The sequence below is a fragment of the Cnephaeus nilssonii genome, assembly GCF_951640355.1.
Source record: "Cnephaeus nilssonii genome assembly, chromosome: 13".
Classification (NCBI taxonomy): domain Eukaryota; kingdom Metazoa; phylum Chordata; class Mammalia; order Chiroptera; family Vespertilionidae; genus Cnephaeus; species Cnephaeus nilssonii.
The window spans coordinates 68,692,410-68,836,588 of record NC_137084.1 but is presented as its reverse complement, the minus strand read 5'-3'; the positions used below and the strand labels follow the sequence as shown (position 1 = coordinate 68,836,588).

General features: G+C 39.2%; 2 protein-coding genes across 4 annotated transcripts; both read right to left on the bottom strand.

Annotated features, from left to right (window-relative positions):
- Window positions 1–11,596: 11,596 nt before the first annotated feature.
- Window positions 11,597–24,893, bottom strand: LOC307110192 (rho GTPase-activating protein 20-like; the record flags this gene model as incomplete). The annotated part of the gene is made up of 7 exons (XM_079789193.1): window positions 11,597–13,519; window positions 14,517–14,631; window positions 15,728–15,917; window positions 18,079–18,188; window positions 21,790–21,951; window positions 23,282–23,460; window positions 24,866–24,893. 7 exons carry the CDS (start codon window positions 24,891–24,893, stop codon window positions 11,643–11,645), a joined length of 2,661 nt encoding a protein of 886 aa, XP_079645319.1. The 3' UTR covers window positions 11,597–11,642.
- A 4,003-nt stretch (window positions 24,894–28,896) lies between these two features.
- On the bottom strand, window positions 28,897–122,364 carry ARHGAP20 (Rho GTPase activating protein 20). Of its 3 annotated transcripts, XM_079787755.1 has the most exons (15): window positions 122,077–122,364; window positions 104,269–104,351; window positions 70,805–70,969; window positions 65,974–66,123; window positions 60,346–60,387; window positions 59,373–59,457; window positions 56,664–56,741; window positions 54,023–54,089; window positions 51,600–51,788; window positions 44,360–44,538; window positions 42,885–43,046; window positions 39,179–39,288; window positions 36,828–37,017; window positions 35,618–35,732; window positions 28,897–34,621 (listed from the first exon to the last, which is right to left on the bottom strand). In XM_079787755.1, the coding sequence occupies exons 1-15, from the start codon at window positions 122,179–122,181 to the stop codon at window positions 32,748–32,750; spliced, it is 3,594 nt and encodes a 1,197-aa protein (XP_079643881.1). In that variant the 5' UTR covers window positions 122,182–122,364; the 3' UTR covers window positions 28,897–32,747. The 3 variants fall into 3 exon arrangements, with proteins under 3 accessions (XP_079643881.1, XP_079643882.1, XP_079643883.1); XM_079787756.1 differs by lacking the exon at window positions 51,600–51,788; XM_079787757.1 differs by lacking the exons at window positions 59,373–59,457; window positions 70,805–70,969; window positions 104,269–104,351; window positions 122,077–122,364 and having other exon boundaries at window positions 65,974–66,110.
- Window positions 122,365–144,179: the final 21,815 nt, after the last annotated feature.

Here is a 144,179-nt window from a genome sequence, read left to right as displayed (position 1 = left end):
ATTCTCCTTCTGGCACTCCCATGATGCAAATGTTAGTATGCTTGTAGTTGACTTAGAGACTCCTTATACTACCTTCATTTTTAAAAATGGTTCTTACTTTGCTATCTTCTGATGGGATGTTTTCTTATCTATCAAATCACTGATTTTATCCTCTATATATCTACTCCACTGTTGATTCCCTGTAATATATTCTTCATTTAAGTTAGTGTATCCTTCATTGCTGATTGGTTCTTTTTAATGTTTCCTATGTCTTTGTTTGAGTTCTCACCAAATTCATATACTTTTCTGCTAAGTTCACTGAGAATTTTTATAACCAGTGTTTTGAACTCTGTATCTGGTATATTGCCTGTCTCCATTTTGTTTAACTCTTTTTCTGAAGTTTTATTCTGTTTTTTTTTTTCTTTGTCTCCTCATTTTGGCTGCCTCATTGTGTTTGTTTCTATGCATTAGGTAGAGCTACTATGTCTCCTGGTTTTGGTAGAATGGCTTTATGTAATAAGTGTCCTGTAGTGCCCAGAGGCACAGTGTCCTCAGTCACGTGAGCTGAGTGCTCTGGGTGTGCCCCTGTGTGGGCTCCGTGCCCCCTCCTGTTGTAGTTGATCAGCTGCAATAATTGACTACAACTGCAGCTGAGGATCTGCTGTGCAGAGGCCAACCTCACAGAGCAGGGCTTACTTTAACAGGGCTCTGGTGCCTGCTGAGTCTACTCTTGGTATGTTGCTCTTGGAGGTGGTTGGATGTGCTCTGGCAGGATCTGTAGCTGTCTTTGGGGCCTGCCTCATCGGCTGCTGCCTGTGCTTTGCTTGGGACCCCCTGGCATGAGCTACAGAGTGATCTGCAGATGGCTGTTACTTGTGGTGGGCTTGGAGGTGCCTGGCAGAGGCTAAGTTGCAAACTGATTCTAGCTGCCACTAATGCCTGGCTTGGGGTCATTTAGCAAGAAATACAAGGCATGCTAAGGCCAGATGCTGCTTGTTTGATAGATTTTTAGGAGAGTCTGAGGCATGAGCCAAGATAGGCCATTTGTATGGGAATGCCACAGTAAATAATATATATTACAAGTTGGGTGGGGTGGGGTATCAGTGAATCACCCGGGGAAGGGGGAGGAGGGGTGAGAACACTGTTGACCAGATTAATGGAGACTCAGAAATGGTGCCCACCTGCCAGCTCTGCTGAGAGAGGGCTCAGCAAAGGAACAATGGTCTCTGCCAGCATTTCTGTCTGGGAGAAAGCTGTCCCTTCAGCCCTTGCCATGATGTCAGACAATTCAGTTTTTCTCTGTATGTTCCTGGCGCCTTTCAAGCTGCAGCCTCAGTGCTGGAGCTCAGAGAGAATCCAAATAGTGCCTTTGCAGGCCTTTTAAGAGGAGCACCTGGAATTCCCTCAGCTCCCAGTCTCACTCAGCCACAATCTCCGCTGGTTTTCACAGCCGGAAGTTATGGGGACGTCTCTTCCTGGCACAATGGACTGAGGGCCCCGGTGTGAGGCTAGGACCCCTCACTCCTCATGGGGGACAGCTGCAGACAAGTTATCCCTCCCAATTTTTAACTGTCACTCGTGAGGATGAGACCAGCCTGTTCTGTGTCTCCGCCTCTCTTACCAGTCTCCATGTGGATTCTTCTTTAATTCCCTCGTTGTAGGACTACTCTTCAGCCAGATTTCAGGTGGTTCTGAGTGATGGTTGTTCTGTAGTTCAATTGTAATTTTGATGTGGTTGTGTTAGGATTTGAGTATGTATTTACCTATTTTGCCATTTTGACCCTATCCTCTTAATGGCTGTAGTATGTATAATGATGTCCTCTTTTATTTTTGATCTTGGTGCTTTGTGGGTGATTTATTTTTGCCATTAATCTTGATAGAGATTTATTAATTTTACTAATTTTTAAAATTAAATTTTATTGATTTTTCTCTATTATTTTTCTATGTTAAAATTTATACAGGGTGGAGCAAAAGTAGGTTACAGTTGTTCATATAAAAATAATACAATAATTAATTAATAACAATACAAGAATAAACTCTGTTTTGAGTACTCACAACTGTAAATTTATGTTTGCCCCACCCTATAGATTTCTGCTTTAATCTTTTTTTCTTTCTTCTGCTTGCTTTGACTTTATTTTCTTCTTTTTTTTAGTTTCTTGCGGTAGGAAGTGTACTGATTTGAGATCTTTTTACATCTAAGCATTTAATTTTCATCTCAACATTGCTTTTGCAGTATCCCACATATTTTGATATTTGTATTTTCATTTATTTCTGTGATTAAAAAATATCCTTTGAAACTTCCTCTTTAACCTATGTATTAATTAAAAGTGTGTTTTTTGTTTTGCAAGTGTTTAAAGAGTTTTCTGTTATTGATTTCTAATTTGATTGCATTGAGGTCAGAAAACCTCAATGGAGGTTTTTGATTTTTAAAAAATGTTGATGTTTGTTTTATGGCCCAGGATATGGTCTATCTTGATTTATGTTCCATGTACAAATGAAGAGAATATGTATTTTTCTATTATTAGATGAAGTGTTCCATAAACACCAACTATATTCTTTTTGTTCATGGTGTTGATAAGTTCTATACCATTGCTGTTTGTTTTTTTTTTTGTCTAGTTCTATCAATTAGTGAGGGAGGATTGTTAAAGTCTTCAATTATAATTGATTTTGCTTATTTCTCTTTTCAGTTATGTCATGTTTCACTTTACATATTTTGAAGCTTTATTGGTTGTGCATACACATTTAGAGTTTTCTTCTTTTTTTTTAAATTTCTTTATTGATTATGGTGTTACATAATGTGTCCTTCTTTGTGGACTGAGCCTTTTTATTATTATGCAATGCGCCTTCCTGTCTCTGGCAATTTTCTTTGCTCTTCAGTTCACCTTATTCAATTTTAATCTAGCTACTCCTGCTTTCTTTTGATTAATGTTTTCATGGTGTATCTCATTTATCCCTTTACTTTCAACCTACCTATATCATTTAATTTAAGTGAGCTTCTTGTAGGTGCGATATAATTAGGTAGGTTTTTGTTTTTTTTAATTCACTGTGTCAATCTTTGTGTTTTGATTGTTGTATGCATATCATTCATATTGAAGGTAATTTTTGATATGTTAGAGCTTAAGCATGCCTTTTATTTATTTATTTATTTATTTATTTATTTATTTATTTAAGAGAGAGAGAGAGAGAGAGAGAGAGATGAGAGAGAGAGAGAGAGAGAGAGAGAGAGAGAGAGAGAGAGAGAGAGAGAGAGAAACATTGACTTGCTGCTCCACTCACCTATGCACTCACTGGTTGATCCTTTTATGTGCCCTAACTGGGGATTGAACTTGTATCCTTGGCATATTGGGATGATGCTCTGGAGAGATGTACTCTCCAAATATATAGTGCCTGTAATTGCTCTGATTATTGCAATATATACGTGTGTGTGTGTGTGTGTGTGTGTGTGTGTGTGTGTGTGTGTGTATATATATATATATATATATATATATATATATATATATAATTTTTTCCCCCACAATCTACTGGTATCAACATTTTATCACTTCAAATGAAGTATGAAAATCATATTTCCACTTAGGACCTAAAAGTGTTTTCCTCATTGTCGAGTATCAAATAGTATTATAATTGTTGTTTTAAGCATCAAATATTACTTATAAAACTCATGAGAAATATGGCCTATTATTATGTACTCTTCTTTCTGGTTTTTGTTGTCCGTTCTTGATTCTATCCTCTGTCATCTCCACTCTACAAATGAATCCACACCATGAGTTTTTAAAATTTGTAACTGTATTTTTCAATTCTATAATTTTCATTTGGCTTTTTTGTATAACTCCTTCTTTGCTGAGGTTTTCTATTTTATCATTTGTTTCAAGAAAATTTGTATTTGGTTTTTAAAGATGCCTGTTTCAAAATCATCTTGATCTTAGTGCCAATTGTCTTTTCTCATTGTGATTTTTTTTTTTTTGGTCTTTGGTGTGACAGGTGATTTTCTATTGTCGTTTGGACATTTAATCTATTATGTTTTGAGAATCTGGGTCCTTTTTAAACCCTTTATTATAGTGAGCAGTCACCTTGTTTCATTTTAGCAGGTAGGTCCTGGCCTATACCTGGGGGTTATGGGCACAAAGACAGTTTAATTTTCAGGGGCTTTGTGGTGCAATTTTGATCTGTTCTCTGCCAGAGAAGCCTCTTTGTCCCATGGGCTGAGATTCCCCTGGATGGGTGCTTTTTGTGGTGGAATCCTTCCGCTCTATGCTGTCTGGGCATCTCATTGTCTTTGGGTTGGGAAGGGCAGTCTTAGGCCTGCTGGGGCAAAGATGCTTCCCAGGATGTACTGCTTATTGTTGACTAGAGGCCCGGTGCATAAAAATTCATGCACTGGAGGGGGTCCCTCAGCCCGGCCTTCCCCCTATCACAGTCTGGGAGCCCGCAGGGGCGGGAGGTGACCCAGCAATCAGGGGAAGGCGACTCCCCATCACACCTCTGATGCTGCCACTGCCGACAGCACAGTCCTCAGCCGGCCCTGGTTGGGTAGTCACCACCTGAGGCTTGCCTGTACCTCAGGCTGGCCCTGGGAAGCTGGGGGACTGAGGGGACTGGGGGACTCTGGAGGCAGCCCAGGCAGGGCTGAGGGGACTGGGCATCACCATCCTGTGGCTGTGGACACCGCCATCTTTGAGGGTGGGGCAGTCAGTTAGCATGTTCCCTCCTTGTTAGCTGTTGGTGCTGCCATCCTTGTGATGGTGTGAGGGTCAATTAGCATATTCTCTCTTTATTAGATAGGATGAGGAAAATAAGACATTTTTTTTGGTGGGGGCTAGCAATCTGAATCTGTGCCAGTAATCTGCCTTCTAATGGATGCTCTTGCTTGCCTATAATTAACCCCATTTGTGAAAGAATGTAGGAGGCCCACAGCCTGACTGTATCTAGTTAATCAGTATCCCTAATGCACATTCTTGTTAGCCTATAATCAAGTCACTGCCCCTTCCTTAATTATCTGGTCTTGCAAGATGTATTTACCTAAATACTCCCATTTTACAGAGGCCATAAACCATGAATCATACACAATCCCCGGAGGGGTTATCAGTGCTGGCACCAGGCCAGGCCTTTAGGTGTGGTCTCACAGCCCCCATCCCAACACATGGGGCTTTTTGCAAAGCCTGTGAAAGGTCCGAAAGTCTGATCCATATTTGGGGGACAAAGAAACCAAAGGATGTAAAGGGAAAGCTTCCTCCATATTGGGCAACTCAGGATTTGGGAAACTGACCCCCTGAGTCACAGTACTAGTATATTTGAAACATCTGAAAATAAATGATTTTTTCCAGAATCTCCGAGTACTCCTGTGTATTTTTCTGTCACCTGGTAAATTCCATAACATTGTGACTAAGTCTCTTTTTGTTGTTGCCTCCCAGTGGGGAGGGGAGCCTCAGGCTCAGCAGGACAGAATAATTCTTGGCCTCTGCCCCCACCACTTAATGCTTGTGGGGCACTAACATCCATCCCTCCTGTAGGTGGTGCCTGGCTTACCCAGTGGTGTCAAAGGGACTTCAGTTGATCAAGGGGAGGAATGAGCATATCTGGGCAGCCTTCTGCTGCTAGGTTGGAAAAGGTCAGGCCTGAGTTGCCTTCTATTGGCTGAGGGGAGGTAAGATGCTGTGCTATGGTGTTGTTTCTCCAGCCCTAGGATTCTGGACCAATTTACCTTTCTCTTACCACCTTTTAGGCTTCTCCTTTGGTCGTCTTTTGCATTATTTTGAGGATTTATGATTATACTTAACCAAATGGTTATATCTAGCAGGGAGACACAAGTCTATACCATTTTGTCTGGACCAAATTTTCAGTTATTTTTACATTTACTTAGCTTTCTGAATTATGTCTGATACTGAATGTTTTTTTTTTTTTTAATTGGAGCTATCTAGCCAAGATACTATAATTTGGTAAGTTTGGATTGACTTCCCATAAATTGTGTCTGTTTACTATGGAGAAAGTATTATTTTAATCCCTATTTTAAGGTTCAAGGGTTAAAAAAAAAAGAGCCTTGGGTCAGAATGAGGTTCTAGATGAATGTACTCACTATGGAGGGCTACTGTAATAATTAAATGAAAAAATACATGTATGCATTCATATATGCAGGCAACAATAAGTGCCCAATAAATGTTAATCTTCCCTTTCTTCTACACAGCCCATTGCCCCCTTAGTTGTTTGAAGCCCCCCGAGGACAGAAACAATCTTTTTTCACATTGCAGCTTTAGGGTTTAGAACAGTCCTTGGCATTAAATGGCCTGAATAGTATTTATCTCATTTGCAATTCCTCTACCTCCTCCCAGCCATGCTCTTTCCCTCTTTTTAGATTTCTTTGACCTCTTTGTGATTCAGTTTCTTCTTGAATTGGCTCATCTTTGGCTCCTTCCCCCACCCATTCATTTGCTTTGCCTTCAAGTAATGAGCTTTTCTATGTTCATATATTTTGATGATTCTCTATTTCTCAATCATCCCATTCTTGGGCAAAGATATGTTTCTTTTCCTCCTGAATTTTAGACAGTAACAATCACAGCCCCTGTAACCTGGCAGAAAAGAAGTATTCCTTTATAGCGTCCATTTTACATACTGAGAGTAATAGGCCTACCTCACAAATACAGGTGTGTTTTTTTGTTTGGTTTTGTTTTGGATTTTTAAAAATCTTTATTGTTGAAAGTATTACAGATGTCCCCACTTTTTCCCCATTGACTCTTTCTAGCTCCCCTACCCCATCACCCCAGGCCTTCACCACACTATTTTCTGTGTTCATGGGTTATGCATATATGCATACAAGTTCTTTGGTTAATTTCTTCCTACCCACCCACCCACCCACCCTTGCCTTTCCTCTGAAATTCATCAGTCTGTCCCATGCATCTATGTCTCTGGATCTATTTTGTTCATTAGTTTATTTTGTTCTTTAGATTCCCCATATGAGTGAGATCATGTGATACTTTTCTCTCTGACTGGCTTATTTCGCTTAGCACAAATACTGGTTTTTAGCCAATTTACTCACTCCTCATAGTAGATCAAGAAGCTGCAAGAAGTTCTAAATTTAATTACAAATTACTGTAATGTAAAATAAAATCTATATGAAAATAATTAGCATTTAAACCTTAGTGTCTTCCAAATCTGCACCATACATTGCCATGTAATATTGAACTCCAGAAAATTATTTACTTTGCCTTAACAAATTAAGTAGGTTAGAAACAACATTGAACTATCTAAAAATTGTACACGTGCTCTTGTGCTGCACAAAAACACACTGTACAAATTAAGTAACACTATACATCAAATATCATTCTCTGTGTATCTTTTTTTGGGACTTCAAAACAAAAATTTCCAAACTACACCTCAGAGCCTTCTTCTAATTCCACCACACAAATGCAGAACTGAAGCTCAAGGAGGTCACTGTGTAAAACAACAACAATACAAATGAAGAATTTATATTCATAGGTGGCTCTGAAACAGAAGACTCATACTTGGGGTAGATAGCACACAGAACTCAGCAGTATTCTTTTTCTTTTCTTTTTTTTAATCCTTCTCCAAGGATAGTTTTTCCATTGACCTCTTAGAGAGAATGGAAAGGAGGGTGAGGAGGGGGAGAGATACATCGATTGGTTGCCTCCTGCTCGTGCCCTGACTGGGGTGGGGAATTGAACCTGTGAGCCTTGGGTCTGAGGGTCAATGCACTAACCACTGAGAAAAACTGGCGAGGGCAGTTTTCAGCAGAAAACTTAGCTTTACAAGATATCCTCATAACCAGAATAGATGTGAAAGTGAACATTTTACTCAACTTTTATTATTCATTTTTGTCGTTTGTATTGAAATAAGCAGTTTGCAAAGACTTTCTCTTAAGTCATTAAAACATGACCAGGTAGGAAAAGATAAGTTAAACACTTACTACCACAATTTGGCTTAAGATACATAGTATACTTAGAGTTTCTTTTCAACAAACAAAATTTGTCATTGGTTCCAGGAAACATTAGATCTTTTCAATTCAATGGCATGCCATGAAAAGTAGAAAAACACAATGAGAAAATTTCTTGAATCCAATGTTTTTAGTACATCAAGACTCTCTTTTTACAGTAATCTTTGTATTTCTGTAAAATTTAGGGAGAAATTAACATCAGTATATGTGCACACTGCCTGCACCTAATCAGTGCTATTAGATCAAATCATTTTTCTGTACTAAGTACATTTTCTTGCATCTCTTTGAAATGGTGGTTAAATGTAGAGAGTGAACCCCAATGAACTCTGACAAGTAAAGACGCAACATTCCTGAGAAACCAGTAATACATTTATATGACCTCAGAAGTACTCATGTCTGGGAGCAACTTGGTCAATCTGATCAAAATGGTTTAAATTCAGGTAAGAAAATATCATACCATCAATTAAACCAAGTTGGTGGTTCTTTTGACATGAGAATAAAGACCAAACCTGATTCCAGGAGCACAATGAAAACATAATGCGTAAGCAAATGAAGACTGTGTTTAAACATGTCTTGTTTGGTAAATGGTAAGAATAGAAAAATAGAAAAGCTTTATTTTTTTTCCCCTCTAGAAAGACTGACCATGATCTATGACTAAAAGCTCAAAGTTCCAATTCTGCATTAATAGCATTTTATGAAAGTTCCAATGGTAAGCAGAAATTTGGCTCATTAATTAGAACAATTCTACAAAGGGAACATCGCTCTGGGGAGATTGTTAACTTTGGAGAATGGTATTTCATTTAATAGACAGCATGGACTTCATACATATCCATTATCAGTGCCTTGAAAACCAAACAACTTTAAAAGTTAGCAGCAGTTTCTGCAAGTACAAAAATACACATTTATTACATAACAGGATAGTAAAATCTGTCAAGATATATTATACAAACTCAAAACATTTTAGATAAAGCATGAGTCTAATATATTATAGATTAACAGAGTATAATAAAATGACGTTCTTCAAATCATACAATATAATACTTTACAGCAATATTAACAAACTATTTACATTATTACAGGAGGATCTAAGGGAACACAGAGAGTAGGAATAATTACTTAAGAAACTCAATATCTATTTCCTTCTGTGCTTCAAATTGAGTAGGTGATTTTCTATATATATATAGGCTAGAATTAATATTTTGTTAAGTAGAGAAGAAATTTCTTCCAAAAAGACACTCGAAGCTGGAAGAGCTTCATTCACATCTTGCAGTTCTGACAGTAGTTTTGCCCTAGGGGTAAGGGAGATCCCTGTTGCCTTTCTAGATAGCAAAAAATGCATATGGACTCTTAGAGGTCTAACTATAGGACAACGTGAAATCTACTTCACACCTGTGGCTGAGATGGCCAGTGTCATGAAGGAGTTCTTTGGACCCAGATTTATAAAAGCTAATTATAATGCTAAGGGCAAACAGGACTATGTACCCCATAGGTAGGTAGCACCAATAGCTAATACTTAAAAGACTTGTTATATCTTACAGAAAACATTTTATTTTATTTTTTTTAGTAATTTTAGAGAGAGAGGAAGGAAGGGAGAGAGAGAGAAGGAGAGAGAGAGAGAGACACAGAGAGAGAGAGAGAGAGAGAGACAGAGAGAGAGATAGATAGATAGATAGATAGATAGATAGATAGATAGATAGAAACATTGATTTGTTGTTCTACTTATTTATGCACTCATTGGTTAATTCTTACATGTGCCCTGACTGGGGATTGAACCCACAACCTTGGCATATCAGTACGACGCACTAACCTACTGAACTACCTGGCCAGAGCCACCAGAAAACATTCTTCCCCCTTTAACTGGAAAAAAAAAATAATGCAACATTTAGGACAACAAGGAAAGAACACTTAACATGAAAGCTTCCTAATGGCTCAGAAATATAGTTCGGAATAAGCTAGTTTGTGGGAGAAAGGTCCATTTGATGGTGGACTAGAGAGACCCAGTGGGTTCTAAGCTTCTTATAAGTAACAAGTTGAAATGAAGGAAGATTCACATCCTTTCCTGACTCTATCCCTCCATACTGGCTGGCAAGACCTAATAATCAATGGAGTTAATCCAGGAGATGTACCAGTGTCACTTTAAGACAGAGAGAGCGGTAATCCATGGATATAAACCAAAGAGGTGGGGTATACACTATCTGTAAACCATGAGTCATTTGGGACAAAAGTATGTAAAAACTCCTGGAGGTAGGGAAATCCCAAGCCAGTGACTGAGAAGGCCCGGTAGCCACTTTGGTGGGAATTCTGTTCTGCAACTCTTCATAAGCTGGTAAACTCAAAATTGCTCTCTCTATGGCCAAATGATAATCAGAAAAAGGGTGACTTATCAGTAATGTGTTCTGGCTGACTACTCTAAGAGGCGGGGCTGCAGAAAACATTTCAGCAAAGAGGAGGCCAGCTTTCATCATGCTGGCAACAGCATTCGTGTAACAGAGAAAGGACTGTTTTGCAGTTTCCCCCCACCCTCTGGTAACGGGTGCATTCAGGCCACCTTCTAATTGGAAACGCTGTCTTTCTGGAGAATGCTTCCAGCCCAAGTCCCTTTGTAAAGAACACGGAGATGGGCAACGTTTCGTCTTTCTCCGCCCAGCTGTTTACTGGAGCTTTTGCAAAGCGATGCAGTGCTAATGGACAAATGAATCAAGTAACACAACCAACAAAAAATGGCATCATGATACTCATGGCTCTTGAGCCACTCTCTTTTTTCCCAGTCTAGCTACATCCTGGGCTATTTTCTGAAGGATCCTGCAAGGACATATGACTCTAAGAAGTCACAGAAATAGCCAGTGACTTGGATTAAGGGAAATGTTTCACATGATTTCCTTCATTAGTGGGCATGCTTTTCTTCCCAATACTTTGATTAGTGGCGTTTTTCTTGCTTATTTATTGAACATATTCCATGGAATGTGGATTGTTTGTCTGCACCCTTCCCCTCTCCCACAGTCTCCATTCTTCACTAATGATACCCTGGCCTTCTCAGAGAACTAACCTGGTATAATGCATGCTTCCTTTTTATGCTAAATGATAAACCGGTCAGAGAAAAACAAGTACCACATGATTCCACTAAGGAACAAAATAGAAACAGACTCATAGAGACTGACAGCTGTCAGAGGGTGTTGGGTTGGGGAGCTGAGTGAAAAAGGTGAAGGAATTAAGTACCCCCCCCCCAAAAAAAAAAACCACCACACCAAACCCTCATAGACACAGACAACTGTATGGTGATTACCAGAAGGAAAGGAGGTGGGAGTGATGGAGGAGGGTCAAGGGAGATAAATGATGATGGAAGCAGACTTGACTTTGGGTGGTGAACACACAATACAATATATTGATGATGTGTTCTATAATTGTACACCTGAAACCTATATAATTTTATTAACCAATGTTACCTAAAAAATTCAATAAAGTTAAAAGTAAAGAAGAAAAACAAAAGAAGACACTTTCTCTCTCTGCTAATATCTCCAAAATCATGACAGGCCCAGTCCCACGCTCTAATGAATTATTGTAGTTAAACTTCTTGCCACATGGTCTTTGTAAAGAGAATTATTTTATTGTCCTAAGTATTAGCAATAATTATCTTTTTGCTACCTGTTCCAGGTACTTTATACAAAGGGGTCATAATGATTATTGTCTCGATGTCATTGTTAGACCACCTTCTGTTCTTCTAGACATCAGGTTCTTCTTGTGGTAAAATGTCTTTGGTTGAATGTTTGTCCGCAACATCACACACTACTGTAGGCCCTGAGTCTGGGCTGGACTCATCATCCATAACCGAAGAGTGGGGTGAGGATCTCTCACAGGGCGGGGTACCCGGAGAGCACTGCCCGCTACTCTCTCCTTCCTCCTGTGACTTCAGACAAAGCTCCAATGTGCCTTCCACTTGGCTGGATGGAGAGCTACCGCGTGGCTCGGAGACGTGGCTGGGATCGGAGCTGTGCTGCTGGGCTGTGGGCACAGCTGGAAGTTCTGCAGGTGCCCTCAGGGGCATGTCTTTCTGTGTCTCTTGCTGTGGGTTGGCTTCCGGAGCCCCAGAAGCATGTGGACGTGGCTCTGCAGGTCCTGGTAGAGAAGCTATTTTCCTTTCCTCTGGTCTGGCTGCCCTGGCTTTGTTTTTGAGGGACCAGTTTTTTAAACTGGCCATACCATTTCTTAGCCACGTGCTGGGATGAAGGGTTACAGAATGCATGTGTGAATGCCTCTCTAAGGTGTCCTTTTTTGTATAAGCCAGGCGGCTGCTGGCCTGCCCAGAGACGGGACCAGACCCTCCAGAAGTGAGTCTGGAGCTGCCGAAGTCGGAAGGTTCTCCCTGCTGGCCATGGGCCTGAAAAGTGCAATCTATTGGGCAGGAGGTTTCAGTGGGCGTAAACACGGAATGCTCTGAAATCTGAGAAAAAGCACTGTCTTGGGAGCTCACGGAGGAGCCAGATGGGGAGGTGCCTGGGGAGGACAAGCTGGAACAGCTAGTCCTGGGGCAGATGCTTAACCTCGAGGGTAAAAGGGTCTCAGTGCTCTGGCTGGTGGCACCGCTCTTGCCCACCTCGATCCCCATGACCAAGCTCTGGTTAATGAGCTTTTGCCCCTCCATTTGTAAAGACTTGTGCTGCTGGAGATACTCCTCCTCTCCAGGCAAGGGGCCTACTTCATAGCTGCCTTTATTGTGTTTCCTTGAAAAAATCCCCCTGAGATAGCTCAGCTTGGAGTGCTGGTCATTGGTGCTGGGCTCTAAGCAGCACCAGTACCTCCTGGAACGCTTGGGGGCATCTGCTGCGTTTGTTGTGGCGCGTCCAGGTGTGTCTGCATCAGAGGCCTGGCTCCTGGGACAATCATGTGAGCACATGTAATTGCAAGATGCCACAGAAATGGCCACTGGCTTTGAGGGAGAGGGGAGCTTCATGTGGCTTCCTTCATGAGCAAAGAAGCCCTTCTTCTTAGCATTTTTATTAGAGGCATTTTTCTTGTTATCAGTGCCTGTGACTACAGCCTGTTTAAAACACGTCTTACCCTCCTCCCGTGGGGGTTCATTTTGCTTCAGATGGTCCTCACCTTTCTGCGACAGAATTGCATCACAGCTGGACTTGCGTAGCTTTTTCTGGTAAAACTCGCGGAAAGAGGAAAGCTTTGCATCTCGATAGTCGATGCTGGGCTCCGAGCAGCGCCGGTGGCGCCGAGGGCTTTTCGGAGCATCTTCTGCAGCCATGGACAGATAGCTGGGTGTGGTTGTGCCGGATGGGGCCCCGGCATGGTCCTGCAGGGTGGCCTCTCCGTACAGCACTGTGACAGTCACTGGCTTGGAATCGAGAGGCCCTTCCAGTTGAATGTCTTCATGTTTTGGACGGTCTAAGTCAAAGTCGCTCAGGGTTAAAAGACCTTCCAGTTCAGGCTGGTCGGGGTCATAGTCACTGAGGGTGAGGACGGGGTCCATGCTTCTGCTCCCCTGGCCGAGGGTCGTCACCAGGTCACTGCACGGAGCGTCAGCATCCTCATTCAGCTCGTTTTCCAAGTTGTCATAGGACGAGTCAGTCATTTGTAAGCAAGAGAGATCTGCGGGAAATCAAACCATGATAACCTCGTTAAATACTCCAAGTGCATGCTGTCTAAAGTAACAAAAACTGTGATGCTTAGTTTAATTCTTTTTTCATGTAGATTTTTCAAATTTCTATACTTAAGGAAAAAAGATCATTCACAATCTCTCAATTTGTCAGTGCAGAATACAAAATAAAATTGGGTGTACTAGATTTATCTCAGTTCCTGAAGAAATGGGCTTTCCTTAAGTAAGATTTCCTCAAAGCAGAGAGACATGTCATAATACCGAGAAATGACACACAAAAAAATTAAAGGAATCAATGCCAAGTACATGTGGATTCTGAATGAGACTTCCTACTAGCATGGCTTGCTGGTGAATACACAAAATTAACTCTCTGGGCAACAATTTAAAACCCTGTCAACTTCTCTTTTATAGAGTTCTTTAATATCCATTATTTATTTAATCTTTAAAACCACCATAAAAGTTAGGCATTATGGGCATCCATATTTTATCGATACAGAATCAATGTTCAGTGGCAGAGAATAATTGACCAAAGGTGATCTAACTAGTCATTGGTGGTACAGGACTTCACAGTCTGGATGCTGTTGCTTAGAAACGGTTTTAGAGCCACCAGCATCCCGAGTGTCCCAGGGAAGCAGAGGAAGGGGAGAGCGGAAAAGCCCGGCTGCCTCTGCGGCCTCTGGGCCTTCTGCTCCAGCTTTAACTCCCGTCCTATGATGTGCATTAGCATTCCTTGTAAAGCTCCGTTTACAAAAAGATGAACACCAATAAGTGCTAACAGGTTCCTGAAGTTGGGGATCTCATCGTATCTACGTGAACCCCACCAGTGTTCACACCAGCCTGCCTTCTAATGAAGGAGCCCTAGGCCCACGGACCCAGGCCAGTGGCTCCCTTCACCGGAGCTACCGTGGGATCCAGGAGAACCACGGTCCCATCACCTTCACCGACGCGCGTCTATTTCTCACAGGAAAGCAATCCAATTAGTCACAATACCTGAGGTATTCTCTCTAATGTCACACATCACTGACACCTCTCCAAAGAGGGAAGTGATTTCTTCTCCAAATATTCTACAGCAATTTTCAATCAGAAATTGAATAAGCAGAGTAACCTGTACAAAAAGGGACAAAATTGAAGTGCCACTTTCCATACAGCATATCTATAAACCATACTTAATATATGAGTGCTGATTTCAACAAAAATGCAAAAGAATCCTGAGAAAAAAATCATGTCTATTTTAAAGGTATACAAAAGAGATTCCCCTAAAAAGCTATGACAAGAGTTAATTTGGGGATAGAAACCCATTTTAATCAGTGGACTAAAGTTATTATTTGTGGCTTTGGCTTAATACTAACATTTTCTTCCCAATGGTTCTGCCTTTAAAATTAGGGTAGTTTTACATATTCTCTACAGTGCTTAGGGTAACGAAATACACTTTGTTATTAAAGCCCGTGAAGCATCACTAGACAGACATATGAATGCATTTCTTATGTATGAGGTAGTTGTCATGGGTCTGGGAAGAGGGCATCCTCTATGGGTTGACTGTGAAGGAGAGAGACAGCTGGAGAGAAAACCTGCATTTTGCCCCATTGGTTTCTCCCTAGGCACTTCCTTCCGGCATTCTCCCTCCTGGGAGGCTCCTGCAGAAGTGGTGAGACTTCACCAGGGAGCTTTCTGCCTCCACTGAGCTGTACTGGAGTCTCACTGTAGTTTCCCTGCCTCAATAGCTGAGCAAAGGAGCAAACAGAATGGTGGGCACGCCAGGCACCACAGGGGTGTGGTTTCAAGTAACCACTGTATGAACGAGAGGTGGTATCACCACCTCCACTTTCCAGAGGAGAAACTGGATGAGTGTAACTAATTTTGCCCAGGAGTGTACAACTGGCAAGTGGTGGGGCTGAGACGTGAACCCTGGCTTGTCTAACTTCAAAGTTCTTGTTTCTTTTCTCAAACCAACTGCTTATCATTCTGTGGTTGAAGTCAGTCACAGTTTTTTGCCTCTTTCAAGGAAAAAGAGAACTAACCCAACTGCTAGCACTTTTCTGCTTCAGAAACCACTTTTCTATAGTTTACCAGATAGGATAAAACAATTAGTGAGCCCAAATTTATGTTCTTTCAGAAAATGTCTTTTAGAATGAATACTCTGAATTTTAGCTTCAAAATGGGGACTCAGTCTCCCACGGCATAAAAATGAAAAACTTCATTACCTTTTTTGCAAATACGGGTTCTAATTCTGGGCTGCAGGAAGTAGCAGACCAAAGAATGCTCGGAGCGATACACACCGCTAAATTATATGCGTTCATCAGATTGGATGAGGACTGTTGCACAATGTTGTGTAGTACCCCAAAAAGGTATCTTAGAAGAACAATATTGGCTCTTGGAAGCTGGTCTAACAGCCTGAAGATAGAAAAAAAAAATGCACTCTTTAAGCAAGACATTTCATAAACTATTTGTATAAACAGGCAACCCTTGCTTTCCATGAATTCCTCATGCAAAGCAAAACACAGTCCAGATGTGCAGGAGTTTCAGTTAACATGGTACCATGCAAAGTGAGCATTGCCTGTACAGAAAGAGGGAAAATAAGAAAGGGGATTTAGCTATTTATTTTGTACACTGTCTTCACAACTCAATGAAAATGTAAGAGACTGCACAAAAATGGCTCACAAAAAATGCTACCCAATTTACCTGAAACTAACAAAATGTATTTTAATTTAGTTAAATCCTGTAACATTTCAGAATATTCTCCACCAAAAAACCACAAAAATCTTTCTGATGAAAGTCAACAACCATTAAACTTAAAGTGCTCCTTTATTTCCAAGTGTATCTCTTGGTGAGAACCCAAACTTGAGCTATTAAGACTGCCTAGTCCATTCTGAGAGCTGAGGCTCTGCTCCACTAGCTCCCAAAGTCAATTTGTCCCAAGGCTCATCTTTCTGGTATCACTTTCACATATAAGTCAAGCTTATGATAGTCTATTTCCTACTGTTCTCCTTTTGTAAGTGATAAGAGGGTTTTAAATTATCATTCACTGAAAATAATATTTACTACCATCCAAAAAACTTATATGTTGATATCAAGGTTGTTACTTTTTTAAAACAAGAATCTGCAACCAAGAGGAGAAAATTGGTCTGATTCCTGTTGCAAAAACAACAGAGGCATTTCTTCAGTACAATGAACTCACAACGAGTGTAGTTTATAGGGACAAATTATGAAAGATATTGAAACAGACCGAAAGATTACTGAGTGTGCTCAATGGAAAGTGAGACCCTGTCTAGCACACTCTTGGGTCACCTGGTTTTATGGAGGCCCTAAGCCTCTGAGCTAACTCTACAAACTCTGTAAGTTATTGATGACTTACAGTGCACCTAACACTTGCTCATAGAATTGAAAAAATTCTGTCTGGTCAAGAGACAAATGATTTATTTGTGCCCTCCACTACCCCTCAATGCCTCAGTAGAGAAAGCCAGTTTTGCATGTATTTATAAATTCATTTCTGATTCAACTACATAAGTTGTGGTAGTTTGAAATGATCAGTTCTCTCATTAATTAATGATGTAAATGAAATCTTTTACACATGTTCATTTTGTATTTATGTGAGAGTCATAGTGTTACCTTTTTTTTTTTTTAAGGTAATCACCTTAACAGTAGGGTGTGAAGTTTTAGACAATGAGCCAAAAGCACAGAATCTAACCTTCACTATCTCTGAATGGTTTCCATCAAACCATAATGGAAGCAGAGGGTATTTTGTGACAAGGTTTTGCTTTCTTTCTCCAACAGTTGTATCCTGTTCTTCTACAGACAAGGGATGTCTATCAATAGCAGGATGTAGATAATTACTTATATTTTAAAATTGTTTGAGAAAAAAAACTGTATTGAAGAAGCATATGGAAAAAATGGTATTGGGATTTTTGGATTTTCAAAGAACTGGAAGTATTGCTTTTTTGATGGACACTTCTTTCTTGCTCTCTTATAATGCAGGAAATGGAGGGGTCGGGGGTGAGTTCTGCCAGCAGCTTCCTTTGCCTGAGTATAGAGGATGCACTCCTTGTGATCAGACTGCATCTGTGCAACTCCCTTTTCCTTGACGATTATCCAGAGCTACCTGCCTCTCTACAGTGCTCCCACAATGCCCTCCTCCACATATTTCTTTTACAGCACTGACTATACTGTATTGCCATTGTAATTCTGGCTTTACCTGTGCACTCTACCAGAGTGTGAGTTCCTTGAAGGAGGAAATATTCTCTGTGTGAATTCAGTTGGTGAATGAGATATAGAAGGGGTTGTCTGGTTAAATATTTACCAAAATTAAGATCATAAATTGGCTTTATAGTATTGGTTTTTATCAACTCCTCTCAGATTAGACATATAGAAGGTGTACAATGGTCAAGTGTGCCATGTTAATAAGATTAGGAAATAAACAATCATAATAATGACAGTGGCTAGCATAAATCTGTTTTTAAACTGATCCCCATGGGTATCATTACTTCATGAGATGAGCTTATAAAACATATGATTTTTAAAAAGTATTTTTGAGATGTGACCAAATTAGAATAATTACCTTTGAATTGTATTTATTTTCTCTTCATCATTTCCTTGATCCATTACACAGACCCAGTTATCATAGAGATCTGTTGAGAAAATACTTCTGGGAATATGTCGTAGAAAATCCTGAGAGAGAGGAAAAAATAAATATTTTAAATCATTATTCTCATGCTAAACATGTACTGGAGTGATTATAAAACATTTTGTTGAAAAGAGTTAAGTCTTCCCTTCTTTGGAATACACAGTTCTTGGTGCCAACTCTCCCCTAATGTGCACATGTAGAAACACATGCTTTGACTTTTTTCTAGCAAAAACCAGAGGAGCAACTGTAGTCTGGATTGTAATGGGAAAGATACAGGACAACCTCTTTGGGCTGAAAGTGCCTGTTTGTATACATTTTAGCAAACTAGTGTATGTGACAGGGCCTGGCAAATCATCCTAAATCCCCTCTTCCCCCTCAAGTCACTGGTTCAAAGAAATGCACAAAGATATTGGTGAGGTTCCTAATGTAATCAGCATCCAATCATTCTATACATACTTACTCATATGTACTAGGGACAGAGCAGTGAATAAAACAGAGTCCTTGCTATTTTCAAATGTTATATTCCAGCGGAACTGCTGAGCAATTTCCATCTAGAGATAGTTAGAGTTTCTCCCTTCTATTCCCCATGGAAGGGCTCTCACTGTTTGGGGAGAAAAAACATTCCAGACAGTGGCTAGGCTCTGGGAGCCTGAGGAGGCACCCTGTGCCTGATGTATACTGATTATCATGTTCCCAGCACATTGTCCTCTCTGGCATTCCAGACTCTGTTCTGCTGAACCACTGGTGGGGCTGGGTGTGGTGAGACCAGATCATAACGCATATACTTATGGCCAAGGATGTTTGTTGTTTGACCTTTGTTTATAAAAAACTTAAAAATAAACTAAATTTGGTTCTGGTCCTATGTTCATTTCTGTTTTAAGCCAACTCTCTCTGTTGTTTTTGGCATGGTATTTGCAAAGCTGAGCTTGCAAAGTCTGATCTCTACCTCAGTAAACTTTAGGCAGAGAAAACTCAATTTCATGTCTAAGCACTGTACCCATGGTTGGCTATCATTCTACAAGTTCATGGAAAGTGGTGAAAGATGCACATGAACTATTTAAACATTGCTGGAAAACCAAATCAGCAACTTTACAAAAGACAACACAACTTGTTACTTACATGTCATGCTTATGTTACTGATATGAAGGCTGCGACATCTCACTATTATAGTTAGCTGATTACATGTGTCTCTCCCCCAGTAGCTCATGACATGAGTAGGTCCAAGGCAAGGGCGGACCCTCACTCTCTACTCATACACTTCAATGCCAAGCACAGTCCCACACATAGTGGTGGTGATTACTGAGCTGTTGCTATTTGCATATGGACAAATATTAGTGAGGACAAGGGAAGGCCAACTAACTATAACTGAGATTCCAAGATAATTTAAAAAACCTCTTTGTAGTCATGTCTCCTATCACAATTTTTTTTAAGAGTGGAGAGCAAGCGGGAAGATGACTGATTCTTCCTATTCTATGTTTCTCTGTTCTATTACATCTTCCAGTAGAAATGCACCTGGATACTTGTGACTCAGATGTGTCTTTACAAAAGTTACCTCTTTTGGGATAAAGGCATTGAATTTTCATAATTCCAAACTAATTTTAGTTGCTGCACCTACTTTAAAAGTCAGATTCAAAGAGGCAAACTGTTATTTCAAAGTGGGACAGTGACAATAGCACTCTGTTTAAATCACAGTGGAACACATACTTATGATCTGTCTTGAAGGAAAAGTTCATTTAATCTTAAACCTACACTTGAAAGATAATAGGTCATAACATCCCAATGAACTCTCCACAGCTGGAATAACAAGTTATGAAATACAACCGCCATCGCAGCTGAGAAAGAATATGAGAGCTGGTCCTGAACTACAATCACTGACTCCCAGCACTCAGCTGTCTCCTGCCCTCCCAAACCAGAGCCCTGGTCACCAGCAGGACTACCAGGCTCATCTGAGATGAGATTCCTGCAGGGCAAAAAATGAACTTTCCCTCAAAGGTCTGTCGGATCAAAGTTACAGCGTCTCAAGCAATTTTCTTTCAATTATAGTTTGAAGAGTTGAGCTTATAGTTAAACAAAACCAACAGAAGTAAAACATTAAAGGAAACCTAAAGTAGCACTTCCAAATAGTCTTAAAAACAAGAAGCAAAACAAAAACTCAAAATCTTTAACTTTTGGCAAAAAGTATGTCCTTTCCTGCAGCCACTTAGAAGAAATGAGAGTAAAATGCAGTTACATGGTTATAGAATGTCAACTACTTGTAACCTATTTAACCAGACTTTTCAATCATTTGCATTAGTTTTGTCCTTTGCTTATTTTTGTACAAGTAATACTTCTCCAATTTGGAATGCAGACGAACTCTTCTAGGATTATACTTTTGTGTTAGCCTCAATAATTTAGCACACAATTTTAAGAAGTGTGGTACTGTGAAGAATAGCATGGTAAGGAAAATGTTCTAAAGCCAAGGCTTTAGCTTCTTAAATTAAGAGATGGGAGAAAGTCTAATTAGATGATTAAACAAGAAAAACTCGTTGTGTGTGTATACTTGTATGTATCTATCTCCCAGACATATATCTGGCCGCGCACACCATGCATATCTTTATTGTGTTCCGGGGCTGAAGAGTAATCACAGACTCTGTGCAATACAAACTGGATGAGCCAGCCTCCCGGTTCTTCTGAGTGCTCCTTACAGCACAGCCTGTAGCAGGGTTAAGAGCAGACATGGCCCATGTACCAAGAATCATCTGACTGTGCATTTAGTCATAAAGCAGGATTCTGTAAGCAGTTCCCCACCCCACAGGGCAGTAGTAGGGTGTGGGAGAGTCTCTGCCCTGGCAAGGTGCTTCCCACCCAGCTGGGAGATGGAAGCCTGAGGCAGCAGGTCTGCAGAAGCTACCCCTAAGGTCTAAAGCTCTGCTACAAGCTGGTTTTGACTCTACATTTTCAAAAAATGTGAGGCATTTTCAAGAATGCGGGAGGAAAACATTTTAGAAGTGCTCTAAGCCAAGTGTGGATGTGACTTAAGTAACCATGGGGTGTGGGTGAGAACCGTAAAAACGTCAGGGAAGGTTTTTATAAAAGGAGGCGAGTTCAGAGCCACTCCTGCCCCACTTTTACTTTAAAACGCATTAGGGACAAGGAAGGCACCATGACTGCATCAATGAATGGAAGTTTCAGGGGCCTCAGAGAGCAATTTTTGTTTCGGTTGTTAGGCAAATGCTTGTTTGGTATGGTAAACTTCTTTTTCAAAGTTTAATAAAACATATTTTTTAAAGAATTGCATATTTTAGGAAGGTAGTAGATTGTGAGGAAGTCATCATAGCTAGGGATGTTTGTTTTGGTAAATGGGCTGTATGTGTTTTGATTATTTTAAATTTAACTTAATTCATATTTTTTTGCATGGGGTAGCAGAAGTCATGATGAGAAGAGTGGAGTGAAATAGAAAAACTTAAAAAGTTCGTCTGACATGCCATGTCATGCCATTCATTGGCTGTGGCTTTTAAAGGACAATCTTGACTTTGTGAACTATTTTTTAATACTTTTTAGGTTCTAATCTATTATGGTTCTTTGCAGATGGGAATAACGTCAAAATGAAAGGAACCAGTTGTTTCTCCAGAGGTGCACTGTGGGTGGTGGAGGGAGAACTCCTACCTTCAGAACAGACGCTATCACGAAAATGGATTCACAGTCCAGGCGCACGTCTGCTCCAGCGTCCAGTTTCTCCTTCAGCTCTTTGCACAACTTCACGGTGGTGGACTGTCTGAAGATGCCTTTCGTGAGGGGTCCTTGTTGATTAAGGAAAAAAAGCATATCCTATGGGAAAGCAAAGTGGAAAAAGGCACTTAACAAATACCAGCAGTCTCTCTCTGCCAGAGGGAGGGTGGACGAGGGGACGGCTCTGGGGATCCAACTGGATGGACTGCTAGAGGAATTAGTCAACTGATTTTTTGGTATCTCTAAATCTCTGTTCTATTTATTCAACATCTAAAAACCATTTTACCTCAAACACTTGCTTTAAGGAGACTGTCTTGTTTCAATGACCCAAGGGACACTTTAAACTCAGATTTCTTTGCATTAGCGTCTCTGTCACCTGGTCTCTTCTATCTCACCACTCTCTCCCCATTACTCTCCAATACAAACTCTTCACCCAAATATGGAAATATTATTGTCAAACTCATTCTCCACTCGCTTATCTTTCTTTTAATGCATCTCCATACTTCATTCTACTTCCTGTCTTTACTTCCTTCTTTCCCTCCAGGAAGCTTTCTCCATCCCAGTGCATTCCGGCCATATTTCATATTTCGTTTTGCTTTCTTTCAAGCTGTACATCCTCTGCCTTCAGGGCAGGAAAAGAATGGGTGTTGGAGACAAGCAACCCCTGGGATTTGAAACCTAATTATAGCACATATTTACTGTGTGATATAGGATAAATTTAAGGCTTTAAAATAAATTTGTAAGGGAGGGATGATAACGATGATGATGATAACTACCCCTTAACTCTGTTGTGCAGAGGAATCGATAGAGTGGCTAGGCTAGTGTCTATCATTTACAGATGCGCAGTATACCATAAAATGCATACATCTAGTAGAGCACTTAGAAGACACTGGATACTCAATAAATGTTGCTTAACAATGGTCATTTGGAGATAAGACAAATACAGTGGTTTTCACCTGATCCACTCTATACAGGTGAAAGATAACTAAATGCCAGAGGATGTATCTTTATACGTAAATACTTGAAATATAAATAAAACACATGTAATATTTATAAAAAGCATATGATTGAATAGTCTGCTGCTAAAGGGATTAAAGGAGATTTTCAGAACAATGCAGAATTCAAGAAAGGAAGTGAGAGAAATGTGAGGGATTATGCCCTCTCTACCAAGCAAATTCTAATCTGTCTGAGCAGTTTATGTGGCTCTTTTCTAAGACAAGGCGATTAGGTGATCTCTTCCTATTATGTCTAATGTATGATTCTGTTAATAGCTAATCAGATTTTTATTTTTTGAAGTAATAATAATAAATATTCTCAGCCAAAGCCATGGGTGTCTATATTTCCATTTGGGTATAGATTTGCCTCTCAGAGCTCTCTCCTTCCCCAAATATCCCTTCCCATTGGTGTTCCAGGCTGGAATGAGACTTACCAAGACAGGTTTGGGCAGATTGTCATTGTCACAGATATTTGTCAGAGACACTCCAAAGAGCTGTCCTGTCATAGGAGAGGTTGGGGACATGGGCGAGTTATCCAGGTGAGTGCCAGAACCCCGCCAAAAGGCCCAATTGATGATAGATCTTCTCCTTTTAAATGTCTTCTGACCCGAATCTAAGGAAGAAGTGAGGTAGAAAAACCAGTTTAACTCACTTCACCTTATTTCTACAGTTTCTATTTTTATGTTACACTCATTACTATGACTCAAAGAGAAAAACTGCTTATAGGTATCCTTTGTTACTATTAATTCAATTTATGAAATTTCATTATAATATTTTATAAATTAAGAATCAAATATTTGGGTTTGTCCTACTCGTTTTTGGAACATCACCGGTTTGTTTCCATGAGATTTGGCACTGAATTCTCAAAGGTGAAAGAAAGGGTCCCTTATTTTACTGTAACAACTTAAAACAAAACAAAAAATATTTATGTTTCATTCCAACATATAAAGATGAGACTAGGCACACAAAAAAGTTGAGGATATTGTTAGACTACAATTAAATAGTGAGACAGAGAGGAAAAGGAGGAGGAGGAGGAGGAGGAGGAGGAGGAGGAGGAGGAGGAGGAGAAGGAAGAGGAGGAGGAGGAGGAGGTGGAGGAGAAGGAGGAGGAGGACGATGAGGAGGAAGAGGAGGAGGAGGAGGAAGAGGAGGGGAAAAATGGATGGATGTGCACAGGAGGTGATAGTTACAAGAACAGTTCTTTAAGGATTCTTTCAGACATTTCTGCTACTCTCTCTTGTCCTTTAGCCTCAACATCTACACACAATACCAATTATAAACTCTTAAAATAAAATTTTAAAACAAAATTATAAAACAAAACATTTTAAAAAGCCTACCTGAGGCACTAAAGAGGGACCAAAAGAAGGGAAATACTAGTACTTGAGATAGAAGTTGACACTTTGGAGGAAGGGAATGGCATGGCCCTGGGTAAGTTTTCTATTCTTACAGCTTTTAGCCTGAAGACAGGCCCCAGGATGGTGGGGTGACTGAAATTTGGAAAGAAACCTGCACTCCCACTGGCTTGGAGAACTAGAGAATGGAAGGGAGGTTTCCACAGGAGCTGTAAGTCCTAGAAGGAGAAAACTAAATAGTGGGAGCCCCAAATGCTGTGCATAAATTCTGCCCAAATCTCTGCAGACCCAAAGCACCCAGGTGTGGGCAGATTCAAAACAGCTTGTAGATAGGGCTGACCGAACTGAGATTGGAGGAGCCATAGTCCTCAGTGGCACCCACTCAGGTCTGACTCCATTTTCTCCAGAGAGAGGGTAAGGCAATTAGTCACTGAGCCCCTGCTGCATGGCCCTGACAGCCAACCACACTACCCAACTTGATGTCAACTACTCAACATTCCCGCTGGAAGAGATGAGCTTTTCAGGGATGAGTGGGTCAGCAGTGTCATGAAATGTTTTATTTCCACAGAATGGCCAAATTTAAAGCAAATACCAAACCAATGCAAGTTGTGGGAGGATAAACCAAAAAGTGACATTTTACTGAATAGGCTCCAGACCACCACCCACCTTGCTTCCTCAGGACAGGTACACGCATCATCAAAGTGCACACAGCAGGTGTAAAGGCCTTTGGTTCTAGAGTTAGGAGCTCAGTTAGACTCCGGGCTCTGACACTAACCTGGGGGAAAGTTACTTAACCTCTCTTCTCTTTTAAAAGTATTTATTGTTAAAAGTATTACATATGTCTCTCCCTTTCCCCCATTGACCTCTTCTAGCCTGCCCCCGCCCTCCGCCTCACAGGCTTATTGAGAGGCTTAAGTAGGATAATGCATGAAAAGAACTTTGGCATGAGTCATGGTGATCTTGATTAAAGCTGCTAAGACACCAATCTCCTCCCTACAAAGAGGACTTTCCCCCACATCCACTCTCCATTTGGCTCTGGTTACCCAGAGTGCTTTCTTCCTGCCTTGACATTCCCAACCTGTACCATCGTGAAAAAACAGACAAGGAAACTAAACCCATGCTTAAATCCTGGAGGGGTTTCCAATTTGCCCAGCAATTTCAATTTGTGCAAATGTTTGTTTAATACATATGTTTGTATGTGTTGAGTAGTTGTACTCAGTGTAGTTTCCTCACATTTAACCTGGTTTCATTATTTCTAAAGTATCAGATTTATTTGATTTTTAGCTTTCACACACTTCTGAGGAAGGATGCTTTAAATCATAAAGTTATATACCCAGCTATCCTATGAGTGCGGAGAGAGGATAAAGCAGAGATTGAGTCTTGTGCTGTATTAAAAATGGTTTCAGCTGCAGCTATGCCTTTTGTTATGTACAACTTTCATAGAGGTCATGTTACCTCTGGGGTGGAGAGGAAACAAATTTTATTAGAATTTACTTTCTTGAGGAGCTTTTAACACATAGCTCTTACTTTCTAAATGTCAAAGGCTGATGAAAATCATGCTATTGTTAAAAATATAAAGGTGTTGTGAATGTAGAGCAAACTAACTTCATGTAAGTCTAACTTTCCTAAACAATCCTGGAAAGCTTAGCTAGTGTTTCTTCATGCTTAAGTTAGGGAACTGAATACTAAACATTACAATTCTTAAAAATTTGTGCTTATAGAAAACAATAATCACAATAACAAAACCTTAATTAGAAATTATATTCTAGCCAAGTAACTCTCCAAATTAAAAATGTCCCCCTTCTCCCCCTTTCAGAGTATGAAATAATTACGGGAGAATACTAGAATCATAGAGCAAACAGGTAGAAGAAAAACGTTGCATTCCATATTTTACCATCTACCATAAAAATTCAGGTCCATTATTCCTGGGTCTGAAGCACATGTGGCAGGTGAGCCTGCAGTGGGTGCAGGACTGGGAGTCCAGTTCAGCCTAGAACCTCAGGAGCTACGTCAGACCACTCCCCAATGATGCCACCTTAAACCCAGAGTTCAGCTTCACCCAAGTTTTCCCATAATAGGTGAGACCAAGCCACTCAATCTTCCGTATAACTTCTCTCTTCTATATACCGGACTAAGCCCTGCTATGAGTCCCAGGACTAAAGCAAGCTCACAATGTAATGAGACATGTAAAGAAATCATTATAATGCAATTTTTATGTGTTACATTAGAGATGTAAGAACTGTTCTAGAGACACAGAGAAGGGGGCAACTACGTGTCTGAAGGAACGAAGATCTCCTGGAACTGATTTGAGTTGGGTCTTGAAATCAGATCCCTAATATTTATATCCTGAACCCCTAATTGACACTAGAACTGTTTCACTGGGGACTAGCCACCCCAAAACTGAGTTACAGTGATCTAAGTCATAAGGGGTAGCCTTCTGAGAGGTCTACTGCTACTCTGTTTTCAGAATGATACTACACTATTTATATTTCCCCACACTGAGGCAAAATTTGAACAACAGATTGGGGATAACTATGCTCACCTCTGGTTATTTTGGATAACAGATATTTTCCTTAAGCTAACTAGAGAAAGCCTACCTCAGAAATGGTGATACAAAGTTATGTCTTTCTTCTTGCTGTGCCTTTTAGGATTCTCGACCTTGCTTATAGGTCAAATTAATTAAAATAAAATTGACAAGAGACCCAGAGAAATAATTAGGAAAACATGGGTATAAAGGTATAAGAGTAAAATATTATTCTCCTCAGCTTAGTTATAAAGGCAATGTTCCCTCTGTATCTTTAATCAGTAACAATACTTATTAATAAGTTAATTCATTCAAAAATATTCTAGTTCTTATTTACGTATGTTAGGCACTATTCCAGGTGCTGGAAACACAGCAGTGAACAAAGCAGACCAAAAGCTCTCCCTTCATGGAGCGCACATTTTAGTGGATGGGAAACCAAATCTCTATTTCCCCTTCAAAATGGCCCACAGATGTGAGTATAAAACCTTTAATTTCAGAACTCATTTACCACTATGGGAGAACAGATGAATGGTTCAAATATAAGGTAAGTTTTTACAGCTGATATTGGCAAGATGCCTGATAAATTCAATAAAAAGTTGGGCAGTGATGCTGAGCATTTTTTCATGTGTCTACCAGCCATCTGTATGTTCTCTTTGGAAAAGTGTCTATTCAGGTCGTTTGCCCAATGGATTATCTTTCTTTTGTTGAGTTGTATATGTTCTTCATATATTTTGGAAATTATCACCTGTATCATTGGCAAATATGTTCTCCCATACACTTGATTCCCTTTTCATTTTGTTGATTATTTATTTATTTTGCTGTGCCAAAGCTTTTTAGTTTGATGTAGTCCCATTTGTTTATTTTTCCCTTTGTTTCTGTTGCCCTAGGAGATGTACTGTGAAAATTCTGCTATGTAAGATGTCTAAGATTTTGTTGCCTATGTCGTCTTCTAAGATTTTTATGGTTTCATGACTTACATTGAAGTCTTTTATCCATTTTGAGTTTATTCTTGTGTATGGTGTTAAGTATTTTCACTTTTTTAAAAAAAAATCTTCATTGTTGAAAGTATTACAGATGTCCCCACTTTTTCCCCATTGACTTCTAGCCCCCTACCCCATCACCCCAGGCCTTCACCACACTATTGTCTGTGTTCATGGGTTATGCATATATGCATACAAGTTCTTTGGTTAATTTCTTCCCACCCACCCACCCACCCTTGCCTTTCCTCTGAAATTCATCAGTCTGTCCCATGCATCTATTTCTCTGGATCTATTTTGTTCTTACGTTTATTATGTTCTTTAGATTCCCCATATGAGTGAGATCATGTGATACTTTTCTCTCTGACTGGCTTATTTTACTTAGCACAAATACTGGTTTTTAGCCAATTTACTCACTCCTCATAGTAGATGAGCTGCAAGAAGTTCTAAATTTAATTACAAATTACTGTAATGTAAAATAAAACCTATATGAAAATAATTAGCATTTAAACCTTAGTGTCTTCCAAATCTGCACCATACATTGCCATGTAATATTGAACTCCAGAAAATTATTTACTTTGCCTTAACAAATTAAGTAGGTTAGAAACAACATTGAACTATCTAAAAATTGTACACGTGCTCTTGTGCTGCACAAAAACACACTGTACAAATTAAGTAACACTATACATCAAATATCATTCTCTGTGTATCTTTTTTTGGGACTTCAAAACAAAAATTTCCAAACTACACCTCAGAGCCTTCTTTTAATTCCACCACACAAATGCAGAACTGAAGCTCAAGGAGGTCATTGTGTGTAAAACAACAACAATACAAATGAAGAATTTATATTCATAGGTGGCTCTGAAACAGAAGACTCATACTTGGGGTAGATAGCACACAGAACTAAGCAGTATTCTTTTTTCTTTTCTTTTTTTTAATCCTTCCACAAGGATAGTTTTTTCTTTGACCTCTTAGAGAGAATGAAAGGGAGGGTGAGGAGGGGGAGAGATACATCGATTGGTTGCCTCCTGCTCGTGCCCTGACTGGGGTGGGGAATTGAATCTGTGAGCCTTGGGTCTGAGGGTCAATGCACTAACCACTGAGAAAAACTGGCCAGGGCAGTTTTCAGCAGAAAATTTAGCTTACAAGATATCCTCATAACCAGAATAGATGTGAAAGTGAACATTTTACTCAACTTTTATTATTCATTTTTGTCCTTTGTATTGAAATAAGCAGTTTGCAAAGACTTTCTCTTAAGTCATTAAAACATGACCAGGTAGGAAAAGATAAGTTAAACACTTACTACCACAATTTGGCTTAAGATACATACTATACTTAGAGTTTCTTTTCAACAAACAAAATATGTCATTGGTTCCAGGAAACATTAGATCTTTTCAATTCAATGGCATGCCATGAAAAGTAGAAAAACACAATGAGAAAATTTCTTGAATCCAATGTTTTTAGTACATCAAGACTCTCTTTTTACAGTAATCTTTGTATTTCTGTAAAATTTAGGGAGAAATTAACATCAGTATATGTGCACACTGCCTGCGCCTAATCAGTGCTAGTAGAACAAATCATTTCTCTGTACTAAGTACATTTTCTTGCATCTCTTTGAAATGGTGGTTAAATGTAGAGAGTGAACCCCAATGAACTCTGACAAGTAAAGACGCAACAGTCCTGAGAAACCAGTAATACATTTATATGACCTCAGAAGTACTCATGTCTGGGAGCAACTTGGTCAATCTGATCAAAATGGTTTAAATTCAGGTAAGAAAATATCATACCATCAATTAAACCAAGTTGGTGGTTCTTTTGATATGAGAATAAAGACCAAATCTGATTCCAGGAGCACAATGAAAACATAATGCGTAAGCAAATGAAGACTGTGTTTAAAGCATGTCTTGTTTGGTAAATGGTAAGAATAGAAAAATAGAAAAGCTTTATTTTTTTCCCATCTAGAAAGACTGACCATGATCTATGACTAAAAGCTCAAAGTTCCAATTCTGCATTAATAGCATTTTATGAAAGTTCCAATGGTGAGCAGAAATTTGGCTCATTAATTAGAACAATTCTACAAAGGGAACATTGCTCTGGGGAGATTGTTAACTTTGGAGAATGGTATTTCATTTAATAGACAGCATGGACTTCATACATATCCATTATCAGTGCCTTGAAAACCAAACAACTTTAAAAGTTAGCAGCAGTTTCTGCAAGTACAAAAATACACATTTATTACATAACAGGATAGTAAAATCTGTCAACATATATTATACAAACTCAAAACATTTTAGATAAAGCATGAGTCTAATATATTATAGATTAACAGAGTATAATAAAATGACGTTCTTCAAATCATACAATATAATACTTTACAGCAATATTAACAAACTATTTACATTATTACAGGAGGATCTAAGGGAACACAGAGAGTAGGAATAATTACTTAAGAAACTCAATATCTATTTCCTTCTATGATTCAAATTGGGTGGTGTGGTTTTCTACATATATATATATATATATATATATATATATATATATATTATAAAAAGGCTAGAAGTAATATTTTGTTAAGTAGAGAAGAAATTTCTTCCAAAAAGACACTCGAAGCTGGAAGAGCTTCATTCACATCTTGCAGTTCTGACAGTAGTTTTGCCCTAGGGGTAAGGGAGATCCCTGTTGCCTTTCTATATAGCAAAAAATGCATACGGACTCTTAGAGGTCTAACATTAGGACAACGTGAAATCTACTTCACACCTGTGGCTGAGATGGCCAGTGTCATGAAGGTGTTCTTTGGACCCAGATTTATAAAAGCTAATTATAATGCTAAGGGCAAACAGGGCTATGTACCCCAGAGGTAGGTAGCACCAATAGCTAATACTGAAAGACTTGTTATATCTTACAGAAAACATTTTATTTTTATTTATTTTAGTGATTTTAGAGAGAGGAAGGAAGGGAGAGAGAGAGAAAAGGAGAGACAGAGAGATATAGATAGATAGATAGATAGATAGATAGATAGATAGATAGAGAAACATTGATTTGTTGTTCTACTTTATTATGCACTCATTGGTTAATTCTTGCATGTGCCCTGACTGGGGATTGAACCCACAACCTTGGCATATCAAGACGACACACTAACCAACTGAACTACCAGGCCAGAGCCACCAGAAGACATTTTCCCCCCTTTAACTGAAAAAAAAAAAATGCAACATTTAGGACAACAGGGAAAGAACACTTAACATGAAAGCTTCCTAATGGCTCAGAAATATAGTTTGGAATAAGCTAGTTTGTGGGAGAAAGGTCCATTTGATGGTGGACTAGAGAGATGCAGTAGGTTCTAAGCTTCTTATAAGTAACAAGTTGAAATGAAGGAAGATTCACATCCTTTCCTGACTCTATCCCTCCATACTGGCTGGCAAGACCTAATAATCAATGGAGTTAATCCAGGAGATGTACCAGTGTCACTTTAAGACAGAGAGAGCGGTAATCAATGGATATAAACCAAAGAGGTGGGGTATACACTATCTGTAAACCATGAGTCATTTGGGACAAAAGTATGTAAAAACTCCTGGAGGTAGGGAAATCCCAAGCCAGTGACTGAGAAGGCCCGGTAGCCACTTTGGTGGGAATTCTGTTCTGCAACTCTTCATAAGCTGGTAAACTCAAAATTGCTCTCTCTATGGCCAAATGATCATCAGAAAAAGGGTGACTTATCAGTAATGTGTTCTGGCTGACTACTCTAAGAGGCGGGGCTGCAGAAAACATTTCGGCAAAGAGGAGCCCGGCTTTCATCATGCTGGCAACAGCATTCGTGTAACAGAGAAAGGACTGTTTTGCAGTTTCCCCCCACCCTCAGGTAACGGGTGCATTCAGGCCACCTTCTAATTGGAAATGCTGTGTTTCTGGAGAATGCTCCCAGCCCAAGTCCCTTTGTAAAGAACACGGAGATGGGCAACGTTTCCTCTTTCTCCGCCCAGCTGTTTACTGGAGCCTTTGCAAAGCGATGCAGTGCTAATGGACAAATGAATCAAGTAACACAACCAACAAAAAATGGCATCATGATACTCATGGCTCTTGAGCCACTCTCCTTTTTCCCAGTCTAGCTACATCCTGGGCTATTTTCTGAACGATCCTGCGAGGACATATGACTCTAAGAAGTCACAGAAATAGCCAGTGACTTGGATTAAGGGAAATGTTTCACATGATTTCCTTCATTACTGGGCATGCTTTTCTTCCCAATACTTTGATTAGTGGCATTTTTCTTGCTTATTTATTGAACATATTCCATGGAATGTGGATTGTTTGTCTGCACCCTTCCCCTCTCCCCACAGTCTCCATTCTTCACTAATGATACCCTGGCCTTCTCAGGGGACTAACCTGGTATAATGCATGCTTCCTTTTTATGCTAAATGATAAACCAGTCAGAGAAAAACAAGTACCACATGATTCCACTAACGAACAAAACAGAAACAGACTCATAGAGACGGACAGCTGTCAGAGGGTGTGGGATTGGGGAGTTCAGTGAAAAAGGTGAAGGAATTAAGTACCCCCCCCCAAAAAAAAACAACAACAATAAAAACACACAAACCCTCATAGACACAGACAACTGTATGGTGATTACCAGAAGGAAAGGAGGTGGGAGTGATAGAGGAGGGTCAGGGAGATAAATGATGATGGAAGCAGACTTGACTTTGGGTGGTGAACACACAATATATTGATGATGTGTTATATAATTGTACACCTGAAACCTATATAATTTTATTAACCAATGTTACCTAATAAATTCAATAAATTTAAAAGTAAAGAAGAAAAAAATCAAGACACTTTCTCTCTCTGCTAGTATCTCTAAAATCATGACAGGCCCAGTTCCACGCTCTAATTAATTATTGTACTTAAACTTCTTGCCACATGGTCTTTGTAAAGAGAATTATTTTATTGTCCTAAGTATTAGCAATAATTTCTTTATGCTACCTGTTCCAGGTACTTTATACAAAGGGGTCATAATGATTATTGTCTCGATGTCATTATTAGACCACTTTCTGTTCTTCTAGACATCAGGTTCTTCTTGTGGTAAAATGTCTTTGGTTGAATGTTTGTCCGCAACATCACACACTACTGTAGGCCCTGAGTCTGGGCTGGACTCATCATCCATAACCGAAGAGTGGGGTGAAGATCTCTCACAGGGCGGGGTACCCGGAGAGCACTGCCCGCTTCTCTCTCCTTCCTCCTGTGACTTCAGACAAAGCTCCAATGTGCCTTCCACTTGGCTGGATGGAGAGCTACCGTGTGGCTCGGAGACGTGGCTGGGACCGGAGCTGTGCTGCTGGGCTGTGGGCAGAGCTGGAAGTTCTGCAGGTGCCCTCAGGGGCATGTCTTTCTGTGTCTCTTGCTGTGGGTTGGCTTCCGGAGCCCCAGAAGCATGTGGACGTGGCTCTGCAGGTCCTGGTAGAGAAGCTATTTTCCTTTCCTCTGGTCTGGCTGCCCTGGCTTTGTTTTTGAGGGACCAGTTTTTTAAACTGGCCATACCATTTCTTAGCCACGTGCTGGGATGAAGGGTTACAGAATGCATGTGTGAATGCCTCTCTAAGGTGTCCTTTTTTGTATAAGCCAGGAGGCTGCTGGCCTGCCCAGAGGCGGGACCAGACCCTCCAGAAGTGAGTCTGGAGCTGCCGAAGTCGGAAGGTTGTCCCTGCTGGCCATGGGCCTGAAGAGTGCAATCTATTGGGGAGGAGGTTTCAGTGGGCGTAAACACGGAATGCTCTGAAATCTGAGAAAAAGCACTGTCTTGGGAGCTCACGGAGGAGCCAGATGGGGAGGTGCCTGGGGAGGACAAGCTGGAACAGCTAGTCCTGGGGCGGATGCTTAACCTCGAGGGTAAAAGGGTCTCAGTGCTCTGGCTTGTGGCACCGCTCTTGCCCACCTCGATCCCCATGACCAAGCTCTGGTTAATGAGCTTTTGCCCCTCCATTTGTAAAGACTTGTGCTGCTGGAGATACTCCTCCTCTCCACGCAAGGCGCCTACTTCATAGCTGGCTTTATTGTGTTTCCTTGAAAAAATCCCCCTGAGATAGCTCAGCTTGGAGTGCTGGTCATTGATGCTGGGCTCTGAGCAGCACCGGTGCCTCCTGGAACTCTTGGGGGCATCTGCTGTGTGTGGCGCGGCATGTCCAGGTGCGTCTGCATCAGAGGCCTGGCTCCTGGGACAATCATGTGAGCACATGTAATTGCAAGATGCCACAGAAATGGCCACTGGCTTTGAGGGAGAGGGGAGCTTCATGTGGCTTCCTTCATGAGTAAAGAAGCCCTTCTTAACATTTTTATTAGAGGCATTTTTCTTGTTATCAGTGCCTGTGACTACAGCCTGTTTAAAATACGTCTTACCCTCCTCCCGTGGGGGTTCATTTTGCTTCAGATGGTCCTCACCTTTCTGCGACAGAATTGCATCACAGCTGGACTTGCGTAGCTTTTTCTGGTAAAACTCGCGGAAAGAGGAAAGCTTTGCATCTCGATAGTCGATGCTGGGCTCCGAGCAGCGCCGGTGGCGCCGAGGGCTTTTCGGAGCATCTTCTGCAGCCATGGACAGATAGCTGGGTGTGGTAGTGCCGGATGGGGCCCCGGCATGGTCCTGCAGGGTGGCCTCTCCGTACAGCACTGTGACAGTCACTGGCTTGGAATCGAGAGGCCCTTCCAGTTGAATGTCTTCATGTTTTGGACGGTCTAAGTCAAAGTCGCTCAGGGTTAAAAGACCTTCCAGTTCAGGCTGGTCGGGGTCATAGTCACTGAGGGTGAGGACGGAGTCCATGCTTCTGCTCCCCTGGCCAAGGGTCGTCACCAGGTCACTGCACGGAGCGTCAGCATCCTCATTCAGCTCGTTTTCCAAGCTGTCATACGAGGAGTCAGTCATTTGTAAGCAAGAGAGATCTGTGGGAAATCAAACCATGATAACCTCGTTAAATACTCAAGTGCATGCTGCCTAAAGTAACAAAAACTGTGATGCTTAGTTTAATTATCTTTTCATGTAGATTTTTCAAATTTCTATACTTAACGAAAAAAGATCATTCACAATATCTCAATTTATCAGTGCAGAATACAAAATTAAATTGGGTGTACTAGATTTATCTCAGTTCCTGAAGAAATGGGCTTTCCTTATGTAAGATTGCCTCAAAGCAAAGAGACATGTTATAATACCGAGAAATGACACACAAAAAAATTAAAGGAATCAATGCCAAGTACATCTGGATTCCGAATGAGACTTCCTTCTAGCATGGCTTGCTGGTGAATACACAAAATTAACTCTCAGGGCAACAATTTAAAACCCTGTCAACTTCTCTTTGATAGAGTTCTTTAATATCCATTATTTATTTAATCTTTAAAACCACCATAAAAGTTAGGCATTATGGGCATCCATATTTTATCGATACAGAATCAATGTTCAGTGGCAGAGAATAATTGACCTAAGGTGATCTAACTAGTCATTGGTGGTACAGGACTTCACAGTCTGGATGCTGCTGCTTAGAAACGGTTTTAGAGCCACCAGCATCCCGAGTGTCCCAGGGATGCAGAGGAAGGGGAGAGCAGAAAAGCCCGGCTGCCTCTGCGGCCTCTGGGCCTTCTGCTCCAGCTTTAACTCCCGTCCTATGATGTGCATTAGCATTCCTTGTAAAGTTCCGTTTACAAAAAGATGAACACCAACAAGTGCTAACAGGTTCCTGAAGTTGGGGATCTCATCGTATCTACGTGAACCCCACCAGTGTTCACAGCAGCAGGCCTTCTAATGAAGGAGCCCTAGGCCCACTGACCCAGGCCAGTGGCTCCCTTCCCCGGAGCTGCCGTGGGATCCACGACAACCACGGTCCCATCACCTTCACAGACGCGCGCCTATTTCTCACAGGAAAGCAATCCAATTAGTCACAATACCTGAGGTATTCTCTCTAATGTCACACCTCACTGACACCTCTCCAAAGAGGGAAGTGATTTCTTCTCCAAATATTCTACAGCAATTTTCAATCAGAAATTGAATAAGCAGAGTAACCTGTACAAAAAGGGACAAAATTGAAGTGCCACTTTCCATACAGCATATCTATAAACCATACTTAATATATGAGTGCTGATTTCAACAAAAATGCAAAAGAATCCTGAGAAAAAATCATGTCTGTTTTAAAGGTATACAAAAGAGTTTCCCCTAAAAAGCTATGACAAGAGTTAATTTGGGGATAGAAACCCATTTTAATCAGTGGACTAAAGTTATTATTTGTGGCTTTGGCTTAATACTAACATTTTCTTCCCAATGGTTCTGCCTTTAAAATTAGGGTAGTTTTACATATTCTCTACAGTGCTTAGGGTAACGAAATACACTTTGTTATTAAAGCCCGTGAAGCTTCACTAGACAGACATATGAATGCATTTCTTATGTATGAGGTAGTTGTCATGGGTCTGGGAAGAGGGCATCCTCTATGGGTTGACTGTGAAGGAGAGAGACAGCTGGAGAGAAAACCTGTGTTTTGCCCCATTCATCTCTCCCTAGGCACTTCCTTCCCACAATCTTCCTAACGGGAGGCTCCTGCAGAAAAGGTGAGACTTCACCAGGGAGCTTTCTGCCTCCACTGAGCTGTACTGGAGTCTCGCTGTAGTTTCCCTGCCCCAACAGCTGAGCAAAGGAGCAAACAGAATGGTGGGCACGCCAGGCACCACAGGGGTGTGGTTTCAAGTAACCACTGTATGAACGAGAGGTGGTATCACCACCTCCACTTTCCAGAGGAGAAACTGGATGAGTGTAACTAATTTTGCCCAGGAGTGTACATCTGGCAAGTGGTGGGGCTGAGACGTGAACCCTGGCTTGTCTAACTTCAAAGTTCTTGTTTCTTTTCTCAGACCAACTGCTTATCATTCCGTGGTTGAAGTCAGTCACAGTTTTTTGCCTCTTTCAAGGAAAAAGAGAACTAACCCAACTGCTAGCACTTTTATGCTTCAGAAACCACTTTTCTATAGTTTACCAGATAGGATAAAACAATTAGTGAGCCCAAATTTATGTTCTTTCAGAAAATGTCTTTTAGAATGAATACTCTGAATTTTAGCTTCAAAATGGGGACTCAGTCTCCCACGGCATAAAAATGAAAAACTTCATTACCTTTTTTGCAAATACGGGTTCTAATTCTGGGCTGCAGGAAGTAGCAGACCAAAGAATGCTCGGAGCGATACACACCGCTAAATTATATGCGTTCATCTGATTGGATGAGGACTGTTGCGCAATGTTGTGTAGTACCCCAAAAAGGTATCTTAGAAGAACAATATTGGCTCTCGGAAGCTGGTCCAACAGCCTGAAGATAGAAAGAAAAATGCACTCTTTAAACAAGACATTTCATAAACTATTTGTATAAACAGGCAACCCTTGCTTTCCATGAATTCCTCATGCAAAGCAAAACACAGTCCAGATGTGCAGGAGTTTCAGTTAACATGGTACCATGCAAAGTGAGCATTGCCTGTACAGAAGGAGGGAAAATAAGACCGGGGATTTAGCTATTTATTTTGTACACTGTCTTCACAACTCAATGAAAATGTAAGAGACTGCACAAAAATGGCTCACAAAAAATGCTACCCAATTTACCTGAAACTAACAAAATGTATTTTAATTTAGTTAAATCCTGTAACATTTCAGAATATTCTCCACCAAAACCCCACAAAAATCTTTCTGATGAAAGTCAACAACCATTAAACTTAAAGTGCTCCTTTATTTCCAAGTGTATCTCTTGGTGAGAACCCAAACTTGAGCTATTAAGACTGCCTAGTCCATTCTGAGAGCTTAGGCTCTGCTCCACTAGCTCCCAAAGTCAATTTGTCCCAAGGCTCATCTTTCTGGTATCACTTTCACATATAAGTCAAGCTTATGATAGTCTATTTCCTACTGTTCCCCTTTTGTAAGTGATAAGAGGTTTTTACATTATCATTCTCTGAAAATAATATTTAGTACCATCCAGAAAACTTATATGTTGATATCAAGGTTGTTGCTTTTTTTAAAACAAGAATCTGCAACCAAGAGGAGAAAATTAGTCTGATTGCTGTTGCAAAAACAACAGAGGCATTTCTTCAGTACAATGAACTCACAACGAGTGTAGTTTATAGGGACAAATTATGAAAGATATTGAAACAGACCGAAAGATTACTGAGTGTGTTCAATGGAAAGTGAGACCCTGTCTAGCACACTCTTGGGTCACCTGGTTTTATGGAGGCCCTAAGCCTCTGAGCTAACTCTACAAACTCTGTAAGTTATTGATGACTTACAGTGCACCTAACACTTGCTCATAGAATTGAAAAAATTCTGTCTGGTCAAGAGACAAATGATTTATTTGTGCCCTCCACTACCCCTCAATGCCTCAGTAGAGAAAGCCAGTTTTGCATGTATTTATAAATTCATTTCTGATTCAACTACATAAGTTGTGGTAGTTTGAAATGATCAGTTCTCTCATTAATTAATGATGTAAATGAAATCTTTTATACATGTTCATTTTGTATTTGTATGAGAGTCATAGTGTTACCTTTTCTTTTTTTTAAGGTAATCACCTTAACAGTAGGGTGTAAAGTTTTAGACAATAAGCCAAAAGCACAGAATCTAACCTTCACTATCTCCGAATGGTTTCCACCAAACCATAATGGAAGCAGAGGGTATTTTGTGACAAGGTTTTGCTTTCTTTCTCCAACAGTTGTATCCTGTTCTTCTACAGACAAGGGATGTCTATCAATAGCAGGATGTAGATAATAACTTATATTTTAAAATTGTTTGAGAAAAAAACTGTATTGAAGAAGCATATGGAAAAAATGGCATTGGGATTTTTGGATTTTCAAAGAACTGGAAGTATTGCTTTTTTGATGGACACTTCTTTCTTGCTCTCTTATAATGCAGGAAATATGGAGGGGTCGGGGGTGAGTTCTGCCAGCAGCTTCCTTTGCCTGAGTATAGACGATGCACTCCTTGTGATCAGACTGCATCTGTGCAACTCCCTTTTCCTTGAAGTTTATGCAGAGCTACCTGCCTCTCTGCAGTGCTCCCACAATGCCCCCTCCACGTATTTCTTTTACAGCACTGACTATACTGAATTGCCATTGTAATTCTGGCTTTACCTGTGCACTCTACCAGACTGTGAGTTCCTTGAAGGAGAAAATATTCTCTGTGTGAATTCAGTTGGTGAATAAGATATAGAAGTGGTTGTCTGGTTAAATATTTACCAAAATTAAGATCATAAATTGGGTTTATAGTATTGGTTTTTGTCAACTCCTCTCAGATTAGACATATAGAAGGTGTACAATGGTCAAGTGTGCCATGTTAATAAGATTAGGCAATAAACAATCATAATAATGACAGTGGCTAGCATAAATCTGTTTTAAAACTGATCCCCATGGGTATCATTACTTCACAAGATGAGCTTATAAAACATATGATTTTTAAAAAGTATTTTTGAGATGTGACCAAATTAGAATATTTACCTTTGAATTGTATTTATTTTCTCTTCATCATTTCCTTGATCCATTACACAGACCCAGTTATCATAGAGATCTGTTGAGAAAATACTTCTGGGAATATGTCGTAGAAAGTCCTGAGAGAGAGGAAAAATAAATATTTTAAATCATTATTCTCATGCTAAACATGTACTGGAGTGATTATAAAACATTTTGTTGAAAAGAGTTAAGTCTTCCCTTCTTTGGAATACACAGTTCTTGGTGCCAACTCTCCCCTAATGTGCACATGTAGAAACACATGCTTTGACTTTTTTCTAGCAAAAACCAGAGGAGCAACTGTAGTCTGGATTGTAATGGGAAAGATACAGGACAACCTCTTTGGGCTGAAAGTGCCTGTTTGTATACATTTTAGCAAACTAGTGTATGTGACAGGGCCTGGCAAATCATCCTAAATCCCCTCTTCCCCCTCAAGTCACTGGTTCAAAGAAATGCACAAAGATATTGGTGAGGTTCCTAATGTAATCAGCATCCAATCATTCTATACATACTTACTCATATGTACTAGGGACAGAGCAGTGAATAAAACAGAGTCCTTGCTATTTTCAAATGTTATATTCCAGCGGAACTGCTGAGCAATTTCCATCTAGAGATAGTTAGAGTTTCTCCCTTCTATTCCCCATGGAAGGGCTCTCACTATTTGGGGAGAAAAAGCATTCCAGGCAGTGGCTGGGCTCTGGGAGCCTGGGGAGACACCCTGTGCCTGATGTATACTGATTAACATGTGCCCAGCACATTGTCCTCTCTGGCATTCCAGACTCTGTTCTGCTGAACAATTGGTGGGGCTGGGTGTGGTGAGACCAGATCATAACGCATATACTTATGGCCAAGGATGTTTGATGTTTGACCTTTGTTTATAAAAAGCTTAAAAATAAACTAAATTTGGTTCTGGTCCTATGTTCATTTCTATTTTAAGCCAACTCTCTCTGTTGCTTTTGACATGGTATTAGCAAAGCTAAGCTTGCAAAGTCTGATCTCTACCTCAGTAAACTTTAGGCAGAGAAAACTCAATTTCATTTCTAAGCACTGTACCCATGGTTGGCTATCATTCTACAAGTTCATGGAAAGTGGTGAAAGATGCAATTGAGCAATTTAAATATTGCTGGAAAACCAAATCAGCAACTTTACAAAAGACAACACAACTTGTTACTTACATGTCATGCTTATGTTACTGATATGAAGGCTGCGACATCTCACTATTATAGTTATCTGATTACATGTGTCTCTCCCCCAGTAGCTCATGAGGCCTCCAAGGCAAGGGCGGACCCTCACTCTCTACTCATACACTTCAATGCCAAGCACAGTCCCACACATAGTGGTGGTGATTACTGAGCTGTTGCTATTTGCATATGGACAAATATTAGTGAGGACAAGGGAAGGCCAACTAACTATAACTGAGATTCCAAGATAATTTAAAAAACCTCTTTGTAGTCATGTCTCCTATCACAATTTTTTTTAAGAGTGGAAAACAAGCGGGAAGATGACTGATTCTTCCTATTCTATGTTTCTCTGTTCTATTACATCTTCCAGTAGAAATGCACCTGGATACTTGTGACTCAGATGTGTCTTTACAAAAGTTACATCTTTTGGGGTAAAGGCATTGAATTTTCATAATTCCAAACTAATTTTAGTTGCTGCACCTACTTTAAAAGTCAGATTCAAAGAGGCAAACTGTTATTTCAAAGTGGGACAGTGACAATAGCACTCTTTTTAAATCACAGTGGAACACATACTTATGATCTGTCTTGAAGGAAAACTTCATTTAATCTTAAACCTACACTTGAAAAATAATAGGTCATAACATCCCAATGAACTCTCCACAGCTGGAATAACAAGTTATGAAATACAACTGCCATCGCAGCTGAGAAAGGATATGAGAGCTGGTCCTGAATTACAATCACTGACTCCCAGCACTCAGCTGTCTCCTGCCCTCCCAAACCAGAGCCCTGGTCACCAGCAGGACTACCAGGCTCATCTGAGATGAGATTCCTGCAGGGCAAAAAATGAACTTTCCCTCAAAGGTCTGTCGGATCAAAGTTACAGCGTCTCAAGCAATTTTCTTTCAATTATAGTTTGAAGAGTTGAGCTTATAGTTAAACAAAACCATCAGAAGTAAAACATTAAAGGAAACCTAAAGTAGCACTTCCAAATAGTCTTAAAAACAAGAAGCAAAACAAAAACTCAAAATCTTTAACTTTTGGCAAAAAGTATGTCCTTTCTTGCAGCCACTTAGAAGAAGTGAGAGTAAAATGCAGTTACATGGTTATAGAATGTCAACTACTTGTAACCTATTTAACCAGACTTTTCAAGCATTTGCATTAGTTTTGTCCTTTGCTTATTTTTGTACAAGTAATACTTCTCCAATTTGGAATGCAGACGAACTCTTCTAGGATTATACTTTTGTAATAGCCTCAATAATTTAGCACAAAATTTTAAGAAGTGTGGTACTGTGAAGAATAGCATGGTAAGGAAAATGTTCTAAAGCCAAGGCTTTAGCTTCTTAAATTAAGAGATGGGAGAAAGTCTAATTAGATGATTAAACAAGAAAAACTCATTGTGTGTATACACTTGTATGTATCTATCTCCCAGACATATATCTGGCCGCGCACACCATGCATATCTTTATTGTGTTCCAGGGCTGAAGAGTAATCACAGACTCTGTGCAACACAAACTGGATGAGCCAGCCTCCCGGTTCGTCTGAGTGCTCCTTACAGCACAGCCTTTGGCAGGGTTAAGAGCAGACATGGCCCATGTACCAAGAATCATCTGACTGTGCATTAAGTCATAAAGCAGGATTCTGTAAGCAGTTCCCCACCCCACAGGGTAGGAGTAGGGTGTGGGAGAGTCTCTGCCCTGGCAAGGTGCTTCCCACCCAGCTGGGAGATGGAAGCCTGAGGCAGCAGGTCTGCAGAAGCTACCCCTAAGGTCAAAAGCTCTGCTACAAGCTGGTTTTGACTCTACATTTTCAAAAAATGTGAAGCATTTTCAAGAATGTGGGAGGAAAACATTTTAGAAGTGCTCTAAGCCAAGTGTGGATGTGACTTAAGAAACCATGGGGTGTGGGTGAGAACCGTAAAAACGTCAGGGAAGGTTTTTCTAAAAGGAGGCGAGTTCAGAGCCACTCCTGCCCCACTTTTACTTTAAAACGCATTAGGGACAAGGAAGGCACCACGACTGCATCAATGAATGGAAGTTTCAGGGGCCTCAGAGAGCAATTTTTGTTTCGGTTGTTAGGCAAATGCTTGTTTGGTATGGTAAACTTCTTTTTCAAAGTTTAATAAAGCATATTTTTGAAAGAATTGCATATTTTAGGAAGGTAGTGAGATTGTGAGGAAGTCATCATAGCTAGGGATGTTTGTTTTGGTAAATGGGCTGTATGTGTTTTGATTATTTTAAATTTAACTTAATTCATATTTTTTTGCATGGGGTATCAGAAGTCATGATGAGAAGAGTGGAGTGAAATAGAAAAACTTAAAAAAAGTTCGTCTGACTTGCCATGCTATGCCATTCATTGGCCGTGGCTTTTAAAGGACAACCTTGACTTTGTGAAGTATTTTAATTACTTTTTAGGTTCTAATCTATTATGGTTCTTTGCAGATGGGAATAACGTCAAAATGAAAGGAACCAGTTGTTTCTCCAGAGGTGCACTGTGGGTGGTGGAGGGAGAACTCCTACCTTCAGAACAGACGCTATCACGAAAATGGATTCACAGTCCAGGCGCACGTCTGCTCCCGAGTCCAGTTTCTCCTTCAGCTCTTTGCACAACTTCACATTGGCGGACTGTCTGAAGATGCCTTTCGTGAGGGGTCCTTGTTGATTAAGGAAAAAAAGCATATCCTATGGGAAAGCAAAGGGGAAAAAGGCACTTAACAAATACCAGCAGTCTCTCTCTGCCAGAGGTGAGGGTGGACGAGGGGACGGCTCTGGGGATCCTACTGGATGGACTGCTAGAGGAATTAGTCAACTGATTTTTTGGTATCTCTAAATCTCTGTTGTTCTATTTATTCAACATCTAAAAACCATTTTACCTCAAACACTTGCTTTAAGGAGACTGTCTTGTTTCAATGACCCAAGGGACACTTTAAACTCAGATTTCTTTGCATTAGCGTCTCTGTCACCTGGTCTCTTCTATCTCACCACTCTCTCCCCATTACTCTCCAATACAAACTCTTTACCCAAATATGGAAATATTATTGTCAAACTCATTTTCCACTCGCTTATCTTTCTTTTAATGCATCTCCATACTTCATTCTACTTCCTGTCTTTACTTCCTTCTTTCCTTCCAGGAGGCTTTCTCCATCCCAGTCCATTCCGGCCATATTTCATATTTCGTTTTGCTTTCTTTCAAGCTGTACATCCTCTGCCTTCAGGGCAGGAAAAGAATGGGTGTTGGAGACAAACAACCCCTGGGATTTGAAACCTAATTATAGCACATATTTACTGTGTGATCCAGGATAAATTTAAGGCTTTAAAATAAATTTGTAAGGGAGGGATGATGACGATGATGATGATGATGATGATAACTACCCCCTAACTCTGTTGTGCAGAGGAATCGATAGAGTGGCTAGGCTAGTGTCTATCATTTACAGATGCGCAGTATACCATAAAATGCATACATCTAGTAGAGCACTTAGAAGACACTGGATACTCAATAAATGTTGCTTAACAATGGTCATTTGGAGATAAGACAAATGCAGTGGTTTTCATCTGATCCACTCCATACAGGTGAAAGATAACTAAATGCGAGAGGATGTACCTTTATACATAAATACTTGAAATACAAATAAAACACATGTAATATTTATAAAAAGCATATGATTGAATAGTCTGCTGCTAAAGGGATTAAAGGAGATTTTCAGAACAATGCAGAATTCAAGAAAGGAAGTGAGAGAAATGCACTCTATACCAAGCAAATTCTAATCTATTTGAGCAGTTTATGTGGCTCTTTTCTAAGACAAGGCGATTATGTCTAACGTACGATTCTGTTAATAGCTAATCAGATTTTTATTTTTTGAAGTAATAATAATAAATATTCTCAGCCAAAGCCATGGGTGTCTGTATTTCCATTTGGGTATAGATTTGCCTCTCAGAGCTCTCTCCTTCCCCAAATATCCCTTCCCATTGGTGTTCCAGGCTGGAATGAGACTTACCAAGACAGGTTTGGGCAGATTGTCATTCTCACAGATATTTGTCAGAGACACTCCAAAGAGCTGTCCTGTCATAGGAGAGGTTGGGGACATGGGCGAGTTATCCAGGTGAGTGCCAGAACCCCGCCAAAAGGCCCAATTGATGATAGATCTTCTCCTTTTAAATGTCTTCTGACCCGAATCTAAGGAAGAAGTGAGGTAGAAAAACCAGTTTAACTCACTTCACCTTATTTCTACAGTTTCTATTTTTATGTTACATTCATTACTATGACTCAAAGAGAAAAACTGCTTATAGGTATCCTTTGTTACTATTAATTCAATTTATGAAATTTCATTATACTATTTTATAAATTAAGAATCAAATGTTTGGGTTATTGTCCTACTTGTTTTTGGAACATCACTGGTTTGTTTCCATGAGATTTGGCACTGAATTCTCAAAGGTGAAAGAAAGGGTCCCTTATTTTACTGTAACAACTTAAAACAAAACAAAAAGTATTTATGTTTCATTCCAACATATAAAGATGAGAATAGGCACACAAAAAAGTTGGAGATATTAAATTAGACTACAATTAAATAGTGAGAGAGAGGAGGAGGAGGAGGAGGAGGAGGAGGAGGAGGACGATGAGGAGGAAGAGGAGAAGGAGGAGGAGGGGAAAAATGGATGGATGTGCACAGGAGGTGATAGTTACAAGAACAGTTCTTTAAGGATTCATTCAGACATTTCTGCTACTCTCTCTTGTCCTTTAGCCTCAACATCTACACACAATACCAATTATAAACTCTTAAAATAAAATTTTAAAACAAAACATTTTAAAAAGCCTACCTGAGGCACTAAAGAGGGACCAAAAGAAGGGACATACTAGAACTTGAGATAGAAGTTGACACTTTGGAGGAAGGGAATGGCATGGCCCTGGGTAAGTTTTCTATTCTTACAGCTTTTAGCCTGAAGACAGGCCCCAGGATGGTGGGGTGACTGAAATTTGGAGAGAAACCTGCACTCCCACTGGCTTGGAGAACTAGAGAATGGAAGGGAGGTTTCCACAGGAGCTGTAAGTCCTAGAAGGAGAAAACTAAATAGTGGGAGCCCCAAATGCTGTGCATAAATTCTGCCCAAATCTCTGCAGACCCAAAGCACCCAGGTGAGGGCAGATTCAAAACAGCTTGTAGTTAGGGCTGACCGAACTGAGATTGGAGGAGCCATAGTCCTCAGTGGCACCCACTCAGGTCTGACTCCATTTTCTCCAGAGGGAGGGTAAGGCAATTAGTCACTGAGCCCCTGCTGCATGGCCCTGACAGCCAACCACACTACCCAACCTGATGTCAACTACTCAACATTCCCGCTGGAGGAGATGAGCTTTTCAGGGAGGAGAGGGTCAGCAGTGTCATGAAATGTTTTATTTCCACAGAATGGCCAAATTTAAAGCAAATACCAAACCAATGCAAGTTGTGGGAGGATAAACCAAAAAGTGACATTTTACTGAATAGGCTCCAGACCACCACCCACCTTGCTTCCTCAGGACAGGTACACGCATCATCAAAGTGCACACAGCAGGTGTAAAGGCCTTTGGTTCTAGAGTTAGGAGCTCAGTTAGACTCCGGGCTCTGACACTAACCTGGGGGAAAGTTACTTAACCTCTCTTCTCTTAAAAATATTTATTGTTAAAAGTATTACATATGTCTCTCCCTTTCCCCCATTGACCTCTTCTAGCCTGCCCCCGCCCTCCGCCTCACAGGCTTATTGAGAGGCTTAAGTAGGATAATGCATGAAAAGAACTTTGGCATGAGTCACGGTGATCTTGATTAAAGCTGCTAAGACACCAATCTCCTCCCTACAAAGAGGACTTTCCCCCACATCCACTATCCATTTGGCTCTGATTACCCAGAGTGCTTTCTTCCTGCCTTGACATTCCCAACCGGTACCATCGTGAAAAAACAGACAAGGAAACCAAACCCATGCTTAAATCCTGGAGGGGGTTCCTATTTGCCCAGCAATTTCAATTTGTGCAAATGTTTGTTTAATACATATGTTTGCATATGTTGAGTAGTTGTACTCAGTGTAGTTTCCTCACATTTAACCTGGTTTCATTATTTCTAAAGTATCAGATTTATTTGCTTTTTAGCTTTCACACACTTCTGAGGAAGGATGCTTTAAATCATAAAGTTATATACCCAGCTATCCTATGAGTGCAGAGAGAGGATAAAGCAGAGATTGAGTCTTGTTCTGTATTAAAAATCTTTCAGCTGCAGCTATGCCTTTTGTTATGTATAACATTCATAGAGGTCATGTTACCTCTGGGGTGGAGAGGAAACAAATTTTATTAGAATTTACTTTCTTGAGGAGCTTTTAACACATAGCTCTTACTTTCTAAATGTCAAAGGCTGATGAAAATCATGCTATTGTTAAAAATATAAAGGTGTTGTGAATGTAGAGCAAACTAACTTCATGTAAGTCTAACTTTCCTAAACAATCCTGGAAAGCTTAGCTAGTGTTTCTTCATGCTTAAGTTAGGGAACTGAATACTAAACATTACAATTCTTAAAAATTTGTGCTTATAGAAAACAATAATCACAATAACAAAACCTTAATTAGAAATTATATTCTAGCCAAGTAACTCTCCAAATTAAAAATGTCCCCCTTCTCCCCCTTTCAGAGTATGAAATAATTACGGGACAATACTAGAATCATAGAGCAAACAGGTAGAAGAAAAACGTTGCATTCCATATTTTACCATCTACCATAAAAATTCAGGTCCATTATTCCTGGGTCTGAAGCACATGTGGCAGGTGAGCTTGCAGTGGGTGCAGGACTGGGAGTCCAGTTCAGCCTAGAACCTCAGGAGCTACGCCAGACCACTCCCCAATGATGCCACCTCCAACCCAGTTTTCAGCTTCACCCAAGTTTTCCCATAATAGGTGAGACCAAGCCACTCAATCTTCTGTATAACTTCTCTCTTCTATATACCGGACTAAGCCCTGCTATGAGTCCCAGGACTAAAGCAAGCTCACAGTGTAATGAGACATGTAAAGAAATCATTATAATGTAATTTTTATGTGTTACATTAGAGATGTAAGAACTGTTCTAGAGACACAGAGAAGGGGGCAACTACGTGTCCGAAGGAACGAAGATCTCCTGGAAGTGATTTGAGTTGGGTCTTAAAATCAGATCCCTAATGTTTATATCCTGAACCCCTAAGTGACACTAGAACTGTTTCACTGGGGACTAGCCACCCCAAAACTGAGTTACAGTGATCTAAGTCATAAGGGGTAGCCTTCTGAGAGGTCTACTGCTACTCTGTTTTCAGAATGATACTACACTATTTAGATTTCCCCACACTGAGGCAAAATTTGAACAACAGATTGGGGATAACTATGCTCACCTCTGGTTATTTTGGATAACAGATATTTTCCTTAAGCTAACTAGAGAAAGCCTACCTCAGAAATGGTGATACAAAGTTAAGTCTTTCTTCTAGCTGTGGCTTTTAGGATTCTTGACCTTGCTTATAGGTCAAATTAATTAAAATAAAATTGACAAGAGACCCAGAGAAGTAATTTGCAAAACATGGGTATAAAGGTATAAGAGTAAAATATTATTCTCCTCAGCTTAGTTATAAAGGCAATGTTCCCTCTGTATCTTTAATCAGTAACAATAGACTTATTAATAAGTTAATTCATTCAAAAATATTCTAGTTCTTATTTACGTATGTTAGGCACTATTCCAGGTGCTGGAAACATAGCAGTGAACAAAGCAGACCAAAAGCTCTCCCTTCATGGAGCGCACATTTTAGTGGATGGGAAACTACATCTCTATATTTCCCCTTCAAAATGGCCCACAGATGTGAGTATAAAACCTTAAATTTCAGAACTCATTTACCACTATGGGAGAACAGATGAATGGTTCAAATATAAAGTAAGTTTTTACAGCTGATATTGGCAAGATGCCTGATAAATTCAATAAAAAGTTGGGCAGTGATGTTGAGCATTTTTTCATGTGTCTACCAGCCATCTGTATGTTCTCTTTGGAAAAGTGTCTATTCAGGTCGTTTGCCCAATGGATTATCTTCCTTTTGTTGAGTTGTGTATGTTCTTCATATATTTTGGAAATTATCACCTGTATCATTGGCAAATATGTTCTCCCATACACTTGATTCCCTTTTCATTTTGTTGATTATTTATTTATTTATTTTGCTGTGCCAAAGCTGTTTAGTTTGATGTAGTCCCATTTGTTTATTTTTCCCTTTGTTTCTGTTGCCCTAGGAGATGTACTGTGAAAATTCTGCTATGTAAGATGTCTAAGATTTTGTTGTCTATGTCTTCTTCTAAGATTTTTATTGTTTCATGACTTACATTTAAGTCTTTTTTTCCATTTTGAGTTTATTCTTGTGTATGGTGTTAAGTAGTTTCACTTTTTTTGCATGTACCCTTTCAATTTTCACAACACATTTATTGAAGAGACTGTCTTTATTCCATTGTATGCTTTTGCCTCTTTTGTGAAATATTAATTGACAACAAAGGTGTGGGTTGATTTATGGAATCTCTGTTCTGTTCCATTGACCTATATGCCTATTCTTATGCCAGTCACAGTCTGTTTTGATTACAATGGCCTTGTAGTATGGTTTGATATCTGATTTTGTGATCCCTTCAACTTTGTTCATCCTAAGATTGCTGTAGTTATTTGGGGTCTTTTTTGGTTCCATATAAATTTCCAAAATGTTTGTTCTGGATCTGTGAAATATGCCATTGGTATTTTAATAAGAATTGCATTGAAACTATAGACTGCTTTTGGTAGTAAGGGCATGTTACTTCTTCTAATCCATGAACACAGTTTATGCTTCTACTTATTTGTATTTTCCTCAATTTCTTTCTTCAATGTCCTATAGTTTCCCAAGTACAGGTCTTTTATCTCCTTCGTTAAATTTATTCTTGGGTAGGGTACCTTATTTCTTGGTTGCAATAGTAAATAAGATTGTTTTCTTAGTTTCTCTTTCTAATAGTTCATTATTGGTATATAAAAATGCCATCTATTTCTGGATATTGATTTTGTATCCTGCTACTTTGTCAAATTAATTTACTAGATCTAGTATTTTTTTGTTGGAGTCTTTAGGGATTTCTCTGTACAATATCACGTCATCAGAGAATAATGACAGTTCTACTTCCTCCTTTCTAATTTGGATGCCTTTTATTTCTTGTTTTTGTCTGATTACTGCAGCTAGGACTGCCAGTACTATATTGAATAAGAGTGGTGAAAGTGGACTTCTCTGTCTTGTTCCTTATCTTAAGGGGATCACTTGTAGTTTTTGCCCATTGAGTCTCATGTTGGCTGTGTGTTTGTTATATATTGCCTTTATTACATTGAGATATGCTCCCACTATTCCCACTTTATTGTTTTTAGCATAAACGTGTGCTGAATTTTATCAATTGCTTTTTCTGTATCTATTAATATAATCACGTGATTTTATATTTCATTTTGTTTATGTGATGTTTCACATTTATTAACTTGCAAACATTGTATCAGCCTTGCATTCCTGAAATAAATCCTACTTGGTCATGGTGTATGATCTTTTTAATATACTGTTGTATCTGATTTGCTAATATTCTGTTGACGATTTTAGCATCTATGTTCATCAGAGATATTGGCCTATAATTCTCTTTCTTTGTAGTGTCTTTATCTGCTTTTGGAATTAGGATAATGCTGGAAAAATGCTCAATTATCAGAGAAATGCAAATTAAAACTACAATGAGATATACTTCACAGCTCCCAGGATTGCTACTATCAATAAATCAACAAACAACTAGTGCTGGTGAGGATGTGGAGAAAAGGGAACCCTTGTGCACTCTTGGTGGGAATGCAGACTGGAGCAGCCACTGTGGAAAACAGTATGGAGTTTCCTCAAAAAATAAAAAATGGAACAGCCTTTTGAACTAGAGATTGCACTTCTGGAAATATATCCTAAGAATCCCCAAACACCAATCAGAAAGAATATATGCACTCCTATGTTTATAGCAGTGTTATTTACAATAGCTAAAATCTGGAAACAGCCCAAGTGCCCATCAGTAGATGAGTGGATAAAAAAGCTGTGGCCCATTTTACACAATGGAATGCTACACGGCTATAAAAAAGAAGCAACTCTTTTGAGACAGCATGGATAGACTTTATGCTAAGTGAAATAAGCCAGGGAGAGAAAGACAAATATCATATGATCTCACTTATATGTGGAATCTAATAAACTAACGAATAAAATATAACCAGCGGCATGGATACATGGGACAGACTGGTAGCTGTCAGAGGGATTTGGGCGGGGGGGTGGGTACTGGATGAAAGAAGGTGAAGAGATTAGCCAAAGAACATATATGCATAGCCAATGGACACAGACAACAATGTGGTGCTGGCCAGAGAGATGGGGAATGGAGGCTGGATAGAGGTGGGTAAAGGAATGGGAAAATGGGGGACATCTGTAATAGTGTCAACAATAAAAATAGTTAAAAAGAGATAAAGTTGGATGTTCATGTGTGGGGAGCTGTATATAAAATAGCTGCCACTGTTCATTGGTCCCCCAGTTGGTAGGGAAGGCAGTTACAGAAACTCAGCATTGATTTTCTGCTGTCTCATTCACACTTTTTTCATATCCTTTTTCTTCTACTTCTTATATAATCTTACCTTCAGATTGATTTGAGGGCTTCAAGCTCAAACTTGGGTTAAGGTTAAGTGACAGTCCTATGCTGAACATCACTATCATTCTTTATGATGGGGATTATAAGAGATGGCTATGTGACTGGGAATTCAGATTAGATGAAGGGGAGATTTCTGTGGAAATCACTTAGTCTCGAATACTCATCAGTACCAAATCCACGTAGGGCATCAGAGTCTCCTGGCCGTCATCATGGACAGCCTCCTTTTTTATAATAAGACTATTTAGGGGAACGCACAATGCAATGTGTTACAGTACAAAGGAGGCACTGAGGCACCTGCAGCACTGCCTCCTGCCTCTGGCTCTATAGTGGGCATGAGGTTAAAGGGGAAAGAATAGTGACGACAGAAGGAACTACTGGTTCTAAGTTAGTCATACACCTACTGCTGATTTTTAAAATATCTTCAAAACATTCCCTTCAAAAACACTTAGCAAATTCAAATGAAAAAATGCCTCATCTGGCTGAAGTCTGGGTCTTTGCCTTTGTGCAAACTTTGTTTTCAGGAATAAAAACTTTCACTGATAAAAGGCTCAATGAAGGAAGAGCAGCGACTCACCGCTCAGCTGCTGGGCCGCAGCCAGGCGGCTGGGCTTCAGGGTGAACTGGCACTGCATCTCCCGGGGCAGCTGCTCCATGAGGAAGGGCTCCTGGAGGCTGGAAGGGTTGGTGGAGTCCTTTGCCTCCTGTGTCAGGAGGGCAGTGTCTCGAAGATGGCTCATTTTGATTCCGTAGGGATACTCATGCCCTGCACAAAGGAAGATCTAAATGTGGACCTTATGCTGACTGGTGCTCCGAGCACGTGTGCTACATACTGGAATGGACTGCACTTTGCCCCTGGGACTTCTGGTATAAAGAGTCCTTTTGTTGACTGAATGATCACCATGCACATTCTTACAGCTGGAGACCACTGCATAATGCAGGTGGCCCTACCAAAGTAGTGCTAAGGGGTTGGGGGAGGGGGGAAAAAGCTAATCTTTAAAGAGTATTTTACTTGGAATGCACCGATTGGTGTGTGAGTTGCACAATGTTGATGCTTCCTATGTTTCCATCTAAGAACATTTAAAGGTATTCCAGTTTTTCATTGATGCTAACTATATCTATAAATCTTCAGCAAATCCTTGATCTCTCTCACCCTCAAATCCATAGCTTAATATACTTGTCTTACCCACACACAGTATTATAAGGATCAAATAAGTAAACTTCAGTGGTTAATATAACATAAATAATAAGGGAAAAATACTATGTGTTTCAAGCATCACTCATTACTATTATTCAACGTGAGATGTCTCTCTGAAAAAGACATTTCATTACTTTTTATTAGTTATACAATCAGTTACTCAAGAGCAACAGCACAGGTTTGTTTGGTTCATGCTTCCCTCCCACTGCTGCTGTCTGGGCTTGGTGTTCATAGGCAACAATCAGAAGGGAGACTGCAGGGCATTAGAAACAGAAACAAGATGCAAAAAAAGAACCTGTAAACTAGAAAAACTAAACCCTGGACATCTGGCTGAAGTATGAGTTTTTGCTCTTTAGTACTCTCAGTAATTGCATTTTGTTAACATAATCCTCAAATACCACTGTGCTGTAGATTCAGTCTCTTTGAAGTACGGAGAGTAAGTTCTCTTCTATTCCTGATTTATCACTGAATGTGACTCAGTGAACACTTCCTTTCCCTTTGTATCTGGCATGGGCATACAGTGTCAATATTCCATTAATATCATGGGCTCCAGGGATTAAAACAAACTCAGATTAGCTGAATCTACACTAGAGGTTTGCAAGGCACATTAAAATAGATGAAGAACTGCTGTTAAATAAGAATCACATCCTACGTTCCATGGTTTTTTAGCAAGAGTTAGGGATAAAGCTTGAAGCTGTTTTAAGCTTGAAAGCTACCATTTACGTGGTATTTAATAAAATATATTAATTTAATTAAAACTAATTTTAAGTAATTATTTTATTTTTAAGCACAACTTTGTAATTGTTACTCAATGACTTTTTAAAAAATGATAACATTAAAAAAGAATCAGGAAATGATTACTTTATTTTCTCTCTGAAAATAATCTAAAACATTTGTAGAAGAGTTTGATTTAGTAGAAAAGTTGGATTTTAGATTATACAGGTCACTTGAAACATTTGAATTACACAATAGTTACCTCACAGGTAAATGAAAGAATTATATGAGATAATGCAAATGATGTTTTGAAAAATGGCTGACAGAAAGTAAGCATTTAAAAATTAAAAGAAATCATCATCATCATCATCATCATCATCACTGTAATAGTCTCAAGATCTGTTACATATACTGTCCCTTATTTTAATTGCTCAATTTGTTAACCACATTGAATGAACTTAACTGATAAAATTTTTTTTAGTTAAATGATTTAAATAAGGTGAGGTGAACTATTTACCAATAATTCCTCAAAACAAACACAGAAATTTGGTTAGAGAAATAGCAACTGTAAGTATTAGGTAGCTGGTAAGCCAGTGAAGATTCTTTGGAATCTAAATAGGCTAATCTCATTTTCTTTATGACATCTAGTCAAGTTCTGTGAGATTAAGAGGCATGATTGGGTTCTGGATGGTCTTCTACAGAGCAACTTAATAGGTAGGAAAGTGAGTAGGAAATTTAAGAATCAAATGTAAAAACAAAAATATAGGAGAAAAGTAATACTAATACATATTGCTTTCTTGTAGAAAATAAAAAGTTTTGGCAAGATAGCGCTGTAAAGTAAAAGAATAGAGAAAAATTTACACCTCTCTTCCTTACTATACTATTAGCTGCTTGAGTGAAGAGATATTATTTGTCTAGCACATAGAAAATGCTGGATAGATATTTATTAAAAGAATAAATGAATTTTATATGATATTTAATAGTATTCAAATTTTAGATCATATGACCAGATCCCTGAGACATTTAGGATTATAATTAAAACACAATCAATTCTATCTATCCTATCTTAGATCTTCACAGGAACTTACCAATAAGTGGATACGGTGCCTCTTCTTTGCCAGAATTGACCCATAACTGGTAATCTCTGTCAGAGCCCTTAGAAATAAAAGAATTAACAATTCTTCTTTTAAGTCTGGTGATTAAATGAAGACACATTTTTTTGGCATTTTTATGTTTTGCAACAAAAAATGGAAACGATATAAATACCTTCAGATTCATGGGAATGATTATAGTTTTTGAAGAAGACAGTGCTAATTCCTACAATCCTTCTCCCCTCTCTCCAATCTCCAACAAAGTATTCAGGAATCCTGCCCTCTTTTCCTAGCAATGGCTCAGAATCCAAGAGCTGCAACGGAATCAGAACCTCACTCTTATGGGCAGCCCACAGAAGGTGCAGTCCCAAAGGAAGAGAAACTTCCTGGTTTTCTAAAAGACTAAGGTCTTCTTTAGAGTCCTGGCTTCAGCTATGACGCCTCAGAGAATATTTGATTTAATCTCCAAAATGCCCCTAAAAAGACAACCTTGTCATCCAGGAAGCCACAGACACTGTTGTGTCATGATGAAAAACTAAAATTCTCAAAGGCTGACCACGAGCTCAGTGCTTCTGAGCAGAAGACTGACCAAGAGGCTTTGAGGCGATAGGGAGCTGGCACAATCTACACTGGCTTTGTTTTGGGCAAGCAAATTCAGTTCTGGGGACAGAGAGGACAAGAATTCTGCCTAGAGGATGGACCCAGTGATGGGAAACAATGCAATTGTTCACTAGCAGAATTATAACCGAACTTCAAAGGAATAACACTAAATGATACAAACTGTGCTGTATCCTTTAGAAGAAGAAAAAAGCAAAAATGTTTAAAATGAAGCCAGAAAAGATTAGCAATACTAATATTCCTGCCTTTATCTTCTGATTAAAAATCATGGCCCTGCTCTGGCCTGATGGCTCAGTTGGTTGGAGCAACATCCTGTACATTAAAAGGCTGCAGGTTAAAAAAAAAAAAAGGTAGTGGGTTTGACTCTTGGTCAGGGCACATACTTAGGTTGTGGGTCCAACTGATGTTTCTTTCTCTCTAAAATTAATAAAAACCATGTCCTCTGGTGATAAAAAAATTATGACCCTGACCTTATAATGAAGGTTAGTGGCTATGGAGAATATACACCCTTTCCCTTCCCCCAGCCTATTTTTCATTTTTTTCCTCACCCCATAGTCAAGAAATTTTATCGTGAATAGAAAGAGAAATTTAATAAAAATCCTTTCTTCTTTGGGTAATGTCTGAAAAACACTGTAATCTTTTAGAAGTGTAAAAATTATTATACCAAATGGAAACACTTTTGGTCTGAGGAGATGGATCACTTTATCCAAAGGAAAAGCATAAATAAGAAAATGAGTCATGTCTTAATTAATCCTTTCATTCCCCTTAAATTCATTCTCTTCCAAATCATAATTCTATAAGCTTAGCAGTCAATGCAGAAGTGCATTCTTTACTCAATGCATATAAACTTAATGGGGTGAGGTGATATGGAGGAGGGAATAGGGGGAATAAATGGCGATGGGCAGAGACTTGACTTGGGGTGATGAACACAAGATATAGTGTACAAATGAAAAAAATATAATTAGATTTACCACATATTATTACATTTAATGAAAATAAATCAGATTTCTTATCATAAGTTTTGGTAGTCCTGAGTTTTTAAAGGCTTACTATGGCATTATGTAAAAGCAAATCTATAATATAATTAATAAGACTATGGCACACAGTGACCATATTACATATGTCACCTCACAGTAACACTGTGTTTTCACAGAGGACCTCACTCAAGAAATGGTGCTGGTCAAGCGCATCCTTTAGTTTCCGTTCTTCTGAAAGTCACTCCCTTTAATAAGAGTATCCACTGAATGGTGTTTATATACTGGTAGGGAGGAGATGAGGAGAATTTTCCAATTCTTTTCCCCCTACCTCATCCTCAAATATTCCAATCTGCACCATTAGTCAAAATGTGTCTTTGCCCAATAAATCAGAAAGAAGCTAAAAGCAAAATAGGGGGAAATGTGGCATGCAGACAAAAGCTCGTTAAATTCATGATCTAATTCAAAGCTTGTTTTTAAATTTACCAGTTCATTAGAGGTACCAGCCATCTCGTCCTTTGGACCTGCAGGTTTCTAGCTATGTGTTCTTTATGTAAAAATTCTACTACACAGCAAATCCTTCAGAATTCTTCACCCTAAGACTTACTGATTCTTGGGATAATAAGATTACTAGGTAAGGGAAAAGAACCAGGAGAAGATATGGGGAAAGAATAGTCAGATAGTGACAAGTGGGAAAGGAGAAAGAGGTTGAAATTTTCTTATTAAGAATCTTATACCCCAAAACTCTCCAACTGTCTATGTATATAGCATATGCAATATAATACATATTATTTTATTAGCACTCTAAAATTAGTGTAAAATCTTATGCTTTTCAGTGTGCACAGGTTTTAAAATAGGAGTAGAAGAATAGCACCCAATATTAAGCTAATATTAAAGCTTTACTGTCCTTATTTTCCACATTTTTGGGGACAAAGTATGACTTTTGTATCTCTAGCAATCAGCTGTCTTATGATGAGAGAGATGATATCTACATGAACACTAGGCTTCAAAGTTTGTTGATTAGGTTATCCAGTAGAGTGACTTACAGTTATCCCTAGCATTGGGAGAGACATGTTGATAACTTCATTCGCTGTGTCTGAATTCGTTATTGTTATAGTTTTAGACTGTAGAAAAAGATAAAGAATACAGCTATAAATAAAGGACTTAAAAACATGAGAACAAATAATTATTGTCAAATGATTATTTCAAGGCAAATCTTGATTTCCAGCGTTGACAGAGTAAAGCACATGACTTAATCAGAAAACAACTCTTGCTTATAATTTACTTGCATTCCATTATATATTATGCCTTTAATAAAACATCTATTTATCTTAAGATAAAGAATATGTGGCTCACAAATCTAAGAGTGTAAGCAAGAAAGAAACAGAGTAAATGTATTTCAGAGAAAGTATATGGACCATCCTCCCAACCAAAAAGAATCAGTGAAGTTGGGCCCCTGTATTTCCATAATGCAAAGTGTTATAAAAGAGGGAGAGAGCTGGATCACTTTCTATTTCTTCCTGAGTACTGTTTTCATAGTGTGGATTTTATTTATTTGCATGGTAAATAGTCAGTTTAGGTAAAATCAGAAAAATAACTGTTTATTAAAGACATTTACAGTTTAGAATTTTTAAAAACCATTATTATTGAGCACTTGCTATATATATGTCAGGCATTGTGGCTATTGAGATTTTCATTGTTGCAATCTGTAGAGGCCTTAAAACCAATGAGACTAGCAGAGAGGACTGAAATTTTAGAAAGCTTAATTTTGTTACCAACTCTGCCTTTGAACAGGTTTATCTATAATAGCTCTGTGCTAAACTAATTGAGAAACTACTACTTAAAAACAGAAAGACAGTTTGCAACAAACAAGAAGAGTAACAAGATTCTGAGATAGCTATAGTGTTAACTGAATTCCATGACATTAAGACAATTTAATACTATATAAAAAGAAATATTTACTATTTTAATGGTCAGATAAATCAGGAATTAAGGCAGTGTTCCTCTATGAATCACGACATGACAAATTGCCTCTTAAGTTTGTTTTTTTGTTGATTTCAAATTGTGCTCCACGTAGGTCCTAGGATTATGCAAATGTGCTTCAGAATCTAACAGGGAGGGCTCAGAGATCCCAACCCAGTGTTTGTCTTTGACCAGAGTGGCAAAGATGTTTTATATATTGGGCTTTAACTTGAGATATAATTTCATGAAAGGCTTCTTTTTTTAAAAAAAAAGTTTGTAAATCCTTCCATTTAATTTAAAGAAACTCTTATGAAGTGAGGAATCTATCCTGAAATACTAATAATTACTCCCAAGGTGGCTGGTTTCTAAGAGAATTCTTCTCAATATTAGGCACATATGTTCAAGACAGTAATTATAGGATGCGTATTTTTCTGTGCATGCCTTTCTGGTAGACAAAACAAATGAATCGCACCAGATAGTGCTCTCTGGCTAGTAAACAAAAACAACAGACAAAACTGAAAACCTGGCTATGTTTTTCCACATCAGCAGAATTCACTGACTGGTTATATAACTAAAGGCGAAGGATAAAGAATGCTTCCCATACACGCACTCCTCGTTGGGGGAATCTCTCTAGGAGCAGGGCTCCCTGAAAGGAGACCCCTGCCAGGAAGCAACCTCAGACAGCAAAGGAGTGTGTGTCATATCCCTGATTTAACCGGGGCATTAGTGATGAAGCCTCAGCACCCAGACACCTTGCGTGTCTTCTCTTCCAAATGACAGTGACCACCAGTCCTTTCTCAAGCACACTTTTCCATACACTGAAAGGGTTAAAAAAAAAAGTTCAAGGGATTTTCCAAGAAAATCCTGAATGTAAGCAATTGCCACAACTGAATCAAAACCAGAAGAAAAAGAGTGATGGTTTTATATATTTATTTATTTTTTGCTATTTTGCTATAGGAGATCTCTGTAGTCTTTATACATAAAAATCTGAGTATTTCCCTCAAGCAGTAACACCTAGCACTCAGGTCAGAACATTTACATAACTTTTGCTCTTGTCCCAAACACAACTGTTTGTATTACATATTTTTCCACACACAAAATGATTCTGTGTGATCTAGAGCTGCTGTGAAGTATGGCAAGTTACCATTTTGTTCATCATTGATAACGTCTTAACATGTGTACTATGCTGCAGTCTTCAAATTACACATAATAACTAGAATTAACTAGACTTAGTTTTTATTTGACCAATATGATAAAAACTGTGTGATAGAAATGTGCTGATCCCTAAAAAATGTCACCTTTCCCAGCTCACCCACTTACTGACCTGAGGGAGTCAATCTCCCTAAAAACCTAAAATATGAAGAACTTTTCAAAACCACTTTCTACTTAAGTAATGATAAGCTGCAAAAAATTCCTTAATACTAATAGGAAATGGCTCCTTGTGGAAATGGCTTTAGTACAAGCCTCTGCAGATGCCATTGAAAGGATACAGAGAAACATGAATGCAGAGGGAAGACAGACATCTGACAAGCAATATTCCCTCCAAGTGTAAGTGTTAAATACCAAAGTTACTATGAATTTCTCTTGCTTCATTTTCTATAAGGTTTACTTTTCATGTATATAAAGGCACATACATACCCAGGAAAATGTGTTTGCCACAGTGGTATTTCTAAATGCCTACCTTGCTTAGCACATATACAGTCTGCCTGCCTGCCTGCCTGTTTCTTTTTTTGGCATGGTGTTCTGCCTTATGCAGGGACTTGGAATTTAATTTCTGGCTTATAAACACTTACATAGGCACAATTCCCAATGTCCTTGGCGAAGATTTTGAGGGGAATGCTCTTCGGATAGTCCTTCTCTTTCTCTAGAGTGATGTATCTAATCAAATGCAACAACAACCCAAAACAACACTGAGTCAGATGGATTTTGCTAAATAGCTTATTTTAAAATCAATCTATTTTGCTAATATTTTCAATATACTTATATGGTATTTTTTAAAAGACAGATGGAAAGACTCAGCAAACTCAGATTACATTATGGGTTGGAAGAGAAAAAATTCTCAGGACATTAGGCATGGGCACAAAAAAGAACAGGAGATCCATTTCCAGTGTGAGGTTTGAGAAGCACAGTCAGGTTTAGGTGTCTCTGGGTGATATTTTATCCTCAAAGATTCCCTACCTTCTCTGGACAGGCCCAGCACCTTACTTATGTATAGAAAAACACAGAATCGTTTACTAGACCAAAGCAATGGTCTTTCACTTCTCATTTAGCTCTCCAGGAGAGGGTAAATCTTGGTTATCCCATTGCTTGGGAAGGGAGAGAGGAAAGAATGGAGGGAAGAACTATAGGAATATGAGATGAACCTAACTTGATCACTTTAGTCTGTACGGTCAAAGGTAGGAATAATGATTGATTTTAAGGTGCTCAGCAGAAAACCCTCCATATATGAAAACTTAATGCATGCTCTAAGGGAACTGTTAGCTCCAAATGGTAGGCTGGGGACAGGAAAAGAGATGGAAAACATTACTAATTTTTGTCTAAAATAAGTAACCAGACTCAATGTTCTTCCTAGAAAGAAATACATGTCATGAGAAAACATTATTTATAGTATGTAGTAGCTAGTGCACAGTCTAAATAACAACTTATTTTGAGGACAAATGAACAATTTCTACTAAGGGAAAGGGGAAGAGTTTGGGGTCTTTGCAGAGATGAATTTAATTCATTTAATTATGTTAAAGATTAAAAATATGTATACTGAAAAAATACCTTTGAAGGAGAGAGAGCCATTTGTCCTTCAGTTCTGGGGAACTGCAAATAAAATGGGATAAAAAATTAAACCTCATAAAATACTTAAGCTAACATATTTAAGTCAATGAACTATCCACAGCCTGCTGTTACTGACATAGCTGCAAACGACTGCAACATTGCCTCTGAAGTGAAACTCCCTGTTAGGAAAAACTGTACAGTTAAGTGCAGTTTTATGAAAACCTCCTGGACCCAAGAAAGACCAATTTCCTTACTTTATGACTCTTCTACAAGTGGTGCTCTTATAGTGGAAAGAGCACTTGATTTAAAATCCAAGCATCTGATTTCAAGGATATACGTAAACTATATGGTGATGGGCAAATCACATAACATCTCTAAGCTTCAGTTTCCACATCTGTGAAACAGGGCTAATTATCTCAGAGTGCCTGGTAATGATAAGTGCCATACAAACAGAATGTATGCTTAACTTGAGATTAAAGAGATTAAACAGAAATTTGGCATACCAATAGCCAAGAAAACAGTTTGTTGCCAGGAAAAGCAGCATTTATTTCTTCATACATATAGTAGAATTGTAATTTAGTAAATAAATACATCTAAAACTTTTCTTCTATTTATTTTTCTTTAAATAATTTTTTATTTTTCAATTACAGTTGATGTATAATATTATATTAGTTTCAGGTGTACATCCCAGTGATTAGACATTTATATAACTTATGATCACCTAGATAAATCTAGTACCCATCTGATACCATGCATAGTTATTACAATATTTTGAATATATTCCCTATGCTATGCTTACATGATTATTCTGTAACTACCAATTTGTACTTCTTAATCCCTCCACTTTTTTCAATCATCCCCCAATTCCCCTCCTGTTTGGTAACTGTGAAAATATTCTCTGTATTGGTGAGTCTGCTGTTCTGTTTGTTCATTTATTTTGTTTTATAGATTCACATGTAAGTGAAATCATACTGCATTTTTCTTTCTCTGACTTATTTCACTCAGACAATATTCCTAGGTCTATCCATGTTGCTGCAGATTTCATTTTTTTTAATGGCTAAGTCATATTCCATTGTATCATATATGCATTACTTATTTTTATATATTTATCTATTAATAAATACTTAGGTTGCTTCCATATCGTGGCTTTTGTAAATACTGCTGCAACCTACATATAAATGTATGTATATGTCTTTTTAATTCATGTTTTGTGAAATTGCTGGTCTTTCTTTGTCTCTTGCTATATCCTTTATTTTGGTAGATATATTGTCTGGTGTATTGCTATCCTGGCTTTTTTTTCATTTTCATCTCATGAAATATTTTTCTCTATTCTTTTTAGTTTGTGTGTCTTTTAATCAGAAGTGTCAGCATATGTAATAAAGGTCTTGTTTTGCTATTTATTCAGCCGCCGTATATATTTTGATTGGAACATTCGATCCATTTGCATTTAAAATAATTGTTGATAGATATATATTTATTGCCATTTTATTATTCATATTTTTGAGCTCCTCCTCCTCTTCTTCTTGATCCTTGAACATTTGTTGTAATACTGGTTTGGTGGTGATGAATTCCTTTAGCTTTTTCTTGTTTGGGAAACTCTTTATCTGTCTTTAGATTCTAAATGATAGCTTGTCTGGGTAGAATAATCTTGGTTGTAGGTCCTTGCTTTTCATCCCTTTGATTATTTCATGCCACTCCCTTCTGGCCTGTAAAGTTTCTGTTGAGAAATCACCTGACAGTCTTATAGCTGCTCCCTTGTAGGTAACTAATTGCTTTTCTCTTGCTGCTTTTAAGATTTTCTTTGCCGTTAATCTTTGGCATTTTAATTATGATGTGTCTTAGTGTGGGCCTCTTTGGGTTCATCTTCTTTGGGAGTCTCTGTGCTTCCTGGACTTGTATGATTATTTTCTTCACCAGCTTAAGGAAATTTCCCATCATTATTTTTCCAAATAGGTAATAAATTCCTTGTTCTCTTTCTTCTGGCAACGCCATGATGTGAAGCTTGGTATTCTTGAAGTTAACTCAGATGCTTCTGAAACTACCCTCATTTTTATGTATTCTTTTTTCTTTGTGTTGTTCTGATTGGGTGTTTTCTTCTTCCTTATTTTCCAAATCGCTGATTTGGTCCTCTCCTTCATCTACTCTACTGGTGATTCCCTGTAACTTATTCTTCATTTCATAGTGTATCCTTCATTTTTGACTGATTCTTTTTTATGGTTTCATATCTCTCATTGCTTCAATTCATTGTTAGATCATCCATCTTACTAATAAGCACAATTAAGTGTTTTATACTTGCTGGGTATTTTTTTTGGGGCAACATTGCATGTTCTCTTGTCTGTCTTCCTTTTTCAAATCCAGTTTCAAACTCTCCTTTCCTGGCAGAGATGATCAATACAACCAAATCAGCTTGAGAAGCACCACAACCCATATCTGGGACAAAACACTTGTGGCCAGGGGCATCTAGAATTGTGAAATGCTTCTTTTTAGTTTCAAAATAGGCATGACCCACTTCTACTGCTTTACCCTTGTCTCCTTCCTCCTGAGTTGTGTCTAAGGTCCAAGACAAGTACCATCTTTCTCTGTTTTTTTTTTCTCTTTAGTTTCTCTTTCATAGTTCTCAAGTGTCCTTTTGTCAACCATTCTAGTTAAATACATTATCTGTCCTCTAACGGTTGACTTGCCAGCATCTATGTCTCCAATGAATACTACATATACATGTTCTTTTTAGGAGCACCTGTGATTGCAACCACAGACTTAGGTTTTTGTATTTCCTCTTCCTTCTCCATCATTTCTTGGGTATTTCCTTGGGGCCTCCCATCTCCCAAGGAACCACCCCCCCTGACTCTGCTTCACAGATTTCTTCTTTGTGCTCCCACGATTCTTCTGGGGACATTTCTGTCTCTCCATTTTCTATAACAAGTTCTAGAAGTTCCATGCTAACAGCTGAATTTGAACCTTCACACAATTGCTGTTCTTCTTGCGAAGGTTCCACAGGTGCTGAGGGGCCTCCTTCAGCTGCTGGCTCTGTGGTTGTTGTTGGAGGCCACCAGCTGTGGGTGGCAGAAGCTGAGCCCGGCTGCAGGACGGCAGGAATCAGCTGGGTGGATGTTGGCATGAAGGGTTTGGCGTTGACATGGAGTTGCTGGCTGAAGGCCCTGCTGAGGTGTTTACACTGGGCCCTGACTGCCAAGGGGCCATGGGCCCCGCATGGGCCTGGCCTGGGGGCTTCCAAGTCCACCTGGTCCCAGCAGTTGGTGTCCAGTCGCTGTGATTGCTGCTGCTCAGAATGCTGCAGTGCTACCACTGCCTCGATTTACAATGGGGTGTGTGGTGTGGTGAGGAGAGGGCGGGGAATGGAGGGGGGTGACCAGCAAGGAGCAGGCCTTCGTGGTAGAAGGGCAGGGCTAGCGACACCATCACCGTGTGTCATGGTGGCAGCGCCAGTCCCGACTCTGCCCTCACAGTGAAGGCGCTGCTCAACCCGCCTTGGGTGTGCATAGAAAACTTAACTACCATAATCTTTTGAGTAACATCAGTTCATTTACAACTAAAGTAGTATTGATTAATAATTTATTTGAAGTCCTAAAGTTAAAAACAAGTTAAAGTTTATTTCTGTATGGTCTTGATATTCACTAGCTTTTAAAATCTTATTTTTAAACTTTTTAAAGAACTTGGAAGCCCTAGTTATTTTCTTGTTACAGAAAAATATATTTAACAAATATTTGTAATTTGTTTCTAACTTTGTTGCTTAGAAATTTTCTCATGGCCATCTCCCAGGAATGGTCATCAGGAAGTATATTACATCTTTTACCAGTGACCATGCAGTTTTCATCTTCCACAATTCCTTAAGACCTTTTGATGTATTCTCCTTTCCTAAACAGCAGATTTTTTTCACAACACTTAAAAAGAAAATTGCCCCTTTAAAAATCAGTATTTTTTTTTTAACTTTTAACTTTTTATTGACACATAAAATACATAGAGAAAACTGAACAATGCTCAAATGCACAACTTGAGAAGAATTTTTACACAGGGAACACACCCATGTGGCCAGCACCCAGACTGAGAGACAGACAACCACCTGGGAAGGTCTGATGTGCTCCTTTTCAGGCACTAGCCCCCACTGTCCTGGCAGAACACGATAGTTTTGTTGTTTGGTACTTTGCATAAATGTAACCATGCAGTATGCACTATTTTGTGTCTGGCTTCTTTCATTCAACATCAAGTTTGTGAGACGTACACATATTATTGCCTGTGGTTTTAGATACCACAGGCTAGTTCAGATACCATATATATATATATATATATATATATATATATATATATATATATATATATATATACACCATATAAGGTTCCATCGTTTGAATGTATGAAATATGTAAGGTTAATTTATTAAGATTGAGTTGTGTATTTTCCATTCTTCTTAAAATAAGTTTTAGGGAAACTCCTCGATTAAAGATGTCATGTAGTCCCACCCCCTCACTCGAAATTGCTTCCTTTCACCTATAACTCTAAGGAGATTAAGCAATTGAAAATGATAATATCTAGAGAAATCATCATGGAAAAGAAGATATGGAGAAAATGATAAAAACACACGTTTCTTCCAAATAAGTTCTTAAAATCTTATGGTGGCCAACAGTGCACAACCCAATTTAATGACATGCCTTTCCTTTATTTGAAGATTAGTAGTTTGGGTTTTAGTTATCTGGCTTTTAAGATGATGCCTGAGGAGTTTGGTGGTAGTGGGGTGAGAAGAAGCAAGAAGAAAAACAGTACGTGCATGTGATGAACACCACATCCTTAAGTGTAAAACAAATACTGGACATGCGGGTGCAGGTGTTAAAAATCTCAACTACACATTTTGGCTTGCTCATCCTGCACTGAAAAGTGCCAAGTTAGCATGTTAAGGATAAGAGCACAAAGGTTCTCTATTCACAATTTCTCCAAATCTATCCTAGCCAGGGAGTGAGTCTTAGAAATGTAACTAACTTCTTGAATCATAAATTTGCTTTTAATCAGTCACATCTCTATAGATACTAAGTCAGAACCTAATATAAAATTCAGGTACCCATTTATATCATGACATTAATTTCATTTCAATAGTTAAAAACAATTTCTTTAGAAAATTTGGGAATATCAAGCACTTATTCAAACATAATTAGATTATTTTATAAAATTTCTTTCGGTAAAGATTATTTCAGTGGTTTGAAAAGTCCAACTCAAAAGCACAATATGTACAACAATACTTAAACATTAGGAGAGGGTATGTTGGAGAGGGGGTCCTTGAGCTCTGATACTCTATTCCTCTCCCATACCCCTGAAAGTGTTTCCGTAGAGCCCCTTTGGAAATCACTACTCAAACAAGATAAATGACTCCCAGAGTTCTCAATATTTACCATTACTTCTCATATATTTTAATAAAAAGACCTTTTGGAGAAACATATGGCCTACAAGTGTCTTTATTTGGGGGGTATATCAAAAGATGAGTCATTGACTTCAGAATAACTTAATCAGAATATGTTCCTTTAAACATTTAGAAAAAAATTAACTTTTTTCTCTCCATCCTAGAAATTACATAGTAAGACTGTATTTCATAGTAGCTAACCCGTGTACAAGCTATGTTCTTACCTGAAAGTGGCCACAAAGTTCACGGTGGGCCAGCCCACTACAAATGATTTCATGGCATCGGTATTGCCTTCTCCCACTTCATCCACACAGTTTGCTGTCCACATGTCACTTAATTTAATTTTATTTTTTATCTTAAAGTTGTTGTTATACCTAAAAAGATAACAACCAGACAGGACTTACTATTTTGTGTCTTAAATTTTATGAGAGTTTCTGAATTTGTGATGAGAATAGCTTAAACTAATCAAGGAGACAAAGAATGTCTTATTCATTGTTTTTATCTTCAGTGTTCACTTACCACAGTGAATTGTAAAATGGTTGGCTACCCTTGCCCCAAAATGCCTTTGAAACATTATGTGTATTAGTCCTCATGTCTGCATTTAGCCATAAACTGGCTACATTATTTTTCTATTTGTTGAGCACTGCATTTGGGTGGAAATCCCAATTTTAAATTTACTGCTGTTATAAAAAATTAATTCATTTATTATTTACAATTTGCTTACTTGCAAAAATATTTGAGTACTTGAAAAAAAATTAAGATATATGTTATTTATTAAAATATTTAGAGAATTTTCACCTTAACAGAGATATACTAAAATCTATAACCTGAAATTAACTAGAGGAATGCATTTCAATCTGAGTGGTTACAAGATTTTCTACTCTTTAGAAGCAAAGGTTATTTTAGATTTCCTTAAGGATTTGTTCATACCATTTCCTCTTACATTCTGGCTAAAATTTAAAAACTAGCCTAAAAACAGACCCTAAATTAAACTGGAAAAAAGAGTCCAGAAAGTATTATATTTAAGTAGAGCTAACAGAATTAACATTTATCTCTGGGGACCCAGAAGGTGATCTACTTTAAGTCGATAATGAAATTGCTTTTTGACAATTTCTACCTAATCTCCTTGAGAACCTGATATTGACACCACCATATCACTTGACCTAATTCACATATTTAATGCTCATAATGGACCTAAGAATGAAATAGTTAGCAGGCACTGGGAATGATAAAGAGAATGCCAAGGGAAAGTTGGCTACTTCTTATCATTCAGAACCAGTTTTGGAAACACTAAAAGCTAAATGAAATAAAATATATTTCATATGAAAGTATTCCTAAAACTCCTCTAGACTATTTTTTAAAAATAAGATTTTACAGATTTTTAGAAAGAGAGAGGAAAAGAAAGGGAGAGAGAGAGAAACATCAATGTGAGAGAGAAACATTGATTAGTTGCCTTGTGTATGGACCCCAACTGGGGACTGAACCCACAACCTGGGCATGGTGCCCTGACCGAGAATTGAACCAATAACCTTTTGGTGCATGGGATGATGTTCAACCAACTGAGCCACACTGGCCAGGGCTCCTCATGGAATAGTTAGAGCTAAAACTCTTCAGTAGTATTTATAAAATGGAAAAGGATTTTGCTGGAACTATACATGAAGATAATCTAGATTCAAAGCCTCATATGCTTTCTGTAGGGTACACTTAAGTGTAATAGAAAAGTGCCTGCTAGCACAATGCCTTCCTTCTATATATCACTTCAATATTTTTACCCTATTGTTATGTATCATTTGATTTTTAAATTAAATATTCAATTGAAAATAATTATTTCTTTTAAAAAAGAAATATTTTTATTGATTTCAGAGAGGGAGAGAGAGCTAGAAACAACAGTGATGACAGAGAATCATCAAGTGGCTGCCTCCTGCAAGCTCCATACCCGGGATCGCCAGCAACGCGGCATATGCTCTGACTGTGAATCAAACCATGACCTCCTGGTTTAACATCAACGCTCAACCACTGAGCCACACCAGACAAGTTAAAATCTTATTTCTTGATGGCAACTATTTAGGTAATATAAAACTGAAACTACACATATTTTAGAGGGGAATGTTTCCATGCATTTTGTGTTTTCTAATGCAGGTCTCTTTTTATATTAGAATAGAGGCTCAGTGCACAAATTCGTGTAGCAGTGGGGTCCCTGGGCCTGGCCAGCAGGATTGGGCCAAAACCGGCTCTCTGACATCCCCCGAGGGGTCCCAGATTGCGAGAGGGTGCAGGCTAGACTGAGGGATGCCACTGGTGCACGATCAAGGCTGGGGAGAGATGTGGGAGGTTGGCCAGCCAGGGAGGGATCGCGGGAGGGCTCCAGTGCTTGTCTGGCCCGTCTCGCTCAGTCCTGATCGGCCGGACCCCAGAAGTAAGCTAACCTACCAATCAGAGTGTCTGCTTCCTTGTGGTCAGTGCACATCATAGCAACTGGTTGACTGGTCAACTGTCTGCCCCTTGGTGGTCAGTGCATGTCATAGCGAGTGGTTGAGTGGCCTTAGCATATTATTAGCATATTATAGTTGAACGGCCAACCGGTCGATTGGACACTTAGCATATTAGGCTTTTATTATATAGGCTAGTTCAGATACCATGTGGGAACTGCCACAACTATTGACCTAAAAAAAAGTTATTCCAACAATTCTTTCCCTAGATCAATAAGATGCCAAGATTATCCATTTCCTGATATAAAACAAGGAGGTGTCTAAAGGTAGAAAGAATAATTTCCATTCTAATGGCTAATATTATTAAAAACTTATTATGTGCTAGACATTATTATAAACACTTTACATATATTATTTAGTTTAATCCTCAAACATTTTACAGATAAAAAATGGAGTCATGGCCCTAGACAGTTAGGCTCAGTGGATAGAGTGTCAGCCTGCTGACTGAAGAGTCCTGGGTTCAATTCCAGTCAAGGGCACATACTTTGGTTGCAGGCTCCTCCCCGGCCTGGGCCCTGGTCGAGCATGTGCAGGAGGTAACCAATCGATGTGTTTCTCTCACATCAATATTTCTCTCTGTCTTTCCCTCTCTCTTCCACTCTCTCTAAAAATCAATGGAAAAATATCCTCAAGTGAGGAATAAGAAAAAGAAAGAAAGAAAAAAGAAACAGAGTCGTGGACAGATTAAAACACTTGACAAAATTCAAACAGCTTAATTAGCAGAGCTGGAGTCTGAGCAATGTGGACTCTTGGCCTTATTTACGCTCTTAAATGCTATGCATCTATCAAAAGCCCTGGATGGGAGTCAGCTTCTCTATCTTCAGTCTTTTTTTTTTTAATATATATATATTTTATTTATTTCTTTTTAGAGAGAGAGGAAGGGTGAGAGATAGGAAAAGTGATGAGAGAGAAATATCACTGAGGAAATACAGTGCTTTACAAAATTAGTATTTGGCCATGCCCATGTCTTATTTATAACACATGGCATAACTTAGATGTGAGAGTGCAGATAGTAGAAAAAAGTGTTTACCATTCTCTGATGACTAAAAATTTCTTTAATCACTTAGAATTGTTAAAATGCTGTTAACTTTTATGATACTTCATAATCAATGAGAAAAGGGGATGGAACAATTAGCAGCCACCATGTTCTAGGCTGGATGTTAATCGCATTGGCATTTAGCATTGAGTGAAAAATTAATTATTTTGGTAACCTCTAAAGTATATTCCAAATATGTCTGTATCCCCCATTGAAGTGCCATTTCCACAGATAAAGATCTCATTGCCTCTCCTCAACACGACTACAATAACCTCCTGTCCAGCCTCTGCTTCTCCCTGTACCTGTTCTCTAATCCACCGTGAACCAGCATAGCCAGAACAATATTTTAGAACTAGGAACCACATCATACTACTACCCTAAACCTTCTAGAATAAAATACAAACTCTGTACCATAGCTTTTGTGGTACCCAGCCTCCAAGATGGCCCCCAGTGAGCTGTGTTTCCTGATATTAACACCTTGGAGTAGTTCCCTTCCACACTGTGCCAATGGTGTCTGTGGGCCCTTGGAACACATCAGGTATGCCACTTCCAAAGTTAGCACATTTGCCTACTCTCTTCCTCACTCTCTTGGATATTTCTCTCCATGGAAGCAATACCATGTTATGAGCAGCCCTATGGAGACCCAGGTGGAGAGCAACTACAGTGTCAGGCCAATAGCAGTGAGGAACTGAGGCCTGACAGCATTCACATGAGTGAGCTGGGAAGTGCACTCTCTAGCTCCAGTCGAACTTTGAGATGACTGTAACCCTGGCTGACAGATTGAGTGCAACCTCATAAGACCCCCTGAGCCAGAACCACAGCTAAACCACTCCCAGATTCCTGACTCAGAGAAACTGTATGAGACGTTTGTAGTTACCTACTGTTATATCTTGGGGTAATTTGTTAATGGCAATAGATAATTAACACAGCCTGCAGTGGTCCTGATAACCTGATCCTTGTCTATTTCTCCAATCTCAATTCAGATTACTCTCCTCCTGCCCACTGTGCTCCAATTACATACAGAGGCCTTCTTTTAACTCCTTCAAGGGCCAAGCTTCCCCTGACCTCTGCACCTGGCATTCCTTCTTCCTAGTCTGCTCATCCTCCTAATATCTGAATGGCTATTTCTTCTCATCCTTCAATGATTCCCCCCACCCTGACTACACCTACCTAACATGTATCCCATTCTTACTTCATGTAGCACCCTATTTTATTCATAGCACTAACCCCAATCTGTAATTACTGCCCTCCCAAAACCATTAGAATGAATGTGCCAAAAAAGCAGGGGCCATACCCATAATATTTTTCATTGTGTCTTCCATGTTTATGCAGAGAGGGGGACTTAAATGAACACTTGTTGAATGAATAAACATTGAATGCAAAAACAAAGCAAACATAAAACTCCCTTCAGATATTAGCTACGGTAATGGAACCCAGACATTCTTACAGTGAGCTCTGACCCAAAAGGTTTCTTTTTCGGTGGAAGTGCAATTTTATAATGATAACTCGGAGAGTGTAGGGTATACTTACTTGCTTTTGGCCACAACAAACAGATCATTGAACAGGAAAAGATGCCGCTCCTGCCTTTGCAGGCCTCGTTTGAGTTCTACTCGGCCATCAATTAGCAGAGTCCTATTGGAGCACATAGATGATGACAGAAAGGCACCCGTGTCCATGCTAGCAGAAGGACTGTCCCTGCAACAGCCAACACCACAGACCCTTAGTCAAATGATCACACATAGGACTGTCTATCAAATTATAGCTTAGAGTTGGTCAAGAAATACAAATTCTATAAATTTTTTAATGCGATGGTATAGTTTCCCAAATGGTCTCCCAGTCTATCTCCACACAGTAGTCTTTAACATTTCATTGTGCAATTTTTCAAACATAAAGCAAAGCTGAAGTTTTATAATAAACACAGGTACACCCAAACCTACATTCTATACTTGCTTTAACATACCTATCCAACTATATGTCCTTCTGTCTACTCATTGATCCATTTTATTTTTGGCATTTCAATGTAGACTGACTGCATACAGTAGTACATTTCCCTTTAAATACTTCAGCATAGATATCATTAACTAGAGTTGAATATTTGTAATGAAAAAACTATATTATATTATTAACCAATGTTAACTCAATAAATTTAATAAAAATAAAATGTACATGAAACCTTGAACAAAATGTATACACAATGAGTGCACAAATCTCAGGTGTATATTCACTGAGTTTGGATAAATGTATTCAGCTGTATAATCTAAACCCTCATCAAGGTGGAGAACATTATTACCTCTCCAAACAATTTCCTCTTCTCCCTTCTCAGTTATTATATAAATTAGCTGACGATGGCATCTATGTACTGGTTCCTGGGTTGTTTATTTCTTCACTGCAGACTGAGACCCATTAGCTATAAAGTCTGCTGGAACCAAACTCAAATTTTCATACACCCAATTATTTTTAAAACTAGCCCAAACAAACAGATTTTTTAGACATTTATAGCTTGCCTGCTTTGCATACTCCATAAAACTATGCCCAACATTTACTATCCATTGATGAAATAAAGCCTTGTGGTTGTAAGATGCCACATCACTACCACCCTTTGGAGCTCTGTGACCCAGAGACTCCAGAATTTGCTACTGAGCAACTTCATCTAGACGTGTGATCTCCAGAGACCCCTCTTTGATCTCCATCACCTCAGGGACTCCCTGCCCTCCTCCCCTTTCAGATGGTGGCCTTTTGGCCACAAACCTCTAGACAGTCTCATGCTGTGAGGGACTTTCTTTCTCATGCAACCTGTCCAATGGTCATATCCTTTTCCTTGATCAGCCCCCAAATCCCTCAAATTCCTTACAAAAGTCAATCCCCATGCTATCACCCTCAAGGCGACCACTATTTTTGTGATTCCCCCTTCCCCCACTGAAGGTTAGTTTTGCCTCTTTTGGAATTTCATATAAATGGAATCATAGAATTTGTCAGGCTCTCTATCAAAGTATAGGGTGTAAGAGGCAATGTCCTGCCATCCCAAGTACCTGGTTCACAATCAGCCACAGTAAATGGGGCTTAGTAAGTCTGGCTTTGATCTGTTTCTGGGTTTGAATAGTATGGGCCACAGTGTCTATCTCCCTGGGTATGTTAAAAGGCTGAGGACCATACACTGTCCTGATAACTCTCTGAAGTAATGCCTGGTCATCCATCCCTTCCTGTGATATAGGTGTTCCTGAAGTGTGGTCTCCCCCAAGTAGCATCAGCATCAACATTTTACTAATAAAAATGCAAATTATCTGGCCCACCTCAGACTTCCCGAATCAGAAACTCTGGAGGGCTGGCTCATCATTCTGTATTTTAAGAAGCCATTTAGATGATTCTAATTCTCATTGAAGTTAGAGAACTACTTTTGACTTCATAACACATTCTGGTTCTAACATTCTAAAATTTTACAACTGTGAATTAAAGTATAAGTAGCATATATTTCTACTTCAGAAAAGTCGAACTTCTCAGAGTTGTTCCATCATTCCCTGTGTTTTTTGAGCTATAAGCTACCTCTCCTAATATGTAAATTTCATTATGCTCATTAATGACTAGGTAAGTACATGCTGTGTATAATTTAATGAGATGTATAAGTGAATAACAAGGCAAGTAAATCAATCAATTAAAAAAAAGGTGGAAAAGGAATTTCTATATTTGATAGTATGGATGGGAACTAAGCATAGAGAAAAGGTCCATATTCACCATCATAGATAAAAAAAATCCTTTTTATTTCAAATTCTTTTGGTGTGGGGGAGCAGGAGGAGGTATAATGGTATCTTTTATCATGTAGTGATTTCAAATTTATAGAAAATAAGAATGAAATTTCACTTGTTCTTGTGCAAACTGAGTAAGAACAGGGCTAACAAATAATAAATAGATGAAGGAATGGACAACATAGCATTTTACATAGCTTTAGTTTTTAATTGCCTGACAGGGGAAAAATCATCTTTTGCATTTTGATTTTAGTTATTCAATAAGTAACTGCTTTTTTTTTTTTGCTTTTTTTATTATAATGATAAAGCATTAGCTAGCAGTATAGTTGAAACCATGGATCCTCAAATTATTACTCAAAGGGTCCGATAATAAGTATTTTAGGCTTCATGGGTCATATGGTCTCTGTTGTCAACTTGAACTGCTACTGTAACAGAAAATCAGCCATTGACAATACCTAAATGTATAGGTGTGGCTGTGACCCAGTAAAACTTTAATTAAAAAAACAGGCAGCCTGCATGGGCCATGGGTTTATGCAATACTTCCAAAACATTTAAATGTTTGTAAATAATGGTGAATCTGAAGCAATTAGTGAATTATTTTTTTTTTGCTTGGGGTTAGCATAGACCAAAGGTTAATTAGGCTATTTTTAAATGGTTTACATTTTAAAGCAATCCCCAAAATTTTTTATATATACTAACTCATTTTCCATCTCATAATAATACTTTCAAATAAGTAGAGTTGATGGTGATGGTGGTGGGGGGGGGGAGGGGAAGAATCCCATATGAGTTTTAAATATTTTTCTCTTTCAGTATGGATTTATTAACATACATTTTAAAGATCTACATACAATGATGATAAGAGATACCTCACAACTTAAGCAACCTAAGCATTGGTTTAAAATGCCTCACCACTCATGCAGTAGAATTTACTTGAGTAAAACTAAACATGTCAGTACTCACATAATTTAAAAAGAAAAAATTCTTTTGTAGGAGAAAACAAAAACACAAATAACCTTTGTGCTTTTTAAAACTACAATCTTAATCCGTGTTTGCTACTTACAAATGTATTTCTCAATTATGTGACTCTGATGTGTTTGTTTTTATTCTGAGTGCAAAGTAGATGTGTTTATTTTAGTGTCTTAGAGTATGGAAATGGGGAGGAGGGTAAAAGTATAACCTTCTATTTAGCCTCTCAGTATAGCCTGATTAGGATTTACAAGTTATAATGAACAGAGTATTAAAATGAGCTAACGAATACAAGCAGTCTAAGAATTAACCTGTGGGCTTTTTATGTGTTAACATTACACTTTAAAATAGTTTTGTGAAGCTATTTCTGAAAGGAAAAAGGACCTTAATCATTTAAAATTAAAACTAGATAATAGTTCTCATAAAACTCACCCACAGTAATATCTCTTCATAGTTTTTACTCAGGCTTATCCTAAAAGCAAGTCCACATTTAGGTACAGTTTTATAGGCGGTGTTGCTTCATCTTAAATCACAAAAGAAACTAAAATATAGAATAAAATACTTCGTGGAAATGTTTATGTTTACACATGGAAATAAATGAATGATTATGATGACGAATAGTAGATAAGACCTGCTCACTCCAAATGCCATCTCTTCCATGAAAATTTTCTCTCAGTTGAATCCTTTTCTTTTTTTTAAACTTCACCTGAAGATATGTTTTTATTGATTTTAGAGAGAGAGGAAGGGAGAGAAAAACATTGATGTGAGAGAGAAACACTGATCAGTTGCTTCCTGCAAGCACCTTGATTGGGGGTCAAAGAACCCACAACCTAGGTATGTGCCCTGACCAGGAATCAAACTCGCAATCTTTAGTTGGATGGGATGATGCTCCAAGCCAACTGAGTCACCCAGCCTGGGCTCAGTTGAATATTTAATTATTATGTCCTACCTTGAAGCTCTTAAATATTATCACTCAACATATATTGAATGTATGATCACCATGTAATTATTTATAATAGTGATCAGGGATGCCTTTGCTGGGTGTCTGCCATGTAGTCCGTAGTTTCAAGGAATTAGTTAGCAATGTTATACGGGAATCAGACAAGTAAGCACAGTGATAAACTAGTGAAGCAAGTGATAAAAGAAATGCAGAGTAGTACTAGGGCACAGAGAAGAGCAAAACAAGGAGCCCCAATCTGAGACTAGACTGGCTAGAAAAGATTCTTGAAGGAACCCAAGTTTTAAAGGATGGACAGATCAAGGAAGGCTGAGAGCAGTCTAAGTGGAAAGCAGCACACCAAGTATGTGTGGTGTGCTTCAGTTCCTGTGGGAGGCTGAAGGCTGAGTGGCAGGGCCTGGGGAAGGGCAGCAGCAGATGCATGTTTTTCCTATCACATTCAGGTTTTATGGGAAAGCACTACAATATTTTAAGCAAGACACTGTGTTTTGTAATACTCTGAAGAAAAGAGGAAGGCAAGCTTAGAGGAAGGAAGACCTTTAGGAATTTATTGCAGTAATCTTAGGCAAGAAATATCATGGAACTGAGTTGGCAGTGAGAAAAGGAAAGAAGACACAGAAAAAACATATTTGAGAGATATTAAAAAATAGATAAAATTTGCAAATTGATCAGTTGTGGAGGTTGAGATGAAGATAGAATTGACTAAGAAAAAGAGTACAGAATTATTACCTAACCTTTTCAAATTCACTTACTTATTTTTGTTCCAACAAATGCTTGCTGAGTACCTGTATGTTTATGTGTTGGCTAGACTTCGTGCTCAATGGTGATGATATGGGGTAAATAACTTAGGTTTACCCTCTCCTCTTGTGGAATTTTGATTCTAGTTTCAATATTAGCTATCTGTTTGATATCACCTGTCATTGCTGCTTAGTTCAATTTGTAGCAGAGACTGAAAACTACAGCCCACAGTCATATTTTATGTAGCTCACACTGAGGTTTTGATTTTGAATGTCTGATTCACCACATTCCCTTTCTTGCCAATTCTTTCCTTTGTTTACTGCACCTCTCAGGGACTTGAAAGCATTTAAGTCTGTGATTCTTGCCCTAATATTACTTAAAAAAACAGTGCAGAGGTCTTTTATTTTTTTAAACACATATCACACCATAAATTCATAGGGAACGGGTTCCAGCAGCTCAGGCTCCTTTCCACTGGTTCTCACAAAGTGCGCTTCTCTGGGTGGAGCAGGTGGGTGCTTCAATTAAGCCCAGGTTTCTCTTTGGCTTCCTTCTGTTGCTGATCATTTTCCTTCACCCTTTCAGGTAGCTATCTTGGTTCTTAGAGTGCTTAATATGCTCAATATGTACTTTAATTCTCTTGGCAAGAATCTTGCCCTTAACTTGTTTGTTTACAACAATGCCCACCGCAGGCTGGGTGATGTGGGCTCCTCCAGTTTGGCCATGGTACATTTGTGGGCATTCCTTTTGAGCAGTGCCTGTTTGTTCCCTTGATGTCTACATTATCACTTTTCTTGTAAATGCACATGTATGTGGCCAAAGGAACAACAGCACGTTTTCGAAAAGGCCTAGAGAATATACAGGGGGAGCCTCTACTCTTTCCCTTTGTGTTGGTAATTTTGACAAATTACTGGGAGATGGCAGTGCCAACTGAAAGGGTTACTTTTTAAACTTTATTGTTGAAAGTATTAGAGATGTCTCCTTTCTTTCCCCATTGCCTTCCTCCACCCTGGCCCCATCCTTCCCAGGCCTTCACCACACTATTGTCTGTGTCCATGGGTTATGCATAAATGCATATAGAGTTACATTTTTTTAAACCTAGTTTAATTTTGAGTTTTAAAAAATTATGGTAAAATACACATAAAATAAAACTTACCATTTAAAAATGTATAATGCAGTAGCATTTAGCATATTCATAATGTTGTATAATCATCACCACTATCTAGTTCCCAATATTTTCACTATCCCCAAAGGAAAATCTGTATCTATTATGCAGTCACCCACATTGCCTACTCTATCCAATATCTGGCAACTACAAATTTCATTATGTCTCTATGGATTTGCCCACTCTGGATATTTCATATGGCCTTTTGTGCCTGGTTTCTTTCACTAATGTTTTCAGGTTCACCCACACCACAGAATGTATCAGCACTTCATTCCTTTTTGTTGATAAATAATACTCCATTGCATAAATATAGCACATTTGTTCATACATTTATAAGCTGATGGGCATTTGGATTGTTTCCATCTTATGGCCATTGTAAATAGTGCTGCTATAAAAATTCATGTACATATTTTGTTTGAACATCTGTTGTTGTTTCTTTTTAGTATGTACCCAGGAGTGGAAATGCTGGATCATATGGTAATTCTTTGTTTAAACTATTGAGGGACCACCGAATTGTTTTCTACAGTGGCTGGACCATGTTACATTCCCACCAGCTTGGCTCTTTTTCTTTCATTCTCCACATAAAATCACATCTGATGTTTACAGGGTATTTAACTACAAAATAAAATCTCCTGAGTCTAGATCCTCATAACCTCTACTATAGTTTGCAATGAACTCCTAACTGGACTCTCTACTTCCTTGCTCTCTCTTCTTCAATCTATGCTACTCACTTCTCACTTCTTTCAAATTAATCTTTCTGATGCATATTATCAATTATCATGGCATGTGCACTGTCTGAAGAGTAAGCTCAACTCATTAATCTAGCATTCAAGATCTAGTTTGTGCTTTACCCTACCTGGTTATGATGATATGTCAGGTTAGAACTCTATATTACCTGTATAAAGGTAACCCTAGTGAGTCTTAGAGAATAAATTAGTTCAGAAGTAATTTAGAACAAAAAGAGATGACTACTGAAACGAAGCTAAAAAACATACACTATCAACATCAAAATTCTATCTTATTCAGCAATAAAAATTTGTCCATTAGATATTTATATCTGAAACATCTCAACATTCAAGCACATTTCAGGGAACTCTAGTCTAAAGCAATTATCTGTCTTACTGATGGGATGAAAATGTACTATTACATTTCTATAGCCATCATCTAAATAAAATCACATTCAAATGATTAAAGAAAACTCTGTATAGAGATTATAACATGGTGTGGTTGTATCAATATGTACTATTATTTCCACTTCCAAATTAGCATCAATGATTAAATGATGCATCATGTAGCTCATATTACACAGTCCAAATTCTGACTTGCTATTATAGAATAGAGCCTAGTTGATCATGTTAATAGCAGGATCAAAAAGAACTAAGCTAGGCTAAGGGCTTATCGGTTATATGAATGAATAACTGGACAAATAAAATAAGCAGGACCTTAAAGCAAGAAAAATACAAAAGATAACCTTTAAGACCTTTAACTTATAACCAAAATGCTGACTGGAACAGACAGTATATGTGACATAATGAGAACAATCTTATATCAATGATGCTAATATTTAAAGAGCAAGGAAAACAAACCATTAAATAAGCAAAGACAGAATAGCAATATGGAAGGAGTGTGTGAAGGCTAGAGGACACTAATAGACATATACACTAACAGAGCAAGATCCATAAACAGAGATATTGTTTCCAAGAAAGGGAGTAAACTATATAACTTTTTAACAGCCTTGACACAGAAGTTTCTCAACAATAGCTATTAGGAATTCACTTAATAAAAAGCACTTGACAGGACATTACAAGAAAGGAAAGAACATGATCTTGTGACTACTGACTTTGAGAACTTCAATTTAGTCACTTGTGTGGACTTCACAATACTGTACATCTTAATTATCAATTAAGTAAATTGGTTTGAGTCATCTTGAATCAAATAAGATTGCCAAACGTACTTATGCTACTCAAGGAAATTTATATGTGTAGTGATTACAATGTGATATGGTAATACATTTGTCTGAATATGTTTATTTATTCAATAAAGAACCAATTCAACAATAGGCTGACTGGGCACTTCAGTAATTTGAGTAGTTTGGTTCAGGTAATAATTATATAATGGTACACTGAAGGAAACAAAAGGGTCATACCTCATTAAAGGTAGTTCTAGCTACAATTTCTGGGTCATACCTGATTGAAGGTAGTTCTAGCTACAACTTCTGGATCATACCTGATTAAAGGTAGTTCTAACTATAATTTCTGGATCTGCTAAGCGAAATAAGCTAGTCAGAGAATGACAAGTATGACATGATCTGACTCATATGTGGAATCTAATGAACAAAATAAACTGATGAACAAAATAGATCCAGAGACATAGAAGCATGGAACAGACTGGAACCTCAGAGGGAAGGTGAGGGAGTGTGGGTGGGTGGGAAGAGATCAACCAAAGAGTTTGTATGCATATATATTTCTTCCTTTAAGACATTTTAAAGAAATCTGAGCAATTAGCTGGTTAAAGTCTCTGAAAGAAAATACTTGCTCAGCCAGTGTTGCTCAGTGGTTGAGCATCAACCCATGAACCAGGAGGTCATAGTTTGATTCCCAGTCAGAGCACATTCCTGTGTTGCAAGTTCAATCCCCAGTAGAGGCATGCAGGAGGCAGCTGACCAATGATTCTCTCTCATCATTGATGTTTCTATCCCTCTCCCCCTCTCCCTTCTTCTGTCTGAAATCAATTAAAACAAATTAAAGAGAGAAAATATGCATTAGAGGCTTTGAAATAATTTTTTGAGCACATTTTGGTATGACAAATTTATTTCAAAGTAAATCATTTGGGAAATAAAGGAGAATTTTTCGTGAATGCTAAATAGAAATTTGAATAGTAAAGGAACCTTTAAATTCAATGTGTTGTTATTCTATATTGAGATGGTAAACTATTTCATGATGTTTAATTTTTTAAATCCCAAAGCATATTCAGTATTTACTAATAATTTGCTCAGTGACTTACATATTAATGATCACCTAAAGTGCATTAAGGCTCTGGGGATACAGCAGCCAACAAAGTAGCCAGGGACATGAGAAGAATTTCACCTTTTATTCTGAGTGAGATATGAAGAGGAGATGGTGTGGCAGAAAAGTGACAGGATCTATTAGGTAAGTAACACAGAGGGCAGCAAAGAGGAAGGATGCAATAAACACTTGCTTAAAGAAGTTCTAAAATAAAAACACAGTTGGCTAAATTCCTTCAGTAAAAGCCATTAGATGCTTCTTGAAAAGTAGTAAGTTAGGAGAGAAATAACGGTGGGTTGGTAGTGATGGAGGTGGTAAGAAATAGTTCTACACTATTTATATTTCAAAGGTAGAATCTAATAGGATTTGATGGCAGACTTATTTTTGGCATAACTAATTGGGGTAGGGGTGGGGGTAAGGAATTTGGTTTTGGACATAATAAGTTTAAATTACTTATCAGATATCAAAATAGAGACTTTAAAGCTATGAAAGAGATCAGATCATTTAGGGAGTTAGTATAGATGGAGAACAAGTTCAAATGTTGAGTCCCAGGACACACCAACATTTAGAAATTGGGAAAGAAGGAGAAACTAACAAAGTAGAATGAGCTGGGTGTCAATAACCAGAACAAGAAGCCCATGGAAGAAGGGAGGGATTAGGGTGTCCTAGAAAGGTCAAGGAAGATGATTTGACCATTGGACCTAGAATTAAGGCTGGCACCAGTGACCTTGTAAAGAACAATTCTGGTGGAAATTTATGAAGAGACTAGAGGCCTGATGCACAAAATTCGTGTAAGAGTAGGCCCTCAAAGCCCCGGCTGCCTTGGCCAGCCCTCACAGCCCCAGAACGTCCGGAAGGTCATCGGGAAGGTTGTCTGGAAGGTCGTCCAGATGGTCGTTCCACTGTTTGGCTGTTCAGTCCATTTGCATACTACACTTTTATTATTATAGATTATTCCAATTTGGTTTACATCAAATTTTAGGTAATGGATGATTCTGCAGAGTCATCATTTAACTTGTCTAAAACCATATTCAGTTTTGAAAAAAATTGTTAAAAAAATACGCCCCTCCAAAACACACACACACACACACACACACACACACACACACACACACACACAGACACACACACACAAAACACACCAAAACTGGAAACACACAAAAGAAGTTTCTAAATCCAAGAAAGTGCTCATAAAACGAATTTGGCCGTGATCTGGTACAACTATTACAAAGCTCTAAGACTGTTCTCTCACTATAACAGATGAGACACTACTCTGAACAGAGCATAAAAGTTATTTCATAATTAGAGCAGATATTTTCATATATTCCAGGACACTGTCCCCCACAGGGCTAAGAAAGTGCTTTCTGTCTGAGAATGCAAAGCATGCTTTCTTGTCCTCAGCAGCAGCAACTTTTATCAAACACTAGCAGCTTTTTACAAAATTGGTGTTGAAGTCAAGAATCAGTGAGTATGTTATAGAGAAAAGATTGAGAACACTTTCTTTGACAGCTAGTCTATTTCAGTTTTCAAGAAGATGCTTTAAAATTACCTTGTACATGGAAGTCTTAAATAACTACCACAAAGCCGAGGATGCTTGTTTCAACCTCTGGGACTGAACAACCTTCCTATCTATCAAAGTCTGACACACACACACACATGCAGATGACTGAGGCCTTGAATAGGCCTTTGCAGTTGTTAGGGACGCCAGTCATTATGATTCCAGCAAAAGGAATAGGCTCATAAGTCCCACACCATAACATGAAATGCTTTTATAATAAGCAAAGTTAAGCTATTAGCTTGCAATAAAACACTCTCATTTGTCTATTTTTGATAAAAGTATCCCAAAATTCAAGTAACTGAGCTTTCCAGATAATCTGGTTGTTTGTACTAAAATCACTCACTGTAGATAGGATAAAAACAATGTATTAAAAAGATCATGTAGTTTGTTTTAGAGAGGGCTGACCTAGTATATCTCAAGTGTTTTATGCAATTCTATGCTGGGAAATCTAATTAACCCTTTAAAGCATTAAAAGATAACATACTTTCCAATTTCAAACAAAAGTAAACCCAAGCCTTAAAATAAAAGCTTTACATTGAACATATACAATATACTAGTATACCAACAACAAATGTTATGCTAAACATTTTTAAACATTAAGAGAAATATTTCTATATTTACTACTATAAAAGAAATGATCTGTTTTCCAATATTAATCCTTTTCACCCAGGGCTGTCACCCCTGGTAGGAATATATCAATGATATGCTCCTATTTACACTGTGTAGTAAGGTAGGATCCAAGTCTTATTTCTGAACCACCATTTCTAGAACTACCACTTACACAGAGGACTCAAATGTTTGCAGCATAAATAGGTAAGCAAACAAAAGTGTCCTTGCTTTCTTCTCCACCTACAAAAGTAAAGTGGAGAAATCAGTTTATCACTCAGAAACCAAAACCAAACCCCAGAGCCACTCTGCTATGGCCTTTGTTGGTACTAATACTGTTTAGCCAGATGGGGGAGGGATGGGAAAGAGTAGCCCTTCCCTCTTTGGACGGACCGTTACTTTCTTTGCCAGTGAGCACAGGTAAAGAAAGTAACTCTGTTCAGGGGAGGCAGACCCATTTGATTAGTTGCTTCTGTTCTCTACCTAACATCATGACTGCAGACACCTTTCCACCCATGCCACTCTATTTCTGGAACTTTTTTCCATCATTGCTCCCTAAATAAAAATGAAAGAGGAATGGAGGAGAATTCCAGAAAGATGAACATTTGACTTCACACAATTTAGTTCAAAGTGGCAGGGCTTTTTTCAATGATCAAAGCATTCCAAAAAGTGAGAAAAAAATAAAAGCTATTAGAACTAACCTAAGCCAATAGTCTCATTTTCCAAAATTAACAGACTTTCAGACTTACCCTCCCAAAGACTTGGTTCTGTGCACATGTACCAAACAAAGCATGTGTGAAGATGCCCTACATGACTTTGGAAGTCTAACCCCTGATGCAAGGGCAGACCTTTCAGCTTTGTTCCTTACAAAATACTGAACAAATGTTTGCTGAACTGAAATCCAACTGAACTAAAGAAAAACAAGAAGCATTAAAATGCTCACCAGCTGAATACCAGTCATGGGGAACTGTCATATTAAAAATCCTTTTGTCATTCTCAATTTTTTTCTCAAGTTCAAATTATAAGAGATTGATTACAATGATCATAAATCAATGCTAAGGAACAAATATCCTACTTTTTGTTATATTCAAAGTTTTAGAAAATGTCAGAAATAAATGGAATACTTATAAATAACTGCTGGTGCATGTTAAAGCGTGAAACCCACAAATTAAAAGCTAGACAAAATAAAAATTGACAGCTCAACTAAAACCAAACCACATTTGAAGTCATTTTTCACATAGCTAAAATGACATCATTACCTTAACAAAGCAGAAAGCACGCCTTGCATCTGTGTTGGTGGAGCTGAGCAAACACACATGTGGCCTAGTTTATTTCCAGGCTGTGAAAATTCTAGTGTGGCTATAACACGCTTTCTGTGACCATTTGTACAAGTGATAGAGCAAAATTCCCTGTCATAGAGGCCTTGCCTGAAAGAGAGGTGAGTGGGAAAGTGCTCTACCGTTTCTATCATTCCAAATAAAATGATATTGAAAATACATTCTAGAGGTTTCTGAATCTAGGGGTTTGAAGAAGATTTAAGGATAAATCTTGAAACAGACTACAACTGAATTTCAATAAAAGTTTCATTCTTCTTATTCTTCAGAAAAGGCTTTTTCACTGACTCAACCACAAAAAGAGACTAAGTAACTACATTTGAGCTGCCTAGATTCTATGCTCCTTTCAATAACTAGAAAACTAAGTGGAGAGCCTTTGGAAAGAGAGGAAACAAAAGGAGGGTGGTGGTGGCGATGGCAAGGGGTGGGGATGCCAGCCTTCCTGTCTTCTAGAACCATAGCTTAATGTGTCCAAAATATTACCAGAACAAAGTCAGGGTGCCTGCCCTTCATGAGAATAAGGGCTTTTTTAAAAAATATATATTTTATTGATTTTTTTTTACAGAGAGGAAGGGAGAGGGATAGAGAGTTAGAAACATCGATGAAAGAGAAACATCCATTAGCTGCCTCCTGCACACCTCCTACTGGGAATGTGCCTGCAACCAAGGCACATGCCCTTGACCGGAATCGGACCTGGGACCTTTTAGTCTGCAGACCGATGCTCTATCCACTGAGCCAAACTGGTTAGGGTGAGAATAAGGGCTTTAGTCTTCCTTGTTCACTGCTATATTTCTAGTGGTGCCAAATATTTGCTGAATTAATGATGATGATGAATGTCTATTTTGTTATGGTCTTGTAAAGCCCCTTATAGACCAAGTCTTGGGTCTTCTCTGAAGGAGGCAAATGTGGTAAGGGTTAGTGACATGGGAAGAGGCACGTGTCTAAAGCGGGTGGGAGTACCGACTCTTTGATCTGGTACCTTGTCAAAGAGCGGAGTTCCTTGGGGCTGGCATTGAGATGGTCATGAGAAAGGGAGAAAAGAACAAGGCCCGATTTATAAGTGACATTTTCTAATGGTATGTCATTGTCTCTATTTCCCTTAAAGCCAAGCATTTGTCTGAGTCTCTTCTATGAGATGTTAATAGATGTCCAGCTATCCCATGTAGTCACACCCTCTCTTGCCTCATTTTAGTTTTTTAATACCAGATACTACTTACTAATACTCTAATTTGTGTTTTGCTATCCACATCCTCCCACTAGAATGTACACCGCATGAAAGTTGTCACAGATATTTGTTGAATAAATTAACAATTGTCAGGCACAGTTCTGAGATGAACAAGAAAAACAAAATCCTATCCCTTCTATGGTTTACATTCTGTGAAGACATAATACATAATACCAGGAAAAAGGACCCTGAAGGAAACACCAGATCGAAGAGGTTTCTTTACCTATTTCCAGAGCTTTTACTATGTACGGTGAAAACTGACAAAGAAAGTTTCTTCCCCCCACCTGAACATCTGACAGAAGAGAAGTTTTCCATTTACATTGAACACACATTAAGAAATGCAGTTCTGTGTTTTGCTTAGTTTTTCCTGGCTGTGATGCTGGCACTAAGGGAAGATTCCTATATCAACACTTGGGTCAGAGTCATAAATTGCCAGTGTCTGACACCAGTAATAACTAGGGAGAGAGCCTCAGTGGTGTATGAAAGTCAAGGGATAGCATGGAATTGAGAGTTCCAGGTGCCCCTCCCGGCCTGGAAGTTCTCCCTCCACCATCACTGTAAGAGGATCTAGGTTTTATTTATTCAGCTTGAGAGTTTCTGAGCTTCTTCATTAATTTTGTAAAATTCTTGGCCATTATATTTTCAAATATTTTTTTCTGCTTCATTTATGTTTGATATTGTTCTACAGCTCCTGGATGCTTCACATCATTTTCCTTTGTGTTTCACTCTGAAAAATTTCTGTTAGTCCATCTTTAGGTTTACTGATTATTTCGTCAGCTGGCCAAGTCTGAGGATAAGTCTGTTGAAAAAATTCTTCATCTTTGATAGCGCATTTGATTTTTTAAATAAATTTTGATAAAATTTCCCATCTGTTCATGAATGTGGTCTATCTTTTCCACTACAGTCTTTATATATTAATCATAGTTGTATTAATGCCCCTGGTATCTGTTTCATTTCTCAATCTGGTTGGCTGTTTTATCTCTCAGCAGTGGGTTTTTTCTTGCTATTTAACATGTTATGAAGCTTTTGATTACTGGACAGTGTTATGGAAGAACAGCAGAAACTGAGGTAGATAGTATTTACTCATGGAAGTGGGCCTGCATCTTCTTCTGTTATGCCATTAGCGACTGAGGCAAATTAGTCAGTCATTGAGTTGTGTTTGGCTTTTGTTGTTGCTATCTTTAACCTCAGTGTACAGACTTTAGATTCTTCTAGTGATGAACAACTGTTCCCTAGTGCTTAGGATGAGGCCTGAAATACTGTCCATGCTCCTATTTCAGCTATTAGCAGTTCCCGAATGTCTCTATAGGGAGAGACAGGTGTCTTTCACCAGCGCCTCCTCTTGCCCTAGAAGTAGACTCTTACTGCTTGTTATTCAGCATTAGGCTGTTCATGGGGACACATGAGATTTTCAGTCTTCCTGGCCTGTCTTAATTTTTGGCAGAGTATGTGCACCTGAGGTAGGGTCTTCTCATATTCTTGTCCCTTCTCAAGCCTATGGCAGCCAAATTCTGCCTTGAATTTGTGACAGATTTTGGACAGAAGAGTTCCTGGCTTCCCCCTAAGTGGTAGTAGACCTCTTATTTTTATTGGTGAAGAATCCTGGGACTAAGAGGATTTTCTGCCCTTCCCATATGGGTAGATCATCCAGAGCAGGGAATATTTGCCTAAGTCCTGTAGGTGAGAAGACGTTCCCCTACAACAGGCAGATGGGCTTTGCTTCTAGCTCCCCTCGGAAGCAATGGAACTTCCCCTGAACCTGAGGGTGAAAGGGTTTGCTATCCCTTCCTTGGGGCTTTTGTTACTAAGAAAAAAGTTCTGAGGAAGAAGGCAGTGTTTCATGCCCATCTCACAGATGAAACCAATCAATTTTTGCAAGTTTGTACCATTCTGCACGCATCTTTTCCATCTCCTGATTTACCTCTAATCTTTCTTGTAAGAAAACCAGTAAAGACCCATGAAAAAGAAAGTAAATGGGGCTCCCAGTTACTTTAAACTGACACTTTAAGAATTGCATTAAACATTTAGTAGATTTCTTCTTATTCATTTTGATGATGATTACAGCTTCATCCTATGCTCTCCCAAAGGTGAAATAATTTATGTATCCTATCTCTTTTCAGAGGGGCTTGCCACTCTTTGAAATTTGGTTCACTTGGTTGTCTTACAAACTCAGTTCACTAATGAATTCAAAAGAAGTTATAATTTTGAAGATTACATGGCTTTTATTCATTGTTATGATAGGAATGATGATCTTTTGAGGACTTACTTTTATTAAGGAAAGCAACAGTTATAAGCCATTTAATATTTTTTTCAATCCTTGGTCCTTGAAGATATAAGTTAAATCTCCTTCTTCTCCCCGCTCTTCTTATTTTTGATTAAGTCCATCCCAGTTCTAAATTTCTAAGATTCTGAGAATATCATAGGATGGAAATATAAATGTAGGCTTAGAGCTACAGGGAAAGAGAATAAGAAACTAAACTTGGCTATGAGGTAGTTTTTGACCATTGGGAAAGACAGACCTAAAAGAAGTGATTATGTTACAATGCGTGGTGAGAGAGAAGTAATATAGCTTAAGTAAAAAATCATGATGGGAATTTTAGCATGAGGAGTCAGGGGAGCTTAAAGAGAGAAGACAGAAATATCCGGGAGAAAATGTGTCACGAGGCACAAATTGAACTGATCCTTGAAGTTGTTCTCTATGTGGAGAAGCAGAAGGGAGTATCTTCACAGAAAAGAGAGGTAAATAAACCACAGAAGTTTAGGACTGAAGGTATGGTGAGAGAGAACCAAGAGATGAGGATTAAGAGCGTAAGTTTTGGAGTCAGATAGACCTGAGTTTCAAACCTGGTCTGCTACTTCAAGACTGTATGACTTGGGACACTTGGTTAAGCCCTTTAAAATGCATTTTGCCAGTCTGTCAAATGGAAGCATTAATGCTGACCTCTCAGGGCTGTTTTTGAGGATTAGATGAGATCATCGCCTAAGGTACTAGTTAAGCACATCTGGAACAGCATGTAACGGCTGTTACTACTGCCAGTAGTGGTTCCCCTCACAGGGTAGAGGCACCCCATGGGCTGGCAGCAGTTGCTATTTGGGACTTTTCTAAAAACTTAAGAAGTCAAGAGGGGTCGTTGGCTTTAGAAAAACAATTGCCTCCAAGCAGCCTGAGTATAATCCCCTTATTCCTTAAGATATTACAGTTCCTATCTCTTCCTTGGCATGAAAACTAGAATATATATTTAAAAGTAGCCCAGAAGACAGTTCCTCTTACTGGAAACAGCAAGTAACAATTTATACTAGGCAAGTAGGAAGAACTACTAATTTCATCTGTTTCACTGTGTCTATGCAGGAGGGAAAGAAGGTAAAAAGCAGAGTATGTGCTGGAAAATTATTCTTATTTACAGGGCAGAGTTAAACCCAGGTTCAAATAATGCAAATAGAATTAAACATGAATATACTTTTCAGCAATACCTCCAATTTTTACTGAGGACAAACATCCCCAACAAGACTCATTGTGATGCTGGTACATCTTCATTCTATGCTCTTCCAAAGCTGAAACGATGTATGTGTCCTATCCCTTCTGAAAGGGGCATGCCACTCTCTGGAATTTAGTTCACTTGGTTGTCTTACACACAGTTCACTAATGAAGTCAAGAAAAGGTTGCTGTTTGCTTGCTTTTGTTTTGGGCTACTCGAGCCTCCAATAGCTCGCTCCTGACATTTAGTAATCCTGACGGGGCCTGGAAATTGCCCTCCAGGTGTTGCTAAGGATTAACTGTATTACCTGAATCTGATTCCTTGGGCCATGCTACCAGTCCATTCTGAGAATAAGACTTTACCTGGAGAATGCCCTAGAACAGTGGTTCTCAAATTTAGCCTGTATCGGGATCACAAGTAGAGTTTGTTAAAATATGGAATGTTGGGCCTAGGCCTAGAATTTTTGATTCATTATGGGGTGGGGCTCTATACTCATAAATGTTCTCTTTATGACTGTTATTCTAACATAGTCCCAGGTAATGCTGATGCTCTTGGTTCCAGGACCACACCCTGAGGACCTCTGCCCTCAGTTTTTGTTTTCAGAGTGGTGCTCCTTCTAGTTACCTGAGGTGAGTGTTAGACCTGTGAGAGAACTATAAGAATAAGAGACAATACATACCTACCAACAAGTGAATCTAAAAATCAAGTGAATAAAAAATCTGAAGAACAGAATGGACTGGTGAATATAATAGAATCAGGGACATAGAAAGGGAGGGGACGGACAATTATCAGGGGGAAGGGGGTCTGAGGGGTGCAGGAAGAGATTGGACAAAAATCTTACACCTATGGATGAAGACAGTGGCGGGGGGTAAGGGCATGGGGTGGGGTGGGGAATCAGGTGGAGGGGACCAATGGGGGGGGGGGGGGAAAGAGGAACACCTGTGATAATCTGAACAATAAAGATTTATTTAAAAAAAAAAGAATAAGAGACAAGTGAGTAAACAATACCAGGGTAAGGCAAGGGCTGAAAGGAAAAACAGACACGTTGTTCTTCCATCAGTTTTTCAAAGGGGCTAATCCTGAGGCTTAAGTTGGGGTTAGCTGGAAGAGTGCTGGCAGGTCAGCCTTTTCCCGTTATTTGCATTAGCTCCTGGGAGCACAGAGCCCACTCTATCCAAGCCCCTCAATGGTAGCTCTGCCCTACCTTTGTGCCAAGGTGGAGTGGAGAGGACAATCATCCTGACCTTTTCCCGAAGGCCGCTCCTCTCAGAACTCAGAGGTTACCCACGTTTCTGGGGGCCTATTTTCAATGCCTTAGAGAACAAGCAGGTACCTTTGCCTTTCTCTTTATGACTGTTCTGTGCGTGATTATGCTGCCCTCTTTTTCACCTACTCTCTTATTTTTAAGGCCAGGTATGAGAGAAAAATTAAGGCCAGAGGGACAGTGAAGGCCTGGCCCTAGCCTGAGCCCTAGCTCGAACACCCCTTCCTGTGTAATCTAAGCTGCTCCATCTCGGTTTTAGGCTCCATATGGTGGAATAAGGAAGTCTGATGGAAAGGTCTATATAATTGTTCTAAAAAAGACTCTCCAATTCTAAAACTCCATGATTCTAAGACTCCACATCTTATTACTAGCACAGAAAGAGAAATGTATGCATCTGAGATGAAGAGAAACAATTAAGAAACTTGAAATTCCACTTGAATTTGTAAGTACCCTTTAAAGTTGCATAATTCAATATAGTAGCTCTAGCCACAGATAGATCATTTTCATTCTCTCAAAAATTACAATCTGTCAGCATTGCTTTCAAGGTCTAACCGTAAAGGAGTAAGCGGTTCTCTTTTCCACTGAGGCTCATTTCTTTCTTTCTTTCTCCCTCTATTCCTTCACACCCACCAATAACACTGCCTGGAACCATTGAAATACTTTCCTTAATCTTAACTTTGTTATAATTGTAACAACAGCTATGCATTAGATATATGTAAATTTACAACAAAATATATATTTCTAGCGGAATTTTTTTTTTTTTTGCTAAGGAATGAGTTCCTGAGTATTACATTAGCCTCCAGAAAATTTTAAAATAGTACAGTTATCATCTGCCTGGAATAGTTTAGCCATGATTCTGATTGTAAGCCAGGGAATTCTGCCCACAATGTCATGCACATAGTGAAACTGCAGATCTCAACCTCAGTAGCTTCCCCCTTTACCACCTGGGTTCCTCCCTGTATTTTCAAGGGACCTCTTTCTACACCTTGTGAAGTTCTATGTGCAAGTTCTCCCATTCATTCTCTAAGCAGCACTGCCAACAGCATGGGTTCTGGGGTCAGACATACCTGAAATTAAGTACGGGGATTGCCATTTACCAGTTGTGCACCTTAGGGTTTAAACTTTAGGAGCGTAAAATTTTCTTACCTATAAATGAGGATAATTAAAAGTATCTAGCTCATGGCTCTGTGGAAGAAATATATTTAAAAGCGCTTAGCAGATAACAAAAGCAAAAAAGGTTAGCTACCATTATGAAAAATCACATGAAATTCAAATTCTTGCCCAAAGAACATAATATTTAGTAAGGGCCAAAAATATCAACTCACAGATTACTTTCTAATGGCAAAGGGAAAAAACACCTTTACAAGGTATCAGGTCATCCTCGCCAAGTAAGATAACCTGACACATGCCTTCTGAAGTGATGCGATATGAAATACACTGTTTCACTTATAAGAAGCATTCTTGCACACAATGATTGCCTGAATATAACCAAGCAGTTAGACACAACTTTCAGTGTATTGGAACTATTGGGGAAATAAAGGAACACATTTCATGACAAGGCAAAGGAATCGGAGAAATCCAGAATGTGGGCTGTAATGGCCAGCCTCTAGGTTGGCATGCCATGATATCTGCCCATAGGATTCATACCCTTATGTGCGCTCCCATATTGTATTAGTGCTGGTCTCTATAACCAAGAGAATTTGACAGAAGTAACACTATGTCATTTCCAAGATTAAATTATGAAAAATACTCTAGCTTTCAGCTTGATCAGTCTCTGTGTGTGTGTGTGTGTACACGTGTGTGCATGTACATGTCTTTCTCTTCGATTGCTTACTGTGGGGCAAGTCAGTTGCCATGTTGTTAGCAACCTTATGGAGACAGCACACAGCAGAAAACAGGCCTCCTTCAGCGCCAAGGCCATGCAAGAGGAGAATAGTCTGAAGTACACTGAGGACTCGAGTCCATCCAGAGGCTGAGCAAGCAGCACCAGTACCACAGCCTCATATCCCAAGTGCAAGGGACAATGCCAGGCGCCTGACTAGATTTAAGAAACCTCCAACATCAATGACTTTTCTGCCAGAGGGGCCAACCCGAGCGCTAGCAGCTGCGTTCCGGGCTGTCGGCCAGGAGAAGGGTTACTTTGAAGCTCCGAGCCCCTCTGCCAACTGTGACTCCTTTGCGGTGACAGAAGCTCTCATCCCCACGTGTCTTCTCAATGAAATTGGCGATGAGACCTTCCAGTACAAAAACTAAGTGGACTAGACTTGCAGCATCAACCCCTTCCCCTCTCAATTGTCATAACAGCTGTAAATGAATGGAATATCAAGGTCTTTTTTTTTATGCCTCATACCCAGTTAACACCTCTTGCTTTCTTTGGCCAGGATAAGAGGGGTCAAGTTCTTAATCTCATCATATACACTTTCCTCCCTATCATTGAAGCTTTGTAGTGCTTTAGTGGGGAGGGGACAGGGAAATATGACCTTCACTTCATCAAGTGTTTGTCCAATAGGCGTATCTACGGTGAGCACAGTATTTGTGAAGGGAGGGGAGGACTTTTTGCTTTAAGGGAGCTAAAGGGGGTAGGGGGAGGCTGGGCTTACTCTGTGTTAGATTAGATATTCCCTCTTGGTGGGAAGTTCCATTTCTTAAAAGGTTATAACCAGTTTTCTAGTTAAAGTGAGAATTAGGAAAGTGTAGGGCTTAGGCAGGAAGGTGCCTGCTTATCTGCTGTGCTTCCCTGGCCTGGGGCTAAATGGCCCCACTCAAGGCAAGCTCAGTGTAAAGGGTTAGGGTGGACAGCCCTACCTTAGAAGAAAAAAATTCTCATTGCCTGGTCCTCATTTATAACACAAAGCAGAGTAGTGTTTTTGCATTTAAATGCGAAAAGAAAAAAATTTCTATATTCCTGTGCAGATATGTGTGCTTTTTCTAAAGGAGGGAAACCATTCTGGTCACCGGGAGCCAAATTGGAGGCCAGTAGTCTGGTTAGAAATAAGAATCTCCTTTTGAGCGGGTGAGGGTAGCAGTGCTTGAAAACCCTCACTACCATGTAGAGGTTTCTCCGCCCTGTCTGCCCTCTGGAGGGGGTGGACACTGGTCTGTCAACAGGAGAAGCACGTTATAGCAGCAATAGTCACCCAAGCCCCGTGACTTTGGTTCAAGGACACATGTACACACAGGGGTTTAGAAATATGAGTTGGCTGGTCAGCTTGAGCATGTATGTTACTGACAAGGAGGGTACTGGGTTATTTTCTGGGGACTAGCATGTCACTAAAGTAGGCCTTGTGATATAATAAAAAAATTTTTTTTAAAGCAAAAACAACAACAAAAACCAAGTGAGTGAATGTTACTGGTGGTGGATCCCCCAGCATCAATCAAACCATCGGAGACTGCAGTACCAGTTGACACCTTGATGCAACCTCATGAGAGACTGAGCCAGGCCCACCCAACTAAACTGCTCTGGATTTCTCATTCTCGAAATTGTGTGGAATAATAAGTGTTTGCTGTTTACAAGCTTCTAATACTGAGGTAATTTGTTACACAGAAATAGATAACTATTATGTTGACTCTTCTCCAGAAAAAATCTAGAATTTAGAACTAGTCTCTTTAACAACTTAATAAGGATTAAAAAAAGTTGCAGGAACTGTTCTATTTTACAAGAGATAAAGAGACCTAACAACCAAATGTAATTGTGAACCTTGATTTAAGTCCTGGTTTAAAAATGATAGTTATTTAAAAATGTAGGGCTTATCAGGGCAATTTGAATATAAACATGCATTAGATGATGTTAAGGGAAATTTAAATTTTATTAAGTGTGATAAAGGTTTTGTTGTACAGAAGAATGTTGTATTTTTAGGAGTTTTATGCATAAGTATTTTGGTGAAAGCACTATGTCTTAATTTCAAATGATTCATAAATAGAGAGCTACTTAAATGAATAGAGATGAAATAAACATGGCAAATGTCAATTACATATAAAATATAGGTAGTGGGTATATGAGTATTCACTGTACCATCCTATAAACTTCTGTTTATATTTAAGATTTTTCTTAGTTACAATGTTAGAAAATAATGAAATGTTCCCACCCCACAAATTGGAGTTATCTCTAATTGTCATTAGATTAAAAAAATTCAGCCCACTGAGAACTAAACCCAGATTTTTACATTGCAGAGTATTGATACTCAGTTTAGAAATTTGCACAATTCCCAAACCAATACATCAGAGGACCATTGTTGAACCAGTGGTTCCACTTAAAAGTCATCCCATCTCTCCAATGTTTGCTGGAGGGTAAAAAATAAAAAGTTGGTACTGATTCCTTTGTTTTCTTTTCCTGTTTTCATTGTATTTTATTTTTCATTAAAAGCCAACATTACTTTGTTCAAGAAGAAGTACTAGTAGATTATTTCAGTATCCAGGGGCAGAGACACAACCATAAGCTCATTTTTTGTAATAACTGAAATGCTGAAGGGAGCACAGTGGGGAAAATTAGCAGGAGGACAAGGATTTCACAACCAGAAGTCCATTGAAAAAGGACCTTTACAAAGAAAAATGAGTCAATTGGCAAATTTAGTAAAAATTTTACTTCTTACTATAATGCTGATATGAAAACATCTGGGTGTAAATTCTCAGTTTAAGAAAAATTCAGAGACACTCCCATCATTAACACATATAAAGTTACTCTTAAAACACTGACATAGTTGAAACAATAATTCAGCATTTATTTTTATGTAAAGAACATTTTATATTTCTCAATTGCACTGATGAGTTTTTGTCCTCATGTCATTTCTGATTATGTTGAACAGAATAGACATTTTAAAATTTAGTTTACATTTATTTAGCATAACATGTAATTTAAAATATGTTTTACTTCACACCAGTAGAAATTTACATTTAAACTACCCTGATCCGTCCATGATCCCAACACATTCCATGAGGGCGCTGTGGCAGGACAGGGACTCTTCTGCATCAGTAGTGAGAATGGAAATGACAACCTTTACAAAGGGAAAACGTGGAGCACCCTCCACAACTATATACAGTAATCCCATTTCTCACAAGCACAAGCTTTCATTTTTATTTTTATTTTTTTACTCCAGGATCATTTATAGCAAAAAAGTAAAAACAAAGTAACCAATCATTCATCAGCACGGGACTGGCTGAATAAACCATGGTACTTATGCATAAACAATGAATTACCAAAAAAACTGTAGAGAAGAAAGAAAATATCTCTATATACTAGTATGAAGTGATCATACAGATATACTGTAATGTAAACAAAATGGGGTAGAAAAAGTATATAGTATATTATTTTTAAGAAATAAATAAAAATATATATTCATATCTGATTAAATAAAATTGAACTTTTTAAGTTATCAATGGCAAAGGAAAAAAAAACACAAGGTTGAGGAGAAAGAAAAACGAACTAAATTTGTTTGAATATATCTTGCTTTAATAGATTCAAATGGACTATGTAAATATTTATACAATTATAAATTTTATAAAACTATAAAAATTTTATTGCTTTTCATAAGTCTATAAAACCACAATATCATAAACTATAAAACTTAAAATCTTAGTTTTCATTTATACAATAAAGTTTAATAAAACTATAAAAATGAAATTAAAACAAATTAGCCAAAATGACCACATAGAGAAAAAAATATTCCAAATGACTTTCAAAAACAATAATATGATTATACATGACTGCTGGGATATGCCATAAAGATAATTGCTTAAAAATATAAAACTAGTTTTAGTAATCATATTGGTGGTGGTAGTATTGATACTGTTGCTCTGAAGGTTAAGTAAAACACCTGTTGCCATAACCGGTTTGGCTCAGTGGATGGAGCGTTGGCCTGCAGACTGAAGGGTCCCAGGTTCAATTCCAGTCAAGGGCATGTATCTTGGTGCGGGCACATCCCCAGTAGGGGGTGTGCAGGAGGCAGCTGATTGATGTTTCTTTCTCTCTCATCTATGTTTCTAAGTCTCTCTCCCTCTTCCTTCCTCTCTGTAAAAAAATCAATAATATATATATTTTTAAAAACACACCTATAGCCCTGAATCTGAGTTGGAAATCAATTTATATTTATTTATGATGTTTTTTTTATTTTAAATATTTTTATTGCTTTATAGAGAGAAAGGAAGGGAGAGGTGGAGAGAAACATTGATGTAATAGTGAAATATTGATCAGCTGCCTCCTGCAGGCCCCCTACTGAGTATTGAGCCGGAAACCAGGGCATGTGCCCTGACCAGAAATTGAACCCACAACCTTCTGGTGCACAGGACGATGCCTAACCAACTGAGCCATACCAGCCAGGGTAGTTATGACATGTTTTGTATCTAAAGAAGATATATTTTAATGATATCCCTGAAAAGACCTAGAAATGAATAACAACCTAGTAGCAATGAATGCCCCCACTATCTAGATTATAATTAATTACAGGTCTGAGTCAGGAAATACACAAGATGAACCAAGAACATCTTGTCATACTAAAAATCACACTTTTAAACAACCCACATGTCAAAGAGGACATCAAAAGGGAATTTAGAAAGTGTTTTCAACTGAATAAGTTGCAAGGCAGACTAAGTGGCTCTTATAGGTGTAGTCTCTGGTTCATAATCTATACTTTCTGTATAAAAGCTATTTATTATTATTACTAGCAGTAGTAGCAGTAGTAACAACAGAAGTCAAAATACACATTATCCTGGAAGAGAGATTCTTCCCATAGCAGATGGGAAGTAAAAAATATGAAAGATGCTGTCTGGAAGCCAGCAAGATTCTAATATTAAATTCACTTTAACAAGAAGATTATAATTCTAGGAATGGCCTGAAGCAAGATTAGCTCAGAACATTTTGGATTTATTCTTGATAGACCCTGAAGACTCTTGAGGTCTACCTAGGAAGAAGTTAGTCTAGGAGGATTCTGAGGAACCGGGGCTTGGCCTGGTTTGCTCAGCTACTGGAGGGGAAGAGACTCTAGGAGGTTCCTAGGCGCCAAAGCCATGAACCAAGAGCAGACACAACTGAACTTGCTGGTAAGGGTGCTGGGGTGAGAGCCCAACCAGAAGGCATTGGAGGACTAGGAAAGCAGCTGTTTGCTAACAGGCTTCTACTTTCTTTTTGTCAGTTCACTCCGGTTGTGCATGACTACACACACACACACATACACACACACACACCAACATTGTCCTTTTCAGACTATCCCCCATTATGTGCTACACAAAAACTTATACATGAATGTTCATAGCAGCATTATTTGTAAAAGCCAAAAGGTAAAAATAACCCAAATGTCCCTCAACTGATGAGTAGATACACAAAATAATATTTCATTATATGGTGTATTTATCCATATAATGAATATTATTTGAAAACTAAAAGTAATGAAGTATTGATACTAGCTACATCATGGATGAAAGTTTAAAACATTATGCTAACTGAAAGAAGCCAGTCACGAAAGACCACAGAATGTATGACTGGATTTATATAAAAAGTCCAGAAGAGGCAAAGCTATAGTGACAGAAAAGAGATCAGTGGCTGCTTGGACTGGAGATAAGGGAAGGAGGGACATGAGGAATGAGAGCTAATGGCTAAGGGATTTCTTTTAGGAGGGATGAAAAAGGTTTAAGATTATAGTGATGGCTGCACAATTCTGTGAATGTACTAAGAACCACTCAATTGTACACTTTAAATAGGTAAAGTATATGGTATGAACTGTATCTCAATATGGCTGTTTTAGAAAGATAGAATATCATCTGTCTCCTTTTCTAACAAATTACATGATGTGGGGAATAAGCATTTTCATTTATAAATGGAAACAGTGCCTATTCCCGTCTTTCTACCTCTAGCCATAAGAGCACATAAATGGTACATGGAAGAAATATTCCAGAAAACTAGTTTCATAATTTGAAGATTACTACATTGATTATTACTGCATAACAAATTACCCCAAAACACAGCAGCTTAAAACAATTATTTACTATCTCACAGTTTTCTGAGGGTCAGGAACCAGGAAGTGGCTTAGGTCTCTGAGGAAGCTGCAGTCTCTGAAGACTTGGCTGGGGTTGGAAGACTGGTTTCCAAGCTCACTTGCGTGGCTGCTGGTTGGAGGCTTCAGTTCCTCCCCTGTAGGCCTCTCCATAGGGCTGTTCAGGACATGGCTTCACCCAGAGCAAGTGCTCAGAGACAGAGAGAGTGTGAGAACAACTTAAACAGTAGTTTGGTCTTTTATGACCTAATGTCAGAAGTGATACTACTATTTTTGCCATATCCTATTGGTTACACGGATCAGCTCTGCTACAACATGGGGAGGGATCAGACCAAGGCGTGTATACCAGGAAGTAGGACTCACTGGGGTCACTGTGGACGCTGGTTATCAAGATGGCATTATGACAATAGACTGACCAAAAATCCCACAGAAGCAAATGTTTGCCTTTGCTCTGAAATGATGGAAGGCATCATTAATCTCCAGCAGTGTGACAGATACACTCTTGAAAATATTTTCAGAGTTGCGATAAAAGGGTTTGCAATGATTATTCATACAATTTGCCATTCTCCTTATGACTGAGTTATGGTTAGCATAAAGAAACACAAAATTGTAGAGGTGGGGGCTGGTGGAGGAAGAATGTAAAGGGTTTAAGCAACCACACTCTGCCTCGCCCCCTACCATTGACAGATGAGAAAAGAGTCCTCGTTGCAGAAAGGCCAGGTGACTACCAGGATCATCTAGTGATAGAGCAGGGACTAGAATTCATTCTCTGTGTGTGCTCATTACACCAGGAGCTCTGCATCAGAGAACCAATGGCTCACAATACAGATGACAAGTTCAATGTGTAGAAGCATCCTATATAATGAAAGGCTAATATGCAAATTGTCCCCTCTACTGGGAGTTGGACCATGAGTTCAACCAGGGGGCGGGGCTAGCTGGCCAACCGCCCTCGACCCCTCCCCCTGGCCGGCCCAATGCAACTATCAGGGTGGGCTGGCTGGACCCTACCGGTGCATGACTTCGTGCACTGGGCCTCTAGTTAAATCAATATGCACTATACAGCTGGTCACTCCACAATTGTCACTTCTTTGTGTGTCTTTTTGACACTGCCTATATTACTTCTCAGGCAGCAGTGGACTCTTACTCTCTTTCCACTCCAACTGAGAGATGATCTACTTGGCGAGGGCAAGAAAGGAATCCCTCATTCAGCTTAGCTAATATTTATAGAATATCCATTCTATACCTGACACTGTACATGTAGATTTCAAGAGTAGAAGACAAAGTTCTTTTCACTCAAAAAGCAGACAGTCAAGCTGAGAAAACAAGACCTAAACCTGGTACACTAAGAAAATTAGACATCATGTGACAGGGAAGCATAAAGATTTATATATTTTGAATAATTTAGTTTAATTTTTTAAATTATTATTTTCAATCCTCACCCAAGGATATGTTTTTACTAATTTCAGACAGAGAGGTAGGAATGGAGAGAGGGTATCAGAGAGGGAGGGAGGGAGGGAGGGAGGGAGGGAGGGAGGGAGGGAGGGAGAGACACAGAGAGAGAGAAACATCAATGTGCAAGAGAAACGATTGGTTGCTTCTCATACATGGGGATTGAACCTGAAACCTAGGTATGTGCCCTGAACAGAAATCAAACCCGCAACCTTTTGGTGAGTGGATGATGCTCCAACCAACTGCATGACCTGGTCAGAGCTTGGATAATTTTATTTAATAAAAATCTTATGTAATACAATGTGCCATATACCTTATAATATTAACTCAATCCCCATGAGGTTATTCTCACTTTACAGATGAGGACAGTGAGGCCTAGAGAGCTTAAGGAATTTGCCTAAGTTATCATGCCTCGGAAGAAGCTGGGTCAGATTCAAGCCCAGGAAGAATGGCTCCAGAGCTTGCACTTTTCTTAATCACAATATGAGGCTTCTCAATAATAGTGACAATTATTCTTCTGCTTCCTTCTTATGTGCTTTTTTTTTTCAGGGTTCTGAAGGAAAGTCAGTCATGAAATTCAAAACCTCCTCTGAGAAATCCTATCTGTACTGGGGAAGAGAATAGTGAGCCCACTACAGTACGGATGTCTTAGGACAGCCTGCTAACCCTGTGGGGAGAGGTGAGGAAGGGTGCATAAACATTCACTAGTGAGGTAGTGTTCTCCTGGTGCCGAAATGGAAGATAAAATTGAATCATAACTGCAATTAGCAAATTAGGCTATAGATGGAATGAAGAAATTAAATGGATGTGCTGCTCTGCAAGTGCAAAACTAAATGAATTTGGCCCTGTCACAGCCCACTAGAAGGTGGAGAGGTGTAATATAATCTTCTAAAGCTTTCCTCCCAGAGTCCTGCCATAGGAAAACAGCGGAGCACCCCAGGAACAGATGTATTTGATCATTTTTTAACGAATATGAAAAGTAGTTTGAAAATAATAAAGTGCTATGTAGGCCTAGGATGCCTTTTCCTTAAAGTAACGAATTCCATTTTGGTAAAAATCTGCCAACTTTGCCACCTTATAAAGCAATTGCTGTCTCTTTCCTTCACATCTGAATTTTACAACTTGGAAAATGTTCCTTGCAAGGAGAGAAGGGATCTTGCACGCCGCTGGCAATCTTCTTGTCATAAATTTCTACTTTGTGCTCTTCTAACTACATATCTTCAATCATCCTTGGGTCTGTCAATTAAAACCCCAGAACACATTGTCCAACACTGTAGGAATGGGCCTCAAGTAGAGCCAACTGGCATGTAAGCAAGGCAGCACAATGAATAGCGTTTGGTCAGATTTTTTTCTAAGATAACATGTAGGTACACAGTTGACCCTTGAACAACGCAGAGGTTAGGAATGCTGAGAACACTACAGCTGAAAACCCATCTGTAAATTTGTCTCCCCCAAAACTTAACTACAGTTGTCCCTCAGTATCAGAAGGGGATTGGTTCTAGGGCCCCACAGAGCCCCACAGATACCAAAATCCATGGATGCTCAAGTTCCTTTTATAAAATGGATTTCCAGACTGAGCACTGAAAATACAGACAAGTGGTTGGTTGAATCCACAAATGCGAAACCTGGGGACAGAGGGCGAAGTGTATATTTATTGAAAATCCAGGTATAAGTGGACCCATGCAGTTCAAACACATGATGTTCAAGGGTCAACTATAGTTTACTGTAATTTAAAAAAAGGCCTTAAATATTTTTAAAAAGTAACTCTAAAATTCAAAATTTTATTTAAGTCTTATACCAAGAAACTGTATCTAGGCATAGAAGGTTTATAGAATTTCAAAGGAAAGTCTAGTAACTTATTTTTTAGACTGATTTTTTTTCTTTAAATTACAATCAAATTTACCATAACTATCTTAAGAGTCTCAGCATATGAGTGGCCTTTAGGTCATTCAGTTTATTCCAATGACCATATCTGGAAAGTTCCCCCTGAACCGCCATAGGAAGAGGCATTTTTTCATTCTGTTATGAAAAGGTTTGACCACAATCCTCACTAAACTACTCAAGTATAAATGTTCTCCTTGCATTTGAAAGTATGGTAAGCTATCATCTACTTTAGGCTAATATTAAAATTATGATGCTCACATGACAGAGAACAAATGGGATGATGAGGAATTTGTAGCACATAACCGGGAACAGTCTAAGGAGGACAATGTTGTGAGTATGCGTGTGCGTGCGCGTGCGTGCGTGCGTGTGTGTGTGTGTGTGTGTGTGTGTGTGTAGTCATGCACAACAGGAGTGAACTGACAAAAAGAAAGTAGAAGCCTGTTAGCAAACAGCTGCTTTCCTAGTCTCCAATGCCTTCTGGTTGGGCTCTTAGCAGTACCCTTACCAGCAAGTTCAGTTGTGTCTGCTCCTGGTTCATGGCTTTGGCACCTAGGAACCTCCTAGAGCTTCTTCACCTCCAGTGGCCTAGCAAACCAGGCCCAGTTTGCTCTGTGTCCCAAGCCCTTATTTCCCAGAATCCTCCTAAGTGTACTCTGACCTTCTTCCTAGGGAAGAAGTTGTCAGGGTCTATCAAGAATAAATCCAGGGGAGGTGGGGGGGGGGCAAGAGCGGGTGGAGGGGGTCAATGAGGGGGGAAGGGGGACATCTGTTAATACTTTCAACAATAAAGATAAATTTAAAAAAATTCTCAAAGCTTAAAAAAAAGGATAAATCCAAAATGTTCTGAGCTAATCTTGCTTCAGGCCAGACCTAGAGTTATAATCGTCTTGTTAAAGTGAATTTAATGTTGGAATCTAGCTGGCTTCCAGACAGCATCTTTCATATTTTTTACTTCCCATCTGCCATGAGAAGAATCTCTCTTCCAGGGTAATTTCAACTTCTGTTGTTACTACTGCTACTATTGTTAGTAACAATAATAAATAGCCTTTAGACATTCAGCACAGATAAAGAACCAAAGACTTCTCTATACTTATAAAACCCACGTTCTGTCTTACAACCTTATGGGGTAGGTTTTGTTTATTGTCGCTGGTTTAAAAACGTACCAAAGATCAGTATTAAGATTCAAACCTGCCAATTTGGCTCTAAAATCCATGCTCTTAGACACTATATCATATACCTTTTGCTCGTGTACTGCGAAGAATATTCCATCAAGACCAAAGACCTGGGTTTCTAGTTCTGTTTCTAACGCTACATTAACTGTGTGACTTAGGGCAAGTCTTTGACTCAGTTTCCACTATATAATGAGACAGGCTCAAGGAGTCACTTTTAGTTATATAATGCTGTAATGATAGAGCAGGTGCTTTGCATGAACAAACTTGACTTCACTGGATGAGTCAGGTCGTTTAAAGCTTGAAAATGAAATATATCTAAGGGAAGGAAAGACACAACTAATAACTAAGCCAATCTTTGGAGCGTTTTCAGCTATTTTCTCATTTCACATTCTATAATGCAAGCATTGGATTAATATTTCACAGAGGAAAACACGGACTCGAAGATTGGTTCCTTTATCTGAGGCCACACAGAAAGTCAGGATGGAGAGCCAGCGTCTGAGTGCAGCCCAGGCCCACGCACGTTCTGCCGGAGAAGGGACCACAGTGCCTCCCCGGCACTGCCTTCTCCTCCCAGCAGCAGTGAGCAGAGCTTTAAGAGGTCATGTATTTGCAGCACCCAGCACAAGGTCTTGCAAACAGCACAGACACAAGAAACTAATTTGGAGGTAAGGATGGAGATGGACGGGTGAATACCAACTTAAAAGTGCTAATAGATGGTAATTTTAAACAAAAGTGGGTACATTTTTGTATGAGTTCTGTAAGGTGGGCTGAATGCCATGTCAAAACAAGTGAATTTCTGGAGGGAGGGTTTGAATTTATCCCTAAGTAAACAGTGAAGAAATACCACAAGAATGCCAACATGTGTGTCATTTCTGGACCACATACATGAGTTCTTGTGGTATTTTGCTGCATGAAATAACTTCCTAATAATAACTCAGAATTATTTTGCTTAAAGGAATCTCCCTGTTTTCCTAGCCAGAATTTCACAAATAATACCAGTGAAAAAGGAAATTCTCGTTGTATTGGTTGCTTAAAGGAGGGAAGGAAAGTCAGAAACTACTGTGCCAATGGATTAAATTACTATTTTGGTTTGGAAATGGATTCACTTGCTCATTCATTAATTTATCCAACAAATAATAGTTGAAGAGTTTTTGAAAAACATGACTGGGTCTCACTGCAGAATACTGACTTAGGTTTGGAAAACACTGGACTAGATGACATTTAAAGTTCTTTCCAATCCTGGGATTACTTTACTTGCAAATATTTTGTATACATTCAATACCCAACCGCTTTTTTTGGGGGGGTGGGAGGGTGAGGGGGCATATACATTAAGCACGAACATTACATAGAGTAAAAGCATTACTTCTATCAGACAGGTAAAGGTTCTGTTCCCCAGCACTATGCACTCATATTACAAACCCAGAGAGACTCATAGGAAATAAACTAAAGTTTAAAACATATGACACTTAACCTTAAATAAACTTTTCTCCCTGTGGTTATCCGACACAAACCCCATCATATTTCTGAGGCAGGAATAATTAATGGCTCTAATATAAGCACCAATTTTTGAGGAGGTGATGGGGAGACAGCAGTGGGGCAGGTGGGGGCTGCCTGAGTCTGAGAACTTGCTGAGTCCCGAGAATGACCTAAGGATTTTGAAAGTTGAATTGGGATTTAGCTATATTATATGTTTGGCATTGAAAAAAAGTACCATGCTTCCATATAGATTTTATGTTACATTAGCACATCATTCATAGAAATAGCAGATATACCCTCACTTTAAATAGACTTCTATTTACATAAAAGGATTCATAGATTAGGAGAAAATTATTACGGGATTTCTTTGACCATAAAATTCCTGAGTCAAAATGCCATTTTAAAATTAACAAATAAGTTAATGATTGACTATCCATTCAATTTCTACACATTATGAATGACTTTCTTAAAACATCCATTGAAATAGTATTCAGCCTCCATAGGTAAAATGGCATTGCAATAGATACTTAACTTGTTTTTCAACTTTAAACTACACTAAAAATAATTAATTTAACCAAAAATGCACAAAAGGAATCAACATTCCATTTTTTAATGATATTAATCTTTTTTTAGATCTAAAATGGGTAAAAATTTGCCTTATATACATGCACAGGCATCATCTTATGATAAAGAAGCAGGCAAAGGTTTGTGCATAACTAAAGAAATTATGTTTTAGTATTTTGATTTCTCCTTATTTTTATAAATGAACTTTAACAGTATGGAACTTGCATTTTTGTGTATTATGTGAGGAGATCCACTTCTGAATCAGTTTTAAAACTGAACCTATATACCCGCTCTAAAATGCTTTATGATTCACAAATAACCTCAGAACAGAAGTCATAGTTTCTATTATTAAACAGAATTCTGGTGCTGATAACAGACAAACAAACAACATAAAGTGTAACACATACAAATGTATAATACAAAGCTTTTGCTTACTTGGTACTAGGCCGTTTTTGTAGGGCTTTATCCAGGATAAGAGATGGTGCGCTCCTCCTTCTTTCTGCTAGTGTTTTCATTTTCTGTTGAGGAAAAAGAATCAAAATGAAGACCATGTGGCTTGTAAAGAAAGTAAATGCCAATTTTCAATTGAATTCAGCAAGTTTTATATTGCCTGTCTTTGTCTATGAAGAAGTTCACAATCTCATTTTGAAGATAAAATAGTAACATCTAAACTAGGATAGATACTAAGTGTCAAAAGTAGTATAGAAAGTAAATTTTTAAAAATTCTTATCAAGGATATATTTAGAAAGAGCAATGGAGGGAAGGAAGGAAGGAAGAAAGAAGGGAAGGAGAGAGAGAGAGAGAGAGAGAGAGAGAGAGAGAGAGAGAGAGAGAGAGAAGGGAGGGAGAGATAGAAACATTGATGTGAGAGAAACATTGATTGGTTGCCTCCTGTATGTGCCTAACCGGGGATTAAACCCCCAACCTAGGTATGTGCCCTGAGTGGGAATTGAATCTGCAACCTTTTTGGTGTATCAGGAGACACTCCAACCAACTGAGCCACCCGGCCAGGGAGAAAGTATTTTCTATGGTTTGAGAATAAGGTCAAATGCTGACCAGAGTATTTGAGAAAAAAGTTATAACCATTACCATCCTTTACAGCTAACATACATGTTGCTTATTACATGGATAATCAGGTACTCTGTTTCAGAGGATCTTAAAATTGTGGCAAATGAGGTTTTATTTAGCTTAATATCTATATAATTACTCTCTAAATTCAATCTTATATATTTAACTAGAGGCCTGGTGCATGAAATTCATGCACGGGTAGGGTCCCTAGGCCTGGCCGGCAATCAGGGCCAGCATGGGCCTTCCTTCCCCTAGCTGCTGGCTGGGGCCTTCCTTCATTCTGCGCTGCCCCCTTGTGGTCAGCGCATGTCATAGCGAGTGGTCAAACTCCTGGTTGATCAAACTCCCGGGGGAACAATTGCTTATTAGCCTTTTATCATATAGGATACCTCTAGACAGAGTCAGAGGGCCTGCCAGTGAATATGGATGAGTAAAATTAACAACAGTCACTAAGAGCCATGAGTGAAGTTCAGGCTGTATTACCAAAGCCATTCGTTCTGCTCTACCCTCTCACCCTACCCTGGCCAGAGGCCTTACCCTGGACCTGACAGGATGCAGGTGATAACTGGATGCAGCTCTAATAAGAACCATGTAAGGCTAACTGACTCAGCATCAGTATGGCATCACATGATTCATAAAGGAATTGCTTCTTTTTCTTTTTAAATCTTTATTATTGAAAGTATTACGTATGTCCCATTCCCCCCTCTCTGCCTTGACCCCTTCTAGCTGGCCGAAACTGCTTCTTAGTTGCTAAAATAAAGCCTAGACCTTAGCATAGGAACACAGAGAGAATCATCAGTGAGAAGGGGATGCTGGACTTCTTTGGCACAGTTCTTATCCCCAAATTCACCCCCCACCCCCATCCCCATCCAAGGTTCTCTCTCAAATATTTATTGTCCCCAGTGCCATGGCCTCAGTGTTGCTGTTTCCCCTGTTGATCTTTTGGCTCACATGTGAAAACTGCATGCCCAAACCTCCTTAGCATAGCTCAGATAGCAACTGAAACAATGATATAAAACATTAATAAAAGGACAGGAAACAAATAGATAAGAAATAGAGAATACATTTCTTGGCCAGGAGTTATTAACCATGAATCAGTTTCAGGGCTGGTTAAATTGTATAAAATTATTTGTATAATATGGATTTGGTGCCTTCCTTCTGGAAAGAAAGCACTCCCATGGTTTCATCAGAGTCCCCTAATTGTCTATAATCCCCCCCAATCCCAGTGACTCTGATAACCTACTTCATATATTATAGCGGTAAATCTCATCCTACTGTTTCCATTAGTCACACCTTTTGGGAACATGACTCTCAGGAATCTAACATCTGGAGGCTGGTGTGGCTGTACCGGTTACAGGAGAAGGGAAATCAGGAAGATGAGCGCTCGCCTCAGGAGAAGTATCTCAATACTAAAAGACTGGATAGATTTTTACTAAGAAAGGTGGCAGTTTGTTCACATGCAGACTTTCTGTGGGATTCTGTTTCACCTTCAGGTCTGGGCTTGTTTCCTACTCACTATTCTGACTCCTTATTCAGGATCCATTTACCATGCTTTGAACTTTGAAATATGCCCAATCCTTTACCTGGGCGCATAACCTCTTTTGACATGGAGGATCTGTCTGTCCAGCCTTCATTAGCGGGATGAGGAGTGTGTGTGTGTGTGTGTGTGGGGGGGGGTGGCGGGCATTCCTGGGCCTACCTCAGTAGTCTTACTTCTGCTGCCCCTAACCCTCTAAAAGCACTCACTGTCAGCAGATCCAAGCTCCTAACTAGAGCTTCATTAATTATATAATTTCTAATTCTGAGCTCTTTGGTTTTCAGGTTTATAAAGAATTTGAAAGGGATCAAAAGGCAGACATAAAAATGATTTAAATTGTGGAGGGGAAAAATCCTATGAGAAAAGTTAAAACTGATCTGAATTCTTCATTTGGAGACATTAATAGCCTCCAAATTAATTAATTAATTAATTAATTAATTAATGCAGAGTTATAATATATAGGACATATCTTCCAAGGAAGATAAGGCAAAAAGAAACTAGTAAACTGTAGACTGAGAATCCAGATTGATCTTGGGTAGTGGTTCTTTGAGAAATTTATAAAAGATGTGAACTAAATTATGTACATAATTTCAGGGGGTTTAGAAACCCACATAATATGGATATCATAGGGATTCATGGAACCCAAATATAAGACCTTCTAATGTAAGGAAATCTGAGAGTGATGGCTGTCAAACATGAGAATGGATAATAAAAAAGAGGTGACATCTTTTTCTATAAAGCTCCTATTAAAATAGTTTTTCATGGAGACCTAATATAGAGGATCGTTTGAATACATAGTAATTAGACTGTGTTTTCTTAGTTACAAAATTGTCAGATGTATGAGGAGTCAAATGGAGTATATCTACCTCATTTGTTAACTCAGGTTCAAGAGAATGCAGTCAAACCACAGGCAGAACATTATATTTATTTGAGGTCCTATTGTTTGTACTGAGACATACTCTACCACTAATGAGCTATGCAACTCAAGGAAATCCAGTCACTTCTCAAGGCCTCATTTCCTTATCTAGAAAATGAGAAAATCTGAACCACACAGTTCTTAGGTACCTTCTATTTCTGATATTTTCATGTTAAGTGTCCACCAAAGATTCACCCTGGATTTGCAAGAAAATTAATATTAACTACATCAGACATTTAGGATTCATTTCTCTTGAAAGTAATGAGTCTTCAGAGTTGCCAACATAATGAGGGCTTAATAAATAGATTTAGGTATTAATTCATTCAAAATGCATAGATCTCTTTCTTTTGCTCAAAAGTATAGCCAAACAAAAGGCCAATGGTAATTTTTAAACAAATTCCCATATCAAAGAATCTGTCCTCAGGCAGTAAAGACTTGGTGTTCTTTCTGTTTATAATAACTGTGTGAAATACAATGCGTGGAGACAGAATGAGGCTACTGATCCCTTTACAAATATACAGTAGTACAAGCTTGTCAGGACAGGTTGCACCAACAAATTTCACACTTGTTCAGTGACAGTGCAAACTATGACTCTTTGCCTTACAGGAAACAGAAGGTGGGTTTAGAGCAGTGCATATTTTCTTTATTAGCTTAAAAATCACAATCCACAGTGTGATTTTTTAGAAAGTCCAAGTTCTTGATGCACAAATCTAGATGCTAAATATTGGATGCCATTCTGAAACAGAATAATCTTTAAAAAGGTGATATTATTTTCTAAATTGATAAACTACACATTAGGCAAGAAATTCAGTTGCATTAATCTTCTGGGAATAAGTTTCTTGATATCATACCATTTGCCTACCCTTACACAGCCCACAAAGCTAATCAAGAATTTAATATGAGCTAAAAACCAAACAAACATAAATGGCCTTTATTTGCTCCTTCACCCCTAAATGGGGAAGTTGAGGAAGAGGTTGGAAAAAAGTCCTAAAAGGAAATAAATATCAGTGAAGAAATTGCTTCGGCATATGTCTGAGATTTTGCTGCCTGTAGATTCCTCTAGTACTTTTATGGTTTCTCGTCTTATGTTTAAGTCCTTTATCCATTTTGAGTTTATTTTTGTGTATGGTGTAAGTTGGTGGTCTAGTTTCATTTTTTTGCATGTATGTCCAATTTTCCCAACACCATTTATTGAAAAGACTGTCTTGACTCCATTGTATGTTCATGCCTCCTTTGTTGAATGTATATATATGGTAACTGAATATTAAAAACTGCTGTGTTTTTTATTAACAACAATTAGGAAAGTAGACCATGAACACTAGAGGGAAATTAGATCTTTGATTTTCTAAACTGTCTCCTCTGTATTGAAGGCAAAAAACTGACTCTACCAAAGAGTAAATGCACAGAGGTCATGATTCAAGATGAGAAGCAAAGGTCTATAATTAAATGTTTTTGTATTCAATAATAACACAAAACTCTAACAGCATTAACAGCTAATCTGCAAGGTGCTTTCCACTTCAACTGTCTTTTAATCAGTTGGATTAACTATATATTCAATATCCTGTGTTCCTAGCTTGCTTTACATACTATGCTTCCGTTATAGCCTTTCATGTTATATTATTTATTTTTCTACACCTTTCACGAAAGCAGGGACTATATCTTCTTTCCAAACTACCTCCCATCCTTCAACAATTATTTAATGGAATTCTACTCTGTAGCAGGCCTATCTTTTAATTCCCAAAGAATAGTACTAGGCCTGGCAAAAACTATACACCAAGTAAGTGAAAGTTTTATGTGAACTTTAAAATACACTCCTCCACATTTAGACCAATGTCCCCAAATACACACACACACACACACACACACACACACACACACACACACACACACATAAAAACAAACCAACTAACCTCTAGGGGGCTCTGCTGGAATGTCCTCATTAAGAAAACATAAGGGTTACCTGTGGTGCAGGATGGTAAGAGTCATTCTTGCACACTGCAAACTACATCATTTGACATAGTGCCAATGTTTACCACTTTGAGCTACATGGTAAAAATGTGTCTGATGATAAATTTAATTATTTCCAATAAATGGTGCCAGAACAACTGGATACCCAAATGTGGCATAAAACTGGACTTCTATCTCACACCATATACAAAATTTAACTCAAAATGAATCAAAAATATGAAAGAGCAGAAACTATAAAAATTTTAGAAGAAAACATATGCAGAAATATTTTTGACCTTGGAATAGGAAATGGTTTCTTATATATGACACCAAAAACACAAAGTAACAAAAGAAAAAATGTATTAGACATGACTGTTAACATGAAAACTTCTATGCTTCAAAGGACACTATCAAGAAGTGAAAAGACCCCCCCCCCAATGGAAGAAAATTTCTGCCAATTATAAGGGATTTGTATCTAGAATAAAGAGTTGTTACAATTCTATAAAGACAAATAAGCCAATTTTAAAATGGGCAAATGATCTGAAGAGGCAGTTCTCCAAAGATATAAATAGCCAATAAGCACATGAAAGATGTTCAACATCATTAGCCATCAAAAAAATGCAAATCAAAACCATGAAATACCACTTTATACTCCAGGATTATTACACTAGAAAAGACAGCTAAATAACAATTGTTGACAGGATGTGGATATACTGTACTCTGCATCCTCCAGTCATGTTCCTAATCTAACCTTGTTCTGCTGGTGTGGATTGTAAAATGATGCTATCACTTGGAAAACAGTTTGGAAGTTCTACAAATGGCTAAAGATAGTTACCACATGATCCTGCAATTCCTATTCCTCTTAGGTATACACAAGAGAAAACAAGTCCACACAAAAGCATGAATGTTCACAGAAGCTTTATTCACAATAGCCAAAAAGTGGAGACAACTTCAATGTTCATTAATTGATGAACGAATAAACAAAATGTGGTGTATACATAAAATGGAATATTACTTGGCAATAAAAGTAGTAATTTGCAACAACATGAATGACTCTTGAAAACGTTATGTTAATTAAAAAAGTCAACCCCAAAAGACCACATATTATATGGTTCCATTTATAGGAAATATCCACAATAAACAAATCCATAGAAACTTAAAGTAGGTTAGTGCTTGCTGGGGTTTGGGGAGATGAGAAGACTGGGATATGATGGCTAAGGGGTGTGGTGATTCTTTTTGGGGTAATGAAAAAGTTCTAAAATTGACTATGATAAATGCACAATTTTGTGAATATAATAAAAGCTATTGAATTGTATACTTCAAGTGGATAAACTGTATGGTAAGCAAGTTATATCTCAATGAGGCTGTTAAAAATGCTAACTACCAAACTCGTAAACCAGTGATCGGCAAACTCATTAGTCAACAGAGCCAAATATCAACAGTACAACGATTGAAATTTCTTCTGAGAGCTGAAAACCGACTTCTGAACATGGGCCACAAAGTTTCAATCACACTGTACGTGCGCGCCTGCACGTGGTATTTTGTGGAAGAGCCACACTCAAGGGGCCAAAGAGCCGCATGTGGCTCCTGAGCCGCGGTTTGCTGACCACTGTCCTAAACCATTGGGCTTAGGAGCAAACTGGTTCATAACCAGAACCTATCATTTATTTGTATAACAATCATCTGAAGGATAATACATAAGAATGGAACTCACTTACTTGTTTTTTGTTGAATATGTCTTGTACTAAATGTTTGAGTGGTTGTCCATTTGAATACCTTAGAGACCTGCGGAACATGCCCACCTGCCTATTGTTTGCCACCATCCCCTCCCATCCCACAGTGCCCTACTCAGTATTTCCACATAGTATATTCTCAATGCCCGTGTGTTAAGTCAATGAGTTAAATACACACTGACTATATAGCTGAGAGTTTAAGTTGGTAACATAGTGTGCCTATGTAGGAAAATGCAGTCATAAACAGGTAATTGCAGAAAAAAAGTTTTTTTTCTTTTGTTCAACAACTCAGCAAATACGGTTTACATAAAAACCTGTATGTAGCTTCTCATTGAAATTTTAACGTCATGTCAACCAAAAGATACAGTATTATTGCTGAAACCTCTAAATAACTCTGAATCTGGTTATTTTTAATTAGATTAAAGGTAAAGGAAACCTATCAAAAGAAAGGAACTGCAATTTTTCATACTTTGTTTTTTTCCAGTCACTTTATGAAGAAATATTAAAGCATTTCAGTTGAATTTAAGTCAAATGTAAAGTCACTTTCAAACATTTAAAATCAGCATAGCATTAAAATAAGGGCTTTGATGAAAGCTTTTAAATCCTCAAAAGTTTCAACGCTAGAAAAAAATATTTAATCACATTTGCAAATTAACTTATTCAAATTTGACTGGTAATCCTTTGGTGGCTAGTCTGTACAATTTTTTGTCTTCCCTGGAGGCCTGCAGCATTTATTTGTGGAGACATACCTCTAAGACATGGCTCTGCAAGGGAAGAAGAATATTCTTAACCTTGTACCTTGCTTCTCAGGTCCTATTATCACAGAAATGCACGAGGTGAAGCTTCCTACTATAGCCAGTTTGGTCTCTGGTGAATATTAGCTCCCATTTACTCATAATCATCCCATCCAGAATCACTTTGAACATTTAATTAAAACCAATGTCATCACAACACAGACGACAGAAAAGGAATACAGTTCTTTTCTGAGGTTAAGAAAAAAAACATTTTTTACTTTTAGCTGTCTTTCCTCTTTTTGTGAGACAACCACTTTGAAATGAAATAATAAACATGAGAATCAATGTAATGTACAAGAATGGGCATGGGGCTAATAGACATTAGATATTACCCCCCTTATATATTACTCTTTGTTTCTCTGCCTCCATCCTACCGAAGCAGTCTTCTGGAGTATCGCTATGGGCCTTCAAGTTGTCTGCACTTTCTTCTTTGGCAAAGCCACATCCGGTCATAATCCCTTTCAGCAGCACCCTGGGGTAGGGAGGTCAATCACCAATGCCCTGTCCCTCATAATCCCTGAGAGGACAGGGATTCCCTACATGTTTCACATCATGACCCATACAAAGTGATCTTACTTGCATATCATGGCACACTGTAATAAACAAAAGGGCTTTCTAGCTGCCCCAGTACCTATCTACCCTACCTGCCTGAAGGCGAAGGGGCTGGGATGAATGTATCAAATACATCTGTGATGGCTGGAAACTCTGCCTTGCAGAGACTTCTCACTTCCCTCATGCGGAGAGAAAGAGTACAATGATCAAGTCCAAAACCCATAATGGTAAAAGAGTGTATGAAATAAGAATAAAAAACAGGCCCATGTCTATCAGGTTCAGAGAGAGTGTAACCTAGTAATGGCTACTGTAAAAGCTGAGGTTCAAGAGGTGAATGGAGGAATACAAGAGGAACACATAGCATAATGCTCTCCAGTTCCATCCATACTGTTGCAAATGCTAAGAACTCCTTCCTTTTTACCGTAGCGTAGTATTATGCTAAGTGAAATAAGCCAGTCAGAGAAAGATAAATATCACATGATCTCACTCATTTATGGAATACAATGAACAACATAAACTGATGAACAAAAAGAGATCCAGAGACAGAGAAGCATCGATCAGACTTGTCAAACCTCAGAGGGTAGGGTGGGGGTAAGGGGGAGAGATTAACCAAAGGACTTGTATGCATGCATATAGGCCTAACCAGTGGACACAGACAACAGGGGGGTGAGGGCATGAGTGGGGGGTGGTGGGAGGGTAATGGGGGGATAAGGACACATATGTAATAATTCAATCAATAAAGAAATTTAAGAAAAAGAGGAACATAGACACTTGCCTAGATACAAATTAGGACCCAGGTACACAGGGAAAGCAAAAGGCCACTGAGCAGCTGGGTTTCTCAGATCTTTGAAATATGAGCCGATGTGGGCACATTCCACTTTCAGTCCTCACACTAGTGACCAGGCATCCAAAAACAGGTTTTACCTCTCAGTTGTGCCATGTGACAGCTGTCTGTCAAAATTAGGCCAAGGCTGCTCAGCACAGCACTGGCGTACAGTGCTGATATGGCTATTTCTGCTGTTGGCTGGATGTTTCTACTCTAAACTTGTCCCAGATAAAGGAAATCAGACTGAAACAAAATTATAAAGTGAACTGGGCTGTGTTGCCTACAAGCCCTGTTATTGGTGGCTGACAGAGGCTGTGGCCTCTGCTCCCTTTCCGGATTCCCCCACTGTGGCCTACTCTTCCCCAAGGAAAGAAAAGCTGGATGGTACCTCCACCCGAGGCTGCTTCAGATAACTGCTGCCGTAGCCATTACCAAACTGAGCATGCAGCCTGCAGGCTTTCCGCACATATAGCAATCTGGAGCGCCCCTGTGATCTAGAACACCCGAGATAGCAACAGAAAGGACAGCAAACTCTTCACTCAATGAAAGTTTATTTTGGAGGTAGTCAGTCAGCTCAGGCTAGTGTAACAAAATAACACAGGCTGGGTGGTTTAAACAACAGCCATTTCTCAGAGTTCTGGAGACTGGGAAGTGCAAGGTCAAGGTGCCCGCAGATGGGGTTCTTGGTGAGGGCCCTTTTCCTGGTTTGCAGACAGCTGCCTTCTTGCTGTGTCCTCACATAGGGGGCAGTGAGAGAGGGCAAGCTCTCTGGTCCCTTATAAGGGCACTAATGCCATCATGGGGATTCTGTTCTTTTGACCTCGTCTAACTTAATTATCTCACAAATGCCCTCTCCATCTCTTCCAAATGCTATCATACTGGGGATCAGAACTTCAATATAAGAGTTTGCAGGGGACATGTTCAGTCCACAACAGAGGTTTTTGCCAAATGCTTTGGGGACATGAGGGTATGAGTCATGAAAGTCTATCAAGTCACAATAATAAAATGTACATGTATTTCCTCAAAGCACTGTGTATATGAGTGTATGCAAGCCAAGAAGAGGGCTCTCACCAGGAAGTGAATTAGCTGGCATCCAGATCATGGGAATTCATGGCCTCGAGAACTATGAAAAATAAATGTCTGTTGTTTGAAGCCACCCAGCTTATGGTATTTTATTATGGCAGCCTGAGCTGAATAAGACAAATTTCAGTCATTCGTTTACATGTAAATGTTCTAGTATTAAATTCAAAGAAATAAAACTCTTTCTTATTGCTTTACACCTACTTTCACCTGGCAAAAGACACTAATGGCTTTTACAGGTTTTTTTTTTCCAAAGTGTTTTCATATGCTTTCTTCTTTTAACCCATAAAAAAAAACATTGTGAGATGTACAGAATATGGATTATTACCCCCATTTTACAGACAAAGAAACATAGTACAGTTAGAAGTTCAGAGGTCATACCAGTGATAACAGAGGCCATTTCTGATCAGTCCAATTCAGTTTTGATAATTCCAGGCTCCTCTCAGCCCAAATAATCTCAGTTGCCTGATTTTATGCCATTCACTTTGTGAAGAAACAGCAGAAAAGGATTCAGCAGCTCACTGGTTTAACCATGGGCATAATATTTTTCTCAGCATTAAAGAATAAAACTAAAGCTTACTCACCAATATCTTTCATTCAAAGCCCAGCACAAGACACACACATAGGCAAAGTCAGCTCTCAGGGGTGTTCTATCATGAGTTGCTATAAACAGACGTGGACCCCAAGAATGTAGACAAAAACGACAGAATGAAGTGTACACAACAGCAGCTGCCACATTTTAAAATGCTGGATCTATTTTAAAATACTTTGCTTTGACTTACTTTATGTGCCTGTCTTTCTTTCCTATTCCAATACGCACTCATCTTATTTAAAGAGTTTTCAATTAGCTCGTGAGACCAAAAGGTCAGGGCGGTTGAGTATGATACAAATTATCCCAAACTGAAATTACTCTAATATGTGCTTCCATTTCATTTCACAAAAACTATTCTGTTCAAATGTGGATGTCCTCAAGGATGCACTATCCAGAATTATATCCAGAATTGGTTATCTACATGCTGCTATTATATTTTAGAGCCACATTTTAAGAAATTAATGTGCAAATTTATTGTGTATTATTTTGAAGAGCCTTGGTGATGAAAAATCTTTGATTTTTGGAAATAGTCAAATCATCTGACTATTATTAAGTAAAGATGGATGAACCAACTACCAACTAGTTAATTCTGTATGAGGTAAAATGTGGCCGTAAAATAAAGACTGACTTCTTATGCAGCATCTATGAAGTAGCTCCTCAAACACATAATGCTCTTTTCTACCTAGGGAACTTTGAACAACTGCTCCAAGTTCTTGGAATCTTTTTATAGCATGCTCTTTGTCACGCATAAGAGTTAAGCATCACTTAAAAGAGTCCTTCCATGAACGCCCTAATACCAGAGTGGTCTAGCTTCATATCCACGTTTGTCTAAATCAGTGTCATGTTTGTTTCTTTAATAAGTTATTACTCTATGAATTTTTAAAGTATTGTTTATGTCTTCTCCTATCAACCTGTGCTGTCCAATACAGTACCCACTAGACACATGTGGCTATTCAAATTTAAATTCAAATAGATTACAATGAAGTAAAATTAAATTTTAAAAATGACCAAATTTCATCAAAACTAAGAGCTCTGTTCTTAAATTGACAAGCCACAGAATGTGAGAAAGCATTGGCAAAAACACATACATAATAAAAGATTTTAAATCCAGAATCCTATATAATAAAAGCCTAATATGCAAATTGTTCCCTCCACCTGGAGTTCGACTGTGAGTTCAATAGCTCGCTATGACCTGTGCTGACCACCAGGGGGTGATGCGGTGCTGGCAGCGGGTGGCAGTGGAGGCACTGCTGGCCCCGATGGGCTCCCCATGAGAGCAGGACCACGGCGGGATGGTGGAGCAGTTGAGCGGGCAGTGCCAGGCCAAGGTGGGTGTGAGCCGGGCCTGACCACCCCACTCATCACCCCACAGATGGCGACCAGGTGCAGTGGCGGGGGGCGGGGCCACCACCCAACTCCCAGGTGCTAAGGGAGCCAGGCGGGGGCCCAATGACTCAGGCAGAGGGGGGCACATGTGGGGCGCCGGGGCCCAGGTGCTCCCCAGGGCTCAGAGGTCAGCTGGGACCTGCCCTTCCACGCCAGATGCTCGTGCTTTGATCGCCGGCCAGGCCTAGGGACTGCACCCTTGTACAAATTCTGTGCACCGGGCCTCAAGTATCTAAATAACTCTTAAAATTCAATCATAAGAAAACAACCCAACTGAAATTGGGCAAAATATTTGAATAGGCACCTCACTCAAGATAACATATGGATGACAAGTAACATGTGAAAAGATGCTCAGTATTATTAGTCATTGGGAAATGTAAATCAAAACCACAAGATATCACTTTATACCCTCTAGGATGGTTATGTTGAAAAAAGATAAGTGCTGGTGAAACTGGACTCTTATACACTGCTGGTGGGAATATAAAACCACTTTGGAAAATAATTTGACAGTTTCTTAACTTAAACATACACCTAAAATATGACACAGTCACTCAAAACCTCAGTATTTATCCCAAAGAAATGAAATCATGAGTCCATATAAAGCTTTGTACATACATGTTCACAGAAGCTTTATTTGTATAGCCAAAACCTGGAACTAACCAAATAGCCATTAATAGGTGGATGGTTAAACAAACTGTGGTTTATCCATATAATGGAATTCTAGCCACCAATGGAATGAACTACTGCTACATGCATAATCAGGGATGAATCTCATAGTAATTCCACTAAATTAAAAAATAAAACAAAAAAGAATACAGAGAATGATTCCATTTATATAAAATGCTTGAGAATGCAAATAAATCTATAGTTGCCTAGGAACAAGGAGGGAACAAAAGGGTTAGAAAGGGACATGAGCAAACTTTTGGGGATGATAAATATATTCATTATCTTGACTGTTTAATGGTTTTACAGATGTACACGTATGTCAAAACGTACTGATTTATATACTTTAAATATGTACAATTTATTGTATGTCAATTATACCTCAGGGAAGCTGTTAAACATTTTTTAGTTCCTCAGTTGTATCAGCCACATTTCAAGTGCTCAGTAGCCATATGTAGGTAGTAGTTATCGGATGGGACATGGTTGATAAAGGTCACTTCCATCGTCATAGAAAGTTCTAGCCAAGAGTGATGCTCTAGCAGGGGCCAGCAAACTATACACTAGGGACCCATCACTTGTCCTGTAAATAAAGTTTTATTGGAACACATCTATGCCAATTCATTTATTTATGGTCTCTATCTGCTTTAGTGCTTACAATGGTAGAGTAGGTAGCTGCAGCAGAGACCTTATGGTCTATAACCTAAATTATTTATTCTGGCCCTTTAAGAAGGTGTGCTTGACCCTGCTCTAAATCATAAATTCTGAATACAATGGCCAATATCTGTCTTGTTCATCGCTGCACGTAACCCAACTAATACTGAGTACCTAATATGTAGCTCTGCCCTAGGCACTGGGGAGGCAGCCTGGAACAACCTATTCTCACTCATGGTTTTCACAACCTGGAGAGGGGTTCAGGAAACATAACAAGGAAATAAATAAGAAAATATCAGACAAGGATGAATGCCATGATGAAAATAAAACATAGAGATGATTAAGGGGTAACTTCTCTTAGGCAGTCAGGACAGGCCTCTGGGAGGACCTAAGGTCTGAACAGTAGAAAAGAGCCAATACTGCAAATGCCTGTGGCAGAAGCAGAGGGCATAGCAAAACCAAGGCCTCGGAATAGAAATGAACTTGATGACTTGATGTTTGAAAACGAAGGCCTAGAGAATACAACAAGGTGTCAAGGGTAGATGAGGTTGGAGAAGTAGAGATGCCTAAGAGAAGGAGTCTGAATTTTAGTCTACGTATGATGGAAAGTCACTACAGGTTTTTAAGCAGTTGAGCAACATGATCAATTTATATTTTTAAAGATCACTCTGGTGCTGCTAAATGGAGACTGGGTCAGGGAAGAGCAAGAAAGGAGTTAAGACAAGTTAGGGAGCTTTTGTAAAGGCACAAGTGAAAGATAGTGATGGTTTGGCTTGGACTACAGTGGCAGCAGTGGAGATGAAGTGGATATTCTAATAAGGAGGGAATATGCTAATTGATCCTCACGCCATCATAAAGAGGGCGGAACCCACAGCCAATAAGGAGAGAATATGCTAATTGACTGCCCCACCATCAAAGATGGCAACGCCCACAGCCAATAAGGAGGTAATATGCTAATTGACTGCCCCACCCTCAAAGATGGCAGTGCCCACAGCCACAAGATGGCAGTGCCCAGTCCTCTCAGCCCTGCCAGGGTGGCAGGCGTGCGGCAAGGCCAGGCCTGTCCCCAGCGCAGGCAAGCCTGGATGGCAGCTGCCCAGCCACCCAGGGCTGCCCGAGGCGCAGGTAACCAGGGCCGGCTGAGGCTTGTGATGGTGTGGAGGTGTGATGGGGGCGTTGCCTTCCCCTGATCGCAGGGTCGCCTTCCGCCCCTGAGGGCTCCTGGACTGTGAGAGGGGCGGGCTGGGCTGAGGGACCACCCCCTCCAGCGCATGAATTTTCATGCACTGGGCCTCTAGTATTCAAAATATGTTTTGACTAGCCTTTCTGATAATTGTTTTAGAGTGAGGAAATGAGAAGGGTTGAAAATGAATTCTAGATATTTGGCTTGAACAACTGGGACACAGTAGTATGGGGAATTACAGATATGGGGTAAATTGCAAACAATAAGAGTTAACGTTTATTGAGGACTTATTATGTATTAATATTTACTCAATTTCATGTTTAATTTTCCCAACAACCTTGAGGAGGTAGGTATTATTATTTTCATTGTATAAATAGAAAACTAAAAAGGTTAAGTAAGTTACCTAGGTCAGAAATCTAGTACCACCACCATGGAGTCTTAAACCTAGGTCATCACACTCTAAATTCTACCTCACTGTAGACAGTGATAGCAGTTGCTGAGAATCTGATCTACATTCCAGGCAATGGCAATACCACTGGGTTAACAGACTCTCAGGATGACTAACTTGAAAGATGCTATTTTTTTAACTCCTATTATAAAAGATCATCTTATTTTCACAAAATACAAGATATAATTGTCATCTACATACTTTTCCTCCAGCATTATCTTTTTATTCCCATTCTACAAACGAGAAAAATGGAACAAGTTAAGTGATTTTTCTCAAGATCACTGCGCTAGTAATGGAGCTGAAACTAAAAGCCAAGTGAACGTATTCCAGTAAACTTGCCTTTAAAGAATCTGACCATTAAATAAGAAACACATTTTACATCACTACCCAAAATACACATACACATATGAAACAGAGAAAAAGAAGCTATATAGAAGAGGCCTTACCTTCACTAATGTACTAATATTTTTCTATTTCATGTTTTAAAAATGTTGATTGTACTTGGCAATTTAAACACTGACCCAAGCCTTAGTAATTAATATTACAACCACATAAGTAGACTTTTTTTTAGAAATGTCTCATGACTCACTAAGTCTAGCAAGTACCAAAAAGGCAAGATGAAACACAAAAAAAGATCAATCTGGTGAGCATTTGGGATACATGAAGACTGGTTCATAAAGAGTATAAACGACAATGGTACTGTGAGCTACACTTTGGAAATATTTTTACATTCTATTGCTAACATGGAGATCTGAAATCAAACTGATATGCCTACTAATGCTTAAAATGAGCAGGGATGCACTTTTCTGGAAACACATTAAAAGCAAAATAAAACAGTTCTTCAACCTCAACCCTACTCCAAAGGGAGTAAAAAACTGTAGAAATATCTGACTGGCAAAATCTATTCCCTTTCAAAAAAGGAAGGGAAAAGACTAGATTGGCAATGTAACAACCCATTATGGTTTATAATGAACAGCATCTTAAGGACAATGGCTTAAAGATGCAAAGCAACCTTTTATTCACTTGACAAGTACTACCTTATAAATGCTTTCTCCCTTTGCCGGTATGCTTAAGCTTAATTACCCTTAGAAAAGAGATATAAATCTTTGATTTCACCCGATTCCTTAAGTTTACAAGGATAAAAATTGCTCTAAAATCTATGCCAATTTCTGATTCATTTACCTTTCCAAATGCAGTGTTAACCTGGTAAATTCTCTCTCTCTCTCTCTCTCTCTCTCTCTCTCTCTCTCTCTCTCACACACACACACACACACACACACACACACACACACAATCCCTCAATCCCTCCATCTCTGAAGGGGAAAAGCGATAAGGACAAACCGCAGTCTAATACATCAAAGGCCGAGCCGACACTACAGCGGACACATCCTCAGGTTCCCTTCTAGAGGGCTCTGTGACATGGTCAAGGTCCTAGGGAGCTCACAGGCACTCCCATAGGGACTGACGTAAGGATCTCACCTCGCTTCAACCGACCTCTAGCCAACCCCAAATGCGGGTGCGGAGAGTCCTGAAAGGCACCAAGATCTGGCCAATGAAGGAGCCTGCGCAACCCCCTTGGGCTCTAATCATATAGATGCTGTGCATTAAGATAGTTCCTTTAGGAGTTAAGATGATCCCTCGAAGGGTGACCCAATCTGTTTCCAGGGAACCTGGAAGGGAACCACCAGGACTGAGCAAAAAAAACCAAAACGGCCAAATAGCCCAAGGTCTTGGGGGGAGGGGAGGAGCGAGAGCCGAAACGCCCAAGGGCTAGAAACACCCACATCAGTTCCTCCGGGAGCCCAGCAGAGGCCGGCCACTGGCGGCCAGGACGCGTGCACTTGCTCAGGGAGCCGATCCAAAGAAACCGGGGCGGATCGGAGGCAGCTCGCCCGCACGCACCGCGGGCTGCGTCCGCCCTCACGGAACGCTACAAGTTGCTGCCGCATCCCTCCTCCCAGCGTTGACAGGGAACACGCGCCGCCCCCACGTCCACAGCTGCACCCAGGCCCTCCCCGGCCCCACCAAACCCCCGGGGGAGGGGACGAGCGCAGGGCGAAGGCCCCCGGCCTAGGCCCACCCGACCCTCCACCGCAGCCCCCGGCCCCACCCACCCCGGTCCGAGGCCGAACCCAGCCTCCACGTCCCCGCAGTGCCGACCGTTAGCATCCCAAGCTCACCTACAAGCCTGACCATCGCCTCCGGGAGCCCGTCTTTCCCTGCGCGCCGCGCTGAGCTCACACCCCCACCTCCACCCCCCCCACCCCCACCCCCCGAACCGAACCCTCCCCACTCAACCCAAATCCCGCGGAGCTGGCGCCGCCGCGCCAGGTGAGGGGGCTGAGCCCCGGCGCCGCAGCCCCGCCGCCTACCTTCTTCTTCGAGGGTTGCGGCGCCCCGCCGGACGCCGCCAGCCCTCTTTTACTCGAGGAGGACCCCATCCGGACGCGGTGAGCGCCCGGGGGGGGGGGGCCTCAGGGAACCCCCGGGGCCGGGGAAAGGCGATGCCCCAATCTGGGGCCCCGCGCCCCCGGCCGGGGAGCGGGCCGCCGGCCGACCCCGCGGTGGATGGAGATGCGGGAGGCTTCAGGTACGCTACGAGAAAGTGCACGGGACTCTAGACGCGAAAGGTACCAGCGAAAGGTATCGGGGTGACTGGGGGTACGGCGACGCCGCTGGGAGTGAGGACGAGTAAGGCGGGAATGTTCTAGAACGAACGAACCGGGGCCGCGAGCACCGAGCGTTAAATCCCCGCGCCGCCCGGCTCCCGCGCCCCGGTGGCCGGCTCGGGGGGCGCGCGCCGAGAGGGGGGTCTGCGGCGGCGGCGGCGGCAGCGGAGGGCGCGGGGCCCCGCGCAGCGTCCTCACCTTCTTGGTGCCGGGGCCTCCCGCGATCCACGACATTCCTGTCAGGGAGGAGGAGCGCCCCGGCTGCCCCCCGAGAGTCTCCTGCTGGGGGGACATCGCTTCCATGAAGAAGACTTGCAGGCTAATCCCCAGCCCAGGAGGAGGCTACGCGGTCCTCTCGGCGGGACCGCGGCCGGAGGGGCGAGGAGGCGCGGGGCCGAGGCGGCCGCCGCGCTCAGGCGGGGAGCCAGGCTCCGGGTGCGGACCGCGCGCCTCCCGTCGGGGCCATGTACCGCCGCCTGCGCTCCACACCGCGGGCTGGAGGCGATTGCAGAGGCGCCCGCTGCCCGCGCCCGCCGCGGCCCGCCCCGCCTCGGGCCCGCCCCTCCGCGCCGGGCGCCGCGCGCCGGACCCGCCCCCGGCCGCCTCCCCTCCGCGCGGCGCTCCCGCGGCGGCCGGCCTGCGGCGCTGCGGCCCGGCCGTTCCCTATATATACACACGTTGGGGCGCCGGCGACCAGCTGACCTGCTCCGTCCGCCTCTCCGAGTGGGTCCAGCCTGAAGAGCTCACGCGTTGGTGTCACGCACCGGGGTCTCTAGTGCACGGACGCGCGCCTCTCCCGCCGCCCAGCCCACTCGCACCGACCCCATGCCTTCCCGCGCTCGCCCGCGGGGGATGGCGCCGCTGCAGCGCGTGCATCAGCGCAGCTGTGGCGACTTCAGCCCGAACGGAGGAGTTGCAGGGATTCCTGCCTCGCGTTCAGCGGACGCAGTGGAGTCCCCCCACCTTCATCCCCACCCCCACCCTGGAGGCCCCGGGATGCAGCTGTGCCTCGCCGAGCGCCGCGGCTGTACACATGTGGAAGCCCGCAGCGCCGCCTGACCTCTGGTGCAATCCCTGGTTAGCCTGCCGGGGTCCCCCTGCTCGGCTTCGGCAGCCTCCCATCCCCAGCCCCGGCACGGGGTGCACCAGCGGTTCCCACTGACTGCGCGCCGCAAAGACAGGGGCATTCCAAAGGAGAAAGCGCTCTGAAGGAAAATGCAGGCAGAGAGAGGACTGAAATTGGCTTAGCTATTGAGCAGGCTACAATATGTGGAAATGTTTATCAGATATCTGCGCCGAGAGCATAACTTCCTGTCAGCCCAAATAGTGCCATTTTTTTTTTTAAGACCAAAGAATAATCAGAGGGAGGGGATTTGGAGCCCACTGGGCTGAGTTGCGGCACTGATGGTGCTGCACAGGACTGGCCGGCTGGTGCGGATGATTCTGTAGGTGGCATTCTTCCTTTGGAGGCAGGCCTGCCTGAAGGACAGATGAGGGGTGAAGGACACCACTCTGTGGTACTAGGTTGTTGAAGGAGGTTTGTTTTCGTGTTAAGGAAATAAAAATATATAATAAAAGATCGAGATTCCTGTCGGGTGGGGCTGTTACCAGGACAGGTTGTAGAAGAATAGGGCTCTCTGGCAGGCTCTGTTCCAAGCAGGAGATGGTGTCCAAAACACACACACCCACACACCATGACCACCACCAAACCCCAGAATTGTTTGTTGTGGAAGTAGTGGGCAGAATAATATGTTACAGCCCACTTGAAGTCTTGTCCACATCACATTGTTTAAAGTACACTTACACAGTCTTTATAAGCCATGCGTGTATATTATGTATAATTATCTAAATCATGCTAATATAGATATTATATATCTTGAGCATAATTCTCTTTTTGCTGCTTAGACCTACGTGCAGGGTGATTCCTGTCATGAATGGATGATCTCAATTCTTCTTACTCTTCTTGATGTTTTATTTTGATAACTTATGTCCTTTTAATATTTCATGTAATTTACTTATCATTACTGTTTATGATCTATCTCTCTGTATTCCAGAGGACAGGAATCTTTGATTTGGTTTTGTTATTGTCATTGTTCACTGTTGTATCCCAAGTGCCCAGAGCAGTGTCTGGCACAATAAATGTTTGTTGGTTAAAAGAACGAATCACACACACACACACACACACACACACACACACACTTCATTCAGAGTCCCATGTAATGCCAGGTGTTTCTTTTTGAGATAAATACTTCATACTCCAAACCAAAGTACATATTATTTATACTGCATATGTGGAAAACTCATCTTCACTTCTTAATTTGTAAGTGCTTTTATTTTAAACTCTTATTTTTTTTATTTGCATTGAAAAAATCCTAGCAATCTCAAGTAGGTATTTGTTGAGGAAATAAATCTTCAAGACTTACATCAATAATTCAGGAAAATCTTCCTGATTTTATTTCTCTTTACCTAGCTACCTCCATGCACCAGCCACACACAAGGTTAAGTGTGCCTTCAGTTATAGTAACACTTATTGAGTACTTACTTTATACTAAACACTGTTCTAAGCAGTGTACACATATTAATTCACTTAAACTTCATATTAATCCTACACCCCACTTTACAGATCGAAAAACCAAACCACATGTTAAATAATTTGCTCAAACAGCTGGTAAGTAGTGAAGCCAAGCTTGGGACCTGGGAAGTCTGTTTGAGAACCAGTGCCCTTGACTACTTGGCTCTACCGCCTTTCCTGTTTATATAGTACATATTATAGTATTACATTACATTATTCTAGTATAGTACATACTAGAGGCCCAGCGCACGATTCAATCGTGCGGGTAGGGTCCCTAGGCCTAGCCTCCTGCGATCAGGGCCATCTTCTGCCTGTTCGCCAGTCCCCAGGCCCAATGCTGCCTCCGCCGCCGCCACTGAGCTGCCAGGCTGTTGGGATCCCCAGCTCATCCCCAGCCGCTGCCGCTGCTGCTGGGGCTTGAGGCGCTGACGAAGAGGAGCACGGCAGGGGATCCGGGTGCGGACAACCGGCTCCCCGCCTCTGATAGTAATAATCCCCTATAATAATCTATAATAATAAAAGCATAATATGCTAATTAGACCAGGCAGGCAGGTGAGCAGTTAGGAGCCAGCGGTCCCGGATTGTGAGAGGGATGCCTGACTGCCAGTTTGTTGGACATCCCCCGGGGTTTCACAGCCGTTGGGGGGGGGAGGGCGGGAGTCCCGGGCCTCTCAATGGCCGGATATGCCACCCCGAGTCCCGCCCCCCAGCCTCCCACCGCCCAATCGTGGGCGTAGCGGAGTGATGGTTATTTGCATATTGCCTTTTTATTATGAAGGATTACACTATACTCTTATCTGTTTTACTTGCCTGTGAGATTCTTGAAATTAAAGATTGTGTTTTATTAGTCTTTACTTCTGTCTGCCAGGCACACAAGTATGCTCTCAATGATTTTTTTTTCCAATGAGTTCCCTCTGAATGAATGAATCAAGTATTAGAAACAACCATATCCATTATGCTCTACAGTTTGGGGAAGATGCTCTGATGGGGGAAAAACAATGCTGAACTAGTCCTAGTATGCACTGGGAATGTTATGTAATAGGAAGATATGATGTCATAAGACAAAAGTGACGAAAAGGCAGTTGGAGTGGTACCCGTGTCTGACACAATCAGGATGCATCCATAATATCTTGTAACAAAGTGTAAAGCAAAGTAATTAGAGCAGCAACACCTTTGACAGGAACTAATCTAAGAATGAAACCAAAACGTTTTCCAAACATTATATTGAAAAATGATGAATAAATTTAACTATAAAAGATGTTCAGGCAAAGTGTATTTATTGTGTACCTGCTATATGCCAGACACTGCAAGGTGCTGGAGTACAGTCAAAACAAACCCACAGGTATACACACAAGAATCTTTGGCAATGCTATTCAAACATCCTAGAACAGAGGTTGCAAACTGATGGCCCACAGAGTGAGTTTAGTATGTTTTTCACAATGCACTTTTTAATTTGCAAACTTGTTGCAAGCCTTAAAAATTAGGATATTTCACATAGAAATCTGGGTTGTTTTGAAAAAAGTTACTTGCAAATATTGGCAACCTTGGTCTCATTTTTTTCTGATGTGACAATCAGTTAAAGCTGAGTTGTAGCTGTGTTACCACATTCACATTCAATGCTCATGACAACCCTATGCTTGTTATAGTCTCCGCTGTCCCTGGTGCTATGGAGCTAAAACAAGCAAGGTAATGGAAGATGCAAAATTGGCAAGAGAGAGAGAGAGAGCGAGAGAGAGCACCTGAGAAACACAAGTGTGTGTGTATGCATGCGCACGAGCATACATACATACATACACATGTTTTAAAGGCAAAGTAATACTTAAGAAGATAAATGGTTTATAGTATCATATTGTAAGAGACCAAGCTCTCTCTAAGGTGACTATGAACTATTAAGAGAGCTATTGACTTTACTTAATTATCCAGATCAGATGTGGGATTTTTCTCTTCCGTTGGTTAAAATCTCAAAAGGGGCTATTTCCTCAAAGAACATAATCCCAGTTGTAAGTAGAAGCTAATGAGGTGGGAGACAGAGAAGTTAGGAAAGAGGAGGAGGGAGATGGAGGAAGGATGTTAGGAACTGACACTGAAGAAAGAGCCGGGGGACAGACTGTGGAGGACCTTGGATTCCATGGTAAAAATTTGGTCATTATTCTCTAGGGAAAGTGGTAAAAAGGGAACTGGCATCTGTTGAGTGCCTTCCATGTGTTATGTATACCTTACTTACATTATCTTAATAAACTTCATTGTTCACTAAAGAGATATATATTTTTATACTCATTTTAAATATAAAGATGAGGCTCAGATTTATTAAGCAAGTTTCTGAGGTCATACAACTAATAACTGATGGAGCCAGGATTTGAACCCAGATCTGATTGAATGTAAAGACCATATAGTCATGATGCCAGCAGTATTATTATGATAATAGCTATCATTCATTGAGAGGGATGTGGCGATATGGATTTATAGTGAAACACTGCTATCATAATCTTCAAAACAACCACAATGGCTTGTGTATTTATGACCACTAGACAAAGAGGTTGGTACTCAGAGATATAAAGCTACTTGTTAATGATCATATGGCTACTGAATGCAAGAGCTAGAATAAAATCCAGGACACTAAAACCAATGTTCTCTCTCTTTTTTTTAAAGATTTTTAAAATTTATTTCAGAGAGAGGAAGAGAGGGGGGGAGAGAGATAGAAACATCAATGATGAGAGAGAATCCTTGATCAGCTGCCACCTGCATGCTCCCTACTGGAGATTGAGCCCGAAACCCAGGCCTGTGCCCTGACTGGGAATAGAACCGTGACCTCTTAGTTCATAGGTCAACGCTCAACCACTGAATCACACTGGCCTGGCAAAACACTACACTTGATGGTATGTCTTCCTTGTGACTAAAAAAAATTATAAATTTTGCTGCATCCATGTCAAACTATGTATGCCCCCAAACTTTTCTACTTCCATGGTCAGTTTACTTCCTCATCAGAGGTTTAGGCAATCATTTTTAAAATGTATTTTACAAAGTAACTTGACATTTTAATAAGAAACAGCAAAAAGAAGAAAAGTCTGTTTCCCATCGAAGTTGGTTGTGAGCCAGACCAAATTAATTAACTAATCATCATTTATTGTCTACTACACGCCTTGTGCTCTTGCCCATTCTTTAAGGGGAAGCACAATATGTGGCACTTCTTTCCCCCACAAATCACTTTGGGTTTCTTTTTGTTTTTCTTAGGCATTTCAATTGACGGTGTATTTTTTAGTTCTGTCTACATGTTTATGTAACAATCCTGTCCAAAAATTTGTGGAAATTAGCCCTTTTCACTATACCCCTAATTCATTGCTATATCTGCTGCACAGTTGATTATTATTGGTGCATATATGGAAGAGTTAGGGAGCTCAGTCCATGAGTAGGTTAAATTAGTTGTGCAAGATTACTCAGCTAATAAATGGTGGAACAGCATTTCTGTCATTCTGACTTGAAAGTATTGACACTTAAATTCTTTCCATTAAGTCTTACCTATAATAATCTATAATAATAAAAGCATAATATGCTAATTAGACCAGGCAGGCAGGTGAGCAGTTAGGAGCCAGCGGTCCCGGATTGTGAGAGGGATGCCTGACTGCCAGTTTGTTGGACATCCCCCGGGGTTTCCCAGATTGGAGAAGGTGCAGGGTGGGTTGAGGGTCACCCCCCACTCTGTGCATGCATTTTGTGCACTGGGCTTCTAGTTATAGATAATGAACTATTAGAAGTAGAAATTAAGAAAATAATTCAATTATAATTTCATAAAAAATAAAACATCTAGGAATAAATTTAACTAAGTAAGTAAAAACCCTGTACTTGGAATATTACAAGTCATTGAAGAAAGAATTTGAAGAGGATCCAAATAAATGGAACCACATAGCATGTTCATGTATAAAAAGAATTAAGATAATTAAAATGTCCAACCAAAGCAATCTATAGATTCAACATAATCCCTTTCAAAATACCAATGATATTTTTCATAGAACTAGAACAAATAATCCTCAAATTTATATGGAACCATGGAAGACCCAGAATAGCAACAACAGTCTTGAGAAAGAAGAACATAGTTGGAAGTATCGCACTATCTGATATTCAACTATAGCACAAGGGTCTGCTTCTATGCCAGTACCATAGATCAATGGAATAGAACAGAGAACCCAAAAATAAACCCACATCTATGGTCTATTAATCTATGACAAAGAAGACAAGAATATACAATGGTGTAAAGACAGTCTCTCTAATAAATGGTGTTGGGAAAACTGGACAGAAACATGCAAAAATAAAACTAGATCATGTCCTTACACCGTATACAAGGATAAACACAAAATGGATTAAAGACTTAAATGTAAGACCTGAAAACATCAAACTCCTAGAAGATAACATAGGTATCTTTTGAAACTTCCCTTAGTAAAGGTATTTTTCTGATATATCTCCTCGGGCAAGGGAAACAAAAGGAAAAATAAACAAATTGGACTACTTTAAACTAAAAAGTTTTTGCACAGCTAAGGAAACCATCAACAAAACAAAAATACCACCACTCTAATGGGAGAAGTAATTATCCATTGATATATCTGATAAGGGGTTAATGTCCAAAATTTATAAAGAATTCATACAACTCAACTGAAAAACCAAGCAATCAAATTAAAATGGGAAGAGGACTCAAATAGACATTTCTCTAAAGAAGACATGCAGAGATGGCCAATAGACACATGAAGAGATGCTCAATGTCCATAATCATCAGAGAACTGCATATTAAAACCACAATGAGATATCACCTCACACCTGTCAGAATGCCTATCATTAATAAATCAACAAACTACAAATGCTGGCAAGGATATGGAGAAAAGGGAACTCTTATGCATTGTTTGTGGGAATGCAGATGAGTGTAGAAAACAGTATGGAGGGTCCTCAAAAAATTAAAAATGGAACTGCCTTATGGCCCTGTAATTCCACTTCTGTGTATATATATCCAAAGAAACCAAAACACCAATTAGAAAGAATATATGCACTCTTATGTTCATAGCAGTGTTATTTACTATATATAGTACAATAGCCAAAATATGGAAGCATTCTAAGTGCCCATCAATGGACTATTACTCGGCCATAAAAATGAAATTTAACATTTGTGACAACATTGATGAACCTAGAAGGTATTATGTTAAGTGAAATAAGTCAGACAGAGAAATAAAATTATCATATGATTTCACTTATATGTGGAGTCTAAAAAAAAAAAGTGAAAAAACAAAATAGAGACATATTCATAGTTACAGAGAACAGACTGGTGGTTGCCAGATGGGAGGGAGCTTGAAGGGCTAGGTGAAAAAGGTGAAGGGATTAAAAAGTACAAACTGGAAGTTACAAAGTAGTCTTGGGGATGCATAGTAAGACATAGGGAATATAGTCAATAATATTGTTTGCTTCCAGATAGGTACTAGATTTATCCAGGGGATCACTCTGGGTATTATATAAATGTCTAACCACTATGCTGTACACCTGAAAGTAATGTAATATTGAATGTCAACTGTGATTGGAAAAAAAAGACACTATGCTATTGGTAAAATAATAGACAAAGATCAATGGAATAGAATAGAGAACCCAGAAATATAATCCATAAATATAGTCAACTGATCTTTGACATAGGAGAAAAAGCAATATGATGGAGCAAGAATAGTCTCTCTAACAAATGGTGCTAAAACAACTGAACATCCATATGCGAAACAAAGGAATATAGACACAGATCCTATACTTTTTACAAAAATTAACTCAAAATGGATCATAGATGTAAATATTTAATGCAAAACTATAAAACACCTAGAAGATAATATAAAAGAAAATTTAGAGGACCTTGGGTATGGTGATGCCTTTTTAAAATAAACACCAAGGGCAAGATTAATGAAAGAAATAATAAGCTAGACTTCATTAAAATAAAAAACTTCTCCACTGGAAAAGACAATATCAAGAGAATTAGAAGACAAGTTACAGACTTGGAGAAAAATTTTCCAAAAGACACATATGGTAATGGACTGTTATCCAAAATATATTAAAAACTCTTAAAACTTAACAATAAGAAAATAACCTGATTAAAAAATGGTCCAAAGACCATAACAGACACCTTACAAACATATATAATTGGCAAATGAGCATATAAAAATATGCTCCACATCATATTTCAGCAGGGAAATGCATATCAAAACAAGATACTGATACACACCTTTTAGAATGGCCAAACTCCAGAACAATGACACCACCAAAAGCTGATGAGGATGTGGAGCAACAGGAACTCTGATTTGCTGTGTTGGGAATACAAAATGGTATAGCCATTTTGGAATACAGTTCTGTGGTTCTTACAAAATTAAACATATAATTCAATAATTATGCTCCTTTGAATTTATCCAAAGGAGTTGAAAACTTATGTCCACACAAAAAAATGCGTGCCAATATATATAGAACCTTTATTCATAATTGTCAAAACTTGGAAGCAAGTTTTAATAGGCGAGTGGATACATAATGCGTATCACTAAGTGAAAGAAGTCAATCTAAGAAAGTTACATATGATTCTGACTACATGACATTCCTGAAAGACAAAACTATGAAGGCAATAAAAAGTTCAGTAGTTGCTGGGTGAGGGAAACAGGAAAAGAATAGGTAGAGCACAGAGGATTTTAGGGTATTGATATTATAAAGATGATATTATAGAGATGGACATATATCATTATACATTTGTCCAAACCCATTGAATGTATAACACCAAGAGTGAACCCTTAGGTAAACTATAGATTTGGGGTGATTATAATTTATAAATGTAGATTCATCCTTAGTAAAATATGTATCATTTTAGTAAGTAATGTTGATAATAGGGGAGTGACATTGATAATGGGGAAGGGTATGGCTCTGTGGGGGCAGGGAATATCTTTGTAACTTTCTCTCAATTTTATTGTAAATCTAAAACTGCTCTAACAAAAGTCTTAAAAAGTAAGCAAATTACCTACAAGAGGAAAAGGGTTGAGGCTTGCTTCAGATTACTGCACAGCCAGAAGAAAACAGACTATGAGCTACAAAGTTTGTAGAGTAAAAGTGACTCAGGAGTTATACCCAGCTAAAGTGGCATCTATAATAATAAAAGCATAATATGCTAATTAGACCAGACAGCCGAACAACCTTCCAGATGTTCTTCTAGACATTCTTCCGGATGATCTTCTGAATGAAGCCAGGGCTGAGAGGGCTGTGGCTTCAAGGGCTGAGCCTCTTGCACGAATTTTGTGAATTGGGCCTCTAGTCTATAATAATAAAAGCATAATATGCTAATTAGACCAGACAGCCGAACAACCTTCCAGATGTTCTTCCAGACATCCTTCTGGATGATCTTCTGGATGAAGCCAGGGCTTCAAGGGCTGTGCTTCAAGGGCTGAGCCTCTTATACGAATTTTGGGCATCGGGCCTCTAGTCTATAATAATAAAAGCACAATATGCTAATTAGACTGGACGTCCTTCCTTCTGGACAAAGCTGTAGCAGGTGGAGGCCGCCGCAGAGGCGGCAGCGGGTGGGGGCCAAGGCAGAGGCGGCAGAGGCCCTCGGCCGTGGCAGCAGCGGTGGGCCGGGGTCAGGGCCAAGGCCCTTGCACAAATTTCGTGCATTGGGCCTCTAGTTCTGATATAAAAGCAGAAAGCAGACAGTCTCAAACATAATACAATTGGAGAACACACCATCACTGAAAGAATATTTTGATAAGGAAATCTAACCAGTTAAGAGAGGAATCAAAATATAGAATTCAGATATTTATATCATAAGGAGAGTGGTGGGTAAGCATTGAATCATTTTAAGTATAAAACCAATATAAATAATTATGGGTTATTATAAAGGACAGGATGTGAATGTTGTTAATTATTGATAATTTCAAGATAAAAAATAAAATTTTGAGAGGTCAGAGGAAGGGAATAGGAAAGTAGGTTGTTGATGTCTTCTTTGAAGCATGGCATTGATAAATATTGACTAAAATTGATAACTGTAGGTATTTTTTAAATAACAGATCTTATTAACATTTTATAGTCTTTGTCTACCTTACTCTGTACATAAAACCTTAAGGAGCTCTTTTAAGAAAGAATATCTCTTGTAAAGAAATATCTTATTTGAATATGATAATTCCCTCAATTTACTTACTTTCTTTTATAAAAATCAAGGGAAATTAAATTTATTTTTTCATCCATCCATCCACCCACCCACCCACAAATATATAAATGCATTTATCCATCTATCTGTAGTTGTATAAGAAATATTTTGAATTATCTTCCTCTAATCTTAATAATAGTAACTTATGGGTAGTGGGTTTTAAAACAATTTAAAAATTTTAGTTCTAGATTGCTTGCTCCCTTATAATTAGCATGTATTATCTCTACCAAAATAATTATGTGATTTTTCTTTAAAATGAAAAAAGTTAGAAGCTAATTTGCTAATGTTAGGCGTAATTAATTCTGGGCATAGGAACCTTTTATTTTCATTTTCTTCTTGTACTTTTCTTGTTTCTAAAAAGCATTAACAAAATATTTTTTTAGAGAAACATGTTCTAATAAACATTTGTAAATATGCACATTACTAAGTTTCACTTTTCAGAATGAATTTTAAGATGAATTTTGCTCTTGATTCCTACATTTTAATGGAGAGTTTGATAGGAGTTAAATTATTAACATGTTTAATATGAATAATTGCAAGCAAGAAAGGCATATTTAGGAACTGAAGGGAAGGGAAAAAGGGAATGACCATTTCATGAATGCCTACTATGTGCTCAGAACTGGACTAAATCATTTATACATTATCTCATTTAGTCTTCACAATAAACCTATTACAGAGGCACCATTATTATTTAAAGTGAGGTGTATGAGGTCTTGCAACATTGAATCACTTGCCAGGATCCTGCGTGCCAGCATCTAACCCAGGTAGTAGGACTTCATAGCCCTTGATTTTCATTCTCTCCTTTAATCCTCATAATAATTTTGTGGACTATTTCCTCTCAGATTTGAAAATTGAAGTGTTTAAAGGTGAAATAATTTTTCCAAATCATATGATGGGGCTGGAATTCAGTTCTGTTTTTAAAATTTCAGAGGAGCATCTTTAATTTTTTCATTTATTTCTATGATTCTTTGAGGGCATATCATTTCCTCCAAGGAACTAATGACTCGGTCCAAAGCGTGGTGAGTTTCTTTCCATGGCCCATTGCCTCGGAATGTGGGTTCATAACACAGTGGGGTAAGATCAAAGCATAAATTACTAACTGCTCTGTTGGCCTCTCACACGAGACTAAAACCCATATTCATTTATTTACTCATCACCACTTTCCAGTGCGCCAAACTTTAATATTGTGTCCGTGTGTCTGCGTGTGTGTGTAGGTTTCACAATGAATTTGATTCGATTTCTACCCATTCCCCTTCCCTTTTCACCTTTTCTTGGAAAACTTGCTGTACAGAGAAGTCTTGATTTCTATGACTTTCACTTAACCCAATTTTGTGATCTAGTAAACATGCTCTAGGGCAGGCAATTAAAAAATATGTAGCCTTTTATTTTTTCTTCATATTTGGAGTCATAATTAATATATAAAGACAAAAAGTCAGTTTGTAACCTAAAATATTTACTTACTAAAATGATATTAATACCTTCATAAACTATACAAAAATCATGAGGCAAACATGTGCATTTACAGAACTGCACGTCAGGCATGCCAGATCCCTGCGAGGGACTTCCCAGCAGGACCTCATTCATCAGTGAGGACAGTCATTCAGATCAAACTGAGCTTTGTGGCTACAGAACTTACGCTTCTAGATGTGCTTCAGAGACTAGAGAAACTGGAGAAGAGCAGAAAAAATGAGATTCTCAAATAAAACTAGACACCAATGTTCTACTTAATACCTTAGCCTGGAAACAATCTTTCCTGAGGAAAACAAAACAAAAGAAACCTAAAAACCTCTAGTTTCTAAGTTTCTCTGCTTGTTCAGATGCTTCTTTACTTGTTCTTTGTATTCGTTTCTTTATTTTTTGAATGTGTGTGTGTGTGTGTGTGTGTGTGTGTATGTGTGTATATGTGTGTGTGTGTGTTAGCCTTCAGAATGAAAGGTTTCCAGTTACTGTAGGATATCCAGGCCTGGAAATGTTTTCTATTATGATTCTAGGAAGCGATAGCCAAGTGCTTATGTTTGTGAATGAGAAAATAGAAAAGCTTGGAGAAGGAACTGATTTGGGATGGGTTATATGAAAATAAGTGTGTTTGATATATGTACAGAAGTATGTAATACAGACAGAATGTTTCAGGGATGAGTAATTTAAATGAATATGGGTTTTATTTTTGTGTAAGAGGCCAGCATAGCAGTTATAATTTATGCTTTGATTTTACCCCACTGTGTTATGAACCTACATTCTGAGGCAATGGGCCATGGAAAGAAACTCACCACGCTTTCTGAATCGAGTCTTTAGTTTCTCAGAGGGAAGGATATGCCCTCTAAGAATCATGAATCATAGTTTAAAAAAATCATAGATGCTCCTCTGAAATTTAAAAAACACACATATTTTTAAAGTTCTTTCTCGAGCAAAATAATTCCTTTTAAATTATCCAGTAATGGATCCAGAAGGTAAATAATCCCAAACCACAAATGATCTAAAAAGTTATTTATAATTGGGTTAAGAATGTGTTAATTTTGTTTGGTAATACTGGTAGAGTGTTTTGGCTAATTGTACCTTATTCAGGTTAATGGTAAGATTGGTTTGATTTCCTAGAATAGTAAATGTGGACTGGCTGATTCAGGAGGCAACTGGTCTAGGATTATAGTTTTGCAAATAGATCAGTCTCCAAGGAAGGCACACTTAAAAAAGTAATTAACCTTAAATCTGTTCACTTCATTCCTCTCATCCCTAGGCTGGGCTAACAAAATCATTTTATGAAATAGCTATTTGAAGGGAGATTTTATAGTTGATTTAAAGTATGAATCCTAAAAGCTGTTTTATTACAAAATGATCAAGAATATCTGCAATGTTCAGGCTGGGGAAGAACAAGTGGCTAGTTGGTAGACAAAAATATTTTGAATCTCCTCAAGCATATTGATATTCTTTTTTTGCAGCCACTGTACATTCCTGGCATTTTCATGTACAATATTGATCTATAGCAACTTGACTACCTACTAGAAAGTTATTTATTCTTAAAAAGAAATTAAAAACACCCACGTTTATGAATTTGCTGCTGGTGTTTTCCTTCTAAGAACCACTAGGACAAAGCATAGAACTAAACAGAGAAACTCAGTTGAGAGTCAGGGATCTATGTTGCTTCTTGACTCTACTTCCCAACTGTGTAAACGTGGGCAAATGACTCAACTGCTCTGAACTGCAAATCAGATATATTTAACACTTAACAAGGGTTTGTTGGCTTGGCATAGATGAGATGTAGGTAAAAGCATGTTGAATAATGTAACTACCCAAGTGGCATTTATTATCTTCAGTTTAATATGGACATGAACTTCCCAGAACCTTAGCTGTAGCGTGGGAGCCTCAAGTTAGTTCTGGAGTTTCTTGACTCTAAGCTTTGTGACAGGCACTGTTTCTGAGAGGAGAGAAAGTGTGTGTGTGTGTGTGTGTGTGTGTGTGTGTGTGTGTGTGTAAGGACGGGGGGGGGGGGATGATGCTTCCACTCATCTTTCCCAAGCCTTGCAAAAAGGCCTTAACAAACCAGAGAGAATGCAAATAAGAGTGAAACAATAGGAATTCACCTCCCTGTAAATTAAACTTGAGAAGACATTTCTTTCCTACGTGTGCTAATCATTAAGACCCTGAAGGCTGTCTCCATAGTTCCAGTGATAAAATACTTTGATGTTAAATTACTGAATGACACCATAACTCAAAGAACAGAGCTGGAAGAGAAGAAAAGAAAATGCTTATGTTGACTCACAGAAATGCTTTAGTCATCAGCAAGGAATGGAAGGAAATAAAGTATATATTAATGTATAATGTATAATGGGTTTTTTAGCAAATTAAATTTTGCAGAAATGTGCTTAAGCATGTGGCATTGCTTAAGGGCTAGCCCCATTAGGAGAGGCAATCAGACAGTCTTTTGTTTGCACACCATGTGTGGCAGTGAAGGGAGAGAAATAGACATTTATTTTCTGAGGAACATATGATGGCTGCATTGGAGCATTAATACATCTTTTAAGTCTTTTGGTTAGGAAAAAACAATAGTAGGCACCATCTACATAGAATCTAAGGACAAGGTGAGAAAATAATGCCTTCTAGAAAGAAAGCATCAAGTGAAAATATGTCCAGGTTATCACAGACTGTGTTGCTATAGGCATATTGTTGCCGTGTGGGCAGATATTAAGAGGGGACAAGATACAATTACAGCGGATACTGCATTTTTATGTTATCTTGAAAGAGTTGCAGCAGGACTAAGCCTAACCAAATATTAACCTTCTTTTCACATGCTAATGAAGTACAGATAAAGAAACTGGGGGGTTCTGAACATAAGCATTTTATTGGCTGATACTTTACACATATATATTTTATCTTGTTTACGCTGTTAAAAACAAGACAACAGACCCCAAATGGAGTTGCTTGTGCTGAGCCTCACTTCACCAGAGACTTAATTACAGTTTCCACTCTTTCAGAAATGGAATCTTAAACCAGTAATCAGGAATCACCTAATCAGCACTAATTAGGTACTCTGCCTGGTAGAACCCTGCCACCCGATAAAGGGAAGTAACCTTGCAATAACCAACACATTCCTTTTGCCTAGTACCGTGGTCGGCAAACTGCGGCTCACGAGCCACATGCGACTCTTTGGCCCCTTGAGTGTGGCTCTTCCACAAAATACCACGGCCTGGGCGAGTCTATTTTGAAGAAGTGGCATTAGAAGAAGTTTAAGTTTAAAAAATTTGGCTCTCAAAAGAAATTTCAATCGTTTTACTGTTGATATTTGGCTCTGTTGACTAATGAATTTACCAACCACTGGCATAGTATAACTTCCTTGTCTGTTCCCTTGTGCCTATAAAATTCTTTCATTTTGTACAGCTCCTGGGAGCTCCTCTCTATCTGTTAGATTGGATACTGACTGACTTGCATCAATTTTTGCTCAAACTCTTTTATTTTACTTTTTTATTGAATTTATTGGGGTGACATTGGTTAATTAAATTATATAGGGTTCAGGTGTACAATTCTATAATACATTAGCTGTATATTGTATTGTGTGTGCACCACCCCAAGTAAGTCTTCTATCACCACTTATGGCCCTATACCGTCTTCTACCCCCCCCCCCCCCCCCCATTTCCTCTGGTAATCACCATATTGTTGTCTGTATCTAGGAGTTGTTTTTTCTTAACCTCTTCACCTTTTCACCAAGCCCCACAACCACCCTCCCCCCTGGCAGCGGTCAGTCTGTTCTTTATCTGTGGGTCTGTTTATATTTTGGTTGTTAGCTTATTTGATTCATTCGATTCCACATATAAGTGAAATCATATGGTACTTGTCTTTCTTTGACAGGCTTATTGCACTTAGCAAAATGCTCTCTAAGTCCATCCATACTGTTACAAAGGGGAATGTTTCCTTTTTTAAGGCTGAGTAGTATTCCATTGTGTAAATGTAACATATCTTTTTTATCCACTCATCTACTGATGGACACTTGGGCTGCTTTCAAATCTTGGCTATCGTAAATAAATGCTGCAGTGAACATAGGGGTGCATATATTCTTTTCAATCAGTGTTTCAGGTTCTTAGGATATATTCACAGAAGTAGAATCACTGGATTATAAGGAAGTTCCATTTTTTATTTTCTTAGGTTATTCCACACTGCTTTCCACAGTGGTTGTACCAATTTGCATTCCTATCAACAGTGCATGAGGGTTCCCTTTTCTCCACATCCTCACCAGCACTTGTTGTTTGTTGATATATTGATGATAGGCATTCTGACAGGTGTGAGGTGATATTTCATTGTGGTTTTAATTTGCATTTCTTTGATGATTAGTAACATTGAGCATCTTTTCATAAGTCTACTGGCCATCTGTATGTCCTCTTTGGAGAAATGTCTGTTCAGGTCCTTTGCCCATTTTTAAATTGGTTTGCTTGTTGTTTTTGGTGTTTAGTGGTATGAGTTCTTTGTAAATTTTGGATATTAATCCCTTATCAAGTGTATCATTGGTGAATATGTCTCCCACTCAGTGGGTTCCCTTTTCATTTTGTTGAAGGTGTCCTTTGTTATGCAAAAGCTTTTCAGGTTGAAGTAGTCCCATTTGTTTATTTTTTCTTTTGTTTCCTTTGCCGAAGACTACAGATAGATAGATATAGATATAGATATAGATATAGATATAGATATAGATATAGATATAGATATAGATATAGATATAGATATAGATATCCTATATAATAAAAGCCTAATATGCTAAGTGTCCAGTCGTCCAGTCGTCCTTTCAACCAATAAAAGCATAATATGCAAATGATATGCTAAGGCCACTCAACTGCTTGCTATGATGTGTACTGACCACCAGGGGGCAGACAGTTGACCGGCTGACCAGTCGCTGTGACGTGCACTGACCACCGGGGGCAGATGCTCAATGCAGGAGCTGCCCCCAGCTTGCAGGCCCCAGGCCAGCCAAGGCAGATGTCAGCAGGAGCTCCCCAATCATCCTACTGGTTGCCCCACAGATCAGCCCTGATCTCCGGCCAGGCCTAGGGACCCTACCCATGCACAAATTTCATGCACTGGGCCTCTAATATATACATATACATTGCTATTAGGAATGTCTGAGATTTTACTGCTTATATTTTCTTCTGAGATTTTTATGGTTTTAAGTCTAACATTTAATTCTTTAATCCATTTTGAGTTTATTCTTATGTATAGTGTAAGAAGGTGGTCTAGTTTCATTTTTTTGCACGTATCTGTCCAATTTTCCCAACACCATTTATGGAATAGACTATCTTTACTCCATTGTATGTTTTTGCCTTCTTTGTCAAATATTAATTGACCATAAAGGCATGAGTTTATTTCTGGGCTCTCTATTCTGTTCCATTGATTCATACGTCTGTTTTTATGCCAGTACCATGCTGTTTTGATTACTATGGCCTGGTAGAATAGTTTGATATCAGGTAGCATGAATCCTCCAACTTTGTTCTTTCTTCTCAAGATTTCTGTGGCTATTTGGTTTTGTGGTTCCATATAAGTTTTTGGAATATTTGTCCTAATTCTGTGAAATATGCCATTGGTATCTTGATAGGAATTGCCTTGAATCTATAAATTATTTTGGGTAGTATGGATATTATAATGATGTTAATTCTTCTTTCCATGAACATGGTGTATACTTCCACTTATTTATATTTTATTCAATTTCTTTCTTCAGTGTATTATGATTTCTGAGTACAGGTCTTTTACCAGGAATGAATTCTTAAATTCATTCCTAGGTATTTTATTTATTTTTTTTTTATATATATATATATATATTATTGGTTTTTTATAGAGAGGAAGAGAGAGAGATAGAGAGTTAGAAACATCGATGAGAGAGAAACATCGATCAGCTGCCTCTTGCACACCCCTTACTGGGGATGTGCCCGCAACCAAGGTACATGCCCTTGACCGGAATCGAACCTGGGACCCTTGAGTCCGCAGGCCGACGCTCTATCCACTGAGCCAAACCGGTTTCGGCCGGTATTTTATTTTTTGATGTGATCTTAAATGGGATTGTTTGCTAAGTTTCCCTTTCTGATAGTTCATTATCCTATATAATAACATGCTAATATGCAAATTGTCCCCTTGGGAGTTCAACCGCTCGCTATGACGTGTGCTGACCACCAGGGGGTGGTGCAGAATGAAGGCCCTGGCAGGCAGCCGGCAGCCAGGGAAGGAAGGCCCTGATCGGCCCTGATCGGCCCTGATTGTCAGCTAGGCCTCGGGACCCTACTCATGCATGAATTTCGTGCACCGGGTCTCTAGTGTTGAATAAGAGTGGTGAAAGCTGGCATCCCTGTCTTGTTCCTGACCTTAAGGGAAACACTTGTAATTTTTGACTATTGAGTATGATATTGGCTGTGGGTTTGTCATATATGGCCTTTATTATGTTGAAGTATGTTCCCTTTATTCCTACTTTGCTGGGAGTTTTTATCATAAATGGGTGCTGGATTTATCAAATGCTTGTTCTGTATCTATTGATATGATCATGTGATTTTTATCCTTCATTTTATGTGGTGTATCACCTTTGTTGATTTGTGAATATTATACCAACCTTGCATTCCTGAAATAAATTCTACTTGATCCTGGTGTATTTCTGGATCTGGTTTGCTAATATTTTGTTGAGGATTTTAGCATAATTTTTGCTGAAACTCTTAAAATACCTTCTCATTTATTTTATTTATTTATTTATTTTTTTTAACAACATAAGCACAGGCACAGAATTGGAGACAATTGTCCCCTTACCCACACAATCACATTCCATCAACTATCATAGACAACTTGCTGACCTTTAAGCATCTAGACCTATGTTTAGGAAAGAAGGAGAAAGGGAGGGGAGGGGAGGAGAGGGGAGGAGAGGGGAGGGGAGAGAGAGAGAGAGAGAGAGAAAGAGAGAGAGAGAGAGAGAGAGAGAGAATAAGAAATTGTGTGCAAATAAGTATTGGCTTACCAAACTTCAAAGAAGTATGTGAAGGACTGGCCTATGATTGAGAGGTATAAAAAGATTAGGCCTTTAACTGCATTAGTTAGAAATAGCTGATGGCAGAGAAGAAATATACCAAAGCATTTTCCATTCTTCTCTGCAGTAGATTGTGCAAGTTGATTGGAATTGTAGATGAATAGCTTAATTACCTAAAAGAGTATATGAGAAAGGAGCTCAGCATAGTGAAGTTTCAAAAACACTATTTTCCCAAAGTGTGCAAAGATCAAGGAAAGTAATATGTAACAGGAAATGCTAATCAATCACTTGTCTTATGGAATCTTTTTCATAGAGACTGATGTGGTTCATATGCCACTGATAGTTCTGTGGTATTGAAAATTACGTTCTTTTCTCTGTAAAAGAAAGATATTCTACTCTGACTGCAGAGAAATATTTTTATTTATCTCTCCATCAAAGCTATTGTCTGCTATGTTAAAGATATTCCTATTTATTTTATGTCTCTCTACCTGGTACAATGTACAATTATGTTCCAGCCCATTATATTTTTTGAAAGAAAAAATGTTATAAAGATTAATTATCTCTCAGAGCATTTCTGCTAACAGACCTCAAATCTGGAGGTGAGAACAATGAAAAGTAACCTCTAGCATTATATTATCCTTCCAGTTGTGGTCTAGTGAAGTTCATCCCTAATGACATACATTTTAGGACTTATATAAGAAAAATATATTCCCAAAAATCACTGAGGAGCTGACCCTACTCACTCAGTTTAGATATTTTCCATTAAATATATTAAAATAACTACATTTCCTTCTGGTTTACACTCAAATGGAACAAGTCTAAATGGAACTCTTACTTTTCACCATTACACTGGTTTCTCTCTCTCTCTCCCTCCCCCCCTCCCTTTCTCCCTCCCTCCTCTCTTTTAAATTAAAGTTGTGCTATCTAGATAGATAACCACTAGCCTCTTGTAGCTGAATAAATTTAAATTAATTACTTTAAATAAAATAAAAATTCTGTTCCTCAGTTGCATTAGCTACACTTCAAATGCCCAATAGTCATGTGTGGCTACTAACTTCCATATTGGAAAAGCCAAACATTTCCATCATTGCAGAAAGTCCTATTGGACATCACTGGTTTAGAGATTTCTTTTGGTGAATTAGGTTAGTTAGTATTCAGGAGGAGAATTCACTTCTTCCCTTAGGATTTCAGCCCATGTTCAATGGATTAATTTAACACTTAATTGAACTATATCCTAATTTTTCTTTTAATTGAGATATAATGAACAGGGAGCATTGTATTAATTTTAGGTTTACAACATAATGGTTTGATATATGTATATATTGAGAAATGATTTCCACAGTAAGTTTAGTTAATATCCATCACCTCACATAGTTACAAATTCTTTTTTCTAGTGATAAGGACTTTAGGAAAGAGAGAGAGAGAGAGAGAGAGAGAGAGAGAGAGAGAGAGAGAGAGAGAGGGGGGGGGGAATTAAGATCTCTCTTAGCAACTTTCAAATATACAATACAGTATTATTAACTATAGCCACCATGCTGTACATTATATCCTCAGGACTTATTTATCACATAACTGGAAGTTTATATCTTTTGACTACCTTCATCCATTCTCTCCCACCCCTCATACTCTCACCTCTGGCAACCTCTCATCTGTTCTATGTTCTATGAGTTCAATTTTTAGTTTATTTTTTATATTCCACATGGAAGTGAGACCACACAGTGTTTGTCTTTCTCTGTCTTCTTTTTCATTCCTCTAAGGATGCAATTTCATTTTCTTGCCTGGTTTATGAGTGAGAGTTTCAGAGGCTTCCATTTGGCCATCTCCAGTTTGAACTTCGATTCTTATTCCACAGGCCAAGGAATCAGTGTTGAGGAAATGACCAGATAGGTCCATGGATCAAGAGGATACATTCTGAATCAAATCTGGGTCAAGATTCTGTTTATTATCTGACTCTCATAAGCCCCACTCTTAACAAGAAATTCATGATTTCTTTGATTTTGAAAATTTCACACTTCATTGGCTGTCCATCGATCTTGCCCCTAGGTTTGCCATGTTCTATTAACCTAGTGGTTCTCAACTTGTGATTTCAAACTGGCAGCTTCAGTATCACCAGAGAACTTACTTGCAATGCAGTTTATCAGGTCCCATCTCAGACTTATTAAATCAAAAATTTGGAGGGTGAAGTCCAATACATTGTGTTTTAAAAACCCTCCAGCTGATTCTAATGTACATTGAGGTTTGATGACAGTGGTATTAACTATCGCTTTAATTTGCTCTGGTCAGGCTCCTCTGGCATCTACTTTCACCTTGCTGCTCAATACCATAATTGAACCCACTTTGCTTTTGATAGTTAAGTTAAACCACCTGGCTCTATTATTTCAGGTTCATCATTGTTATCAGGGAGCCACGTTCTGTGAACAGATCAGGCCCACAGAGGGCTGTCACCAATAAGCTCCGTAGTGATGCTGCTGCCTCTCCCATCAGCACAGTTGATATTGACTGATGTGGTTTGCATGCCTGGTAAATGGAGTATCCCTCAGGCCCTCCTATGGAACATTGCTATTTGGTAGGTTTTCTGGCCACATATAATTAAGGCCCTGACCTTGGTGTATCAGACTTGCCAAAGGTTTAAGGTTGAGAATTCAACTTTATCTGAAGCTCTGCTAATATGACGCATGGTTTGTTGCTACCCAACAGCCACAAGAAAGAAGATTCTTTTATTTTTTTTCAAATTTTTAAAAATCTTCACCCAAGGATATTTTTCCCGTTGATTTTTTTTTTTTTTTAAGAGAGAGAGTGAAGGGGAGGGAGGATGAGGAGAGAGAGAGAGAAAAAAAAAATCTCAACGTACCCATTGATTGGTTGCTTCACGCAAGTGCTTTGACCTGGGGACAGGAATTGAACCAAGGGTTCTGGGGCCAATGCTACTGAGAGAAACTCTAATCACTGAGAGAAACTGGCCAAGGTGAGAGGAGATACATAATAACACTACAAGGACTTCTGGCTTTCCGACTTAGCCTTTCATTGCTGATTAGTCACCTCAAGTTTCAACTATCCAGTGCCACATA

Bases quoted from the DNA above. Each gene is read 5' to 3' on its own strand.
- ARHGAP20 (XM_079787755.1), bottom strand. From the start codon at position 122,181: ATGGAAGCGATGTCCCCCCAGCAGGAGACTCTCGGGGGGCAGCCGGGG. The intron at 66,124-70,804 runs GTAAGTATACCC...TTATCTTTTTAG, and splicing joins TTTGTTGTGGCCAAAAGCAA to GTATAACAACAACTTTAAGA. The intron at 44,539-51,599 runs GTGAGTCGCTGC...CTTCTTCCTTAG, and splicing joins TGCGGCCCAGCAGCTGAGCG to ATTCGGGTCAGAAGACATTT.